General features: G+C 30.2%; 7 protein-coding genes and 2 long non-coding RNA genes across 29 annotated transcripts in view; 2 read left to right on the top strand and 7 right to left on the bottom strand.

Moving 5' to 3' along the window:
- LOC109812936 (Pleckstrin homology (PH) and lipid-binding START domains-containing protein) overlaps window positions 1-7,060 on the bottom strand; it is a 9,405-nt gene extending 2,345 nt beyond the window's left edge. Inside the window, exons 1-15 of one of the 2 annotated variants that reach the window (XM_020377004.3) lie at window positions 6,660-7,060; window positions 6,364-6,438; window positions 6,212-6,265; window positions 6,055-6,120; window positions 5,913-5,974; window positions 5,658-5,764; window positions 5,501-5,547; window positions 5,314-5,414; window positions 4,354-4,449; window positions 4,177-4,241; window positions 4,021-4,092; window positions 3,497-3,643; window positions 3,034-3,338; window positions 907-970; window positions 642-817 (exon numbers count right to left, since the gene is read on the bottom strand). In XM_020377004.3, the coding sequence (XP_020232593.1) occupies window positions 642-817; window positions 907-970; window positions 3,034-3,338; window positions 3,497-3,643; window positions 4,021-4,092; window positions 4,177-4,241; window positions 4,354-4,449; window positions 5,314-5,414; window positions 5,501-5,547; window positions 5,658-5,764; window positions 5,913-5,974; window positions 6,055-6,120; window positions 6,212-6,265; window positions 6,364-6,438; window positions 6,660-6,836 (1,614 nt within the window). In that variant the 5' untranslated portion in view covers window positions 6,837-7,060. The remainder of the gene's footprint in view (window positions 1-641; window positions 818-906; window positions 971-3,033; window positions 3,339-3,496; window positions 3,644-4,020; window positions 4,093-4,176; window positions 4,242-4,353; window positions 4,450-5,313; window positions 5,415-5,500; window positions 5,548-5,657; window positions 5,765-5,912; window positions 5,975-6,054; window positions 6,121-6,211; window positions 6,266-6,363; window positions 6,439-6,659) is intronic. The other variant, XM_020377003.3, reaches the window with a different exon arrangement.
- A 13,932-nt stretch (window positions 7,061-20,992) lies between these two features.
- LOC109812952 (Nucleotide/sugar transporter family protein) lies at window positions 20,993-25,205 on the bottom strand. Of its 4 annotated transcripts, none has more exons than XM_020377027.3 (9): window positions 25,009-25,205; window positions 24,792-24,868; window positions 24,323-24,471; window positions 24,019-24,203; window positions 23,834-23,901; window positions 23,603-23,735; window positions 23,263-23,424; window positions 21,836-22,111; window positions 20,993-21,332 (listed from the first exon to the last, which is right to left on the bottom strand). In XM_020377027.3, the coding sequence occupies exons 3-9, from the start codon at window positions 24,441-24,443 to the stop codon at window positions 21,228-21,230; spliced, it is 1,050 nt and encodes a 349-aa protein (XP_020232616.1). In that variant the 5' UTR covers window positions 24,444-24,471; window positions 24,792-24,868; window positions 25,009-25,205; the 3' UTR covers window positions 20,993-21,227. The 4 variants fall into 4 exon arrangements, with proteins under 4 accessions (XP_020232616.1, XP_020232614.1, XP_020232612.1 ...); XM_020377025.3 differs by having other exon boundaries at window positions 24,323-24,544; window positions 25,009-25,204; XM_020377023.3 differs by having other exon boundaries at window positions 24,323-24,448; window positions 25,009-25,204.
- A 2,210-nt stretch (window positions 25,206-27,415) lies between these two features.
- LOC109812947 (uncharacterized) lies at window positions 27,416-33,874 on the bottom strand. 3 transcript variants are annotated; one of them, XM_020377018.3, is made up of 15 exons: window positions 33,675-33,874; window positions 32,750-32,859; window positions 32,492-32,600; window positions 32,306-32,402; window positions 31,113-31,219; window positions 30,569-30,652; window positions 30,356-30,471; window positions 30,062-30,163; window positions 29,866-29,979; window positions 29,691-29,747; window positions 29,502-29,568; window positions 29,364-29,417; window positions 28,728-28,802; window positions 27,916-27,951; window positions 27,416-27,707 (listed from the first exon to the last, which is right to left on the bottom strand). In XM_020377018.3, exons 2-15 carry the CDS (start codon window positions 32,767-32,769, stop codon window positions 27,606-27,608), a joined length of 1,140 nt encoding a protein of 379 aa, XP_020232607.1. In that variant the 5' UTR covers window positions 32,770-32,859; window positions 33,675-33,874; the 3' UTR covers window positions 27,416-27,605. The 3 variants fall into 3 exon arrangements, with proteins under 3 accessions (XP_020232607.1, XP_020232605.1, XP_020232606.1); XM_020377016.3 differs by having other exon boundaries at window positions 31,113-31,217; window positions 32,250-32,402; window positions 33,675-33,873; XM_020377017.2 differs by having other exon boundaries at window positions 31,113-31,217; window positions 32,250-32,402; window positions 32,750-32,843; window positions 33,675-33,873.
- A 5,625-nt stretch (window positions 33,875-39,499) lies between these two features.
- Window positions 39,500-40,742, top strand: LOC145952767 (uncharacterized). The gene is made up of 2 exons (XR_014430258.1): window positions 39,500-39,709; window positions 40,348-40,742. It is a non-coding gene; the product is annotated as an uncharacterized LOC145952767 (long non-coding RNA).
- Window positions 40,743-43,041: 2,299 nt separating this feature from the next.
- LOC109790390 (cytokinin riboside 5'-monophosphate phosphoribohydrolase LOG1) lies at window positions 43,042-51,388 on the bottom strand. Of its 2 annotated transcripts, XM_083066071.1 has the most exons (7): window positions 51,082-51,388; window positions 50,575-50,672; window positions 50,452-50,482; window positions 49,780-49,879; window positions 43,652-43,722; window positions 43,378-43,521; window positions 43,042-43,290 (listed from the first exon to the last, which is right to left on the bottom strand). In XM_083066071.1, the coding sequence occupies exons 1-7, from the start codon at window positions 51,199-51,201 to the stop codon at window positions 43,216-43,218; spliced, it is 639 nt and encodes a 212-aa protein (XP_082922197.1). In that variant the 5' UTR covers window positions 51,202-51,388; the 3' UTR covers window positions 43,042-43,215. The 2 variants fall into 2 exon arrangements, with proteins under 2 accessions (XP_082922197.1, XP_082922198.1); XM_083066072.1 differs by lacking the exons at window positions 50,452-50,482; window positions 50,575-50,672; window positions 51,082-51,388 and adding an exon at window positions 49,980-50,443.
- An 18,276-nt stretch (window positions 51,389-69,664) lies between these two features.
- On the bottom strand, window positions 69,665-74,615 carry CNGC15 (cyclic nucleotide-gated channel 15). The gene is made up of 8 exons (XM_020377046.3): window positions 74,130-74,615; window positions 73,904-73,976; window positions 72,969-73,515; window positions 72,561-72,773; window positions 72,050-72,348; window positions 71,657-71,768; window positions 71,087-71,323; window positions 69,665-70,649 (listed from the first exon to the last, which is right to left on the bottom strand). The coding sequence occupies exons 2-8, from the start codon at window positions 73,930-73,932 to the stop codon at window positions 69,996-69,998; spliced, it is 2,091 nt and encodes a 696-aa protein (XP_020232635.1). The 5' UTR covers window positions 73,933-73,976; window positions 74,130-74,615; the 3' UTR covers window positions 69,665-69,995.
- A 3,825-nt stretch (window positions 74,616-78,440) lies between these two features.
- On the bottom strand, window positions 78,441-85,683 carry LOC109812953 (receptor-like serine/threonine-protein kinase NCRK). 14 transcript variants are annotated; one of them, XR_002240962.3, is made up of 12 exons: window positions 84,819-85,185; window positions 84,123-84,209; window positions 83,723-83,833; window positions 83,249-83,362; window positions 82,620-82,892; window positions 82,253-82,494; window positions 81,844-82,140; window positions 81,374-81,604; window positions 80,285-80,515; window positions 79,982-80,150; window positions 79,038-79,267; window positions 78,441-78,940 (listed from the first exon to the last, which is right to left on the bottom strand). XR_002240962.3 is itself a non-coding variant. In XM_029274299.2 (11 exons), exons 2-11 carry the CDS (start codon window positions 84,829-84,831, stop codon window positions 79,890-79,892), a joined length of 1,860 nt encoding a protein of 619 aa, XP_029130132.1. In that variant the 5' UTR covers window positions 84,832-84,951; window positions 85,201-85,683; the 3' UTR covers window positions 79,597-79,889. The 14 variants fall into 14 exon arrangements, 13 of the variants coding, with proteins under 13 accessions (XP_029130132.1, XP_020232622.1, XP_020232624.1 ...); XM_029274299.2 differs by lacking the exons at window positions 78,441-78,940; window positions 79,038-79,267 and adding an exon at window positions 85,201-85,683 and having other exon boundaries at window positions 79,597-80,150; window positions 84,819-84,951; XM_020377033.3 differs by lacking the exons at window positions 78,441-78,940; window positions 79,038-79,267; window positions 84,819-85,185 and adding exons at window positions 84,308-84,321; window positions 85,201-85,683 and having other exon boundaries at window positions 79,597-80,150.
- LOC145952591 (uncharacterized) lies at window positions 79,892-81,739 on the top strand. Its single transcript, XR_014430045.1, has 2 exons — window positions 79,892-80,028; window positions 81,406-81,739. It is a non-coding gene; the product is annotated as an uncharacterized LOC145952591 (long non-coding RNA).
- A 1,544-nt stretch (window positions 85,684-87,227) lies between the features above and the next one.
- On the bottom strand, window positions 87,228-91,853 carry LOC109812956 (E3 ubiquitin-protein ligase WAV3). The gene is made up of 2 exons (XM_083065580.1): window positions 91,516-91,853; window positions 87,228-89,596 (listed from the first exon to the last, which is right to left on the bottom strand). Exons 1-2 carry the CDS (start codon window positions 91,699-91,701, stop codon window positions 87,686-87,688), a joined length of 2,097 nt encoding a protein of 698 aa, XP_082921706.1. The 5' UTR covers window positions 91,702-91,853; the 3' UTR covers window positions 87,228-87,685.
- Between the last annotated feature and the right edge of the window lie 15,277 nt (window positions 91,854-107,130).

Genomic DNA, 107,130 nt, shown 5'->3' with positions numbered 1-107,130 from the left:
AAACCAATCCAACCCAACCCAATTACGAACAGGTTGAGTTAGGTTAGATTAATCGGGTCAACATAATTATATTTATTTATTTATTGTAAAAAAATAAATATTTCAAAATATATGTAAAACATTTGATATATTATTGCAAATTCTATGTTATCAACCTATAAAACAAATAATGATGCAAATTAAATTTAAAATTAATTTATTAATTTGTTACATTATTATCAACTCAAAAAACTAACATTAATTAATATAAAATAAAATTTAAAATAAATATATTATATTGTTACAATGTTATTAACCTAAAATACAAAATTTGTTATTAAGTAAACGTGACAATGAGTATTATTCTGAACAAATGATGATTCAAACACTATTATTATTATTATTATTATTATTATTATTATTATTATTATTATTATTATTATTATTATTATTATAATATATGGCCAGGTTGGATTGAGTCGATAATGGGTTGAAAATAAAAAAGTCATTACCCGACCCGTACAATATTGGATTTTGATCGGGTTGGGTTGGGTTTAACCCAAATACTGAAAAAATTCAATCTGAACTCATTGAGTTGGTTTGGGTCAGTTTGGATTCGCAAGTTATCCGTATCCACTTACACCCCTAGTAGCAACATATACCTTCAGGCGGTCTTCAAGATAATTTTCTCCACGAATCAGGAAAGTAGAAGGATCTGTTTCTGTCAAACTGCATGGTAATGTACAAGTAGGATCTTGTGGAAGAGTGGATCCATACGAGCATGTGATATTGTCTTCCCTAACCATCTCTTGCAAGTCTACATAACCCCTCTTTTGAACTGCAAAAGAATCTCTAGACATTGTTTAAACAAAGAAGAAATAAAAACATGGTTAATTATAATATGCGATCAAAGAAGATACAGATCACCTGCAAGATCATGCAATCTTTTCACAAAATTAGCAGCAGTTGATAACTTCTGATGACGAATGTCCTGAAATTCTCATATTCACAGCAGGAAATAAGAAGACCAATGTCAAAGAAAAATCCTAAGTTTGATAAAACTGCCAATGCAAAATACTAAAAGCATAATAATACGAGTTGACTGAAGAGCAGTCCAGCATCATAAAAATGAAGATAAGTAAATAGGCCAGATGCAGTCCTAACACTGAAAGCACCTCTTGGAATGTCATGAGTTGTGATAGTGATGAACATGCTTCATGCTTGCAGTAAGCACCCAAGGGGATTTGACAAGATAAAAAGCTAAATTGCAAATCTATATAAAACTAAAATATGCCGAAATACAGTCTGCCTGCAAATGCAACTCTTGGAAGTTGGAATGTCATCAGCAGTGGGTGAACATGCTTGCAGTAAGCATCCAAAGAATTTAAACAAGATAAAATGAAAATTTGCTAGACTAGACTGTGTAATATATATAAAACTATTAACTATCTAAGCAGAACCACACAAAACTGGAGCACGCAGTAAAAGGGAAGGGAACAAATTACACAGTTTAACAACCTTAAAAAAGTTACATTTGATTGGAAGTCCTACTAATTGAATAATTTCTTAGTAAATTAGTAAACACGATCCAATATCTAAAGGATCATGCATTCAAGAACATCTCTAACAATTGAAACTTTTAAATTCCAATGTTTTCAAAATCATACTGGCAGTGGAACTGGTAAAAGCCCAAGTTCACAATTTATTGGTTCAATGGCAGTTAAATTGTGGTTAAACTGGTAGTAATTAAATTTATATTTTTTAACATTACATATTATTTTGAGTAATAAAAAAATATAACTAATGAGAAATCAAATAAATAAAAAAATTCAATTAATATAAATGACTAAATTATATGTTTTATAGGATACAAATTAATAATAATTAGCAAACAACATTATATTTATGTGAAATTGTTAAAGGTGTTTTTACTTATCTTAAAAATATTATAGATTAAATCAAAAAATAAAAAATCACAAAAACCAGTTCAAGCCTGTGTTTTCTTTGGTGTTCTTACTGATTCTAAAATGCTTCGACTTCTTGGAGTTAACATACTGGTCACGAGACTTGTTACTGGTTTGAACCGATCAAACCGGCCGGCCCCGTTTTTAAAACAAAGGTAATAAAAAAAATATTTCTGAATTATACATATAGTTTGTCAGCTATAATTGGTTATTCCTTTAAGGTGATGAGTCTGATGACTGCCTTAGGGTATGTTTGGGAGAGGATGGAAAGGAGTGGCATGAAATGGAGTATAACATTACACTCCAATGTTTGATTGTTCAATAAGTTTAATGAAGGATGGGATTTGAACTCATGTCATTCCCTCCTTGAGCCCCCAAATCAAGGAGACAAAAGTCAAGACTTCCAGTGGCAAGGGAGGGAATAGGAGTCCCCTCCCCTCATTGCCATTCCACTCCTTCCTTTCTGAATAACTCCCAAGCTTACTTTTTTTAAGCTTCGTCATCTCATTCCTTTCCACTTCCACCATTGCCAACCTTCCAAACATAGCCATAGAGAATGTTGAAGTCTTCCTTTATTGATTTAGAAGTTGAAATTCCAAAGTAATTTACAAAATTTATATTATTTTAGGCATCAAAGAAGCAGCTATGGAAGAGTCCACATCTACTCCTAGGATAAGATTTGCATTCTTTCTTGCCCCTATATTTAAAGCCTCTTTTTAGAGCATATCACAGACCCATATACATATGGTCAGATGTCTTGAGTTTTACTTATAGACCATGGAGTAAACAACGCCTTGAATATATACAATCTTAGGTCTTCAAAATGGTCCTTAACTAAAGCAGTGACTATAAATTGATAGGGAAAGTAAAGCAGATTTTATCGTCTAAACAAACAGATATATATAACAAAGAACAATAAATGAGATATGAAAGCCCATGCAGTGATTGATCCTCACCAAATATTTATTGAAAGAAATACTTTAGAGCAATCCCTCAATATTAATCTCGAAGACACAAACTGTATTGTAACTTATGATTGTTAACTTCTTTTCTGTGCAAGAAAACCAAATATTTCAAACAGTATTTTTACCTGAGACTTCTGGTGACTACATTCGGTCATCCATCCATTTTCTGATTCGTCATAGTCTGATGGTTCTAGAACATCATAGAACTCGTCATCAGCATCATTTAAAGTAACAAGGCCTGCATGCTCTGATTGTGTTTGATCTACTTCTCCAACTGAATTATCATGATTGTTCTCATCTGCCTGAATTTCGGTATCAGAATTGATGCCTCCTTCCTTTAGATGAAGCCCACCATTTCTAGTCAACTCTCCAGATGAATAATCAGATGAAGAACAATTCCCTAGTTTAGCTCTAAATAACTCCCGTAATGCTGCACATGCAAAAGAAATAAGTAAATAAAATATAAACTAAAATATTAACTCTTTTAATTAAATATGTTAATATCCAGTGATATAATATATATGTGGGCCAGAAGACAAATAACTTTTATGTCAATAACAAAATAAATAAATAAATAAATAAGACTACCTGCAACTCTCCCAAGCATTCGAATGGTTATGGAATGTGCTGATGAAGACTTAAGATAAGATCTCCAGCTTTTCCAATCAATAGCAAGCATATGCTTTACAACTGATTGCTTTCCTTTGTTCACTGGTGATATAACATATCCTCCACCTAAAAAAGAATGTAAGTTGTCATCCTTCAACTACTCTCATCCACAACTTTTTCCACTGAACTGTTTATCTAGCAAATTTCAACGGCATTAGAAGATCTAAACAAACTAAATAAGATATCCTCCAAGCATATATACATTGGATACTACAATGACAGCAGTGATAAAGTGACAGTAGAATATATTTAAGAATCAGTGAAAGTGAACTATCATTTAAGTTCAGATTTCAGAATAAAGATTATTGAAAGCAAAGAACATTATGATTCCAAATTACCAAGTTTGAGTTACATAGTATCAGATTTATTGAGGTAAAGTGCAAGACCAGCAAATAGAATGGAATAGGAATTTTTACTATTTCTACAGTTTAAGCATACATTACTTTTAAGGCAGGCCCGCACATAGCCTTTCTGGGGAGGGCACTTTTTGTGAAACACTGAATGGTAAAGAATAACTGCAACAAAGAAAATCAAAGAAGTTACTTTCATTCAGAACATGTGTGAGCAAGTGTATATTTTATTCCATAATTAACTAATACCATAGGTCCCATCATCTTCTCTCCTCCAATAACGTCGCAACAAGAGATCTCTTCGTTTCATTCCCCTGTAAAACATTATATGAAAAAAAACAAAACTTTTACTCTAAATAGACTAGTAGCATACTGCCCTAAAACAAGTAGCAGTAAATGATCAGCACTAAAGGCTTGGGTCTTTACCAAGGCAACCAATCACTAAATAGCTGCTTGTGAATAATGTCAGTGTGACCATCCAAGTGTTCCACTACATTCCCCTTGTAGAAACAGAAATCCCATCTGCAAGCCAATATTTAATGATAATAGTAACAACCTCAATAATATAATTATGCAAAAGGCCTGTTTATAAAATTGCATTATAATTATACTGCTCACCTACTACCTTGCTATAACCCAACATATCTATTATTGAAATTTTTATTTGTAGTAAATTTAACTTTTAAACTTAAAAATACATGGCCCAGATTCCTACACAATATTTTTTCATAAAAAGCACTCCCTTTCACCTTGGCCTTTAGCCATGATCTTTACCATAAAATGACACAATCATGTGTTCAATGTCCTGTTAAAAATTCCCAGAGATCTTGTTAGTAGTTATAAGTTATTGTTAGTGATAAGCTTGTTGATAGAATTTGTGCCTTTTCTCACATGTCATATCACAGGTTTTGGGGAGAGTAAAATGGGAAAGGCAATTTGGCATTGTGCAATTATGCCGTTATTTTATTTGGTACTTATGATTGGTGAAGAATGTTATGACTTCAATGAATTTTGTCGTTACTTATGTCATTATCCTAGATGGGGCATGATAGATTAGTAAGCTTTATTTGGTTTCTTTTCTTCTTTGATCTGAGTTTTTTTTTTGTTCGGCTCTTGTATACTTTCATTCTCTTCTACCATAATAATTCCTTTTTCATCCAATCATAATCATGATGATGATGATGATGAAGAACATGATCATATAGTAAAATTTAATAGAAGTAACATGCCAACGATGCTGTGATGATGTGATGCTACTTAACGTTATTAAAAAACCAAGTCAATAAGAAAAAAATGAAACCATCCTAAGACAAACGACACATAAGATATGTCATGCTAATATGACAATGCTACTGCTGGAAGATCACATGCACTAAATGAACTTACTCTGATCTTGAAGGACCAAGTGACATAAGAGTCTGGAAAATGCCTTCTGAAGTTCCATCAACCACGCCGACAGCCATTATTGCAGGATGATCATCCCATTTCTGGAGATAGGACCATATTCAAGAATTCATATTTCTATATCTTTAATAAATATAAAATAATATTAATGAAAATAAATTCTGGCAACCTTCCGACTAGAATCCCTGTCTTTTGCTTCCTTGAATAGTCGTAAACCTGCATTACACCCATGAAAATATTAGTACCACTTTTAGCCAGCTCTAGTACATATGTGAAATTTTATAACAATCAGAATTCAAACAGCAGAAATAGAAATAAACTTTTACCATTTTGGCAGCCAAAGATTGTCCACGGCGAAGGGGCAATAACGTCAGCAGAAGAAAGAGTCCAGTCTACAGAATTTGGGTGACTTCTACTGGAAGATCCACCAAGTCTGTAAGCATGGCACCATAAAAAGAATCACAGGTCACGCAGGAGGTGATCAACAAAACAGCTCAAATAATTGTCAATTCAGAAAACTAGAAAGCTTTTGTTGCAGCATAAATTATCCATAGATCAGATTAAAAATTAGGTTAGTCTACCTAAAGGATTGCCATCTCCTCTTAGAACAACCTACAGCATCATCTCCTCCATCAGGAGCACCCTGCACACGTTCACATCAAGAGTCTCATCCCTCACGAAAAACAGTCCCACCGCATGCTAAGAACATTTTAGATCACAAACCTTTAATGACGCTTCATGAAATGACTGAATCCACCTCGCCGCTTCTTCAGGACGGCTTGCTCCTAGCTATACAACACTCGCACTCTGTAAATCAAATTCATAATTCCAAATAGAAAGAAAGAAAAAAATCCATCTCTGAACCTAAAGGTGATCTCACCTTTAACTGATCATTGTGATTTGAAGTGTTATAGAGAGTGAATATGAAGAACACCTGCAATCAGCACAAAGAATGAGCATCATGCACGCCACCAACAACATCGACTCGAACACAGAATCAAAGACACAAAAGAACAAAAATAGTGCAGATACTTTTCTGTTAATGCTCTCCCTTCCATTATCCATGACTCGAATGCATGAATCTACAATCGCGCTTCTAACAGGATCCTGCGGGAAAGTTCCAGAAAAAATCAAGCAGAACGAAAACAGAAAAGAATCCACAAACAAAGTCAGGCGTAATTCAGCAACCTCTCTACCTTCATCCGCCACCGAATCAACACAATTTAAATTAAAAAAATAATTATAAGAAAAAAAGTAAAGATAATCGGTGAAACATTAAAGGCAAAAAAGGCATAGAGAGAGAGAGAGAGAGAGAGAGAGAGAGGAACCTGGTTGTTAGAAAGAGGAACGGATTTGAAGCTGCGGAGAAGGTTACCGTCGAGAACGAAGTAACGCTTCCGCGAGAACTGAAGTCCAATACGGTTGAAGCGTATAAGGTACAACCAGCCTTCCATTCTACTAGTTGCATCGGTCTGCGACGCCGATGAGGCGCCACTACTTGCCATTCTCCTCTCGAATTCAGTTTCCAGCGTTCAGCATTCCAATCCAATGATTGTTTTGCAACTTCGGAAATGGAGGAGGCGTTGAAAGCGCGATCTCAGAGTGAATGGCGTTATGCAGGCACTGAATGCAACTGTTTCTCTCTCTAGGATGGCAGTGCCGTGTGGTGTTTGCTGTGCCTTGGCCCTTCGCCTTGGCTGTAACTCCTTCGGCTTGCATATGAGACAAAGATTGCCTGTCAAGTAAATTTCATAACTATTTCAATTACCTTTTTACCCTCTCTCTGCTTCCTTCTCTCCTACTCCACTTTAAATTATTCGTTTCTTCCCACCACAATCACAATCTTTTCATTGGATTAATAAATTAATTAATAAATTACTTTTTTTATCATTAAACTTTGGTTTTTCTTTGGGAAAGCTGGAACTGGAACCGTATACCTGTTGTGGACTTGTGCGTCTCGGCCTCATATCGTGAAAAAAGCGTTTCGTCTTTCCACCTTTTCTCAACCATTTGTTACTACAATATAATATTATTTTATTTTTTATTTAAACCTTTATAAAAATTATTTATTTCTTCATGTACTTTAATATTAAACAGATAAAATTAAAATTAAAATTTTATAATTATTTGTAAAAATGAAAAGGATTTAATTAAATACATCGATGGATTAAAAATTATATTATTATTTAATCACGTATAGTCACAAGTGTGATAAGTTTATTAATTTTAATAATTACTATAAAAATCATTTTAAAGATAATTTTAAATTATTAATAAAAATATAATATGCATTGATGTTATTTAATTATAAATTATCACGTATAATAAATTTATTAGTTTTGATACATTTGTAAAAACTTTTATTTTAGCGGTGATTAAATTCAATAATGTATATGTATAGAAATTAAATTAAAATAAATATAAAAAATGTTTCCTCCTATTATTTAATTAATATTATATGAAATATTTACTAATTTTTTTGATAATTAATTTTTATTAGATAATTCAATTAATTATTTTTAATAAAATTTGACTTATTTAAAAGATTGAATCTAGTATTATTTTAATTAATTTTTAACTCATATACTATCAAGTTTTTGTTAATGTTTTTTTTTAATTATAAATTTTAAAGCTTTGGGGAGAAATATATAAATTGTTTTCTTTTTATATGTGAAAATTAAACTTGATATTAAGGATTTATAATCAATATTATTATATTTGATTTTGATTGGTTAATTTGATTGATTGACTTAGTAATTGACTACTTAACCAGTCTGAGTTGGTCAATAGGTTAAAGATGCTTTCAACTTGGTGTGACCTCGTTTGATTTAAAACGAGATTGGCTTAAAATTGATGATTTAATAAGTTTGTCTAATCCAATTGGATTAATACATTTATATATATATATATATATATATATATATATATATATATATATATATATATTATTTTAGTAATACAGTGTTCATGGTTCTTCTCTGTTCACATGTTTCCTCTATTGCACAATTTGCAATGTGTTCATCATTTTCTCATTGTACAACTATACAACCTTCAATATTTGTTGTCATTTGTCTTTATCATATAGTGAGACATTTGTCATTTGCTCATACCACAACAACATGACCTTCCTCTAATACGTGAGTCATTAATTACATTTTTTTTATTTTGACTATTGTTTGTTAGTTGAACTCAGTGAAAATTATTTTGTTGCTACTTGTTTATGTATGAGTTTTAAATTTTTTAATTTTATTTATTATGTTGTTTTGTTTTTGATTTAATGAAAATGTCTATAATCTTAAAAAAATTTAATGTTTATATTTATGGAAATTTTATAATGTTTTTAATTACGTATAATATCTATTTTAAAACATAAATTTTACATGTTATTAATTATTTATAATTTTTTAATATACATTAAATGATGAAAGTTAATTGATGAATGAATAGTTTAATCTTTGATCCACCAATCCAGTAATATGACTAAATTGCTTACCGAATCGAGTATAAAAACATTTTTATAACCATTCATTCACACGGAGTTAATTTTGGTTAAGTTTATAACCAGTTTAAACTAATCACGAAGAGTCCATTCATTTCGAAGGTATATAACTTTAATAAGGATAAATAAACTATCTTCCTCCTTTTGAGCCACTAAAATTGTATTCGAGGGGCAATTCTCATTAGATAAATCTTTTAACATCTAGAAACCAAGAGTGTGTTTATCTTTACTTTGAAATGCTTAAACCAACATTTGATCATATCCAACAATACACAATTTGAGATACTTTGAAAATTAACACAGGTTATTCGAGTAAGATTGACTGTGGTTTAGGGCCTCTTAAAATCTCTCAATTATCATAAATCATTTTTTATATCATTTTTCGTATTTAATTTTTTAATCTTTTAACCATTTTAATAAAGTATTCTTATCTTTAATTTTAAATTAAATTTCAAAAATTATAAAAAATATTAATGATTGAAAATTGGATATTATAATAGAAATTATTTGTTGTAAATTTAAAATATATATATTTATTATAAATTTTTATAGTAAAAAACTTATATCATGCATATTATATAGTCTAAATAAATAAAATAAATTAAAATACTAATATATAATATATACACAAATTAAATAAAAAAATTGACATTTATTTTAATTACAGACTATTATATGTAATAAATTTATTAATTTTTCATGATATTTTTCTTAAAATTCATACAAATAATGATTTTTGATTAGACAATAATATAAACTTTTTCAATTAACAATATACAGGACTGGTTCAAGCATAAACCAACCCAAACCTTAACTTTAGGTCCCCAAAAATATTTTAGGCCGGCTCTGTGTAAAATAGACCCCAAACTATTTTTTCTACTTATAAAACTTAATGAATTAATGATAACAATACTAACTTTGATTTGTTGATCATTGTCTAAGCCTAATTTTGTAAGGACTGGAGTTTGATCCTAGTATTGTAATTTTTTTTGCTGAAAGTTCCTTTTTTATGGGTGATTGTTAATTTTCCTGTCACTCTCTCTTATCTTTTAACTAGGCCCACTTTCTTAGCAATTCTTATTCTCTACTAAATTAGACCCAAATTTTAAATGTTATTTACCCATTTTTCTATTAATTATTCTTCTCTCACTAAATTAAGTCCCAAATTATGAACATTCTCACTTTTCTATTAATTATTCTTCCCCCACTAAATTAAGGGGGGTGTATTGGATTAGGATTTTAAAGGACTTTTTTAGTTAAAAAAAATCCTGCGAATTTTAAAAGACTTTGCAGGATTTCCATGACTTTTAAGATTTTGTAGGATTCTACAAGACTTAAAATCAGGATTTTAATGGATTCTGCAAGACTTTTAAATCAGGATTTTTATGGATTTTGTGGGATTTTGTAGAATTTTCGTGGATTTTTGACATTTAATAAGATTTCAAAAATAATTTCATACATTCAAATTTAAAAAGAGTCAAAGACAAAAATAATAAAAAAAATAATATCTAGATAAATAATAATAATAATAATTCTTCATAATATCTTATACTCTTAAATAGCATTCACCCACATATTCATAGTTATACTAGTCCTCCAAACATTAGCGTCTTTTCGCTCTTGCTCCTGGGTTTGAATAATAAGTTTAAAAGTATGATCTTCATTAACTAGTAACGTTGAAGATGAAGGTTCATCCACCACTTCAATTGGAAATTCATCAGAATGACATTCTTTACGTAAAAAGTTATGTAGTGTTGCACATACTAACACAAGTTCTACTTGTGTCTTAAATAAAAATGGAGGTGCTGACTTAAAAATTGTGAACCTTGATTTAAAAATACCAAATATTTTATCGATCACATTTCTTAAAGACGCATGACGAAGATTGAACAATTCTTTCTCATTTTCAGGATCATTACCCTGACCTACAAAATTTTGTAGATGATATCTTATACCTCGAAATGGAGCTGAAAATTGGCGTCGATTAGGAAATCTACAATCCACCAAAAAAATATTTACCTAATTACATATGAAATATATATAATATTAGTATAATAATAATAATTATTATATATAATAATAATTATTATTTAAAGAATAAGCATTTAGATATATAGAATATATATATATATATATATATTATTTTAGTTATATATTATATGATAATTTTTAACGATATTTATAAATGTAAATTATTCTAACAAATATTTTAACAATATTTCCTCTTTTAAAAAATAAGTTAATGAAGACAGATCCTAAACCCTAAAAAATTAGATATTGCAATGTCATATGTTAATTTTATTTTTTTAAAATATAAAAAAGTCCTAATTTCACAATATAAAAATAAAAAGAAAAATTCATAGTAAATAAAATAAAATAATTGTTGAGTCGTAAAAGGAGGGGGATAAGAGTAACAAACTTAAGGAAGGAGAGAAATCGCAGTTTTTATGCTGAGATGGTTCTTCCCCCAACTAAAATCCATTTTTATCTCATTCTACTCACAGAAACCCTAACAAATTCATCTTATATATATATATATATATATATTGTAGAGATTATGATATCAATTTCATCTTTCACCTTTTTCTTTTCTTGACGTGTGTTATAAAAAAAATTATCACTTAAAAGTTCAAATTTTAAGCATCTTTTTTGTGTTATATAAAGGAACAAATTCAACTATATAGAATAAAATAAAGCAAGTCAATTAAAGAGAACGAACAAAAAAATAGAGCTAATCAATGACACTATCATTTACATATCGGAGTTTCACAAAATAGGGGAATGGGATGAGAACAGTACTATAATATTATATATGAGCAATGAACAATAGTACAATATTATTAGCAGAGAAAAAACGGAGAAGACAGAAGCATAAAAAAAAAAAAAGATGAAAAATTCACTTGAAAATTCTTGAAAATTCGATGGGTTTGGATGGGATTGTTTTATGAATTTGGTATTTATAGATAACACTAAAAAGTCCTTCAAAATCCCTCTCACACAACAATTCTTTAAAATCCTTATATTTTTGAATACCAATGGATTGTTTTTAAGTTGTAAAAAATCTCAAATGAATACCAATGGATTTTAATGGACTCTTTAAAAAATATTGAAAATCCAGATTGAATACCACTGGATTATTTTTAAGTGACATAAAATCCTGATTGAATACCAATGAATTTTTTTACTCAAAAAAAGTCTTTTAAAATCCTACGAAATCCTAAACCAATACACCCCCCTAAGCCTCAAATTATGAACATTATTGACTAAACTTACTGTATTCTTCATCTTCTCTCCCTGCCTCTTTCCCTCAGTCTTTTGTTAATCCCTCTCTTAGATTATAATGACTTATTAAGTGATTTTACATCCAAAAGGCTTGAAAAATAAATTTTAAATAAAATTAAAATAAATTATTGTTATTGATTTTAAAAAGATATAACTTCAAAATTCGTTTTAGTCTTCAAAATATGTTGGGCCGGTCCCGACAATATATAGGAATTAATGTTTTATTTTATAGAATACATGAGATAAATATTTATTTTATATAACTAAAAATTATAATAAATAAATATTTTAAAATTATAAATTATATTATAATTTAAATGTATAATGAATAAATATTTTAAATATATAAATTTTATTTTTGATTTAAATAATTTATATTTGAAATACAGATGAAGAGATACATTAAAATATTGAAAAAAAATTCCAAAAATTACTCTGATTGAGGAAAAAAAAACTCTTAAACACATTGTGAATGACTCCATTGGTTTGTTTTCGATGATTTTTAACAGCTACAGCTCATGGGTGTAAGGTATGATTGTTTATCGTAACAAAAACACAAATACCTAACACCCAGTTTATCAGCAATTTTTAATTAACAAAACCTACGATGTAACTCGCGTACGTTTCCGTCCGGAAGACAAATCATTGATAAAATTGAAAGGAATATTCCCACTCAGTAGTGACAACAATATATTGCATTGTATATTTCAATATATATATCATTATGTAAAATCAGCTTGCTTATATGTTTTAGCTTTTCAAATCCTAACTTTTTAGCTTATATGTTAATTCTACTAAAAATATAAGTTAGTTTTACCAAAAATCAGGGTCATAAGAGCAAAAGAAATATAACTATGAATAAAATCAAAAATCCTAAATGAACTCTATAACTCTAAACCATATAAATAAGAGTTAAGTATCCCAAATTTATAAAGAATATTACTAATTACTAAATACTAACAATGCAGTTTTTATTACAATGATCAATTATAAAGTGATTTTCATGCCAAACTAATTTAGTGAAATTTTCATATAATATTTAATTACTTAATAACAAATGTGTCTAAAAAATAAAAACAATTCTAACATTTCTCATTTATAAAATTTTTGTATAAGTTTCAGAATCAAAAAAATATTTTAAATAAAAAATGCAAAATTATTTTTATTTTAACAATATAAGTGTTTTCTTTATATATGAATTCATTGAGTTAGTAATTATTTTCTACCATTTATTACATTTAAAATGAAAGCTGTATTTTAAAATATGCATATCCTTTTTATGTAAAAAAAACAAAGGGCATATCTTTCAGGTATACACCTTGAAAATATGGACCAAATTAACAACATGAGTTATTATAATTTAATTAGTAATTTTGACTTTAAATCCATAAAAATCCTAAATAATATATATAAATGTGTAAAATATTCGGTCAGATGGACATTTAAATTTTGTTAAGAAAAAAAAAGTATATATATATAGAATATAACCTTTTAGTTATTCTAAGAGCCAAATTTACCACACAACTAGGGCTTATTCAAGGATAGTGAAACAATAATTGTTGTCGTCCTCAGTCATCAAATTACAAACGTGTATTCACCTTTATATATACATATAAAGGTGAATTAAAAAAAATATTAGTTGTTAAAATATAAATATATAGACATTATATATAATGTTAATTATAAGAATTTAATAATTGATCAAATATATTAAAAGATCCTTAAATTTAATATTTAATTAAAATACAAAAAAATATTTAATTTTCATTTAAAATTTAAATGTTATAATATACACACGTATATATAAACTGAGTACATAGGTCAATTACCTAACATTTATTGTATAACTATTAATAACACATTAATTACAAAGCAAGAATGATAGGGTCTTAATATTAAGAATGTATTCGAATATAAGTTAATTATTTTTTTTACTAAAAATAAATTTTTTTTGTTGGATATAGAAGTTGTAAAAACAGCTGTTACTTGCAAATGTCATGATTGACAGCAAGGAATAAGTGGGGTGTATCTTTTGTTGTAATCTGTTTTGATAAAATGAGAAGAAATTGTTAAATAGGAGGTAGCTAGATAATCAAATACGCAAATGCACGTATGCATGCATATTCTTCTTTAAGATGCCAATCTTTACAGATTTTTGACCCTAAGAAAGTGAATGGATGGAGAAAAGCTGAAAAGGTGTTCATGTGATCTACGCTAACGCGTTAGTGTGATCGTATGGTTAATTACTGTCATTAACGAGTAAATAACATGTTTCTAAAATACAACTAAATGTCAATTATAAAATAACATATTTGTTAATTTTCGCTTATGAAAAATTTTACATACAATAATCAACGAAATAATTAATATTTCATAATTGAATGATTAGATTTGTTAAATTTATATTTTGTAAAATCTTGCTAAGAAATACAAGTATTTAAGACTTTTTTATTTATTTATTTACCGTAATTAAACTCAGTATATCAAGATATTTACAATAAACTATCCATCTTATTTGACTAATTAAGTTATACGGTTATACCTCATTGAAGAGTAAATAATCCTCTTCTCATATATGTATTAGATTAGAGTTAAACTTTGATATATGGGTGAATTTATTTATTCATTTATTTGTTTTTCACCCCATTAATGATATATTGATATCTTTATGTTTCTCGATTTATATCTCTCTTTTTATCTTATCATAGCATTTTATACTTTAGGTTTGCTTGAATAATTTTTTTTCAAAAATACCTATAGAAAAAAAAATAGAAAAAAATAATGAAATTAACTTCTCTACAAGTTAAAATTCATTTATGTAAAAATTAATTATGTTGTTCAAAAACTTTTTCAACTTATATATAAATTAATTTTAACTTATAATAATTCAACTTTATTCTTCCTTCCTATTTTATTCTTGTATTAGCATTTTAGTGAAATTTATCAAAATAGACCTATATAACTTTTTTTTTTCTGTCTAGGTCTAAAATAATGCAGGATATTCGTACATTATTTCAGTTTTCTTCCAAATATTTTCTCTTTCTTGATCAAATTACTTTTCTCATTTATAATTTTTCTATTTCCCCCCTATATATCTCTTTTATTTTCACCCAAAAATGGGATGGTAGTTTAGTATTTCTCAAGAACTAAATAAGTACTTGAAATTTTTTTTTTTTTGCCCATACGAAAATAAGGTTAAAATTCAAAATAAAAAGGCCATATGGATTGACTCATTTCACTTCCAATTCCAACTCATAAAGGGTCAGACTAATTTCATAATTTTTCAACTCGTAGTAAAATTATTGTGGACTAAAATTTTATCAGATCTATCTAGTGTGAGTGTTGTAAAAAAAGGGTTTGTATTATAAGTTGATGAATTTAAAACCTCGAAGGCCAAGTTGTGATCTTAGGTTAATGGTCCTCTTATTTTATTTTATTTTTTAGTTTGATTATCTTCTTCTTCTTGTTCTGGTAAGTCAGAGTGTAATTTTTATAGCATAGCGAAGGTATTAATATATCTCTAATAAGGCCGTTTGTGATTCTTTTATTTTTATTTTTTAAGGATAATGCATGCTTTTGTGGTTGTTGAGCACTTACTTTTTCACCTAAGGTGAGATTTTATTAGATCGTGTTCGCAGTACTATTTTCGACTCTTCTCATAGCTTCTTGTTTTTTGACAGAGTCATGGTAGTTCTGCTGTGATAATTATGGAGGATGCTTCCTCTTTCTTGAAAACAACCCTTCTTACTCTTTTTTCTAATTTTCCCTTCAAAACTCAAACCGATTCTTCTTCACCATAACCCTCACTTTAGCATAACTATTAGTAGTTTAACAGTTAGGTATAATTATTTCTTACTTATATACTAATTTATTTATGCTTTAGTTTAAATGGAATAATTTAGGAAATTAATGATTTAATGGTGTTTGTGGATTGGATTGAATCTATTTTGAAAGAAAAAATCACCTATTTTAGATTTTTCAGTTTTATTCTTTAACAATCCAACCAATTTGGTTTAAGGTTTAATTTAATCCAATACAATTCATATATATTTTAGTTATTTATCTCATGTAAAATGAATGTATTTTAATTTTAGTTATTTGACACACATAAGTAGATGAACTACTTCATTAACAAATTTATTTAAACACATTCAAATTATAAATTTAGTTAAATAACCTAATAAGTACTAATAATCTATTACACTTGGCTTAAAAAAAAAACTCTTATCTCATTATTTTTTAAAAAAATTAATTAACTATATTTTAACACAAAAGTATAATTTATTAATTATATTTAAGATTTTCTTCTTAATTAATGTTAAACTAACTTTTGGACATATAATAAACATTCTTTTAATAATGATTAATTATATATTATTATGTAATACTCAAGCCTTACATTATACGTTTAAAACAAATATATTAAGTCGGTTCAACTTAAAATCAATTTAGAAATTATTTTTAAAATCAGTTATAATTTAAACCGATATAAAAAGAGCTTTTTATATTAGTTATTTTATAATTGATGCAAAATAGTTATTTCAATTTATAAAATTTTTAAGCCACTACTTTTTATATTATTTATTACACAACCATTGTATAGAGGAGTAGGAGAGACCTTAGCCGCTTTGCCATCCCACTCTCAGATCTCAATTATGCAAAAAGTTGTTTTCCAAAAAGAAAGAAAGAACATATAAAGCAAATGCATGCAAAAATCAATTATACATCCGTATCACCCACCTCATAAGAGCTACCTACCTCACTTTTTGATCTTAAACTTCTCAAATTGATTAAGCATGCATGCATTAACCCCAACAAGTAGATATAATAAATTAATGAAAGTAGAGTAAATATCCTCACTATTTTTTTTTCTCTTATTTTTTTCATTACTAAATTTTAAAAGTATAAATATCACACTTCTTAAAAATATGTATCAACTTTATTAATTTTATTTTATTAAATTCTTTTTAAAAGTTTAGGAGATGGAAAAAATTGAGAGATTCATTTTTGTGAATGTATTGATGACACGATAAATATACTTTCAAATACAATGACTTCTTGTGTGTGCCATACTTAATAATATTAACACAACAAATTAACCATTAGGGTTAACCTAGTGGTTGGGAGGGAAGGGGTCAGGATAGTTAGAAGCATGAGGACATAGGTTCAATCCTCATTGCGGCCATCTTTGTAATGTTTCCTTTACAAAAAATAAACACAGCAAATCACATAGTGACTTATGAGATACTACTATTAAGTCATAGTAAAATATTAAGAATTTCTTTAGATAAACCTTTTAATAAACATTTTTTAAGAGATAAAAATAAAAATAAAAAAATTAATTTTTTATAAATTAAAATAATTGTTTTAAAAAATTTATATAAAAAACTTTTACAAATTAACATAGAGTAACGATATTAAGAGGTCTTATCATAAAAAATTCTAAACATCTTTTTTGTTTGGGGGGAGGGATTTTGTTAATATTCTTTTCAACCCAACCAATGTTACTCAAGGGAGGATCCAAATCCAGATATAATTTTGTATAGATTCAACTACAAATTTAATTAACAATCTGTTTGAGTAAACTTTTTAATAAATATTTTTAAAAGATTAAAAATATGAAAATAAAATAAAATAAGTTTATTTATAAGTTAAAAATTAACTTGTGTATAAACTAATTTGTAGAAGTTTTTTCCTTTTAATTTCTTCAAAATCTTATTTTTAATTATTACATAAATTAGTTTAATTTATATAAAAAAAAAATTTATTCCTATTTTTCTCTCTTAAAAGTGGTTTTGAAAAAATCCATCCAATTAGCCTCGGGTACTTCTCTTCTATCTCTAGACAAAGTTTTTTCTTTCCAAACCTTTGTTTGCTTTCAGACCCAATTTCAGACAAAATTAAACATTTGTTTGTTATCTTTGATGGCTTTCAATTGTCTTTATTCTAAAAACTCTCTTCAGGTCATTGATTCTGGTGGTAGACACGTTTTAAACCACATAAAAGTTCAGTTTTTTTCATTTTAGTGAGATCGCATGATTGGAAAAGAAAAGAAAAATTAACGACAAAGAAAAAAAACCATTTTTTAACATTTTCCCCCACAGTCCTGTTAATTATCATCATTTTCAAAGGTTAAAAGTTACATTCATCTTTTCTTACCAGTCTCGTATAGAATCTATTGAAAAATTAAGATTCTTTTTTAAGAAATCTTAAGTTTTTTTTTCTTCACTTTTCCACGAAAGATTTCATTACCAACGGTCCATAGACGTATAAAGATTATTAAAGTGATTTTTTTTTTCTTCTCTCGTGACTTAATCTTAAGATATAATATAGACTCTTATAAAAGTAATCAATATAATAAATAACTCTTATAAAAAAAGATATAATAAATAGCACATCTTCAAAATCTGTTGAATTTATTTAATGGAAAATGTTAATCATTGTCCTTTATGTTCTGGTTAAGGAATAAAAGTAAAAAAATTATATTAAAAAATATTTTTTACATTCCTCTATTTAATTTTATTTTAGTTTTCAATATAGACTTTCTATATATTAATTCTTTAATTGGTGTTCTAAGGACACTGATTAACAAATTTTTTTAAATGACTATTTATTAAAAGAGTAATAAATGAGTTTTATGATGAATATAAAGTATAAATAGGGGTAAGAAAAAATTAAAATAATTTTAAATTTATCTACAACTAATTCAATTCATATTAAAAAAATCTGATTCGTTTAAAGGAAAAATTTAAATCAAAAAATTGGTTTGATTATTTCATCTATTTTTATAAAATGAATTAATTTGGTTCAATTTTTTTTATTTAAAAATCAATTCACATAAAAAGTGGATAGAACTAATCCAATATTTCTTAAAAAAATTAAACTAATATATTTCATAAAAAGACAAATTAATTAATCAATTTATTTTCATAAAATGAATTGATTTGGTTTGAATTTTTTAAAAACTCGATCCATGAATACCTCTAACTATAAACTAGTTAAGAATGAAATGCTCTCTCAAAAAACTATAAGTTCCACCTAATTATATTTTTAAAAATAAAATCAAACTTCATTTTTATGACCTCCAAAACTATTTTCTATTTTGGTAAAAGCAAAACTGATTTTCTATTTAAATTCAAAATTTTGACATGACATCCCAATTGAAAAGCACTTGGGTGGAGCATAGCGTATTTTGATTCAAAAATTGATTTAAAATAATCTGTCTAATTTAAGTGGATTTGTGTTTTGTGGATGTTTTCGTACGAGTTATACTCATATAGTGACTGTTTTAAAATTTTTGTAGGTTCATATATATGTGTGTCTAGCGTGAGATGAGACTAATATTCGTTAGTGATAATAAGGTTGTTCATATCCACATGTTTGTCTTCACTTTCTAACTTTGCAAAAATCCTTCAACAATCAAATTCATTTTTGCTTAACACTTAAGCCACTCTTTATAAATACACTAAAGTCACGTACTGAATATTCATTGATTTTTTTGTTGTTGAAAGAACATTAAAATGGATATTAAATTAATAGGTAGATTATTAACCGTTTTACTGAAAATAAGTTACTTTTTTTAATTATAGGATTGTATTAGATAACATAGACAAATTATAATAAAAAAATATTGACAAACAACGCAATAGCACAATTCCTAGCCAAATTTAATTATCAGAATTTTGATTTTGAATAATTTATTTATAGTTTAACAAGCATTAGTGATCATTAACGAGATGAGACTTACTTGAAACAAGTTAAAATATAAAAATCAAATTATTAAAGCTAACATTTTTTTTTCCAATACATAGACCGAAGTTTGAGTATTTAAAATAAAGATTACATTATCCAAGCCACTGTTTTAAAGTTGAAGACTAAAATCAAAATTTAATAAATTTCAGACATATATATGGCTCTCTTTATGTGCTTAAGGCAAGTGAGTTTTATTTATTAATTACTATATGATGGATTAGATTTAAATTAAGGTATAGAGCTATACCAAGTGGTGGAGTTAACTTTTAGCAACTGATTGAAGCCACAAGAAGACCAACATTCGTTTTCTCCTTCGTCTTTAAGTATCTCCAATTATATCATTTTCTAATTAACTTTCTATCATTTTTTATTTGTAGGTAAGACACCCATTAAGGTTTAGTGAAAATTATATAAGATTAATGAGGAATCTGCATTTATTCTCCATGGTGCTGAATAGTTGATTAGTGAAGTTATCAATAATACATGAAACAATTAGATTTACTATAGTGCTACTCCTATACATGATAAGAATATTCGATTGAGAATTCATCAATCAATTTATTATCTGTGTGCGACCTAATCCATGTACAACTAACTACTGGCACAAATCAAATGCCCATTTATTATACACAATCATTAATAAATGAAATTAGTTGGCAAGTAATGAACTCCACTTCATCCCTAAGCACAAAACACTTTGAGGGCTACGTCGTAACTTAATTTGATGTTTTTTTTGTTAAATGTTGTCGGTAGCAAAATTGCAAAGATTGGTTCTTGAACAAGACACAAGTTTAAGATTCAATTTAGATAATTAAGTATATAATTAATATAATGAAATAAAAAAATGAACAGATTAATTTTATTACTTATTTTTTGTTTCATAACCTCAAACAACGCTCGAAAAGAAATAGAGATACTATGAAATATGAACCATGGTTAGGACCTTGTTGGGTTGATCTTGCTGAGCCCATTGAATTTTTCTTTTTTTATTACAAGCAATAGTTCAAAACACGTACAACATTTGAATTTTCATAACAGAGTTCAGAATAATATTAGACAATGATAATCATAAAATGAAATGCAATAGTTACCTTCTATGATTGTTATTGAGCACAATAAAGCGACGAATATCAAAATAATTGATGTCTACCTTTTCATTGACACAAAAAAGGGATTACAATTTTATGAAATTTGAATTTCCTGTAGTTTAACGAATATATGGTTGGTAAAGGAAATGCACCGACTTAAAGTTACACAAAACTTATTAAACAAATTTGATTTACACTCATTACAAGTTCCCTAGAAATTGAAAGAACCCCAAAATATACGAGATCTCAAAATTAAAGAGATGGAGCATGTTCTTTCAAATAACAGAATCCTTGTTTAATTTCTTAGTTTCATGATTTTCGTCGTTCTGATTACCCACGTTTTTCCCGGCCAAAAGGGGTGAGCTATCTTTGTCTTTGACCTGTAAAGAATAAGAAATGATTAAGCAAATTGTCATAAACATTTAAAATCATATCGGGAATTATGTTATTAGACTATTCAAAATCATATTGAAGCATTACTTAACGTAATTTAGGTAAATTTATGCATCTTTATCTCATATTTAAGAATTGATTTTGAGTTCAAGCAGCTTTAAACAATTTTTTATATTAGATAAATAAATTTATACCAAATATTTCTATTAACTTGTTTTTAAAATAAAAATATATTAATCAATAAGTTATTGATTTAAATAAAATTGAATCCGATCATCTTAAACAAAATTTCAAATTCAAATTTTGTAGATAAAAAAAATGATTAAGGAGACCTTATTAAAAGTAATTAATCAAATTCTTTGACAAAATTAATTATTAATAAAATTAATGAATACTTTTCATCGATAATATAGTTATAAAAAAAACTTAATCTTTTAACATAAGTCAATTTGCTTCAAAATCAAGAAAGGTAGAAGATAACTATAAGTACCTGAGAGGCCAATGGGAGATCACTAGGTAATTGTTTCTTTTTGTTCTCCTCAGTGCAGAAATAAGAGTACAAACCCATCCCAAAAATGGCAACAAGTATTCCAATAATGTTCCTTCCGGTGAAAGGGTCATGGAGTAATGTGTAGCCAAATCCTAGAACAAGGCACGTCTTGAGGTGGCCTAGCACTTGATAAGTAACAGGAGATGTTTTGCCTATCACCAAAAATGTGCTGAAGTTCACAGAAACAGCTATCAAGCAAGACAAGATGATGAATGCCTGAAGTTTTCATCAACAAAAACAACACATCCCCAAAAATTATAAGTCATATTTCATATGATAATCCTAGCAATTATACCTGCATATAGAAAAATTCCAGTAACAGATTTTCTTATATACTCTTGATTGATTAAAATTTAATTAAATAATGCAGATGAGATTCAATCATAATGTTATGATTTGTAAATTAATTTTAATATTGAAAGAGGTGTATTAGAAAAGAAATTACTATTATATAGTCTAAGAAGAAGGTCACGTATTTATAGTTTCAACCAATTTTCAAGTGACATATAATCGAGAATTTCATTTAAAAAAAAAAGGTTAATTACATTCAGTTATATCATGTGAAAAATGGTTGAGACTACAATAATTATAAATCATGTAATACGTTATTGTATTTAGAGAAATTATTACATGATATTATATATTACTATATCTATATGATTTGACTTATTTTCATACCATATGCAACTGAGAATAGTAAATTTAAGTCTAACTCAACCCTATAAAACCGGTTTGTAAGGTAGGAGTTGCTTTCCAGTTATATACTATTTAATTAGTTAATGATGTGAGACTTGAATTTTATTTTTCCTAATACACCCCTCACGTCTAACACTAGCACCATTGGACTTGGTACGTAGATAAATGGTAGGTGGTGGGTGACCCGTGGATAAATGGTAGGTGACCCTTTTTAATGATCTAGGATTGATAGGACTTAAATTTTTCTCAATAAACCCTCTCATGCTCATGGTGCATGTATCAATGGTGGGTGACCCATTTTTTTTAAGAATCTTGTAAGGTGGGGGTTGTTTTCCATTTACATACTATTTAATTGCTGAATTTCTAGTTAATGTGAGACTTGAATTTTTCCTAATAATATGCAACTGAGATTTTCAATTTAGGAGAAAGAGTTAACAAAACTCAGTCACATGTCACATGAAGAATAGTGGAGACCATAATAGTTGGGTTCTAGACTTTGAATGCATATTAAGAGTCAGTTTAGATACAATTTAGAAGGATTTTAAAAGGTTTCTTTACCGAAAATAAAGAATGTTTTTCAAAAAAGAAATTCTTAAAAGCATTTATGTATTTGTATCCAAACATGTTATACGAAGTATAATATAATATATGATGAGGATCTGATATCATACCAAGACAACAGGAGAATATTTGTAGGCAAAGACATTTTGCTTGGTGAGCATCTGATCCACAACAGGACCTGAAACAAAAAGAATCGCTGCTTGGAATGGAGCAGACTGGTAGAGAAGCTGTGTGGAAGAGACGTTAAGCTTCTTCTGAATTGTGTTGGTCAGCTAAATTGAACACCAAGTTAAGAAAATCCAAATATATATCCAATCTTCCTCAGCTTTAATTCATGTAATCAATGATCAAGTCTAAACCATCATAATTAATTGATAACAATAAAAATTAATTGAAGACAATAATTACATGCTGCAACTGGAAGAGTGAGTACTGATCAATAAAGGATACAATTTGGCCAACACATGTGGTTATGATTGCTAGAAGGGAAAGAATGGTTCCCACAAAATTGAGCTGAAGATCTGTGATAGAAGCAATACCAACTCCCACAAGTAATAGGAATAAAGAGAATTTTATTTTCGTGCTGCACGTATTAGCATAAGGTTTTACATTAACACGTGACAAATTTTTAATTTGAATATTACAAGTACCAACTACCAAGTCTTTTCAGCAATTTATTACCTGAATTGCTTCTTTAGGAAAAGGGTTTCTAATAATACGGTGAATGGTATGATTGCAAGTTTTGTCATCTGCAAAATAAGGTAAAATCAATACGTATAGAATGATTCTGAAAACAACGTTAACTTATAGTATCCTAAACATTTGGTTTCTAATGCTATTATGGCAGTAAAATATTGAGGTGAAACCTGGTAGAATCCAATGGAATTAAAGCCCAGACTCAAGTTGAGAAATCCAATGGAGACTCCATTTAGAATACCAAAAAGCATGACAGTTTTCAAGTCAATGGATTTGGACACGAATAGATTCAAACGTTGAGCAGCATGAAGGGTGCAAAATGTGACCATCAAATGCCAACTAGTAAGTGTTGTGGCTGGTTCAAATGGAATAGAAAAAAATTGTTAGAGGGATAAGATATGAAGATACTAATAAATTTTAGTGTTGATAACCAAAATTATATGATTTTTGAAGAGTGAAGAAAATGAGTGTTACCGAAAGGGAAGCCAAGATTGCTCATCAAGGCTTTGTTGCAGATCACAATGGATACAGAAGAAGCCACTGAGAGAAATAGTGCACCAATAACACCCAATTGGAAGTTTGACATCTCTCCCATCTTTTCTGTCAAAATATTTTTCAAGATTCTTCAAAGTGCAAAATTAGAAATTTATATCTTCAATTCACTTTTGTGAAATGAAATTTTCATAAAGCCATTTCCTGCATTGTATTCCAGTTTAATATTATCATCCAATCAGACATACAGTCATACACTTTTCTCTAAAAACGTATTTAATTTTTCTTGGCCTTTATTGTATCAATGTTACCTCATAATTTTCAATAATACAGCTTCATCAATCAATTTATTATCAGATACCAAAAAGCACAATAATTTTGACAAATCAGTAATGTGTTCCTTAGCTTTTACCCTATGGTTGGCACCAGAAAGAAACTAAATAACAAGTACCTTATTGAATAGTGATTAAGTGGAATAAATGATGTATCAATCTGAGATCAGCTTGGAGCTATTGCGTGGAAGGAGCCCTGAAAGGATCACACAAGATAAGCAAATGAAACCATATTCAACAAACTTGCGACCAAGCAGAAAATGAAAGTGATCATAATTCATAAAATGATCAAAATAAAAATGAACGTAGAAGTGGTTGATTGGTTTCTTCACATACCTTGGGAATGGTGAAATGAGAGTGCAAGGTGTAAGGGCTCCTACAACTCCAAAAGATCACCCAAGTTGTGAGACTAAACGGCAGCGTTTATAACCAGAGAGAGTTGTGTTATAGAAGAGTCTAAAATAGAGAGAAATAATGGAAGGAGAAGAGAAATTGAGTGAGGTTAAGCTTGTATGGGAATGAAGCTTTTGTGTGTGGCCTTTATATTTTTGATGGGTTGTTGTTGTTATTGTTGGTGCCTAATTAACGCCGTTAACTTGTTGAGATGGCGGGAGTTTAACGGCCATTTGAAGCAATATTGTGAAACACATAGAATAGAAATTTTAGTTAACATAATAAGACATGTTTTGTCACAATCACTTGGATTACCAAAATGCCCCTTTGAGTCCTAGTTGTTGTGGACAAACAAATCACGTTTTCCTTTAGAAGACAGATAAGATGTTAAAATCAGGAGGGTGTTTTGGTCCGAGTCTTGATTCTGCATATTCTATAGGCTATGGCTAATGTCATTACCAAATCCTTTTGTCCCACATGGGCATGGCTTTTCATAAAATTGTGTGCTAAATGAGTCTTGACTCACAAGTCAGGAAGGTGAGTGAAACCAACATTTCTTTTTAGGCTGTATCTGGCATTTTAAGCAACACTCTCCAACCCCATTCAACAGACTTCAACCTCACTCCTAAATGCCACACCAGACTTTCAATATTTTTTCGTTTAAAGAAAAGTTTCTAGCTCTTCCTTCATCAAAAAACCATTAGATAGCTAGCTAGTAGATAACTACACTTCCTCAAATTTTGTGCTTCTTTGACAATCCTATTGACTAGGAAACAGTAAAAATCTTTTTACATTTGATAATGTAAAGACTTAACAGGTGTGAAAAAAAATTTGAACCGAACCGATTTAAAAGATTAAAACTAATTAAACCCATTTATACAAATTGGTCTGTTTTGGAAAAAAAAATCAATCTCTTTATAATAACATTTTAGTTAATTAATATTCTTAATAAAAATGATTTGATTAACCATCCTTTTTTGAAGTGGTTTGGTTTGGTTTAATTTTAAAAAAATAAATATAAAGTAAATAATTAAACTACACCAAACTAGTTCATTTTAAAAAAAAAGATCTATATATTTTTAGAAGAAAAAAAATTCAAACCTGTCCTTTTTATATAAAAAAAGTTCAATTAATCGAAGTACTTTTATAAAATGAATGGCTTTCATTTTTCTAAAAATTTGAACTGGGAAAAGTCCTATACTATGACCCTATTTAATTTCTATAAACACTTACCGATAAATTCAAATAAATTAAACTTATCTTATAAATTAAAATTAACTTATTAACTTATGTAAACATAAATTAGTTTTAACTTATAAAAAAATTAATTCATTTAACCTTATTTTGTGTTCGTTATTGACTACTTTATACAGATATTTAGTATTCGGAATAATCTGTCTTGGATTAGCTTATCCACAATATGTACGTCTGAACTAAAATTACACAACAACAAACGTGACTCATGAAATTGACATTATACATGTATGGCGTGTTAGGTTGCATGTTGTCAACGTGATTTCCTACATTTAACCAGAAGTTAATAATTATAACTTCAACATTACTGATGTGATTGGGTAGATTTCTTTTATTTTCACAACTTACAACTCTTTATATTTTCAATTTTAACACTTCGCATCATTTTTAACCTTCCCTTTTTTTTATTTTTTATAGAAGGAAGTTCCTGCATTGAAAAAGGTCTGTGTTGTTGTTGACTGCAATTTCTATCTTCCCCGACAAGCAAGAGAAATGCTACCAATATATATATATATTAAAAAGGAATCTTCAATATCATGTCACATTCTGCATTTCTTCGAGTTAGAGTATTATTTTCAGTTACTAAACAAAAAAATGAAGTGGCAATAAAGAAATACCTTTAAAACAATATTTAAATAACGTATCCCTAAAGAACACGGATTTGGCAAGCAATTGAAAAGAACTGTTGGTAAGTCTCCATGATTTCTGTCATTAACTCCTTAATGATCTATCTATCATAGTTCTTCCCTCATTTTTCCTTTTATCTTTCAATCCTAAAACTTCGATTTTCACGCTTTCCAACGGTACTAGGTTCACATTGGTTAGGTCATTGTAATCAAAACAATGTTACTGGGACTTGAGTAGGCTGTCATGATTCACTTTTTTCTTATGGAAACGGCGTTAAAATAATCTGCCTTGCAACCAAGTCAGATTTTTTTTTTTTATTTATTTATCAAAACTTGTAAAGATTCAACAAAAAAATGATCATTTTAATTTTATTTTCATATTTTAAAATATATCTCGTCAAAATTTTAATCTGGATATTAAGGAATAGACAAATTTAGATTCCTATAAAATTTTACATATATACAATCTATAAGACAAGAAATTTCAATCTGACGGATTAAAAGTTATTCAATAATAAGTGATTAAGTTACACTGGTATAAATTAATTTCTAAAAAATAGGACCAGAAAATATGCATGACAGGTGAGGGGAGAAAACAATACAAAACAAATACCAGAGTGTACATAAAACATGTACAACATAGGAAGATGGATCCATATATCAAACCTTCCCATTTCGTTTAAGTCCTTCAAGATAAGACTTATCAGCATTGGTTAGGCGAAGTTGAAACTGAGCCCATTCACTTCTGCATCTGGTCCGGACCTGAAAGTATACAGCAGTAAGGGATAAAATGTCTAAGGGATAAAATGTCAGATTGTAACCCGCTTACAACTAATATAATTGTTCATGCATTTGCTACTGGCACCTCAGTTACTCTAACAAAACATATAAGAGAAAAACAGTGCAATTGAGTAAACAAAAAATTGAGCAAAAATACTTGGTATCATTATTGAACAGTAAGAATACATACCGAATCCCAAGGATTTCTTCCTTTGTCAGCTTCTCCCTGAAAATTATGCATACACATCTCAAATTATATAAGGAAATTAATACAAAGTTTCTTGCAGAAGTAAATGCCCTATGTACTGTCATGGTGAGTCCCTAGATGATAAAAACTTTGACTCAATAATATATGTTTTTCAATAACACTATCCATATCTTTGGCAATATAAACATGAAAAAAGATAATCAGTACTCGAGAAGACATTATGATGTACTCAGCATTACTCGCAAACATAGTCTGTTTCCAGAATTTGAATGGGAAACTTCCAAGACACAAGACAACCACCATACTACATTGTCAAGGCTTGACCTCATTATTCTCTCGAATATACCTCAACAACAATAAATCATTATCTTTAGGTGAGGTCGGTAAGAAGATATATCAATCATGTTATTAATTATGAGATTCCTCTTGACCAATAAAGCCTTCATTTCTTAATACTCCTTCACACTTAACTTCTACAATATGAACTTGTGGTTTAAGCCTTATTCAGAATCAACTTCCACAATTCACACACCACAACTATATTTGGTTGAGGAGATGAAAAGAAAAAAAAAAGGAGAAAAAAAATATACTCAAAAGTTAGAGCAACAAAGTCCAGATATCTTTCACACATATTTTATGTTGTAAAAGTACTTTTTTTTTTTCCACCTGATTAACCAAACATAACCTCCGTACACTCCCAATAAATAGATTCCTTTACAAAAGCACTCAATTAAAATGTAACCATCAAAGAAAATAAATTGCCCTAAATATGTTGAAAGCTAGTGAGGACTAACCTGGCGACCAAGTGAAGGAATTACTTGATGAACAATCCATTGCGAATCAATTACACCAATTTTTTCATGTGCTGGCTGATAAAACATGAAAATGGGATTCAAATTAAAACTAATTAAACTAAATCAAATTGCTACTTCTAAGAATACTTTATTTCTGTAATGAGATCATAAACCCATATTTATTACTATTTAGCACAAAGTATATAGGTTCCGCAATCAAAAAAGCAAACCTATGAAGATTAATGATAATGTGGAAGCCTCTTTGACTAATTCCAGAACATATAAAACCATTAAATGCATTTCAAGAATTGCAATTGCCATAATCCTGATAAAATTAATCTATGTAGTAACTTAAAGAAAAAGCACAAGATATAATTCAATAATATGAACAGAAACACACACATCACAAGCTTACCAAACCAGGATATGGTGCTGGATAAGTTCAAAAGGCAAAAATAAAAAACAAAAAACTTAAGCTTTAATTAGATCATTTGATTATATTCATAATCATATAGCTTCTTATGAGCTTGGCACCTGAAGGCCAACTAAAGCATACCCACCTATCAACAAGGCTAACAAAAAGGATTCAAAGTTCAAACTCACAACATTAGGAAAAAATAAACAGAATTTACTGACCTCTACACATCTTCTGAGAGCAAAGTCCAATCCCCATCCATGTACTAGATCATTCTACAGGTAGACATTTGAAAAGTAAATCAAGTGTAATTACGATTATATATCATGCAAGAGAAAAATAAGGAATATAAAATATACCTGAATCATATGCCACACACATCGCCAAGCGTCACGAGAAAAGACGGGTGCCATAATTTCCACAAATCTAAAATAACAAAAGATATAGTAATGTTAACTAAGTAGACAAGGAAAAGAAAATAAGAAAATCTAGGAAAATGATATTGCAATACAACAATTCAACTTTGAACAAAGGAATAGAGAGCATACGCAGCACAAGGAGGCAAATGTGGATCACTACACCAACCTGGTTTCTCTTCTGTAATCCTATTTGCCAACACATACAAAATGTGTTAAGACTAGGAACACGTGAAGACATGATAAAAAAAAGCACCTTATTACATCAATGACTAAAGTTAGAAAGAAAGCAAGGGCAAAGGAATACATGTGAACTTCTTTGTCACCCCTCCTTTTTGTCATCTCCCATGTCAATCCATTATTGGGCTCAAGACCAGGTTGAGAGATCTCCAAACCATATTTTTTCACTAAATTAATATACCTGGTGAATAGAATAGAGTTAATTAATCAAACTAAAAGTTGCAGTGTCAAATATGAGCAGGCTAGACAGACGAAAATAATACTTGTCTCCATTGAAGTGTTCTATTCCAAGATCTTCGTCCCAAATAAAAATATATTCATAGGCTGAAACTATATCAGGGTGCAAAAATCTTTTAGCATACCACCTGCACAACACCAATTATGAGAAAATTGTATAAAAGTAAGGGAGTAAAGCAACAAGATCACCACTCTCAATAATGATAAGGTCTTTTAAGAACCCCAAAGTTAAATATGATCACAAACAAATAGGCTTCCCATGTTCAATCCTGACGACTTCCACAAGTTAAATGCAAAAAAGTGATAGGAAAAAATTATACCATTTTGTTTGTTTCCTTGCACTAATATGGATTGCATTCCTTGACCACTCAAATTGATCCCATTCACTAGTCCGACCATCATAATGAAAGAGCAAAATTGCAAAATCATCAGAAAACTACAGAACGATTTCACAGTCAGCAATTTTGAAGAAGATACAAAATGGTAAATATACAAATAAATTCATATATATAAGAGTAGTCAATCTCTATAACCTTTTTCATTGTAGCATTGATATTATGCCTCTGTTCATAGCCAACAGTGAATGTAACTAAATACTTTGGCTTTTTCTTTAAATCCTGCAGCATTCATGGTTTCATTAGATGATTTGCAAGAAATATATGAAAGAAATAGACATGTAACATGTCAGCACTATCCACACCAGCTTATCAACATGCATGCCTCCTGACGCACTAACATGCAATGGTCTCATGCATGAATAAGAGCTGCATAAAGACACAACTGAGATAAGTGCACATCTCTAACCAATATGGACATGCAAACCATGCGTCAGGGGTCATAGTTTTGATTTGTATCCTATATAGCTACACATGGAAGAAAGGAATATAGCTACACATGGCTCTCTGTTTTCTTGTAACACCCACCATCACAACAATAGACAACACTCAAACAGGCAAGGGAGAGAGAGAGATGCAATTGGGGTTTGTTTCAATTTTATATTTATAGTACAGCATGAGACTTAGTAACTACAAACTACAGATAATTTTTCACATCATAAGTAACTGCTTGTCAACATACCTCACTTGGTTCACCCCATAATCTGCGCAAATAAAAATCAGATTCTGATACAATAATTCCAGGGGGTAGTGTTTCAGTTCCACGAGGATTTGATGGGACAAATATCTGTGAAAGTAGCAGTTTGGAATCAGACTTTATTTGCTTGTTAAATAGCATGCTGCAAATCTAAAGCAAGTATAATTATATAATGGTGCCTGAAATCTATAGCCACAATGCAGCAAGAATCACACACGGTAGAAAATAATTCTAGAAAGTAATTTAATGGTAACAAAAATCTTGACAGTCCATAATGGATCATGAATGAGCCAAAGCTATAAGCACATTCAACTTTAAAGTTCATCAAATTGCTAAGCATTGAATTTTTAATATTTTAGACTACTTCGGTACTTCCAAAGATGATAAGCTCCTGATGCGTGAACATCAGAACCAAAATCATTGCTCTACAAACAACTACAAACTGATATAAGTTCAAACAAAAGACCATTTCATTCGATTATATAAATTGTGCACCATTTTGACTAGTTGCTAAGTTGATATGCTCATGAATGCCAACATCTAATCATTGTTTTATAAGCAATATCCAAGCTCATAGTTCAAATAAAAGCTTACTTTCACTTTTTATTCAACAAAAAAACGGATTTTTTACTTTCTAATCTTCCTTGCTGGAATTAAAGTTTGTGACAAATTTTCTATCTAGTAAGTTTTATGTCATATCTAAATATAACTAAATATGGAACAAGATTATAAATAATCAACATCAAATAAACTTTAAAATATAAATCAGTTAAAAATACAAATATTATTAAATTATATATAAATAGACAATTCAACTTGTACATCTAAATCTTAATAATATGGGATCTACAAGAAGGTTTCGTTCATGCTTTTTCCACCCCCTACAATTAGAAATGGAGAAATAGTAGCACAATATGTTTCAAAATATTTATATAAGATAAAACCATGGCCAAGAAGTGATAGTAGCACACATAGATCAAACCCAACCTTCCTAAGGAACAATTTCACCTAATATATCTGTGCTATCTCTTAGAAGTTAATTATTGATCTAAACCAGCAGCTTTACATTTTTGAGAATATATATGCATTCACATCCATCTAAAGAATAAGCATGGAAATTACTTTTGGTAATCTAATTGACCCTAGGGTTTCAAGATTTTTGGTTCCAGAATACTCATCAAGAACAGCAGGTGATTTGTCTACTTCTGCCGAAAATCTGTCTATTTCAGCTACAGGTACATCAACAGAACTCCCTACAGATGAAAGTAAGCTAATCTGCAAAATATAACAAAAGAAGGGGAAAAATTAAATGGATGATAAATGTGTGACAGAACACTGAGAAGAATTAGGATTGTCAATATTACCTTAGTAAAATGAACAGATGAAATTGAAATACCAATAAAAAATCCAAAGGCTATTCCCATAATAGCCGTGACGAGAATCCGGGTACTATCATTTGGTCTTTTAAGTGAACTAAATGGAAGAAAAAGTGAAATAAAATCAGAAATTTAGGTTGAACAGACACAAAGAACTAGTGCATGTAAAAATAACAATAAAAACTTGATGTTAAGATACAAAACAAAGGGAAGCATCATTACTCTACAAAACAAATTTGTCCATACCTGCGTTGCATTATTCCCATCCAATAAGTATCGCCCACAATCAAGCCAAGATATTTATCAGCCGGAAAAGCCCCAAATCCTCACACAAACACCGCTGCAAATATATCATCCTTCAACAACCAAAAGTGTGACCAAGTATAAGACACAAGTAGAGTTGTAGTCAGGCTAAATATGCATTTGTTATTTATGTTTATGTGCTGTACTATACATGTATCTATCTATCTTTCCATCCAAGTGAAGGCACTCATGGTCATGGAGATATCCAACTGCATGATGCATAGGTGTGTCTATGTGTTTGTAAGAGATAGAGATAGAAAGAGAGAGAAAGAGGAGTAAGGAGGGAGGATACATATTCAAAAATAATTGCAGACTTTAAGTAACATGTTGAAGACATTAAGACCAATAGACAGTGCATCAAGCATTTAAAGCCACAATGATTGTGTTAGTGGTTAGGTGCTTAGCATGATGCCACAAGTTCAAACCCCATTGCTACCATCGTACCAAAGACAAATGGATCAACCATTTTAAAGAACAAGGAGAAACCTAATGTGGCCTTAGCATCAATACTTCCGTACACTCATTACCGGTAATAAGCACTTCTACCAAACCGTACCATAAAAGCCACAACCTATAACAGTGCAAGTTTCCCCCAAAAGAAAAGGCAAAATCCGCTAAACGAGCTACCGTGGCGTCAAATAACCACCGAAGAACGCACGTGCGGAATTTCAAAACTGCATCGTTGATCTACGTTACAGAATCACACGAAACGAAAACGAGTAACAGATATTCATTCGCGCCACACACTAGTGTACTCGTAAAACGGTAGCGAAAGCGCCAAGAAAGAGTTTCAATAAATTAGCGCGGAACACAGATTCTAGAAGTCGTCTTTGACAAGGAGAGAAAAATAGAGTTTCGTAAAGCTTACAGAATCAATTGTGGAAACGCTAGGGCTGAAGCTTGGCTTCTCCTTCGAAATCGATCGAATCAACAGAGAGCGATCGATTATGTGCTGAGAATCATACAGAAGGCATTGCCATTGTCAATATGTCAATGTCGAGGTTGTGTTGTGCAGCCCACACTCAAAATTTTCGCTTTGCTAATTCTTCTGACCAAACTACCCCTGCCTTCGTTTTTCTACTTCCCTCGTCTATTCTTTTTTAATAATGGCTTATGAGACCGTGTTTTGTGGTGGACACGTGTGTGTCACCTCATGAGTTCGATTTTGATCGCTCAACTCACACCGTTCGATTCGATTGGAGCCGTGCCATCAGATGGTTCAGCGAAGTCAGAAGCGCCTGTAGGGTCACCTCTCTTTTTCTGTATTTTTTTTAACACCACGACAACATCTTTTCTATTTTTAATTCCATAAATAAATGAAAACTAATGGGATTTTTTTTTCCTTTTCCAATCTCAATTTCTACATATCTTAATTTTTTTAATATCTCATTATTTATTAATTTGATTATACAACGAATAATAATTTATTTATCCAAAACAATAAAAGTAGTTAAGTTAATCAATTTCAATCAATAATATCAAATTTTAATTTTATTCTAAAAGTATGTCTTAAATTAAATGATTTAATTAATAATCACATATCACACCTAACATATACTCGTTTGTTTTTAAGTTGAAGTACAAACTTGCCACGTACTACAACTATAAAAATGAGTAGGTGTACAATAATAATCTCATATTTAATTATACATAACTAAAAAAATTATCATATCTAATTACACTTAAGAATTTCTCTCCCACTCGTTCACGTATATATATATATATATATATATATATATATATATATATATATATATATATATATATATATATATATATAAGTTTAATAATTATATATTATCAAGGTAAAAGTTTCGATCGATAAAAAATTATTAAGTTATTAGTATGAGTTTTAAAGTAATTAAGAGAAAAATAAATTAAATTTCCAAATATAATTTTTTTTTCCAAATTTTGTAAACAATTGTTAATAATTAATGTATCATCTTAGTTAAAAAATGTAAATATTTTTTCATGATCATTTCAGTCTTGAATCTCTCTTTTCAAATTACTGAATCGTCTTATAACTTACTAAATATACCGGTTGTGATTGGATTACTGTGTAAAAAGTATTTTACATTGGTGGAACAAATTTTTTTTGTAAAAGAACTAAATAAATATACATGAATAACATAAAAATAATAATAATAAATGTTTTGTCATTTTAAATCATGAATTCGTGAAAATATAGAAAATGACTACTGAATCAGGAAAACTCCATCCCTGAATCCCCTTCATCAAAGAGATGTCTGCCAACTTAATATTAATTGGACCTTTTATTTTATTTTTTGCATTTAATTTGATATATGATTGACGATATGAGGCAATTTTTGCTATTTTCTTCATGAAATCTTGTTGTACTTCATAATTGAAAACTAAATATGCCAACCAATCGTTTTCTCAGCGAATGTGAGGTATGATTGCATTCTTAAGCATCACCAACCTATCACTTTTTTAGTCTGATGTTCAAGCACAAAGGTGGTTCCAATTATATTTCCAAATCAAGCCCGGCTTCCAAAAAAAAATATGAATAATTATAGTTTAAGAATGTATGAGATTGAAATTTTATAAGATTATTTTAACATGAAATCTTTTTGTAAATTTTAAAAGATTTTATAAGAATGTAATCTCTTTTAAGATTTTGTAAAAATATAATGATTTTTGAGTTTTTTTTTAAACTTTTATAATTAAGATTTTATAATATAAATTTTAATAGATTTATATTATAAGAGTTTAGAGAATTTGAAATTATTTTATTAAATTCAAAGATTAATATGGATTTTTTTTAAATTATATAATTAATAAACAAAACATAAATGATAAGATTGAACAAAGAAAAATAAAATTAATAAAATATAGTCCTATATCCTCCTAAATAACATTTTTCTACATATAGTATTTCATATATTTATATTTTTCATTCATGTTATTGAATTTGAATAATATATTTAAATTTATAATAATTATTAATCCATAAATCTGTCAAAATTGACTTGGATTTGTAAGCTGATTCATTGGCTCACTAGGTCAAATTATATTGGGGCTGGTGATAAACACACCTCCACTCTCATATAAACACACCCTCTTTTTAAAAATATATATATAAAATGTCTAAATTACCCTTTAAAAAAATGAAATTCTTAAATTTACACATCCCTTCCCCCACCCTCCTTCCCCGCACCCCACACTTCACACCCCTCTTCTTCCCAAAGCCTCTTTCCGCTCAATGTTATTAAGCAATATACTTTTACAGTCATTCTGAATAGAAAAAAAGGACTAGCCCCACCATAACCAGCATAAGAAAGGCTCTTTTACAGTCATTAGCATTCCGAAAAGTACTTTTACAGTCATTAACATTCTAGAAAGTACTTTCCGGAATAGTAAAATTATTGTTCATATAATTCCGGAAAGAACTTTCCGTAATAGTAACTTTAATATTATGGAAAGTACTTTCCGGAATTATGTAACAAAACATTTCCGGAAAATACTTTCCGGAATAAGAATTTAATATTATGGAAAGTATTTTCCGGAACATTTTTATATAATTCCGGAAAGAATTTTCCGTAACAGTAAGAAGAAGAAGAAGAGGAGTGTCAGAAAGAGAAAGAAGAGGGGTGTGCGAGGTGCGGGAAAAAAAAAGAAGAAGAGGAGTGCCAGAAAGAGAAAGAAGAGGGGTGCGCAATGACGACAGGTGGTCTTGTAAGAGAAAGACTCTTGTTCTATGGAAAGAAAGATTAGTACAAAAATAACTTTTAAAATTGGGGTTTTAAAATCAGTCATAAGGTAGCCATTTTAAAAGTGACGCGGTGACTTGTACTGCAACACAACGGCCCCAGAACGGCCCTTGCTGCAAGCAGAACGGCCTGTACTGCTTGCAGAACGGGCCGTTCTGCAGCAGAACGGCCCGCACTGCAAACAGAACGGGCCGCATTGCAAGCAGAACGGGCCGTTCTGCTTGCAGTACAGCCCGTTCTGCTTGCGGGGAAGGGGGGTGTCGGGTGAGGGGAAGGGGGTGCGAGGAAGGGGGTGTAAATTTAGGAATTTTATTTTTTTAAGGGTAATTTAAACATTTTATATATTTTTTTTTAAAAAGGGGATGTGTTTATAGGAGAGTGGAGGTGTGTTTATCATGAGCCTTATATTGGATTTTTATTTTTAAGCCCAAAAGAGATTGGATCAATTTGTCTTAGTCTAACAAACCAATCAGGTTAAGTTAGCTAGTAAAAATTAAGTTGAACAGGTACTAATGATTTTTTTTCATTTTAAATTACTCATAAAATTATTAAATATTTATTAATTAACAAAAAAAGTATTGATAAACTATACATCAATATTTTATAGATTAAAAAACAGGAGAGAAAAATATTAAAATAAAGAGAAGAATAAGAGATATATGAGAGAGATTAAGAGAGAAAAAATATTAAATAGAGAAGAAAATAGAAGTGGGGGAGAGAGAAAGGGGAGAAAGAGAAAGAGAGAATAAAAAAGGTTGGAGTTTGGAGAGAGAGAAAAAAATAAATAAAAAAATTTACGAAATCTCAAAAAATTCATCTTTCAAAGTAATTTATTGAAATTTTTATATTTTTAAAATCAAAATATTTTTTTAAGTAAAAATAAATTTAATCGAATAACACTAAATTTTGACGTATTCCTAAAATAATCTTAATTGTCTTAATTAAATACTACTAGATTTTGAAAAGTTTATAAAAAAATCTTAATTATCTTAATTCAAATAACACATAACTTTTTATATTAAAAATAAAATTTGATGGAATATCATAAAAAAAATATTATAAAAATATCTTTTTAAATCCTTATATAATACACTTCTCAATATTTGAAGTCTGGATATATAATCCATTCACTTATTATATTATTTTATATAATTATATAAGAGGAGGGATTTATTACTCTAAAAGTAAGTCTATTTATATTTATTCCACTAAATAACTTATATTTTACATAAAATTTTAGTAATGTATTCGATAAATTAAGAGTTCTTAATGCATAGATAAAATTTACAAAATTTTGAAAATTTTGAAAAAATTATTTGACTCTTTATTTCATCAATTCAAATTAACGGATAATTATAAAAATATTTTATATGTTAATTTGTATTAATGAAATAAAGTATTAAATAGTTTTTAATTTTTAAAAAAGTTTGTAAATCTTATTTATGCATCAAATATTTAAGGCTAAAATCCTATTTTGGTCCCTTATAATAATTGTTTGTTTCAATTCAGTCCCATTTTTATTTTTAGTTTCAATTTGGTCCCAAATAAATTAATTGGTTTCAATTTGGTCCTTAATGAATTAATTGGTTTCAATGTGAGATTTCCGTCAAAATTTCTTTAACGGTGTTAACTATTAGCCACGTGGATGTCACGTAAATGCACACGTGGATGCCACTTGGATGACTTTTTTTTTGTTGAAAACACCTGGAACCAGAAAGGCCCGTTCTGGAACCAGAACGGGTCGTTTTGGGTGAACTTTAGGTGTGTTAATTTTGCACCCGGAACGGCCCGTTCTGGTTCCAGGTGTTTTAAAAAAAAAAAACCATCCAAGTGGCATCCAGGTGTGCATCTACGTGGCATCCACGTGGATTTGGTACAAAACATTTCAAACATTGGATTTGATAATATTGTCAATGAAAGTTGATAACTTCAATTGTTAAACAGTTGGGTTATACAATGTATCACTAAAGATAATAGTAGTAGATTTTATTTCATTGTTAGTCAAGCTGGAGTGAACCACTTACTACCAACAACAAGAACCTGTTCTTGAAGAGGTAGAACCTAAAGTAAAGGAAGAGGATAGACAAGACTAACATTTCACCACACAACCACATGCAGAGACGGATCTAAGTTAATCATAGTGGGGATACTTGCCCCCACAATAATTTTTTTCATTTTTTTTATATATATAAAATATTAATAATTTTATAAAATATATATTATTAATTATATTTTAATTATGTTGTTATATTTAATATAATAAATACATTAATATTTTTTATATTTTATTTTATTGTTTAATTATTTTTTATTTTATGGTAAAATTGTAATATTCTAGATTTGTAATACAACATTATTAATATTATGTATATATATATATATTCTTAAAATAATACTTCTTTTAAATTTCAATTACCTTATTTAAAAATAAATAAAATTGGTTATATTATTATTTTTAGAAATAGTTATAATTCATATTTTTTTAGAATAATATTTTAATCATTATATATATATATATATATATATATATATATATATATATATATATGATATTATAGATATTTATAATATTATAATAACATAACAAATTATTTAATATAAATTACATGTTTATTTAATAAATAATTATGTGAAAGTGGGAGAGAGGAATGAAACGTGTACTGTGAACCTTATTACGTATGTGAGTATTATGTAAGTGAGTGATGAGTGAAGTAAAATGGCTTACGTAGGTGCAATGGATTTACGCAGTTACGTGGCAGCAGATATATACCTGTGCAGTGGATTTATATATATGCAGTGAATTGAAGAAGCCCAAGTGCTTACGTGGTATGCCTTTATCAAATATTCCTTTGCAACACTTGTACACGTTATCTAAATCTGCAGCAGTGGATAGCAACTTAATAAATGCTTGAAGATTTATCTTCAGGTAAATATTCTCTTACGCACTTCCTTACATAATCAAAGTAAAAATCACCCCCTATAAATAGTAACATCCGTTTGAACAGACAGCAAGAGAAGAGAACCCCTTATAAATAATAACATCCGTTTGAACAAACAGCAAGAGAAGAGAACGTAAAAAAAAAAAAATAGAAGGAGAAAGTAATAGTACGTGCAAAAGGAAGAGAAAACTGCAGCGTAAGATAATAAAATTCTGATAAGTGTGCATTTCAAGGTAAGGGGGAGGAGAACCTTGTTTCTTTAAAATTTTATTTACTATTATGTTATTTATTTATGTTATTTTCTTGATACATTTATCTAGTGAGGTGCCCCTAACCTCATTTATTTGCTTATTTTATGCTTATTATTATTCATAATAATTATTAATATGTTCATATTGTTTATTTATTCTGTAATAATTATCATTATTATTGGTGCTCTTAATATATTTTAATTACGTATATGTTATTTAATTAAAGATTAAATAATGATAAATTCTCAAATTTATTTAGCGTTATTATTTTTAAATTGATTATAATATAATGTTGTTAAAATATATTTGACTCGTTTTAAAAATAAATATTGTTCTATGGCCATAGAAGATAAAGTTTGAATTATTTATAGCTGGAGGTTTGACCTTGGGGATTTAAATGAGTAATCATTTATGGTAAAATATTTTGTTGACATTTGGTTGGTACTACAATAATGCTCATTTATCTTGACTAGTTACTATTAAAATGATTCAAATTTTATTATTTATTTTTTATGTTATTACATATAATCTTGTTCTTTGTTTAATTAAAAATATTTATTTAATAAGTGTTCTCACTCCTTATTTCTTGTTTTGGAAAAATTTAAATTAAATAAATATAGATGGATGTGTCAGCGATCCCTGCTCCTTTTCCTTCAATTATTTCTGCTGTATTTTCCGGGACTACGTGGAGTGTGGATGCGGTGGCAAACGCAGTCACCTTCAATGGAGTAGCAGTGTCAAGCTTTACTTTCTCCCCGAATCAAGAAATCCCTACCGTAATCGATGGTCCTATAATAGTCACCTTCTTTTTACCACCTGCGAACCATGTGAACCCCATCGTGAATCTGTTCCATTATGGAAGTAGAAAAATAAACACTATGATGTGTAAATAAGCTTGAAATAGTCTGTATTATATAGGTAAGAAAAACAACTACGCGCGTTTTGTAAAATATTGTAATGATAAGTACTTATGATATGATATAATGTATAATATTATTATCCATGTGTTCTTTTAGCTATATATATATATATATATATGTGTGTGTGTATTTATATATATTTATTATTGGGGTTAATATTAATACTATTAGGCGTTATAAAAATTATCTTCATTTTTAATGAAGAAAAAATTTACTTCAAGAGTAAGTCTTGATAGATTTACTCTACTTAATAATTAATGTTCTATATCAAATTTTTAAAAATTTAATTGTTAAATTAAAAAACTTTTCATGTATAGATCAAATTTATAAATTTTTTTAAAAAATTAAAAATCATATGATACTTCGTTAAATTAATTCAAATTAACATATAAAATATTTTTGTTTTAAATGAGTATAAAAATTTAGAGGACATTAAAAGAAAACAAATTAATAATTCTATTATTTTCACTTAACTGGCGTTCTGGAACGGACCGTTCTGAATCCAGAACGGACCGTTCTGGTTTTAGAACGGGACGTTCTGGTTTCAAAACGGCCTGTTCTGACATACTGGTGGTGGGTTAATTTTGCATCTGGGACGTCCCGTTTCAGATGCAAAATTAACGCACCAATAGTGCATCCAGAACGGCCCGTATTTTCAAAAAAAATGGTATCCACGTGGCATCTACCTATGCATCTACGTGGCATCCACGTGAGTCAGGGATGGCAACGGGGCGGGGCGGGTACGGGTTTCATGATACCCGTCCCCGTCCCCGCAAGTAAAACTCATCCCCATCCCCGTCCCCATACCCGTCGGGTATGGATTTTCATCCCCATCCCCGTCCCCGTCGGGTATCGGGTATACCCGTACCCGTACCCGTACCCGTCAATTTTTTTATTTTTTATTTTTTTTTAAAAAATAATATTTTTAAATTATTTTTTTATATTATATTATAATTATAATTAGGTTATTTTTTTATCTCACATTATAATAAATAATCATACATAAAAAAATATTAATTTTTTTTAATATAATTAAATTAAAAGTGAATATTAAATTAAAAATGAGAACGGGGACGGGTACGGGTACGGGTACGGGGCGGGTAAGTACATACCCGTACCCGTACCCGTACCCGATTCAATATATCGGGTTTTACCCGTACCCGTACCCGTATCCGGTCAAACCGGATATTTCCCGTCAAAGTCGGGACGGGTTCGGGTATTACCCACGGGTACGGGTATATTTGCCATCCCTACACGTGACCAACAGTTAATACCGTTTAAATAATTTAGACGGAAGTCCCAAGTTGAAATCAATTAATTTATTAGGGACCAAATTGATATCAATTAATTTATTTGGGACCAAATTAAAATAAAAAATAAAAGTGAGACTAAATTAAAACAAACAATTATTATAAGGGACCAAAATAAGGTTTTAGCCAATATTTAACATCTAAATTACACATGTTAAAATATATATGTGTGTGTTTTGAAACCAGCTCAAGCCTTTCAAATTCAAATATAAAGTTATATAAAAGAATTGACCCTCCACCATTCACCAGATAACGTTCTTCCTCCGGTGCTTATACTTCTAGCTTAAGATCCAAATTTAAAAGGAAAAAAATGCATTATTTCAATTTAAAATTAAAATCAATTTTATTCAAAATCAACTTTTTAAAAATTAACCTAAATATGTACTTAGAGCATGTTTATTCGCTTTCCAATTTCTAAAGTTTTAAAAACTGAGTTCTACCCTTCAAAAAAAAAAAAGCTCAGTTCTAAAACAGTTTTATGTTATTCACCAGTTACTTTCTCATTTAAAATCTATCAAAATTTGAAAATTATTTTCAAGACAATTCTTTTAAAAAAAAAAAAAAAAAAAAAAAACTACTCAAAACGGTTTTATGATATGAAGTTTGAAATCCAACAACAACCGCATCTGAGAGTGTAGATTGTAGAAAAATGCCCTGTTTGGGATGGAGAGAAGAAAGAAAACGAAAGGGAAAATTATGACTTATAGAAGTTGGTGATGCAAATGTTGGCAAGAGACAAGAAAGATTGATTACGGAAGACATATAAATTAGTTTTTTTTTTTTTTTCGTTTACAGAAAATACATAGATAAAGTTAGCAACAAGTCTTCTTAATCGATTATTTTATCATCAAATTGAAACATACCATAAATTCATTGCTCGGTTTGTTTTCATCTCATTGTTAGCTACCTCATGATGAACTCTTTGGCTTGGTCTTTGGTACAATTAACAACTTAGAAATGTAGAAAGAAAAAAACAGAAATCTTACTATCCTCATCCCACCCAAGTTCTCTAACCTCTGCCCAGTTTCTCTGTTTTTGAATTTTGATAAACGGATTGAATCTTAACAAAACAAAAGAAAGAAAATAGAACAATAGTTAACCTTAATAGCTAAATTGCAGTCAAATGTTTACACTAACATAAGAGCACAAAGAATCCGGCTCCGGGAAATAGTCTCTGACTTTGAAATCCTAACTAACAACTACCCTTTAAGCAAACTTCCATCATCATCATTGGATTTCACAATGTGAGGACTAATCACTAATGTAGTTGTTGTTGTTGTTCACTTTCCCAGCTTAGCTTGGACACAACTCTTTCATGTTGTGGAAAATATTCCTACAAGGGTGAAACCAAGTCTCATCAGTTTCAGTGAAACAATGAAGGAAATTAGAAGAAAGAAGAGATAGCATAATTAACAATTACCTCCATTTCTTTTACAAGCTCTTTTGGTGTTGGGGCTGACACAATTATATGCCGTGCATTGGGGCTGATGAACCCTTCCTCAACCGCTTTGTCAATGAAAGACAAAAAGGTGTTGTAGTATCCATCAACATTCAGCAACCCCACCTTTCAAAACCAAAACTTTGGTTTATACATTCGTACCCCACAAAATATGAAGCAATGAATTGTTCATAATTAATTTAGCTTTTTATAAAATAAATAATAAAAAAAGAAGTTTGGAGCATAAGGAGTTTACCGGTTTATCGTGAATGCCAAGTTGAGCCCATGTTATCACCTCAAGGAGTTCCTCAAGTGTCCCATAGCCACCTTTGTGCACATAAAGGATATTTTTTTTTTATCAGTACATAAAGGGCATATATACTATTACAGGCTTAAAAACATGATTACGTAATATCTGTTGGGAACAGCTGCCACCAGCTGCCAATGCCACTTTCGGTGGCTTTTAATTTAAAATTAAAAGCGGGTCCCACATGATAATAAAATAATATTAAAAGTTTAGGAGAAATTACGAAAATGCCATTGGGACTTTCCTATAAATAGGGAAGCTGAAAACCATAATTTTCATCCCAAATCTTCTTCTCTTCTCTCTTCCTCTCTTATACACCTTGAGATCTGTTCTCGGTAGTAGTAGTCTCCTAAGTCAAAGGAGTAAGTTATAGAGAGAGAAGTGTTGTAATTTCCTCCCTTTCAGTAAATAATATTTTTACTGTGGTTATTTTCTCCCTTGTCTCTTTTTACTCATCTCTTGTTTTAGCTGTGAGTAACTATTAAGCCTACTCTGGACCTAACAGTGGTATCAAAGCCACTAGGTTGTTTATTATTCCGCTGTGATGTACATTGGTATAGTGCCGGAGAAAATTCTTAGTATGCTCTGTGGCTGCAGTATTGTCTGATCAGTCACATCAGAAAAGAATTATTCTTGTTACTGGATTTTATCATTGTTCCAGTAGGCGGTACTATTCTAGTGGAAGTTACTTAAGTCGGTTTAATAGAAGAAATTATGGCAGCAAAGTTTGAGATAGAGAAGTTCAACGGGAACAATTTTTCCCTGTGGAAATTGAAGATAAGAGCAATTTTGAGAAAAGACAACTGTCTTAAAGCAATTGAAGGCAGGCCATCAGATATTACTGATGAAAAGTGGAGAGAAATGGATGACAATGCTGTTGCCAATTTGCACTTAGCAATGGCTGATTCAGTTTTGTCGAGCATAGCAGAGAAGACAACTGCAAAGGAGATTTGGGACACGCTCGTAAAATTATACGAGGTCAAGTCACTTCACACCAGAATATTCTTAAAGAGGAAACTCTACACTCTTCGAATGAGTGAGTCCACAACAGTGACGGACCACATCAACAATCTGAATATGCTATTTGCTCAGCTTTCAACAGCTGATTTCAACATAGTGGAAAATGAACGTGCGGAGCTTCTACTTCAGAGTTTACCAGATTCATATGATCAACTCATCATCAACATAACAAACAATAATGTTGTTGGTCGTCTATCCTTTGAGGATGTTGCCGGAGCTATTCTTGAAGAAGAGTCCAGGCGAAAGAATAAGGAAGACAGACTGGAAAGTTCAAAGCAAGCAGAAGCTTTGACGATGATGAGAGGAAGATCAATGGAACGTGGCTCCAGTGGGAGTCAAAATCATGGTAGATCAAAATCTCGAGGAAGGAAGAACCTCAAATGCTATAATTGTGGCATGAGAGGGCACATGAAGAAAGATTGTTGGCACAAGAAGAGTGGAGGAGGGAAGAATTCTGAAGCGTCAACCTCTCAAGGTTGTGTTGCTAGTACCCAAGAAGATGGAGAAATATTGTACAGTGAAGCAATAAGTTCTAGAGGCGAAAAACAACTCCATGAATGTTGGATATTGGATTCAGGTGCAACCTGGCACATGACTCCAAATAGAGATTGGTTTTGTACTTATGAACCAATTTCAGGAGGATCCGTATTTATGGGAAATGATCATGCTTTGGAAATTGCTGGAGTTGGTACTATCAAATTAAAAATGTATGATGGTACTATTCGTACAATTCAAGGGGTACGACATGTGAAGGGCTTGAAAAAGAATCTATTGTCCATTGGGCAACTAGATGATCTCAAGTGCAAGATCCACGTTGAAGGTGGAATCTTGAAGGTAGTTAAAGGCAATTTGGTGGTGATGAAAGCTGAGAAGATCACATCAAATCTATACTTGCTTTTGGGAGAAACGTTGCAAGAAGCAGATGCATCAGTTGCAGCAATAAGTCAAGAAGAGGCAACGATGATGTGGCATCGTAGACTAGGACATATGTCAGAGCGAGGCCTGAAAATTCTTACGGAACGTAATCTCTTGTCAGGGCTTAAAATGGTAACCTTACCATTTTGTGAGCACTGTGTGACAAGCAAGCAACATAGATTACAATTTGCCAAAGTAACTACAAGGAGCAAACACATACTTGACTTGATCCATTCTGATGTTTGGGAATCACCAGAAATTTCCATGGGAGGAGCAAAATATTTTGTATCATTTATTGATGATTATTCCCGGAGATTGTGGGTGTACCCAATCAAGAAGAAGTCAGATGTGTTCCCAGTATTCAAGGAATTTAAAGCACAGGTGGAACTTGATACTGAAAAAAGGATTAAGTGCTTGAGGACAGATAATGGAGGAGAATATACAGATGGTGATTTTCTGGCATTCTGCAAGCAAGAGGGTATTAAAAGGCAATTTACAGTTGCTCATACACCTCAGCAGAATGGGGTAGCAGAGCGGATGAATCGAACTCTTCTAGAAAGGACAAGAGCTATGTTGAGAACTGCAGGATTAGCCAAGTCTTTCTGGGCAGAAGCAGTCAAAACTGCTTGTTATTTGATCAATCGCTCACCATCAACAGCAATTGGTTTAAAGACACCAATGGAGATGTGGAGTGGAAAACCATCTAATTATTCTTCATTACATGTGTTTGGATGTCCTGTGTACGTGATGTACAACTCCCAAGAAAGAACAAAGCTGGACCCAAAATCCAGGAAATGTATATTCTTGGGTTATGCTGACAATGTTAAGGGGTATCGCTTGTGGGATCCCACTGCCCGCAAGGTTGTTGTTAGCAGGGATGTAGTCTTTGCAGAAACTGAACTGCAAAAGGAGCAGGAGAATGACAGCACTATCAAAGACACTAGTATAGTGGAGATAGGAGGAAAGTCTAAAAAGGATGACACCTCTGAAACAGAACAAGAGCATGAGGAACAAGAACCAGATGAAGCCAATGATGAAGAAGTTCAACAAATAAGACGTGAGAGAAGGAGACCATCTTGGCATTCAGACTATGTTATGGCAAGTCATGATGCGTACTGTCTCTTAACTGAAGAAGGAGAACCATCAACCTTTCAAGAGGCGTTGAGGAGTTCTGATGTTTCTCAGTGGATGGCAGCAATGCATGAAGAAATAGAGGCCTTACATAGAAATAAAACATGGGAACTTGTTGATCTTCCAAAAGGTCGAAAATCCATTGGTTGCAAATGGGTCTATAAGATCAAACGTGATGGCAATGATCAAGTGGAGAGATATCGTGCAAGATTGGTGGTTAAGGGATATGCTCAGAAAGAGGGCATTGATTTTAACGAGATATTCTCGCCAGTTGTCCGATTAACCACAATCAGAGTTGTTCTGGCTATGTGTGCTGCATTTAATTTACATCTTGAGCAACTTGATGTAAAGACTGCTTTTCTTCATGGGGAACTCCAAGAAGAAATATATATGCTCCAACCAGAAGGCTTTAAAGAACAAGGAAAAGAAAACTTGGTTTGTAGGTTGACCAAATCTCTGTACGGTTTAAAGCAGGCGCCAAGGTGTTGGTATAAGAGATTTGATTCCTTCATTATTAGCCTTGGTTACAACAGACTGAGTTCAGACCATTGTACGTACTACAATAGGTTTGATGACAATGATTTCATCATCTTGCTGTTGTATGTGGATGACATGTTGGTGGTAGGCCCCAACAAAGATCAGATCCAAGAATTGAAGGCACAATTGGCTAGGGAGTTTGATATGAAGGACTTGGGACCGGCAAACAAGATTTTAGGGATGCAAATTCACCGAGATAAAAAGGATAGGAAGATTTGGCTTTCTCAGAGGAATTATTTACTGAAAGTCTTGCGGCGCTTCAACATGCAAGACTGTAAGCCAATTTCTACCCCACTTCCTGTCAATTACAAATTATCCTCAAGTATGAGTCCTAGCAATGAAGCAGAGAGGATGGAAATGTCTCGAGTGCCATATGCATCAGCGGTGGGAAGCCTTATGTATGCCATGATTTGTACGAGACCAGACATTGCACAAGCAGTGGGAGCGGTCAGTAGGTTTATGGCAGATCCTGGTAGAGAGCATTGGAGTATTGTAAAGAGGATCCTTAGATATATCAAAGGAACCTCAGATGTTGCATTATGTTTTGAAGGATCGGAGTTTTTTGTCAAAGGCTATGTTGATTCAGATTTTGCAGGAGATCTGGATAAAAGAAAATCTACTACTGGTTATGTGTTTACACTTGCTGGAGGAGCAGTGAGCTGGTTGTCTAAGTTACAGACTGTTGTAGCTCTATCTACTACAGAAGCTGAATACATGGCAGCTACGCAAGCATGCAAGGAAGCAATTTGGATTCAAAGGTTATTGGAAGAACTCGGGCACAAGCAGGGAAAAATTACTGTGTATTGTGACAGTCAGAGTGCCTTGCACATTGCAAGGAATCCAGCCTTTCATTCCAGGACAAAGCACATAGGAGTTCAATATCACTTTGTTCGTGAAGTAGTAGAAGAAGGAAAAGTGGATATGCAGAAGATCCATACAAAAGACAACATAGCAGACGTAATGACAAAGCCTGTCAACACTGACAAGTTTACATGGTGTCGATCCTTATTTGGCCTATTGGAGACATAAGCAACATGAAGTATCAATGGTGTGAAGATATGATTAACTTAATCATAATCTTCAAGTGGGAGAAATGTTGGGAACAGCTGCCACCAGCTGCCAATGCCACTTTCGGTGGCTTTTAATTTAAAATTAAAAGCGGGTCCCACATGATAATAAAATAATATTAAAAGTTTAGGAGAAATTACGAAAATGCCATTGGGACTTTCCTATAAATAGGGAAGCTGAAAACCATAATTTTCATCCCAAATCTTCTTCTCTTCTCTCTTCCTCTCTTATACACCTTGAGATCTGTTCTCGGTAGTAGTAGTCTCCTAAGTCAAAGGAGTAAGTTATAGAGAGAGAAGTGTTGTAATTTCCTCCCTTTCAGTAAATAATATTTTTACTGTGGTTATTTTCTCCCTTGTCTCTTTTTACTCATCTCTTGTTTTAGCTGTGAGTAACTATTAAGCCTACTCTGGACCTAACAATATCTGCTACAATTACATATTTTCTTTACTTTTTTTTTCATGTATATATTTTCACAAACCTCCCAATCTTTTGATTTAAAAATTTGGATATTCTCATCAAAATCAGAGGATTATGATCTATCTGTTTCTGCTTAAACTCAACAATTATCTGTTTTTTATTTTTATTTTTAAAATTGGGATAGAAAACTGATCGAATCAAGGGTTCATACTCATTTGGGCCTTTGGGCTTTTTTTCTTTGATATATTGCAGCGATGTTCCAAACTCTCATCTTTGATATTTTTTCTAAATCTCTATTGATAATGTACGGAGTTTTTCTATATTCCAATTCATGGAGAAGTTTTGTTTTATTTGAAGTACGGATCCACCGTAATGATAAGAAAAAAATACAGTGCACCATATTTGTTCAGTGTTAACATTTATTTTTAAAGAAATAATCTTTTTATTTTAAAAATTTATAAAATTAAACATTGATTTTTTTTTGAAAGAAATTGAATGATTCGCGAATCGCGATCTGACGGGGATGTTTGTAAGTTTTTTTGTTTTTTTTTTGGGTAATTAGATGTTTGTAAGAGTTTGTTCTAATAGAATAAAAATGTTTCTTTTTAGGAAAATGAAAAAGTTACATCACTCCCGCATTTCAACACACTATGATTAGAATTGACTAGTCACATGTACAAATTTTGTGGCGTGTAACATTCTGAGGAAGAAATAATGGTACAGTACCCGGAACATTACAGCTGCATAATGTTTTAATTTGAGCATTCTTTGTTTTGCATGCGAGTTTAACAGATACAATTAAGGTTTTTAAGTGGGTTCGTATACATTACGAATTTTTACCTTTTTTCAAGTAAAATCACCAATTCTTTCAACCCAAGACCTCCAATTATTTTTTTTTACTAAATATCTTTCACAAATACGTTTACATCCTTTTATTTTATTAAGAAAAAATAATGGTGGATAGCATATTTATATGTTGTACGAACCGGGTAAGGCAATAAAGGCATCAGAACGCTTAGCCATCTCTGCTTTCCTTTGATGCATGTCTGCTACTGCCTTCACTTCCCCCACTGTTTCTCCAGTCAGCTGCAATGCAATGCAATGCAAATCATCACTCAAAAAACTCACAGTAAAGTAGCAACACAACAACTTTTGCTACACTACAATGCATGCCACGCAATATCACCAACAAACGGAGCAATGCAATCATGAGTGTTGCAGTCCTGCGCCACCACCACAAGTGGAAATCATATATATCACCACCCTTTTCTCCTCGGGGGAACAAAACAAACAAATAACGCCACAACATTAGTTACTTCCTAATTAAAATCAAAGGCAAAAATGCATGCCTCAAGAGAAGGACAAAATGCCTCACAACGGAACACCCCAGATTGCCAGGTGTATTCAATATTCATGGATAATATAAATAATTCATAAATCACCAAAAAAAGGACAAGTGTGAACCAGGCCTCAGATATTGGGATAACAAAAGTATGGTGCAAATTCACTTCAATTATCATCCATGCCAAACAATTCCAACAACCAGCATATATATTGCGGAAAAAGATCTAGATAATTCTCTTTGTCCCCCTGCATATGTGTTCCGTCATTTTCTCTTTCATTTCCAATTATATGCTTCCAAAACACATTAACATTACCTCTCTTGGCATGAGTGTCTTCGGAATAATTCTGCACACACACAAAAAAAGAAACAACACCACAAAAAAATTAGTCGAGTTCAACAAAATATATAAATATCACCACATGAAGAACCTGCTTACCCAATCACATGGCGACCACCCTCGTAAACAGCCTGAGAAATCAACCCCATCAAACCAATGCTGCCCCCTCCATACACCAGATCAATATTTCTTGACACCTTTTCAATTTCAAAAAATATCAGTCTATGTCAATAACTATGAACCTAAGAAAGGTATATAGACAGAAGCACCCCAAATTCATTAAAAAACAGAGAAGTTGAGAAGTGGATTGCGAATCCCAGTATAGTAGTGAAAAGGTGTAAACTTAGAAAATAGAAAGATGAAAAGATACATTAGGAAACAAAAGTAAGACAAATTAAACAAATAGAAAGAGAATTTGACGTAATTCAAAGTCATGAATTAAAAAAAAATCTTAAAGCAGCACATGAGAAATCCAATTCATGGGAAGAAAAGTTGGATGGCATTAGAAAACAAGAGCATCTGAGTGAAGTTTGTTAATTACTTTTTCTGACTATAGAATTGCTCCAAAAGGAAGCAGAAGAAAGAGGAGAGTGAGAGGGGCATTACCAATTCCCTTCCAAGGTCAATAGCAGCATCCTTATAGCTAGTTTTGTTCCCTGGACTACTGCCACAGAACACACAAATCCTCTTGAACTTGGATTGCTTCATCTCTGTTTCTTTCTCCATTTTTCTCTCTCACACACTCAGGTTCTATGTATGTTCCACACCGGACAAAATGGATGAGCGGTTGATGGTGTAAACGCGCTATATATAACGGCAACACACACGTCCTCACCCCATCACCGATGATGACGCTGACTCGCACAACTTGTACGTAGAGACACTGAGCGAGACTTGATCCAATGATGTCTGTCTTTCTACTTTACCATGGTCCCCTCTACACCACCAATCAAATTATATATATATATATAAAAAAAAAAAAAGTTAAAAAAAAATCCGTGGTCCTATCCTATGTGAAGATCATTCATTGTGTTGTGCTTGTGCCTTTTATTAAAGAACATAGGAATGGATGCCCTATTACCTTGTGATGCAAATTTCAATGACTAATGACACCGTTAAGGATATCCTAGAATTTTCAAGTGTCAGTTTCAAGTGAAGCACACATAATTATTTGAGGCCCTTCATTTGAGGCATTGCCGGTTTGTCTAGTACTTTGAGATGTAACTTGTGTGTGATGCTACACTACACACATGAAGTTGACCAAATATTGTGTAATATTCAACTTTGGCATAAATAAATGTAGTCGATTCTTTTAATTGTTGACACGGAGTTTGGAATGCACTGTTTGTGATGAGCTTAAGTTTCTGGCTCCACCGTTGTTGCTTCTTCACATTGTCAATTCTGTTGTGAGTTGTGACATAGGTATCTATCTAGCTTCATCTGAGTTGACTTGTAATCTAGGACTTTATCACATTCCAATCCTTTTGCTGTCCAACTAATCGTGTCCACCCACCAACTCCTATAATCTATCCCTCTCACACTGCTGTTCCTTCTATTTCTGTTACAACTTAAAACTATGTAATTAACGCATCCAAAGTCTTTCATACAGTGCTGCCATTTCATATGTACATCATGAAATGGCATAGATTATAATGTGTAAGACATTAAAGTTCGACAAGGTTTCATTTGCTTATGGTGTGGTGGCCCATCACCTGCATTGTAATGCATGTATGTACCCTTGGCCGGTTTCATTCACTGGAAAAACTTGATGCATGGCTAGGATTAGGAAACATTGATTCATTGCTTTTTATCCATCACATTTATTATGTTAATTAGACAGAGTAGAAGCCACTTACCTCCATTTCATTTTCTATCGTTAAATAGCCCAATCTTGCTGTCCCTATATTTTTCATCCTCTCCACGTCTTTTCATTGCCTTGCTACCTGTAATTAATTATTAATATATACGGAGTGTTCTTTTTCTTTCTTTCTTTTTTCTTTTTTCTTAAACAACAAGCACTACAATTTTTTTTTTTTATATGCATGTCATAAGTATAAGGTACTGAGAAAATAGGTTATGCGGAAATGTGTACAATAAATTTATGCTATTTTATGCTGTTTAATAATGTGGTAGCTTTATTAATTTTTATAATTTTCATAATATTAATGATTTATGATTGGTTGATAGTATTTATGATTGGTTCATAGTATGACAGTGGATGACTATTAAATTTAAGGTTTAAATATAATTTTTTTCATTGTAATTTATCTTTTTTCACTTTTAATCTCTATAACTTTTTTTGTTATTTTATTTTTAATTTTTGATATTATTTCAAAAATAATTCTTATTGTCAACTATTGTTATAAAAATCTTGTGTAACAAACGAAATGTATATTATATTTATTATATTCTATTTCATTATTGTCATTAAATTAATTTAAAAAATTTAGAAAAGTTTTAAAATGCACTTTATAGTAGTTAAATATGTACCTTCACCCTTGTGATTGCGCTTCCCCTCTTTGATCCAAATCTAACATTGCAAACTTAAATCTTCTAATTCAAACTCCAATCCTTCGATAATGAGCATCTGTTGTGCACCACATTGGTGAGATATTGTGTGCTTTGGGCTCAAACCCTCACAATTTTACTTTTGAACACCACAAGTGTGTGTATATAAACTCATGTCCATCCTCTTGTTTGAACGATGTGGGACTATGTTTACATCCCAACAATCCTCCCCTCAAACAAAGAACCACGGTTTACCTCCTCCCTTGCAGCGAAAACTACGAGTATTATCCGATGGTGGCCCACAGAGCTCACTCACGCTCTGAGTGTTTGCACCGCCGCTCCATCATGACCTCCAGCGGGACACGCCTCCTAACCACGGTTTACCCCCTCCCCTGCAGCGAAAACTATGAGTATTATCTGATGGTGGCCCATAAAGCTCACTCACACTCTGAGTGTTTGCCGCTCCATCATGACCTCTTTCATGACAGCGGGACACGCCTCCTAACCCTCCACCTACTAGCCATCATACTCGTCGAGCCGATCACCTGATCAGACTATCGGCTCTGATACCACTCGTTGTGCATCAAGGGGGTTACCACATATATACACATGTCTCTACATTGGTGATATATTGTCCACTTTGGGCTCAAGCCTTCAAGGTTTTGCTTTTGGACACCACCCAAAAAGCCTCTCAACCAATGAAGATAAATGTGTGTATATAAACTTATGTTCATCCTCTTGTTTAAATGATATGGGACTATGTTTGCATCCCAACAAAAACTACTCACAATCCATGATTTTGACAATAATGTTGAGTTTTTCCTCAATGACACTCCTTTTGCAAGGTTGTCATTGATCATCACCTCATCATGGAAGAGTTCGACCTCACGCTACGCTAACCCCCATTGTATAAGAGCTCATATGCCATAAGAGTGTCTACCACTCTGTTGGCACCACTACCAATGTCATCTCCTTCAAGGCAAAGAAATATTGTGTCGATTGACTCAAGATTGTCACCCCATATTGTCATAACAGTGATGAGTGGGACACCTCATCAAAGAAGGGAGGCTAGTGGTGTTCAACTCTGCCACCAATGACAATTAGGATGTGACATTCCACAGTCTGAAAATAATGTGTGTAAAGAGTATGCTAAAGTGGTAATAAGAAGTGCGTTTTGAAACTGTCTAAAAAAAATTAAAATCAATTTATCTATGTGACAATGATGAAGTAAAACATAAGGAATATAACATGCATTCTGTTTGTCACATAAGATTTTTTTTAATAAAAGTTGATGATAATAACTATTTTTAAAACGTTATAAATTTTAGAGATAAAAATTATATTTAAGCCTAAACTTAATATATTTATCATCATATTTTTTAATGATTAAAAGTTTAGTTAATCACCTACGATAGTCTTTTTCCATAAATACGAATTTTCATTCATACTACTCAAATTCAAGTTATTCCTTAAAAATCTGAACTAAATTTTATTTAAACCAACAAGTAGTAAAATAATCTAATTTAAAGCAAAAATAATTTTAAACATATAACATTATATCTATATATATATATATATATATATATATATATATATTAATGATTATGTACAAATAATATAAAGTACTTTTCACTGTTAACCAATTACAATTCATTATTGATTTGTCTTTTTAGTTATTTATTTTAAAAGTCAAAAAAAGTTCATCACATATTATCTCACACACACATATATATATATATATATATATATATATATATATATATATATTGATTTATGATTAAATGATAATGTAAAATTATTTTACATTGTTAGTGTATAGTCTATTTTTTCCCCTCTCTATATATATAAGTATCAAAATGTAATAATGCTTAAAAAAATTAATCATGTCTTATCCTTCATACAAGAAATATTTTTAAATTATTTTGTGTATTTATCTAATATTTTTAAGCACTTGCCAAAAAATACTAGTACAAAAGAGGTAATTTACGTCGGTTATTTTAAGCTTTTTACGTCAGAAAAAAGTCTGACGTCAAAGTAGGAGACGTAAATTTACGTCAGTTGTGAAAATTGACATAAATTTACGTCGAACATTGCCAAGATTCGACGTAAAAAAGTTGTATACAAAAAAAATATAACAAGTGCAAGTAGAACGGACCGTTCTGCTTGATAGAACAACCCAGAAGAAAAGACCAACAACCCAAACAAATAGAACAACATAAAGACTGAATAGAACAAATAGCCACAATAGCATTGTGAAGAAAAAAGGTGTTAGTTATTTATACCTGAGCTGCAACAATGTGCGAACGAGTAACGAAGAGTTCACCCCACTTTGCAGGAGACATAAAAAACAATTTAGCAACAAAGGAGAGAGAGAGGGTTTATACAGAGAAGAATCTAGAAAAGTGATGAGATCCGAGTGAGTGCGTGTGCCTCCCATGTACTCTTCTTATTCGCTCTCGCTACTTTTTTACGTCGGACTTGGTAGGGTCCAACGTAAAATGTAAAATCTACGTCGGTTGTATGTTGTGTCTGACATAGATTTTACATTTTACGTCGGACCCTATCAGGTCCGACATAAAAAAATTCACAAAAATTACAAAAATGCCACCGCATCTTTTTTACATCGATTTTTGTTAAGTCCGATGAGAAAGAGGTGACATAAAAGGCTCATTTTTCACTAGTGAAAGAACATGTTACAAACATCTCATAAGCTAAAATTAATGTATGCAAGCTTCTAATATGTTAGTTTGAATAGAACTAAGCTTAGATCTCTTTAAATAAAATTTCAAAATCCAATCTTATATGAAGAAAAAAGCGTAATTAAAAGAAAAAATCTCACTAATAGTTATCAATCAAGTTTTTCAACAAAGATTAATTATCATTAAAGTTGATAAATATTTTGTATCAATATCATAAATTCATAATGATTCATTAAAAAACTTATGTAAAGTTAAAAATATTTTTTTAAGAAACTAATAGGCTTATTTAAATAAGCTAAATAAATTTATCTTCTCCCCCTTGTTAAGTCTCAATTTTACCTCTTTTTGGATGAGACTTATTGAACAAATTCCACTCATCCTTTGAACCATTGCAATATAATTGTTCTCTTTTTGGTTCATTTTGTGTGCAGATATAACTAACCCAAATTTAGCTAACAATACTTTAATACACCTCATTTTTGTGCAGGTATTGAGCTAGAGAAGTGAGGATTGAAGATTCTTAGGATTGGGAATCCAAGAGGCTAAGGAGCAGAGAAGAAATTGCGCCGGGCGCAAGATGACTCGCGCCGGGCTCGAGAAGAACAGAGTCTGGAAGCCGTGGCGCCGGGCGAGAGAATACATGCGCCGGGCGTGGTCGAGACAGAGAGTGCTTGAAACTCTCTAGAAGACATCGCGCCGGGCGTAAAAGGAATTTGCGCCGGGCTTACACTGAGGCAGAAAGTGCTCAGAAGAGTACGCGCCGGGCGCAAAGACTTACACGCCGGGCGCGAAACCCTAATCTGATCTCCCTGGCTCGTATTTGAAGCCATTTTCGGGGGAGAAACCCCCATTCTCACATTGGGCGCCTCCAGGAGCTGCGGAAGGGATTCCCAGGGCTTGGGATCGTCCGTGTGCGGATCTTTCCTTCGGTTCTTCATCCTCCTTTCATCTCTATTTTGTATTTGCCCTCTTTGTTGAGTGGTTTCACCCATTTTGTGGGGTTAGATGTAGCCAACATACTCTATTGTAATCCTTACGTTTTCAATGATATATATATTTGCTGTTTCATTCATTGTTGTGTTTGTTTCTTTGCTTAATGCTTGCTTTGGATTGATCACCCTTTGCATGATTTAATGTTCCATTGAGTATTGGGAAATACCTTTGAAATTAGTTCTGGAACATATGCCTAGTGGAGATTGTATCTAGGGATAGAGCTTGACCCATTAGTAGTCTTAAACCCTAGCCCGTAATGCGGGTGTAGGTATTGGGTACTCAAGGGATTGATATTCAATATCCGCACCTAGGCTCTTTCTCTAAGGGATTAGGTTTGAGTAAACTTATGGGTTGACTAAGTAATGAATTTAACAAGAGATTAAGGATACATTAGTGTTACGTTCGGTGAAATCTGACCCCCACAGCCTCACAATACCATTATCCTATTTCTACTCTTTCCCATTCTAAAACTAATCTTTTTATAGTTTTAACATTCCAATAGTCATGCTCTTCATCTCACATTTACATGACAAACTATAAATTGGAATTATTCTTTAGTCACGAATAGTCAATAAATGCTTATTTTACCTTCTAATCCCTGTGGATACGATATTTTTACTACTTGAACGGCCGGTATACTTGTCGTGTTTGAGACCGTTGATGGAATTAAACTGATTTACAATTATAACAAAAGTACTTCAACGGAAATCTCAACACCTCTAAAAAAAAAATTTAAGTAGTTGAAATAAGTCTTATTAGCTTCTTAAAAAAAATGATTTTGACTTGTGTACTAGTTAATTAAATAATGTAGTTATTTTCATTTTCTATTTTAATTCCTTATTATATCTACTTGTTAAGAAAAACTTATTGTTACAACCTCCATGCACATTTTATCTAGAGAATATGTCATTCACAAGGAAGATTTTCACAAATTTGGGTTCGACTCAATGGTAAGTGAGGTATAAAGTAATTTTTGAAAGAGAATTTTTTACTTTTAAAAGAAAGACTTATAGTTGACCTTATTTATTAACATGTGTGGCCTTTTTGTTTTCTAAAAAAATAATAAATAATTTTTTTGAATAAATTATATTAACGTTTCGAGATTTTGTGAGATTGTATACATATTTTTTGTGGTTGTTGTTGTTGTTTATTTTATTTTTTTTAATTTATTTAAATGCTTACAATAACTACTCTTCTCTTACAAGAGTTAATAAAATTTTTCAAACAATTGAAGGAGATAATGTAATATTTAAAGATAATTAATGTAATAATTTTTAAACAATACGAGGGTTAGTGTAAGGATAAAAGTAGATTTTTGTGCACAATTTTACAAAATAAAAAATAAAAAAAGTTGCGTACGTAACTTACTCAATTATTTTTATTGACAAATCCAAAACTTGAATGTTAGTAACTTCATTCTTAAACTCATCCTACACATATGACTAACAAATTACAGGGATATATTGTTTCCAAATTAACCTTATTTTGTATTTGACTTTTCTTAAGTTTTATATATTCTTTCATGCGGATTTATGTAATAAATGATATATATATATAATTTCATTGAAAAATCTTTAAAAAAGAAAGTGATTAATTAACTCTAATTTTATATATAAAATTGTAACTTACTCTTATCTAAACTTTTATTTAAGAAAAAAGCTTCTTCCTTAATATCCACACATCAGTTTGTAATCGATTAAAATGGTTTACTAACCCACTTTGTCTGTAAGATGGATTAATTAAAATCTGAATAAAGTTTGAATGGTTTTGGTGAATTGATCCGTGCAATAATAGATGGTGAGCATTAGGACAAATAGTGAATGCGTAGCTCACTGTCACTAACATAGCTTTGCTATAGATGATATAGATAGAAAAGAAAAACTGAAAAGCAAGTCGATACCATTCATTCCCAGCCATTCTTTTAGAAGAAATTTAATTATGTCAATCAGTCAGAGTCCTAATGGAAAGAAACACGTCCAACGCCTATAAGAACTCGACACATACAAGAGCCATGATCAAATTGGTTTCACCATATTTGGAAATGTTTAATCTGTCACAGACTCTACATAGATGCCACCCTTTCTGTCTCCTTCTTATATCACAACCAGCCAATTTTTTTGACCATGTTAATCAAATATATAGCAAAAAAGTACGTCTCCCATCTCTTCTCAGATAAGATGTGTGGCATTATGTTATGTTGGCAAACAATTCTGATTAGCCCTCACTTTCTTTATCCTTTGTTGGCCAAAGCATTACAATGTGTTTTTATTAAAACAATATGTTCAATGAATGAAAAAAAACAGCCTTGTCATTAATTTGATGCTCTAGATTTTGTAGAATTAAGCTTCCCTTTTCATCGAATCTAAATAAGTGATCAAATAAAAACTACCCAAAACCTATTTGTAAATAAACCATTATAGTCTAACCTCAATTGCTGAACTTTGTTATATTTAAGGACTTGTCAAAGACTTAACTCACTTTAAGTTAAGTCAGACATTTGTTAAATAAACAAAACCTATATTTTTTAAAAGATTATTTAATTAAAAAAATCAAACTTCAAAAATCATTAAAAAAAAGTCTATTATGACAATTTATTTGAATCAATATAAATAATATCAATAATAATGATAATAGGTTAGTTTTTTTTTTCTTTCAAGACTTACTATGCGTTATGTTTTTAATAAATAATGTTCTTTTCGTCCTAATTTATATATGCATAATATATGTGTGGTCATTGTTATTGTAATTTTCACCAATAATAAAATAATCTTTTCAAATCATGTTACACTTTTAAAAAAATTATATCAAGTAAATAAATTAATTTTAAATTGTACATATATTTTAAAATTACATATGTTTTACATGAAAGAAGATTTAGTTTAATATATACAAGATTTTATATCTAACTTTATTATTGTGATTGAAATTTGTACTTAGAAAAAACAATTAAGTTGAAGTAATCTCTTATTAACTAGTCTATGCATAAAGTACAGTAATCTTTCAAATTTTATATTTAAAAATTAAGTTAGAATCATATTTTTTTTGAATTCTAGCTAATTGAATGCACTTATTTTTCACCCTATTTATAATTATATCCGTGGCCAAATTTTGTTTGGTGGAGGCTTTTTAATTTGTTGGAGTTTCCTAGGAGACATCATCTCGTGGATTTGCAAGCAATGAATCATTGGGTTCCTTCCGCAAACCAATTGGTATGGTGGGAATCCTACTCAGATAATCATCCACGTACTAGCTACTTAATAACCCAAATACATCCCCTTTCCACTCTCTTTATTCATCTTATTATTATTATTTTATTTTCCTCATACCTAGTAGATTTGTCGGTGCAGATTTATGAAATTCTATTTCTTTAAAGTACGTCAATATATGTACAAGGTAATTCCCATGCTGGGTCCAAGATTGTTCACTTATAGGGACACAAGCCCTAGTTGGTTAGCTTCTGGGGTTCCGCCACAAATAAATATAAAACAGTAATGGCATATAACATATTCTAATATTTAATTTATAGAAAATTTATATAAATGAAAAAATTAAATGTTAGCTTTATCATAAAGCTAATACTTTTTATATATATATATATATATATATATATGCTCAAGGTGTTCTCAACTCTGATTAAAAGCCAGAGACTAATTTTCATAAGTATAAAGATTCATTTAAGAATCTAATTATTTCAATAAAAAATTATATATATGTTTGAATAAAAATTAAGTTCAACTCATAAACTTGTTTTTATTTCAAAGTAATAATAGTACAAAAATATTTACTGCAAAAACAATAATACGTTTCTCAAAATCTATTTCATTTTCAAAGTTAAGATTCACAAATCACAACTGCTGCCACTTGTACAGTTGCACTGATCAGTGTAGGTTATATATTAATTAGTTGATCGACTGCAATTTCATATGAATTCCGCATAAGGGTTTAAGACGTACGGTTCCTATGACTTTATATGAGAAATCTCACCATGTATATATGTTAATAATTACTTACAACATGATATTTCGTACCTCGCTTAACCTATGTTATTATGTAGTTTTTCGATTTAACTTGTGTAAAGTATAGAATATGATCGGGTAAACTATATATGTACCAGCATTTTATTATTAATAGAAAATTAACTATTAAAATTTAAATAATTGGATGACTCGGTAGCAAGATATTTACAATTAATTAAATTATACCCTCTTGATAAATAAGTATATATTCATGTATATGAATATAGACATGTTTAGTTTTTCAATCAATAGTTATAAATTGTGTGTTAATCTCGGCCCCTGAATTGTTGTCCTTTACTATATGAAACAAAAATTAGAAGTTTTACTTAATCCGGAAACAATATGGCGAGGCAACGAGAGCAAAAGAATTCATGCATTTATACTAATATTCTAACGAGAAGACAAGTTGCATAGGCATTAGCCACCTCTAATTACGTGTACAACTTGGTTTCTCCCACCATATATATTCAGCTGTTTTGACCAATGAATAACGAGGTTTGTTACTGGAAGCTTTGGTTGGACGTTGATTGAGAGAAGTAGCAAGAAAATTATGTGATACACATTCCCTCCCTTGACAAATGGTTAGTCGGTGCTTCACGGACTATTATTTCTTTTATTAACCAAGTTGACAACCACTACACTCCTTCATCCATCATCCTTTATAAGTTTAGACCTTGCATAATTCAATTATAATTAATTACACTCATTATTCATACAAATACAACCTTTGACTTAGACTTATTAATTAACAGGTGTTGTTAGAGTAATAATCTTTATTTATCATATTCGATGCCAATGCAACACGCCAAAATTAGTGGTTATTTAACATACAAGACCATAAAAAATAAAGTGAAAATTCGAAATGCTTTTTTATTTGCGTCAAAGTCCTAAGACAATTGCTTACAAATAGACAGGGTCTGTTTGATTAACAGAGGAAGTGACCCCATTTTCTGGACAAGGTATGAATGATATGCATGGATTAGCTAAAACAGTGAAGTTGCGTTGCTTGAACGATATGAAGAAAGAGATGTGTGCCTTATCCCAAAAGGCAACTCTTGGACAAACCTTTTAATCTCTTGCGAATATGACACAATGCGGACTTAATTGAATTCACCTCTCCGATCATATTTTCCAGTTTTCTGTCATCTTATTACTTTTCTGGGAATGGCCACCCAAACCCACCATCATATATGTCATAACATATTCCATTCTTAGGTCTGTTTGTGAAAGAGCATTAATTTATTGGGACACATAAGTTTTTGATTTGAATATAACTCAACTCCCTACTTTTAAGAATTTTTTTTTTTTTTTTTAGTATTGTGAACATTTGATTGAGAAGAAAGATTTTATTAAAGATGGTCACTTAAATCCTCCAACAACATTAGTAAAAAATATAGTCAATAATATAACGAATACTTCACACAAATAATATAAGATGTATTTGAATATATATTTCAAAATATTGAAATATGTATTTTTATTTTTGAATGCATAAAATTCAAAAATATTAAAATTAAAACTGATTGAGACCTACATGTTGCTTTCAAAATAATAGTGTGGATTCACTCACTTAGATTCCTGTCATTGCTGAACCATTTATGAATGCCGTATTTATTGCTTATGCTTTTTGTTATGGTGGCTGGTGGTTGAGATAATAGCTTTAGAATCATTCTCAAAGATATCCTTTGAGGCCATGTTTTAAAAAAGATTAGAAAGATTAAAAGCTGCACAGCGTCTTATAGATAGCAAGCATATATAACTTACTAATCAAATCCGTACTTTCTACCTGCACGTGTTATCAACGAAATAAATTATCTACCTAACTCAAATTTATAAAATTAATTATTTTTTACTTATATATACTATTATAATTTTATTTTAAATTAATATAAAACCTTTTAATACACACTCCTCACATTAATCTAATAATTAATTATTAACAAGATAAATCTAATAATTAATAATTAATAGAATATAAATTTTAATATTATCTTAAAATAATAGATTATGTTATCAAGTTTAGTTTCTTTAGCTTTGGCATCTTCTTTCTTTCTTCTTTGTCATGACTAAAAAATTTAAAGATTTATGTCAAAATTCAAACATCCTTATTATTTTCTTCTTAAAAAAAAATTAGGATCTATTTTATTTTTATTATTTCTTATTTATATACATTATTATGATTCAATATAATATCTTCAATACGAATTGCAAAATCTATAAATTAGATCTCCAACATGTGTTGCAAAGTGATTGAGTTAAATTATTAATAGAACAAGATGTGTTTTGATAAAGAATTTGAAATTCTTGAAATTTGAATTATTTTAGCTTAAATTTATATTTTTATTTAAATATTTTATTTAAGTTAATTTAAATTTTTTAAATTTCAAATTCTTACTTTAGATATGATAATTTAATTTTCACCATAGATAAAATTGATTATATATATATAATGATTTTAATATATATATATATATATATATATATATATATATATGAAATTTTAAGATTAAATTTTATAAAAATAAATATTATTCAATTTTTTTAAAATATTTAATAGTTTTAAAAATTAATATTTAATAATTTAAAAAATATTTTTAAATATTTAATAATTAAGAAATAGAAGAAAATATATATATACATAAGTAAGATAACAAAAAATCATATAAATAATTTTAAATTCTTATAAAATTTCATAAACACTTAAATTTTAAATTCTAGATTCATACATAACATTTCATTTCAAGATATTTAAATTTTTTTAAAAAAAATTACTTCATTTAAATTTATATTTATTTAAAGCGATTGCAAAGGGTATCGAAAAAGTGATAACCACCATTAATTTTTTCCTTTTCCTTTTTATCCGGCTGAATGTGACCCACCAATTAATGTGCATAGTTATATTATCTTAACTAACTTTCTAATCATCACAAAATCTTAACCGGCCAGTTATCTCAAGTTATTGTAAAAAAATTATATAATTATCTCAAGTTCAAATTCAAGATATTCAATTACATTGGAAAAAAAAACAAAATTACACGTGGAATATGAAAACAAAAAAGAAAAGAGAAATCAACCTGACAGGGTAAATTTTCCCTTCTCTTTGAAAAATCACCACACTCACGATGGGTTGCGTTGTCCCATTTGGACTTTGACAACCCTTCACATGCTGAATTGCTGATGTGGTGACTAGACCTAAATAGGATGCGTTCATCTGTATTAACATCGTTTAATAGGTGAAAAACAAAAACAATTTACTATCAATCTAGAAATTAAGACTAAGATCACGTGTGTAATAAGTAGTGTTCGAGATCCTTCCCCGTGCAATTGCGTGATGGTTAGATTGCGTAAATATTTGATCATCATTATTTGTTTGTTTGTTTTTACAGAATGTTAGACAAATATTGAAAATTGTGTTCCTCAAGAACCGGGTCATCCAACACAACAGTGATGTGACGTAAAAAGTAACAAAAAGTGATGATAAAGGGGATCTATCATCTTTGTGTTAGTTGTTGCATTCCATCACAATACAAAGACTCTAACAATGTACCCGGACAGAACTGCTAACTAAGACCATTGATAATAATAGTGTTTTGGAGCTGAATGAGTAGATGAACCACCAATTCAATTGAAAATGGCTTGATGAAATTGGTTAACTCAGTGCAATGTAGAATCCAATAAGACATCTTACAGTAGAGACTAGAGACTGATGATTACATTTGGGTGAGTCAGCCTCCGTCAATGGTTTGCCACTTATTAGAGGCACTTGTCTCTGCTTCCTATCATTCTTCCTTTTCCTCCTGTTTCTGGCTCAGGTTTTGTTGTTATCATGTAAGCTAATATCAAGGTTTAAATTTCTCGAAATCATATAGTTAAAAATTAAAGTTGATATTATTTAGAGATGAGATAATTAATATATATATATATATAATAATTTTCATCTTATAATTTTTTTTTATAAAATTAAATTAAAGTTTAAATTCTTTTTATGATGATATCGAAATTATCATAAATCTACTTTAAAAAGGTCTATTTTATTTATACAAGTACTAAGTTTATAATGTTTTATCAAGTTGGTAATTAAAATAAAATAGTAAAATGTAATAATTAAAAGAATCTGCATAACAACATTGATATTTTAGAGTTAATGAGTCAAAATTTATGGATCACTTCCACTCACCACGAGTTTGAATTGAGTTAGGTTAAAATAATTTTGCACATTTTAATTATAAAAAAAAGAAATGACACAACTTAATTAAAACTCGACTCATATAAGTTGAATTTTTTGAGAGTCAAGTTAATCTATTTAGTTTACTCTTTTCCCCCTTCAAATGCTAGTTTATTTGATATTTTGATTATACTATTGATTGAATTTTATACATTAGTTATGAATTACAATAATTAATATCAATATACACATTTTTTTACTTTCTTTGTAAATTGATTAAGTTGGTTCAATTTTTTTGTCTAATTATTAATACAGTTGTTTTGAAATGTAAGACTATAATAGACATTAATTTTATCAAGTTTGGTTAGTTTTGTATTTATTTTATTTTAATTAAGTTAACTCATGATAAACTAGATTAATTCTTTTTACAAATTTACCAAATAGTGGGTCAAGTCAGATCAATTTAGCTTTTGAGCAACTTGTGATGAGCTAAATCGAGTAACCGCTTTCACATCTTTAGATAATTCTTCATGTCAATTGATTTATTTTTATTTTATATTTTCTAAATTTAAGTTATTTTATGTCTTAATATTTTGTATCAAAATAATAAATAAAAGACTAATATTTAACTTAAATAATCGATTGGGATCATTAAATATTAAAAAGGATGATATTTAAATATCAATTAAGATCAGGTTAAAAAAAATCAATTAAGACATACTTAAAGTTTATAATAGGAGTGTTTGTTGGTTTGAACAATCTAATAAAATTGACAATCTGAACTAAATAAATTAAGTTAATTTAAAATTTTTTATTGGACAAATTCGATTGAAACCAAATAATCTAACCTTAATTAATTTGGATTACATATTTGCATTTTAAAAATTGAATAAACTAAGACTTGAACCAATTAAAATTAAAATTATTATTCACTAATACAAAACTCACTTTTAAAATTGGAGTTTTAAAATTGGTTATAAAGTAGCTGATTTTAAAAGTGACGCAGTGTCAATTTCGTAAATAATGACATTATTTTTTAAATCGACTACCTTTTAACCGATTTTAAAAGGTCTCTGATGCTACTTTTAAAATCGGTTATTTAAGAACCAATTTTGTATGTAGTATACAAAATCGGTTCTTAAGTAGCCGATTTTAAATGTGTTATTTTTAAAATCGGCTATTTAAGAACTGATTTTGTATGTAGTATACAAAATCGATTCTTAAATAGCCGATTTTAAAAATGTCAGAACTTTTTCTCTCTTCCCCTTCATTCCTTTCTTTAATTACTCTCTCGCGCTCTCATCTAAAGTTTTCAGCTTCTCATTTTCTTTGCAAGACTACTGTATCCAGGTAACATTCTCATTCTCTTTTCATGTCTCTAGTTTGCTATATTCTGGTAAGTTTTGAATTTGAAATGGCCTGTTTTGCAATCAGAACAGCCAGTACTGCTATCAGAACCGCCCGTGCTGCAAGCATAACGACTTGTACTACTATCAAAACGACCCATTCTACTTGCAGGACAGGCCGTTCTACCACCAAAACGGCCCGTTCTGGTTGGAGTATAGGTCGTTCCAGACTATAATTTTAGGCCTTTTGAAGAACCTGAAACGGCCTATTCCAGTTTAGAAGTCTAACTTTTAAAATCGATTTATGCATGACTGATGTAAAAGTCTAACTTTTAAAATCGGTTTTTGCATGACCGATGTTAAAAGTGTAATTTTTTAAAATTGACTTTAAAAGTAAAAATAATCGATTTTAAAAGTATTTTTTCCACTAGTGATTTTATTATTAAATTGTTATCTTAATATTAAATAATATCATAATTTTATTAGTAACATATAAGGACTTTAATAAAATGTATGGAGACTACTTTAATAATAATTGTAACTTAAAAAGTTTAATTATATTTAAGGGGCTACTATATTTTTAAATGTTAAAATATTTTTGTTCTTACCGGAGATCAGTCGTAAGAACGATCTGCTGGGCAAGATTGGTGAACCTCCTTCGTCGGGTACGCTTGTTGTTTCAGAGTGGGGGTGGTACCTGCAAAAGAGACTCCGATGCTCAAGTTAGTGTTTGTGGAATATGGATATCGTATAAGTAATGCACGTACCTTAGTGTGAATTAGGGTTTCTCTGGGCCTTGGGCCCGAGATCAATTACGGTCTACTCAGATAACGGGCCTTTGTCTTGGCCGATGTCGCACAACACGTGTCCGATGTCAATCTGCGCTGTGATACCGAGTTTGAGCTCGGCTTAGCGGTACAGATAGTACAACTTTAGTTTAAAATATTAGATTATGTTAGATTACTTTAATTTAATATTTTTTACATTAATTTTTTATTTATACTTGAATGTTATTTATAATATTTTAATAATATATTTTTATTCAAATTTTAAGATAAAATAATATATATTTTATATTTTAAAAAATTAAATATATGCCTTTTTTTTTTAGGAATCCGATTAATCCAAACTAAATTAGCTCATTGTTAATTGAAATGATTTTATTTAATTTAGATTATAATTTATTTTTTTATAAATTCAATTAAAATCAAATCAATTAAAATTTATTGTAATTCACTTTAAATTCGAACTAAATCGGTTTATGAATAGTGTGAGTTGATAACATTTATATATATGGAAAATATAAAATTTAATTAAGGAAATTAAACACTCTCTTACTGTTGTGTTTTACTAATGTCCTACAAAACCTTTGACTTATAAAATTGTGATGTTTACCACTTGAGTGTTTCTTAAAGATCTCCCTAGTGCTATCATGCTTATCGCAAGCTATAGAAACACACATGGAGTCGAGGGCAAATTTTTTAAATATATATTCTAATTGAACTGTTTTTCTTTTCTCAAGCAGCAAAGAACCAATCATGTGGTTAGTGCATGAAAAAAAAAAATCTAATAATGCAGTTAATAAATTGATTTAAAGTTTAAAACCACTTAGTCCGATAAATGTATAATTCAAAAATTTTATTGTCTTCATCTTTGGTTATGAATGGAAGGACACCTTCAAGGGTGGGTTTATTCTATGATGAATAGAGTTTAGGTTAACAACTCTTGTTTTTTCCTTTCTGTTTTTTTTTGTTCTTCTTTCTGTTCTGTTTCCTTCCCTGTGCCGTCGGTTAAGCCGTTGCCTATGGTCAAAGATAAAATTCACATGCATTTACATAATTGTCGCAATGCATGTGGCTTTAAAGCAGTGGCTTTATTGGATGAAAATAGAAAAATAACACTAGCATAATTTATAATACAATAAAAGATGAACTCTATTACCAAAAATAAAAAGGTTAAAAATCCTCTGTTTGGTGTATGTATAGGTGCTTGTATGGTTAAAATTATTTTGAGGAAAGTAGTTATTCTTTATTTTTTTTAAAAATTAAAATACAGATGAAAGATAATTATTTCTCTATAATTATAAACATGAGTTCGGTATACAGAAGTTTGAGTTAAATAAAAATATTATGGACCATAAATAGTTGAAACAATTTAATAGAAAAAATTTTAAAAGTACTTTTATCTTATATTTGAACCAACTCTTTCGTTAACTCTTCCTCTTGTTGCCAAAAGTACAAAACTCCGTTTCTTCTACCCTGCCATGGTATTTAATTTTTATTTCAACTATTGTAATGAGAGGGCCTTTTATTTTGTATCATCCAAACAATTCAAGTGGGATAGAAATTTTAAAGAAAATATTAAAGCACTATAAACATGTTCTTTTTTATTTTAAAGAAAAAAATCGTTTGGCACGTAAAAATCAAGGCTATAAATTATAATAAATTATAGACGCACATTTTTTTTTCTCTCTTTCAAATGTACAGAAGAAAAGGAAAAGACAAATAAACATGAATATGTTTGTATAAAAGCACTGGAAAGAAGGCTATAATAAAGATATGGGTAGTAGCAGTAATATATAATGGCAGCGAAGTGTTATCCTGGTATTCTTTTTTATGGTGCTCGTCAAATTGTCAATGCCATTTTTCAACGCTCTTCCTTCTTATCTTATGAAGAAAATTCACAAATGAATTTCACGTGGCGCTATACCTTTTTGGGAAGCATATGATGAGTGTTTTGGTGGACACATTGGTATTCATTGTTTTACCACCAAACTATGCATATGTTCATGTAGAGTGTCAGGTGTTATGGGTGGAATACACCATGAATCCATTTTGTGGTACGAAAGCTACACAAACATCAAAATACCGGATCCAATCAAATATCTTTGCTTCCTAGCTACTTTCATAAATCATCCCTATTTCCTGGGAACATTTATATTGAAAGCACCAATATTATATAAAGCAATCATAAACTAAGCAAGATCATAAGCTAAACCGATCGAAAACTATAGTTCGATATTATAGCCCAAGGAATAGTGAAAAAAATTATGGTTCCAAAAGTTACCCAAAATATATCAATTTTGAGTAAATCATCAATTCTATATATAAAAAAAAATGTCACCATATTCTTTGTGACACTATCTTCTTTTTTTTTTTTTTTACATTGTACACTATCCTTTTAACACTTTCTTTATAATTGGTTATTTTAATGAATTTTTTTTATAAGACTCACTAAAATTTATAATTTTTAATAAATTCTAATCAATAACAAAGAAAGTATTATACTTATATATAAAGAGATTTTTTTTTTTGGTTTACATATTATTGTCCGACAATTTTAACCTTTAAAAAATTGCAAAATAATAATTAATAATGATCAGAAAAGTCTTTCTTTATGATTTTTTTTTAAAAAATTAATAATAACCCACTACCTCCACAAATTTGGATGTATTTAAAAAAAGATACGAAATATGTTTTACTCACTACTCACTAGTTAAAATAATAACGTTAAAAAAAGTGTTACTAATATTTTTCTTCTTAGAAATATAAAGTATGAAAGGATCGTGCAATTACATTTTTAATGCACCCTCATTGCCTCATAAGATCGTTTCACCTTGTGTGAGTGGTTAAATTTAGTTTTTTTATAGAAAAAGAGATGAAAACATAAGGAATTAATCATGGCACTACCATGAGAATTTATATGAAGAAAAATGAAGAACAAAAATAATGTACATATTATTGATGAAGAGACTAGCTAGGATAACAATGTACAGTAGAGTGGAGCATTAATGTTATTCATCAAGAGAGAAATCTGGTTCTTCTGGCTTCTGCAAAGAGCTGACAACTCCAGAATGTGTGGAAGAATGCATGTTGACATTGAGAGGTTTCCTAGTAGTGATGGCAACCCTTTTTGCATAGGTTGGTGTTTCGGGGTCAGCATTATTAGTTGCCCTCGCCCTCAGTTCAGCCACTTCCTTCCGTTTCTTATGCCTTCTCCAGGCGGCTTGAATGAAACATGCAGCCCAGGTTCTCCACTGGTGTGAGTAAAACCTGAATTTATGTCTCAGTTGTTTGCTGTGTAGTCTTCTGAATTGGGATGCAACGAATTTCAGGTCTTCTGCTATCAGTGCGAATGCCTCTACTTCTGAGATGGCTTTCACTGTTCGAGTGGATGAAGGGAGTATCACACTGGGCCGCGGGTCCAAGGCCCATGTTAGGAGCTCCTCCCCACAGAAATCACCTGGCCCAATACGGCATGAGTTGAAGAATCCAGCACGCCCTCCGTTGGTGGTGTACGAATCAAGATGGCCTCGTATTATGAAGAGCATTTCGTTCACAGGATCACCCTCGCGCACAAGAAAGGTTCCCTCGGTGCACAATGCAGGCTTTAGTCTTTCACATATTGCATCCAGCATTCTCTCGTCCATTTGATCAAATAATGGTACCTGTTTATAATTAATCCCTTACTAACTTCAATTATACTACTATTATTGCTATATATAATATACATTTACTTAGTGCTACATCATTGTTAATATGATATAATATGTTATATCAACCGTTAGTGTATCACACCAACAATTAACTAAAAAACAAAATGTATGAAATTTTAAAATTGGATAACAAATGTATAAATTCAAAAATTGGGTAGTAAATTTCGTAAAATCATAAAACATGAGTTTATAATATTAATATACTTTGACTATAACTTTTAAAGTAGTTTATGATAAAAGACAACAATATTACTATGAATCATAATTTATCATCAGTTGTATTTAAGTTAAATTCTATATATTATATATGGAAGCAAGATTTAATTTTGAGAAGTGGGTGTTCTTATTGGTGTACTATGTTGTAAAGTTTGATGTCTCGTGAGACTTACTCCTCGGACTAGATCGAGACAGAGGTGGCGCTTGATGTCTCTCCGAAGATCAATGGGAAGTCCTTTGAGAAGAGCTTCTTCATCTACTCCTCGTGTAGCCAACCATTTGTATTGGTCATATTTACGCACTGATTCTCTTAGATCAGGAGGTAGTTGCCTGTGATGCATCCATTGTTCAGTATCAGTTCTTTTCACCCTCCATTCTTCTAATCTAACAGTGGTTGACTGGAGATATGTCTGCAAAATTAGACTTCTATTAGTTATATGCCTTATTAATATTGTCAAATTAGACTGATGAAACGTTTTCTTAAAATTCAATTGGCAAAGTCACTTTCTCCAAGCAAATGTGGAGTTGTTTAATTCTTGGACTGAAAGTTTGTTGGGGATGATCAATAGTATGAGTTAAAATATTGGATCATACTACTTGACACAAAAAGACTAGCCAATTAGTCTTGATCCATATAAGCTTAAAATGCACGACATTCTTTAATTTTTCTAATGTGAAATTTCCTACTATGCATTTTAATGGAGAAATAAAGGTAAAGGAAGTGACATGCATAATTTAATTACCTGCATATTACCAATTAGCAACGCGAAAAGAACCAATCCAAGGGTTGCAACAACAATGGCAACCATTATTTCTCCAACATATGTGCTAGTAAGAAGGCCTTGCCCCAGAGAACTGCACCCTCCAATCAGAAAAGCATTAATTCTCAAAGGGATAAAAAGAGCTTCTAGATGAGAAAATTTTCTCTACTTGTTAGGAAAGAAGGAAGATAAAAACAGTTCCCTCATTTTATTATAGTTTGTAGAAAACACTATCTTTTAATTTGCTCAACAAGATGACAAAATAAGATTAAAATTAAACTGTCTAAGGAAAGCAAGGTAATGGTATAATTGTTAATGCTTTACTCAGGTGTAAAAGATAGTACTAACAAGATAGAACAGTTGCATAACACTTACCTCAAATTTCTTAGGCCCCACCACAGGCAAAAAAAGTACTTATTAAAGAATCCGGACGATGTAACTTTTGAAGTCACGGCATCAGCATATATACCAAACTGATAGAAGTCATCGTTTGCATTTGGTGAGCACAAATTTGTGATATTACTTGCTATAAACCAGGAGACCCTGAGAGCATCTTTAACCCTGTGGCAGTCAAAGAATCTGTATTCACAAAATGACTTCTCCAAATCACACACACTTCTCCAACATGCTTCTTGACGTTCTATTGCTAGTAGGTACCAACAAGCCCCTAAAATCTTTTACGTATGTTTCCCATTCAAAAAACAAATAGTTAGGTTGTATACTATAATGTCGACATATGCTAAAACTTGAATCACATTATATAGATTATCTTGTAGAGAAAATAAAGTTTGGTTTCTATTAACTCATTTTTTCTTAATGTGAGACACAACTTTCATTATTCATTAATAAACATGATAAAAAGAAAATGTAGTTTTCATTCACTTACATGGCTAGCCAGCATGTAAAGCATCAGGTTGTAAGCAGCCCCTGCCCAAGCTGTTTCTGTCACAACCCCTGTAGCTTTTACAATTTGTGATGAAAGTGGAAAAATCAAAACTAGCCTCGGAAAATATTGGAAAATGATGAAAAAGCGAAGGACATTTTTTGTGTTGGCCATGGTTGAACCCCTAAGAGTTGGAATAACAATCCAAATTAACACCTGGAATCAACATAACAGAATGGCACATTTAGCATATCAAAACATCATACTGTTGCTTATAAGAAAATGCTAACAACGTACTACTATCTAACACACTCTTTTAGACACACTTTAATCAATAATAGAAATTATATTAGAAAAAGTGTGTTGTATACTTGTATTGCTTGTACTAAGGAGGAAAATTTTCAAAGGTACCTGAGGAAGGGGCAGGGCAGCAACAAAGTCTAACCAGAAACCCTTGCGAAGGTACCTAACTGCAATCTTAGAATATCCTACAACAAGTTCTCCTCTCCCAAAAACCCTTGAAGAAGGAGCAACAAAAGCCGTACGAAACTTCATCAAAATCTGAATCACGTAAAAGACATCCACTACTGATCTTACCAATGTGAGGATAACTTCAAGAGTTATTCCAATATCAATGCAGACTTCATCTCGAACAACTGGCAGATAAAAGAACAAAGGGTCCACAAATAAAGACACTAAACATGCCACCAAGAAAATCTTGTTCCATCGGTGAAGAGTTTGTCCTCGAGGATCTAATACTCTTCGTTTTACTCTGTCGTAGTCTTCTGAGAACACTCTTGATAACATTCTAGCTTTCAAGAACTTCCCTGTCACCTTTTTGTGAGACACTTTGGAACTTGGTTCAGGTATTTGTGTCCCATCAATGTGGTATTTAATCTTAGCACCATTTTCACCCTTAGTCGTGGGAAATTTTGCTAGTTCCGGATCATCTTCAAACCTAAAATATGAAATGAAACTTAGAATTAAAACCTTATGATAAATAATGAAAAAATCGATTAATCAATGAACTCAAACTCAAAAGGCTAGCATTGAACTTTAGTAATATATCTATAGTTTTGTTGGTAACACGAGAGGATTAAACATCGGAAAAATCTCTACAACAGGTTATAAGAAAATCATACAAATGAACTTAACATTACATCTGAAGCCAAAATCCTAAGGAATCATTTTTATGAGTCTTTGTCACTCATATAGTATTTAACATAATTTTATTAGTCGTGACATTCTCATTCACACTTGCATCAAAAGTTAAAATCAGAAGTAGCAGCAGTAGTGATATTAATTAAATGACTTAGAACATGAAAGATTTTTAGAAGGAAACGAACCTTGCAGATCTTGAATTACCAAAAGCCATACCGAATTCCCGGAAGTATCAACCTCCCAATCAAAATTGTGAATCTGGGGAACAATTTAAACATTGAAAGTTGTGTTCTTAATCAATGTTTGTTGAGAAAAAGATTGAAAGCACCAATAGTAGTTGTAGCAAGAAAGTGTAAATCATGAAAAGCATAAAATGAAGATGGCGACAAATCAATAGATTTGGTTTCTTACAAACAACAAGGGAGTGAAGTGAGAGAGATTCCGGAGCATTTGCCTCTGGTGAAAGCAAAGACATGGCACACATTTTAGCAACTTGTCACATCTGCTACTCATGCAACCTGTATCTTGATTTGCCACCGACCAACTAGAAACCACTTTGACAATTGAAAAACAAAAGGGTCATTCGGGCAATGCAGAACGAGTTGCAGAGCAGAGTGAGAAATCATAAAGAGTAGTATATTCCTTTGCTTCTACTTGTCACTCTTCCCTTGATTGGGAACAAGTCAAATCAAGATTTATTTATAAAAGAAAATGCATAATTGGTTCTGATGGAAAATATCAGAATATAAGGAAAATTAAAAGAGGAAATAATTTTGTATGCACAGGAAAATTAATTTTTTTTAATCATGTTATTAGAATGATAATAACCACAACTTTGCCTTTAGACAAACTTTTATCACCTAATCTCTATTGTTAAAGTTATAAATATTTTTTACTAATATCATACTTACACTAAAAGAAAGACATATATTTTTTATGTAACATGAATTTGTGAGTATTTTTCATGTACATATCATTAAAAATATAATTAAGAGACTTGACTATTTATTAATTATTTGGTACTTGAGAGAGAAATACAACTTATGCAAGGTACAAACATAGTACAACCGTAAAAACGAATGCATTTTGTTGGGTGTGATATGATGTTTGACATTGGCAAGCATCCCACTGATGTTTGAGGAAGAGAATTGAATGAATATGCCATATGATAAGCATGATTACTTTATATCTAATCATTCATAATTTTCATCGTCAGTGAATCTCGTTTCAATTTTGTTTTGGTTTTATCTAATTTAACTTTCTACATGTGTATATATATTATAGTCCAACCGAGTGGAACAAATAAAAAAGAAGAGGTTAGTCCGGCGGGTAAGTAGGGCATAACCATGCAGGCGTTGGTTTGGCTCCAACCAAACAAGTTGCTTGCAGAGAGAGAGAGAGAGAGAGAGGTGAATTGTTAATTAATTAAAGATATATATATTTTAACGTGCGAATGATCCGAGGAGGAGTTGACTGCGTTAGATACGCTGCTATGGAATCTGGACACGTGTTCCTTCATTGTTATTCACACACTCCCACACCCACCTCACCTCAGTTTCCCACAATCAATCAAAATTATATCAAAATTAGAAATTATTTTAACAATTTGATTAACTTAATCTTTATCCCGTATTCTTAAGTTTGAATATATAATGAGAAATTTAAAATATGTGTGGATGGGTAGAAAGGATTGAGGAGCAGGGCTTGTGACAGCATTAAATGAAAGTGCAATCGGTTGTACCTTCCAATTACCATACATTGTTAAACTCAAGTACAGACTGGATCCATGCTGCCAGTGCCAGAGGACCCATCCCAAGGATTAGGGCAAGATTGTTTATGCACTATTCTTGTGTTCAATGGCAATTGCAAGTGTGTTCATATATGAATAAATTAAATTAATCAAGGCCAGACACTCTACATCATTAGTGCCATTCCTGTTGTTCGTTTAGTCTCAATATTAATTACATTTTTGGAGTTGGAGGAGCCTTTCCCTCACACAAACGTACGTGCACATTTATAAATATAAAAGCTGATTTTGTGAAGCACTATATCTAATCTTTTATATAAGAAACAAACAGGTTTTTTTTTTTCGTTATAAGAAACAGAGATTCATTTTCTATTCTACTGATTACTATTTTCCTTTTATATTTTTAATATATTGTGAAGCCTATCAATGAGATATTTAATCGATTTTAATGCGAATGAATTTATTTATTAATATGTATGTTTAAAATACAAGTAGATATGAAGGGAAAATCATCTTTGAAAATAACGAGTAATGTCAATGAGAGGGCCGACCGCAAGCATTAGGCAATGCCTTATGCCTACAAATTTTTTTTAATTTATGTTATAAAATATTTTTTTATTTTCTCCTTTTTCTTTGAATAATCTCTCTTTTGTATGTGTAAAAGTTGTTTCCATTAACGTTCTTCTTCGGTGACCTATTTTTCTTCCATCATTTGGAAATGTTTATTTCCAGTTATCCTTTTTTTCTTTTCCCTCTTATTCTTTCAAAAACTTGATTACACCTTATCAAATAATGATCAGTATTTCATATACTCATCCTCATTAAAAGAATTCATAATATCAGTCCATGTATTTATAATTAAGTCACAGTTATCCTTTAGACAAATTATCAAATTCCATTCAGCTTCCACATTCTTGATCATATAAAAACAAAATCACAAATTATAAGAGTTAAGAAATATCATTTGCATTGTTTTCATCAAAGCATTGTCTTTATCTATTAGAATCACGTGAGATATCTTATATCATTGATAATCAATTCTTAAATTTTGCGTTGCCTAAGTTTTTAATTCACTCAAATTCCACATAATAAGCAAATGTTGGAGAATGTCAACTCTGTTGAGTGGCACCAACAATTTTAAGTAGTGGTAACTGATATTGTTAATTTTAAGTATTATCAATGAGCAAAACATTATGGAAAGTACTCAAAAGTTCAGTGACATTTAAGTGTGACAAAAATATATCTCTAATAACGTCAAAATCATCTTATATATATATATATATATATATATATATATATATATATATATATATATATATATATATATATATATATATATATATATATATATATATATATATATATTAGTACACATGTTGATCATGTTCCAATAGTTTTAGTAACTTAGTAAGTATTGCATTTTTGTCTTAGAACTTTTATGAGAGGATCAACAGGTTTGTCAAACATTGTAAAAGTGTTTTACATTTGATAATATGTACGCTATAATCTTATAATAAAAAAATATGATTTATGATTTCACAATGTTTTTCTTTATCGTATTACCAATCAAATATTTTTCTTCAGTACATTGAGCCTACCTTATCACAAAATATTTTGTAGAGAAAAAAACTTACATTATTATATAAATTTCTTGAAAAAAAAATCCATTATTTTTTTTAAATTATAATATTAGTAATTAGAATTTCAAAAATAATAAATATGGATTAAGATGTAGTTTAAAATTAAAGTTTTAAAAATAAAAAAATATATAGAGATATAAAGAATCTAAATATTGGATTTATAGTATAATATATATTGGATGAAAAATAGAATTTATATGAGTATATTTAGTGATGAAAATTAAAAAATTAAAGAAAAAAGGGGAAGGGAAGGAAAGGGTGTACTTAGTAGATAGGGGTGTAAATATTAGCCATGAGAAAATTCGGATATTTGTTCACATATGGGCTTTAGCAGGCCCGAACTTCAAAAAAGTATGCCCAGTCCAAAATATTTGGGAGTTAGCAGATGTTTTCGGGTTTATAATATATACACCTCTTTTTTTCTATAAGTACACCTCCTTTTTTTAAAAAAAATAATTAAAATTTAAAATATTCTTAATTTTTTTAATTTTTTAATTTTTTATTTTGTATTTTTTAATTTTACATCCACAATATTTAATTTAATATTTTTTTTACATATTTTCTCTCATTTTTTCAATTTTTACATGCATCTCCTTACCTTTCTTTCACCTTACCTATTTTAGTAGCATGTAAAAACTAAAAGAGAAAAAAAAGTATGTGAAAAAAAAGAAGAAAGTAGCAAATTGAAAAAGATATAAAATTTGAATTTTTTTTTAAAAAAAAACTATAATATTTTATAATTTAAAAAAAAAATAAAGGAGGTGTACTTATTAAAAAAAAGAGGTATATATATCATGAATCATGTTTTCGTCGTCATTCTCTTTCTTAAAAAGGGTGCTTTTGGAAAATAAAAGTACCAGTTACACAATTTTTTTTTTTATATTTTTATTAGGGATATTTATGTCATTGAATATACCTATTTTTTCTTTCTTTTTATTTTCTACTCAATCACACAAGTTAAAAAAAATTAACTTTCTTTTCTTTCATTTTATTTCTGAATAAATAATCTAAATAACATTTTCTTTCTTTCTTTCCAAATCCCAACAAAGCTATAGTCTTCATATAAAGATGACTTTTGTGAATGAAATGGATAGAGATTTATATCAAGATTTCGCTTTCAATAAAAAAAGTGAACGATACTATACAAAAGGAGTAAAGAGAGAAATGTATTATAACGAAAAAAAATAAATCAATAATTAATAATTCTACAAATAATTTAATTTTATCCAAGTAACGCATTTTTTTTATGTTAATAACGCATTTATATTTTATGTTAGTAACGCGTGTTTAATACTTAAGAAAAAAATAACTAAATAAAAAGACACTTGTAAGGACTTAAAATGACACGTGACCAGTTTTTTTAACGTGACAAAACTATGTTTAGAATTTCGACACTGACGCAGGACATTCAAATTCACATCCCAACTCAAATACAAACCATAAGGAAACGAAAGCCACAAAATTTGAGTTTACAACAGCTACAACCAACCAAATAACCACATTGTTGCTTAAAAAGGTAAATTAGTTTTCACCCCAAAAGAAAACCCTAAATTTTAAATTAAAAATGGTTTTACAGAACAAATCGACATAGAGTTTGAGAAATTATTACATAGTCAACTACCAAGTGTTCATAATCTTAATCGATCTCTAGATAATATATATTTAAACTTTCCCGTTTACGAAAAAAATTAGTAACACTTGATATAAGTTAATCAAAGAGCATGTGATGATGAAGTATCTAATTTTTGGGTAGAGTCTAAAGTGGAGGAGGCCCTGTCTCGAAAAGGGGAGGAAAGCAGCAACTGAATAGGCCACAGCAGCAAAGAAACCATAAGCTGCAAGAATCAAGATATAAAACCAAAAGGGTCAATTTCACTTTTCATTTTTCATCCCAATTTCACTAGAGCAAAGTAAAATTCAAAAGTTCCTTACCATGTATCCAAGAATCCTCTTCTAGGAGGAGCTGGCCTTAGCAACGGTGTGGTTGGAGGAGGAGGTGGATCCATCACCTACGTATTCAAGGGTTGCTTCTACGGTTCAACGAATAAGTTCACAATGTCACATAGTCATAGGTTTCTTATGTACTAGTCCAAACCATCCATTCCACAAGTCATACTCTCATCTACCATTCAAAGCCTGATTCAAATTCCAAAAGCCACCACCTACTAACATATAAACTTTCTTAAACAACTCGCAATAATTACTCCTCAAAAGTTATTCACGAGCAACCAATCAAATTTATTTCACGCAGGACAGAGAATGTACAAATGTGTCCATGTGTTAACACATGATATCAATCCCCACTGATTGGTCAACACAAACTGCATGTTATCAATAAACAGATAGACACACCAATAAAGAAAATTTATGATGGGACCATACAATACATAAGTGGCTCGGACTTATTGAATTTTTACACTATTGAATCACTGTATAAAACTATTTTACACTATCAGTGTATCAGTATTAAACCATTTAATTTATGATGCTGTTATAGTGAGGAGATGCTTGTGTTATTGCTAAATACCATTGCAAGTTTACTTTTGACTGTACAAAACTACAAATATCACATTCAAATTATTCTTCAAATAAAGTAGAAGCAGAATCACCTATGCTTTTTACAAAGATTTATTTCTGTGACATCTAAAACACCACCTATGTACAAGGCCTTTCAAAGGAAACTGAAAAATATTTGGACGAGCACACTCTCAATACTAGATTGCATCCTCTATGATATCCCATTGCACGATACACAATATAAATTCCTCAGACCTTTTCTGCTCATCAAGGGAATTTGACGTTTGTCAGGAAAAATGATTCAAAACGAGGCTCAGTTAAATCTACCATTTCCTCTTCTGATGCATGCCAGCTCTCACCTTTTGAAGATAAGAGGATCGAACTCTCCATATGCTCAGTTGAAGCTGTATGTTCATCTTTATTTTCGTTCACAAAATGAATATTATAGTCATTGCTTAGTGGCAATAAATTATGAGATAGAAATCTACTTGATTGATCTTGTCTTTGCTTCTCTGCATCCTCCAGTTCCTTTACATGTTTAACAAGAAAAAGGTCAAAGATATGGTTTGTTTATCATACAATGTGAGAACAAACAAAAATTTAGAAAAATAAGAGACATGTCCAAACTAGAACACTGGTTAAGAACTGAGGACAGTGTGCACCTGAAAAAGGCTCACTGGAATGCTTCTTCTCCTTCTAGATTTGCCCGGGGAAATACTTGAAATAATTTGAACAACTTCACTCATTGTTGGTCTAGTGTCTGGATCCAACAACAAGCACTCCTTTGCTAAGTATGCCATTATATGCACCTCTTCTTGGGGGAAGTTTCCTTTCAATTGCGGATCAACCAACTCCATTATTACTCGCCTACTATCTTGTAAGCGAGGAGTTGCCTAAAACAGAAATTTGGCAAGCTATGTCAATATTTTAAGGTTCATAATTTCCTTCTTAGTAGTATTCATTAAGAAAGCTTTTCAATATGTTCAAACTGAAGCTCAATCATCCAAATTCAAGATTGTAAATGGAAAATAAGAAACACTATAAAAGACATGATGATTAACAAAACTACATGATAGTATATCAGGGCAATTTATACAAAGATCTCTTCTCATGAAAAATTTGGTCATAGTCTAAGTGTTAGGATAAAAACAAGTCCCACATCGATAAAATAAGATAAGAAATAACAACTTATATAGCACAAACATACTTCAATGCTAAAAAGACCTTTTGGGTGATGACCAAAAATAAAACCGTGAGGAGGGCTTAGGCCCAAAGTAGACAATATCTCATCATTGTGAAGTATGTTTGTGTAATAACCTTATAAAAATAACTCTCATAAAATAAAACAAGAAATAACAACTTATATAGCATAAACATACTTCAATGATTGAGAGGCCTTTTGGGTGATGACCAAAAGCAAAACCGTGAGGGCTAAGGCCCAAAGCGTCCCACATCAATAAAATAAAACAAGAAATAACAACTTATATAGCATAAACATACTTCAATGATTGAGAGGCCTTTTGGGTGATGACCAAAAGCAAAACCGTGAGGGCTAAGGCCCAAAGCGGACAATATCTTATCATTGTGGAGTGTTTGTGTAATAACCTTATAAAAAATAATATTCATAAAATATCCTTTCAGACAAATATCATAAAATAACCCAATTGCTAAGTATTAAATTGAGGACATGGAAAATCCAGGATAAATGCAAGTTTAGGTTAATGCAATACTGAATCAACAATTTACAATACCCATATAACAAGACTTTCTTCTTTCCCTGCAGATTTATGGATAGGTTGCCGACCACTGATAAGCTCAAGAAGAACCACTCCAAAACTGAAGACATCTGACTCAAGAGAGGCTCTTCCAATTGCATACTCAGGTGCAAAATAGCCAAATGTTCCCTGCATTCTTGCTGGAGAATTTGAACAACTAGGGTGATCATCAGCTCTCAAGTTTTTAGCCATACCAAGATCAGTTATCTGCATATTTGATTATTTGAACGGACTGTAAAAGCACACATCATTTAAGTGGCAACCTCCACCTACAATTTAGTTATTAACTCTATATTTCTTCAACGGATTTACAAAAGACATTAAAAACCACTAAAATTAGAACTTGCTTTCACTATCTTATTACCCTCTTAAGTTGTATTGTTTTAAATAATTACCCATTTGCTAGGAGTTAAAAACATTTAGAACAACCGAAAGAGACTCTTTACTTTTGCTTGGAAATTTTTATCCAGAAGAATGTTGGTTGATTTGACATCTCTGTGCAGAATTCTTGGAGCAGCTGCCTCATGAAGATATTCCAAGCCCCTTGCAGCTCCTAATGCAATCGTAACACGAGTAGACCAATCCATTTTTTTTCCAAAAATTCCATCTAAGCGGTCCCTTAAATTTCCATTAGTCATGTATTCAAACACTAGCAACCTTTGAACATTTTTTCCTTTTAATTCTGAGCAGTATCCCACCAATGGCACCAGATGACAATGATGAAGCCTAGACAATAGTTCAATCTGAACAAACAAAACTATTGTTTTAGGCTCATCCTTCTTTATCTAGACACTATGGAACATTATAATATAGCATGACCAAACAAAGTAAACTGAAGTAAGACTGGGTACAAACCTCTGTGAAAAATTCAGAGTCTGCCTCAGGCCCTCTTTGATCTTTTAGTCTCTTGACTGCCACATTACTACCATCTTTTAGCCTACCGCGGTATACATAACTGCTTCCACCAAATCCAATTAGATTGGAAGCTGAAAAGTTTTCAGTGGCATTTTCCAGTTCAGCAAACGAAAATTGAATAATATTTCCTTGAAAGGTTTCTCTTTGGCTACCAAACAACAAATAGGCCTTCGGAAAGCATCCTTAAAAAAAGAAAAAGGTAATTAAGGACCAAAAATAATGGCAAAAACAAATTGGACAGTTTGAAACAAAATACACTTTAACTAAGAAATTATATTCCGAGAGTAGTGAACACAAACTGACTTACCTCTAATATGACTAATTGGAGAATGTATAACAACTTTTGTTTCTGGCACTGAAGAAGTACTATGAATAATTAAGTTGGAGGTACTATTGTAACTCGTTTCTTTATCTGATGATATCATTGATGATTGGATAGGAAAGCTGCGTCTCTGGCAGACATGACATACAACTGAGGTAAGAAATGCAACAGTTGTGCTTACAAGACACATTGATAGAATAACTACCACAATCTTGCTCGAACTTAGTTTCTTTGAAACAAGGGGCATCCTGTCAGTTCCTGCAGGAGACTCAAAATCATATATTAGATTGAGAACCGACGTCTGAGACAAATCCATTGAGTTTCTGCAAGGTAAAGAGTTACGAATTGAAAAGGGCTATAAAGCAATTTGAAAAATGTTGTGGTTTTGGAAGTTTCCATACCATGATTGCGGTTACATCAACCGCGTTTTCCAACAACAGTCCACAATTTATGTGATTCCAATACTTCCACAATTTAAACTAATTCTTTTTTTACATATGGAAATATGCATTTTGTTCTTTGCATAATAATAACTGGTTTAGCATTAGTCCATCTAAATGAGTTTTGGAAATCATCAATCAATGAACTATAGAGATGGAAGCAAAATAAAATACCCCAGGTACATCTGCAGGCATTGAAACAATTAAGGTTATGGCCATCTGCTGTCACTTTAGGAAATCCATTCGGATCACATTTGCATGTCCATATGGATGCACTCTCTTCTGAATCTACATGGAAGGTAAAGCAGTTACCAAATAATATTCAGGATGTGATCACAGTCTCCCTCTTTCTACTAAAATAGTGAACCCATTCCGCATTCTTCTAATAAGTGTATCAATTAGTGACCAATTTACCATGAATGTTGTCTTCAATAAATATAAATTGAAGTTTATTAGTAAAGGAAACCTTTGTGAATTTAAATGAATCTTAGTTTTCAGGAAACTTCTGCAAAAATACAATTCATTACATATACAAGGGCAAGGCTCAGGTTAAATAATCAACTGAAGAATATAGAAGACTATAAAATGGGAGAGAGCATTATCTGCAAAAGGCTTAGGTTGTTGTGCCAATAAAAAATTCCAGTATACCTGAATGGCAATCACATGACTTGGAACAATTTGATAGAGAGTATATATGGTTTCCTTGGAAAGAAGAGCATTTGCATTTCCACTTCTTTAGGGCAGTATCAGAAAGTTCATCTGTTAGTAAAAACAAGAAGCAAATAAGAAAAAGAAAAAAGTATAGTGTCTCATTTGGATTCAATCTATGACTGAGAGTTAACATGTAAAGCGTAACCTCTATAAACTTAAAATTACAAAAATGACATGATATAGAATGCTCACTTATGACACTAATTGAAAAATGAGTGCTGAATCTAGAGTAAAAAACGAAACTGGTATCACTTTATGTTGAAGGGGAAAAGTGTTAAAGCTATTGGTGACAGCTGGAAAGTCAAGTACCAAATGTATTATAAATGATGATACTAACCAGAAAATGAGTGCTGAATACAGAGCAAGCTAATAACAAGAGCAACAGCAACATTGAGCTCAGGCTTCATTTCTTCCAACCGATACACTACAAAGAAAGGAAAGAAACATTTTCCTCGTGTTATGAAACAAGGCACATCTTTAAGGTGATTTTTCAAGATAAATTTGTGAGCTGATGATAAGCACCATGTGGCTACATCCTGTCATGGAGAGAGAGAGATTCAACCTATTAATGATTTCAATGTTTTCAAAGTACGAATATACACGAGTTACATTAGATTCAATCTGAAAACTAAACACACCAAGCAATCTATAACATTTGACAGATGGTTGAGCAGTCACACTGGACAAAAAGTATATCTATATAACTTCAAAAATATATACGAGTCCTTCAACATGACTCTGAAACAACCAGTAGGACTTATCATGATCTTGAGTTTTTGTACTAGAATATACTTTTCCATTGTAAGATCGCAACTGCAACTGGACAAACTTAACACAACACACACACACACACACACATATATATATATATATATGTATATGTATGTATATGAAGTGGCATAAATTAGTGATCCCGTTAAAGGGGTCAAACTTTATCCTCAAATTCTCCTGGGTCTGATCATCATCTGTGGATCAAAGATAAACTAGCTACAACACAGACAAGATGCAAGCAACCAATAAAGAAAAACAGCACCTTTGAGTTCCATTTATCCAGATGCTGCAGCAAAAAAAATGAATGAAAATCACTTCATTCTGAATAAGGAGATAGGAAATCCCATTGTCTGACCTCAATTTTGTAGACAGTGTAAGTAAATAAGCAGGGCGACCTGAGATTTTTGGTAACCAGGCGAATCAAGAAAATTATTCCCTGATGGTTATTTGAATATTGGTTTCCTTATATGTTTTGTTTCAAAATCATTAATAATTCATTCATAATTGTACATAAATTGCAATATCAATAGTTCATTTTTCGAAAACTGGTGGTAAATTTTTGTTACATGAAAAGTGAAAACATCATCTGTTAGATAAAAAATGAGGTAAAATGAGCAAAATATGAACGTCTAGCCGACAAACACCTGAGCTAAGGTTGTCCTATCCACCCCAAGTGATGAAAAATCAAAGATAGGTGACCCGAGTAGAGAAGCAGCATAATGGATCCATAATTGAACATCAATCCGCAACTGATATATGCCTAAACATAACACCTTCAATTGAAGGAGGATTCATACATGCAAATGCACCGATGGTTTGTTACATCATTTAATAAATATAGACAGTGAAACTGAACTGCTTGAGCTTCCTTTGCGGATGGATTGAGAATTAGCTTCCAAAATGGTATTTTAACTCTTACAAATGGAATGAAGTTGACAACTACCAAAATATCACATCCTATTTAACCTATTCACTATGAGTAGTTTCGTCTGAAAGTACCGACAAAAGCTAGAAGTTTGAAGTTGTTTTAGCAAAAGCAGTGTAAGATTATAGGAGAACTCGAAATGAGAAAGTCAAAGCAAAGGCTGGTACATCTACCAGAGTCTCTGTGTGCTGCTTTTACTGAAGGAATGTTATGATTATCATTACACTCTCCAAAGGCTTCTACTAAATAAAACTTTAGTCCATTTTAATAGTGGGTCCTTAATCATATGTTGTAGTCATGTATACATCACCTTCCCTTTACTTTACTTTCACTTTCACAAATGGAAAGGAAAATATTAATTCCTTAGCATATTAAAATATTGGATAAACAGATTAGAAATGATATTATGGGAAATTAAGAAAAAACATGACTGAACAGTTAATGGCACCGAATAGAGACCCGCAGTTAAGGTTGTATACTTTAAAAACTTTTTCCACACAAAAGAGGAAACAAAATGAGCCTTAGAAAAGGATCCTTGTAGTCAGTCTACCACCTCTTTGAAAGCAACCCATTTGCTTACTGACAGGGACCCTTTAACAGCTTCAAGTTCTGTTCATTTATGACTAAAATAAAACCATATACTCCTCATTAAACATATTTCCAAGGTTGAGGTGTGCACACCCTCAACAACACGAAAACATTTGAGGAAGAAAAATACATTATTGGCATTGTCAATTGTCAGATAAAAGGGCTCCACCTCCTTGGTGCTCTTGGCTCGGAGGACTTTCATAAAATTATTTATATATTAGCTAAAATGAGAAACAATGAGAAGACACTCTCTGTCACATTTTTTTAAAATTATTTTTTTTTATCGGTTGAAAATTATTGAAAAATATAAGATTTGGTGAATTTCATATCCTATTTAATAATTTTTTTAGATTTTATAGTTTTTAATAAATTTTAATCTGTGTTAAGAGGACCGTGTAATAGCCAAAATTATCTAAATATAACCTTAGTTTGTGTACGTATACCTACCAAGCACCACTCACCTATGGCGTTGAGATGATGTTAAGAAAAGAGATAAAGAAAAGGATCAGAGTGAAATTTTTTTAATTTAAATTAAACTGACGGGCCCAGCGATTCGTTTGTTTGTCGCTACGGACCCACTTGTTACTAAGTGAGTAAGAGCGTCGGCGCAACAAAAATAATTTTAAAAAAAAATAATTGAGGCTCTCCTTTGTGCTTTCCTTTGGGCCTATCTTCCTATCTCATTAGCTCGAAAAACAGAAATACTACTTCATTAGCACCCAAAATATAAACAAAAGAAACCTAAACCTATATATAAATAAAAATAATTAATTTCACCCATTAAAAAAATTTATTAAATGTTTTCAATTTTTATAATTTTATATAAAATATATGCTACATTTTCTAAAATATTCTTAACTATATTTGATAATGCTTTCATTTATTACTATAGAAGTACTTTTGAATTAAAAACATTAAATAAGATTAATATGATTAAAATTTGTTTATATTTCAGTCCAAAAATTTTATACATTTTTTACTTATATATAAGTCCAGAGGGAGTACCACATAAGGAACTAAGAACTAAAGTGAAATGGATTTAAATTTGTTAAATTGAAGTTCACTATTACGATAAAATCAACATGATTGCCTTGTTATAATTCTATCGAATTAAGATTCCTAAACTGCTGCTTCTTGTATTGAATCAACTATAACATATGTAATAAATGGATTATTATATATATGGATGGTATATGAAATCACATGCTGCATTATGCGAAATGAATCGCCTTAATCAGAAAACTATTTTTCTTGTGAAGCCTATAAAGTGAAGCCATTGATACACTTAGAACAAAGTGAAAACCATATAACTGGAAAAGAAGGAGCAACACTAATAAAAAGAATAAGAAGCATATAGTATACCATGTATGTAATTCAATGGAAGAAATTCTCTCAAATATCTCCACTGCTACGTTGCTATACCCTCTTCTCCAAAAGATATACAATTCAACTAAAAACAAAAAGGTTACTTGATAACTACTCATAACTCATTCCTTTCCACTTTCCAATATTATCCCACCACCTTGCCAAAACCATAAGGGAAAAAAAGGTAAAGAAGAAACTTAAATGCCTCCACATAAGTATATGTATTAGCCTGAGGAGAAATTCTCAAATAATTATTTTTTTGGCTGCCGGTCAGAATAGGATCTAGCAGGTCTGAGAACATTTACAGGTTGTGGAGTCCTCAAAAGCATGGTTTGAGAACGAGTAACCATGTCTGCCATGGAAGGTGTTCTGTATGCATTCACAAAACTGGTGCTGTCTGAATAATCTCCTCTTGCAGTTGCCCTTTGCCCTGAATGAGCACACAATCCTGAGAGAACATAAGCCCTTCCAGACTGTTCATAAACACGTTGGTTCGCCATCCTTTCCTGCATCTCCTTCAGTTCAGCAGAGAGAGCAATGCATAGTTCATCACCAGCTTTGGCAGATATAGTTTCATTCAATGCCTGGTGACATCTCTCTAGCACAGAAACTGCACCAGTCAAATCTCCGCGTTCGGCTTTAGCTCTAGCCTCGGCCATTGCCTCAGCAGCCTCAAGTCTGTTTCTCTGCTTGTCTACTTCTATTGACACAACTACATCTCTAGCTACATCAGGTCTCTCAATCTTTACTTCACTATTTACTCCCAATGCCACCATTTCCTTTGTGACAGGGTCCCTATAAACACCTTTAACTATCAACAAAGACATCTCAGAACTGGACTTATCAACTGGCACATTCACTGTCACCAAAAAGTCTCTTTCTTCTTCAGCATATAGATCTCCCACCCTGATAGATGCCATTTTTCCACTGTCAATCAAGCTAGTTTGGTAACTTCCTGCTTTTACAGAACCAAGATGCAGATGGGGATGAACACACTGGACTTCTAGTTGTAATTCCTGAACCACCACACTCAATAGTCCTCCAATGCACTGTGCAAATGCATCCTGGATCACATCCTCAGCTTCAATGAAAGAAAAAGTACCCCCAGATATCTCAGAGATTGAGTGCATTGCAGAAGCATCATGGTCAACACCAAAGCCAAATGCATGCACTGGTATATGCAAACCATCACCATTGTCACGATGAATGGAATTTGGGACAAGTGACCGGTAATCATTTCCAAAACTAGGCCTGCTACTGTTTATGGATGAATCCTGTCCATCTGATAGTAATATGATACTGCCAACTGGGTTCTTCCACCTGCGATCAACAAACACTTTGGCACCTTTCTTTAATCCTTCAGCAATGTTTGTAACACCATTTGGAATCAAAGAATTAACTGCCTGCAGTGCATCCTGTTTTCCAGCATCAGTCATCCTCCGAAGAGGAAAGATGCGGCGCGCTGTGGAAGAGAAGGTGATGACAGAAAGCCGGTCTGATGAACTCAGATTCTGTATGACAAAACCCATGGCTCGTTTTAGTAGTGCAATCTTTGTACCTGACATGCTACCGCTCACATCAAGAACCGTGACAAGATCAATTGGAGCACGAGAATTTTGAGCTGATGGTGATTCATTATTGTTTCTGTCACTATTTTGTTTTCTCCGGGGGGCTTTGAGATGAATCAATACAGCAAAGTTATCATGAGAGGCTGACTTTGGAACAGCTGAAACTTCAGGATATATTCTGATCTCCATTTTGTTTATTGCATTGCGCTCAGCCTCGTTCATGTCATCAGTAACTGAAATTTGTTGTTCCAAGACTTCTTCATCATCATCAAAGATAGCTGGTTCAGTAACATTATTATGAGATGATGCATTTTGTGGACCTGTACCAACATGTTGGGGAGGAATCCTCCCTAGGACAGTTGTCCAGGAATCGTTTCGCGGCGAGTTTATTCGGTTGATGTCATGGGAAACCTTAGAAACACGACTCTGGAAAGGAACCTCCTTCCATTTTGCTCTGCAGACGGGGCAAATCCGGTTCCCGTGCTTCACATTAGATGTGATGCATTGGAAATGGAAAGAGTGAGAACATTCCGCAGTAAAAATGGCATGTCCCTGCCCTGGTTTCATTGAGTTCAGGCAAATTGCACATGTCCCCTGCATATAATGTAGAACATAATGTGAGTAAAGGAATAATAAGACTATTGATAGACATCAATGACGCAATTTCATCAACGAGTTTCCTAGTAGATATCAAATAAGACTATAAATTTCTCTTGGTGCATGATTGAATACAAGTTAAAAAAATGCTTTTAAGAATTACTCTATTAGGAATAAAGAGTATTTTCTAGTAAAAAAAAGTTTCTATCCAAACAAGCTCATAGACCAAGTTGGAGAAAAAGGAAAAGAGGCATGTTGATGTCATCGAGAACACGAAAACGGAGACTTGAGAAGCATCTCAAACGATAGCAACATCCAACACTACTTCACCACTTAAATCTTAACTCATGTGGTAATAACATTGTCAGCAATACTATTTGATAACTAAAGTTTTCATAAGAAAGATATTATGATTCTATGGATGCCTAATAGTTAATAATTATGGTTGGAGGTTGAAAAAGGTAAAATTGAAAAACATATAGGTGACTGTCAAAATACAATAAGTTTTCTTAAAAATTTTCTCCATTAACTCATTCATATCATTAATTATTTTTTTAACATTTATGAATGGAGATTTTTAACTATTTTAATTATCAAACAAAAGACCACTAGTGAAAAAAGTAACACAACACAAGGTAATGATCCGACCATCCATATCAATTCTTCATAGTCGCTTAAAAACAAAAGAGATAAAAAGAAAAGCCACCACGTCAATGTTTAAAACTAGTATTTATTAGTTTTATTAAACTATTGTAATTTCTTAAAAACTATAATAAATATTTCAAAACTGTTAAAATATTAAATATTTTTATTTACTAGTAATATATTTTTAATTTGTGGTGCACAGAAAGCTGTTTTTAAAATCCGAGAATATGAGCAACGCCTTAATAAAGAATTAATAGATAAATGCAAAATTTGGAAAAGTCACTATTATACATTATTTTGTTTACCACTGCCCCTTCTGTCCGGATGCAGGTCCACTACCAAGATCAGTGCATAAAAAGATGAAATAGAGAATGTTACCCATCTTTACAACCACACGAACATTTACTATTAAAATGCCTAATTACCAAAAGTCGAGGATTCCCACGCAAATCTACAACTACACAAAGTGTTTTTTTTTTTTTTTTTAACTTAAAAGTCAACGTTAGGTGGTCAAACACACAGCGAGGATATCAAGGGGAAGAAATAAATAAATAAATAAATAAACAGCATTCAGCATACGACTTTCAGTCAGGCAAAGGCAAATTGCAACTCTAACATTGAACATCTCGAGAAATTAATTATTAATTAATCATGATAAAATAAAAATGTCACTAAAAGAAGGAGAAATCAAAGATGATTCGTTCATTCATTGCTCAAGTCCCATCTAATGCTTAAGCATGATTGACTTTTCTCAGGATTGGCAATTACGAATCAGCAAACCAAGGCGTCCAGAGAGAAGAAAGGTCTCAAAAGCAATGTAACCCTTTTCCATATAGGCTTATATGTTCTCATCAAATTCAATATCATCACATTATAAGGTAGACCCACAAACACACAAACAAAAAAAAAGTAAAAACATCATTATTTATTTGTGCCCCTTAAGTTTATTTTGTGTCGATCCAAATAATTTTCCAACCAAGCAATTGGTCCTTTAAGGATGCTGCTACCACACATAGTAATGAAGATGAAAGCAACACCAAAACGACGAATAATAATAAACCGTTTCCACAATATGGCCCTACGAGTACCCCAACAAAAACTAAGCAGCGAATAGAACCTAATATTGACGACTATTTACTATTTGGCATTTAACGCTATCATCTTCGTAAAATGCAATGAATAGCAAAAACCACCCAGGTAGCAAAAACCTATAATCAGAATCCACAATAAGCATAAAGCTGAAAATGAAAAGTTGTTAGGGCAATGCGAACCTTGGAGGATTTGGACTTGGATCTGGAGAGGCGGAGGGCGGAGGATGTGGGAGTGGAGGGCGAAGGGCGGTCGGAGAAGGTGGTGGCGGAGGGGAGGGAGGAGGAGGAGTGATCGATGGTTTTGGGGAGCTGAACGCACATGTTGATCCCAATAGCAAGCTTCATTTTCCTCCATTTGCTTCCCATTTGGTGCGGAAGGAATGTGAGATCTGGAAGCTGCAATGGGTTGGGAGAAAGTGGTGAATGGGTTTGAGCATTGATAAGAGAGAAGCAGTTGCAAAGAGAACAAATAAAGAGAGGTTGGTGTTGGTGAGTTATTATTATGGTAACGGAAGAGAGAGAGGGAAAGTTTGTTGCACAATTCTAGCAATTCGGATAACTAAATAAGACACACCTACTGGATTAACAAAATTTTCACATTTCTTAATACATTTCATGCATTTCCCTTAAAAATACAACTCTTTCTATAACAGATATACTATTCATTATGCTTTAAAAAAAAATTTATTTACCGTAACTTAACTTAAAACCCTCAATATTATCTCAATCCCGTCAAGATTCATTAGGAAGGAGTAAGTATATTAAATATTTACTATGTTTTAAATGAGAGTTTAATGGCACTACCAAAATAATAAATAAGAATTTAATGACATTACCAACATAATAAATTTTTTCTTTGCTATTTATTATAAGTAAAAAAAAAACATATATTTTTGTTCTTAAATGTAAAAAAATTTTGATTATTTTTATTTCATTTAATGATACTCTTTCTAAAATATTTTTCATTTGATGCATGACCTTTTAATTGTATTACTTTTTTTTACATTTATAACAAAAATAATTTAAGAAAAATATTATAAAATTAGTAAAATTTAATGTAAATAACTAATTTCTTTAATATGCGTTAAATCATTTTTTTCTTACAATCGATAACAAAGGGAATATATATGAGGTAAATGACTTTGCAATTAAAGAATTATCGATCAATTATTATCATTCGTATGAGTTTGAATATGTTATATTTATCTCACAATGACTGGGATTTAAGATTTTGTACACAAATTAAAGAGAAAAAAAATGTATTACTTTTTTATATAGTGGTTGAATAACTTATAAAATAATAAATTAGAAAAAAATAATTAATATTACATTAAAAATGAGAACATAATTTATTTGGAGACATTTTTAAAATGCTAAAACTTTAGTACAAATAAAATAATTATTATAAATAAACTTATCATACTTAGCAATTTTTAATATATTTTTTAACCACAAGAATTACAATGACAATAACAAAGTATTAATGTAGATATACCCCAATCTTGTATTACTATGTTGACATTAGTGATTTAATATTTTTAATATTTACATATTATGTAATATTCATCCTAAAAAATTGAGAAAAAAAGAAAGAAAGAAAAAAATGTTCCAAAATATGTTATTTTAACTTTTTATGGGAGTATTAATTTTTTTTCTTCTATTTATACTCTTGATAATAATTTTTATAATACAATTGTTGTTATGTGTTATTTTCATTTAAATAAGGTTAACTTTGTAAATTTATTATTTTTTCATCTATTTTTTATTATTTTTTATCGGTGTAAAGCACTGATAATTAACAATTATTTTGAGGTGAAGGAGGTAATTGACAACAGAAAATAATGTATACTAACAACGTAAATGATTTTTTTACCAAAAATATCCTCCAATTAATAGTTAAAAGCTAATTTCTTTTAAGAGTATATATGGTGAAAGGATCAAACCCACAATATATTTATAAAAAAAAACTCATTTAGTTACTAACTCAACTACTAAATTATAAGCAAAAATAATTATTCTCTCTAGACTTATAAATAAACAAAAATGATTAATTTTACATAATTTAAGAAGATAGTTAAATGTATTTAACTTTTCTGATTTCATATAAAATATATACTATATTTACTAAAATATCCTTAATTATATTTATTGTAGATAATGTTCTCAGTTATTTCTTAAGAGGTATTTTTGAATTAAAAATATTAAATAAAAATTGACTCAATTGAAATTTTTTTTTACATTTAAGCCAAAAAAAAACTTTAAATATTTGTTTGCTTATATACAAATTCAAACGGAATATCTAGTGTAATAATTAAAAAAGTTAATAACATTTAATTTGCTTAATTAATTTCAATTAAAAATAGTACTTTTTGTATACTACCCTTAATTGAAAAATGATATTAAATATAAATTTTTTTAAAAAATCATTAAAAATGAAATGGCAAATAAATGAAGGATATTTTGAAAACAAAAAAAAAAGTATTTACCAAGTGTGTTGTACTTTTTCAGTGTTTTACAGTTTCTCTGTGTGTCCGATAAATTCAATTAATAAATAGCTATCAATTCCTAAAATTTATTGAGAGGGGAGTTAACAACCAATTTAAGTAATGGGTTAAAAAACTAGCATTTTGTAATAGGTAAATGATTTTTATTTGTAGTTGTAATTTTTTAAAAATATTTTTAATTTTTCAACTATTTCAATTATACGATTCCCTAATTTTAATTACTTGAATAATTTTAGTTTCTTCAAATATTGTAACGGTATGATTTTAGATCATTTCGATAAAAATCTTACAATATTTTATGTTTTGATATTTGACAAATATCATAGTAAATAATGTAAATGTAAACACCAATGTGTTAATGACTTAACATAATAATTAGTATATAAAAAAAATATGAAAATGATAAAATACTAAAATACATCTTTACTTGTAAAATTATAATTAATTGATATTTTACATTGTTGACTTAAATATATTTTTAGTTCCTCAAATTTATGATAAATTTATTTTTGATCTCTCAAATTTAAAATTATTATTTTTAATCCATGTAATTTTCAAAAATATTGATTTAGTCTCTCAAATTACTAATAATATATTTGAAAATGACAAATTGAAATAGTTATACACCATGATTTGAATTTAATATAATATTTTTATTAGTAAAAACATAGGTAAGTAAATTTTATGCGATAATATTTGACAGATTTCTTAATAAAATTTGAGTATAAAGACTAAAATAAGATTTTTTGAAATTATAGAAATTAAAAGAACTAATTTTAAATTTAAGGAATTAAAAATATATTTAAATCTAAAAAGTACGTAAAAATTAGATTGTTTAATGATTTTTGTATAAAAAATGAAATTGAAAATTTATTTAAAAAATAAATGTATATTACATAAAATAAATTTTCATTAATAAAGAATACCTTTTAATGCTTTTTAATAATACCATTAGTTTTTTTTTAAATAGTGACATAAACATCCTTTCTAAACAATATCGAACTCAAATAAAATAACTAAGATCAATAAAGTTTTTATGTGAAGTATTATTTAATTTTTTTTAGGCAAAAATATATTTTTTTTGTCTCTTATATTATTTATTTATGTTAATTTAGTTTCACTTTAATTAATTGAATCAATTTAGTTTCACATCTTTAAAATATATCTCAATGTTTGATTTTTATTTTTATTTTTTAAATACTTAACGAATGTAACACGTGTCATGTTATCATGTCACGTGACATGACATCATGACACGTTAGATGACATGTGATATAACACGTGATGTGATAGCATGACACGTGTCATCTCATCATAAAACGTGTCAGATATTTTAAGTATTTAAAAGAAGAAAACGAAAAATCAAATATTAAAATATATTTTAAAAAGATATAAGACTGAATTGATTCAATTAATTAAAGTGACATTAAATTGAATTGATACTAATAAATAATATAAGGGTATTTTTACTTTTTTTTAATTAACATCTTAAACCATCGGTTTACAAAACATGGATATAAATAATGATTTTTTTAATGTTCGAGAACGTTTAAAGTCAAAATTGTCCTTTTGTTTTGTGTGTGTGTTTGTTACATCACCATGTTTAATTAATATTTTATAGTATTTGTTGCACATGGCGAACACGAACCGTGAAATGCGAATGAGCCATTCCAACTCTATTACTATTTTATTTTCTCCCGCCCACGCTCATTAATTTAAGCTAAGCATCACAAAAGTATGGCCACATTCCGTTTCAACTTTCAATTCAACGTTATGGAATATATAAGAAAACACATGTTGATATTTAAACTAATAAGTAATAAGAGCATATTGGTATAATAGAAGGAGTAATTTTCCTTCTACAGGTAACGAATCAAAATTTTAATATTTATTGAGAAAATATTTTTAATTGATCGTGTCTTGAATGAAATTTTCTAAAAAAAACTCGTAAGAAATCAAAATTTATAATATATCATGAGAAATAATTATTAAAATAGTTTTATTTCTAAAAGTCGAGATTATTGGTTTCATTCAAATAATTTTATGTTGATTAAGTTTTTATTATATTATATTAAAAGTTATATTGTAATATTGGATTATTTTCTCTAGTTGTTGATTAATTTTAAATGATTAATTGTTTTGTTATATTTGTTGTTGTTTTAGAATTTTGAGGGTTAAGGGGCCTGAGAGATAAGTTATCTATGAGATAGTCTTAGATAGAGTTAAGTTGGTTCAATTTAAAAAAACGGTGATATATAATATTTTTCTTAAGACATGAACTTCATAAGGTCATGTTTTAAGAAAAACTAGAGAGAAACTAGAAAGAAGATCTCTTGAGTCCAAGTTTCTACTTCCTTTTCTCTATTGAAAATCCTTCCTTCTTCATTCCCTATAATTGATCGAGTGTGATTAGTTTAGGAGATTCAAGCTTTTGAAGTTGAGGATCTCAAGTCAGAGTCATACAGAATCCTTTTCTCCTTTTCTTGGTTGATTGACTAAAGGTAATGGAAGCTTTGTAGATTGAATTGTTGTGTTAAATGTTTGTTGTTGTTGTTGTTTGAATTTGTCATTTACATGATTGAATTAGTGAAAATCAGAAATTTAAATGTTGTTAGTAGTGCTCTTGAAATGGTGTTCTTGAGTAACTTGGGTGATATGAATTGTGATGGTTGCATGTGTTATTTTCAGCTAATTTTGAGTTGTTTGTGATGTACATATGTTGGATTATGTATTGCATGTTGGTTCTTTTTTGAGTTTTAGGTGGATTGAGCCAAAATGAGATTTTATATATATTGAGTGCAGAAATTCTATCACATTGGGCATGCATGCATTTCGTTGGGCGTGACTCAAGTTAGAGATTCTTTGTTCTAATCATGTTAGGTGCGAGATTGGTGGTATTGGACATGGATCAGTGAGAAACTCTTTGACTTGGTCATGTCGGGCGTGGTAATGAGAGGCATTGAGTGTGAGCACTTGAGGAGCTCTTTAACTTTGAGATATCAGGCCTAAGATGAGTGTCACCAGACGTGATCGAGATAAAGACTTTATGCCTAAATAATGTTAGGTGTCAGTGTTGTGACATCGGGCACTAGTCAAATAGATACTCTCTACTTGAAATGAGGTTGAACATGAAATTAGCCACACCATATGAGATTAACTTAGAGGTTTTTTTCGCATCCATGTTGAGTGTAGGCGCATTGGCGTCTAGCGTGGGCAAGTCAAAGGCTCTCTGTCTCAATTAATGTTGGGCCTAGGAAAGATGGCATCAGACGTGATATGCTGAAATAAAATATGAAGTTTTAAATTGTATAATTGTTGAAGTACGGTGATTCACTTATATGAATGATGATGATGATGATGTTTCAAGTTGCTAAAGTTGTAAATTGATAATTGATTGATTATTGAGTAAATTGTAGAGTTATATGATGTTTATAGTGGATTAAGTTGTAAAATTGTTATACATGTTACAATCGTAGTAGGCTCACCCATGTTGTTCTACCATGACGATAGTACTAGATTTTCCTTGTTTAAGTAACAAAACCCGACAAAACAATTTAAGTTGTATCTGACACTTTAAGAGACCTAACACTATTTATACTTGATTTGATTGTGATAGGTAAAATATTGTTGTTTGGTGGAATCTAGTCACTTAAACTATTCACCTTTATTGTATGAAATCTTTGTAGTTAATATGTGTAACAACGTATTAGTTGTTTAAAAATGTTTATGATGATAATGTTGCTTGTATTGTAAGATGATGCATTGTTTATATGATGATGTTGTTGACAAGTTGAAAACCGCTAAAGTTGCATCGTGTTGAATGTGGTTTACGTTGTCTATGTTCTATTGTTGTAAACTTATGTTGTTGAATGTTATGTTGATCCTTTCACAAACTTATCTTTTCTCTTTCTTATGGTTGAAACTACAATAATTATACTTGAAATGTGAGCAAGACATGGTTAACAGTGTAGTTTGTTCAAGTGGTAGAAGGTCATGATGTTGATGGCTCAATTTTAATGATGTTACTCTAATGTGGCATGATAGTTGTATAGATGTTCAATTGACTATTAAAATTATTTTATATATAATAATATAGTTTATATAGATTATACATGTGTACAAGTAACCCCTTAAAAAAATTTATGATTCAATTTTCTTATATTCTATACTTATATTTATTATATTAATATTCAAATGATTATTATATAATAATATCCTAATATAGATGAATAATTTATATTTTTATTGTATAATATTATGTTATATTAAATGTTGAGAATTATCAAATCATTACTCATAATATCACAATATTATAAGACTAAATTTACGGTGTGAGGAGGTATGATAATCACTATACAGTCATTTATTTATTTAAGAAAAAATCCTAACTATTCTCTAATATATGATGTACAATATATTTTTTAATTTCCCTGTTTGTTTGAGTTTGAAGGCTGCGTTGTCTTTATCCATGAGCCAATGCCATCGAGGTATGTAAAACTCCGTTTTAATTTTTATTTAATAGAATTAGAAACTTCACATACTGGTTTATTTTTGCTTTTATTTAATTCCAACTTGAACGCATCGCACTACGGTGCCCCACAAGAAAGTTCAAAATATGGTTGACTTCATTAAAAAAAAATGATTGACTTTTTCTTTAACACCGTTTAATTGTGAGAAAAGAAATAAGTAAAAAAATAGAATAAAAAGAAATAAAGGAAAAGAATTATATTAGAATAAAATAAATATTATTATTATGAGTAAATAATACTTAAAATTTATTTAAAAATATAATTATAAATTATAATTTAAAATATTTTGACAGTAAAATATAAATTTTAATTTAAAAAAATAATAATAATATAATAATATTTATTTATTACAAATATTAGTTGTAATATCACTGGAGAATGAGTCACAGGCATTGGTTAAGAAAGGGAGATGATGGGTAGGAAAAAAATTAATACCATTGAAAAGAGAAGACTAGTTCGTCAATTTATTCGTCATTTTTTCGCACTGGGGGTGAAAAATAATTTTTGAATGGAACTCACGAGAATTATTTCTATTCTGATGTTTTTCCTTACAATCAAACCCATAAAAATAATTTTGTTGTACTATTTTCTATCTTTCTAATATATTTTGTTGCTATTTCGCTTGAAATAAATATATAGTAAAAGTAAAAAAAGATTATGAGGAATTGTAATTGATAATTTTCTGTCAAAGAAGATCACCAACAAAAAGAGAATCGATTTTTTTTTGTTGTTGATAGTCTCAATCAATTAAGACAATTCTTTTATTGTTCTATATATAGCAATACGTTATTTAAAGAAAATATTTGTTGTGAGCAAGATATCCTAAGATTGTGGTTTGTGATCGAACATTGTATACCTAACTGCATCATTAATCTATCGAATCGGAGTATATTAAAATAATTATATATTTATAAATTACGAAATCAACAATTTATCATAATTGTAATTTGTAATTAATATTTTACATGCTGGTGTATTACTAATTTCTCGTATTGACGTATGAAAACAATTATATATTTATAAGCATGTGATTTCATTTTAATTTATATATCTGTGTCTTAAAAATATAATTTTATAGATATATTTTTTCGTTGTCTATAACTTAAATATGTACATAAATTATCCATAATTGCTTTAAGTAATACTGAATTCAATTCTTTAAAACAAAATTTTAGAATTTAAATTTTGTGAATGAAAAATAAATAATTGAGAGAAGAAACTCTATTAAAAATGACTAGTTAATGACAGAATTTCACTAACAAAGTCAGTAAATATTTTATATCAATAATAATAATAATAATAAATATGTACACAAATTTTATAGGAAATATTAATAATAAAAACATTTTAAATTTATTTATCAATTTTTAAATATGTTTTTATATAATAAAAAAAGTGAATAACATTAATTAAGAAAACTTATATATTCTGTAAAAAAACTTAGATAGTATTAATTAAAAATAACGTGATATTGTAATTTGTGATAATTTATATGTGTATTATTAATAATGCTAACAGATACACATTCTTGAATTTGATAGAATTACGATCAAATAATTAATCTATCAAGTTTTATCGATTGACCTCTAAATTACATTGTATAGTATTTAATACTGCTTAGCAACATATTCCTTTCTTATAGTAATACTAGTATTTTCTAATCATTAAAGATCCTTACATCGCAATAGACTAATTTGTTTTTGATGTACCCATAAAACACTAATTTATTTTATTAATTAGTTGAGCTAATATAAACTAAGATCAAAATTGATAGAATTAAATCTTGTGAATTGTGACACGCTCGCACAACACAACTTGAAGATTACAATTGTTTAGAATGAAAAAACATTTTTATTTGTCGTTAGTGGAAGTTTGAGCAATATCATGGCTTGGCTTTAATGTAATGGATTTGTGGGTTTTTTCAAGATCTTCAAATTGGGTTGTTGAAGAATCTATATTAGCTCTGTTCCTGAAATTAATACCTCATTTTTCAACATCTTCGGTGTCTTTCCGTCGGTTTAGTAGATGAGCAAATGAGACTTCTGTTAAAAAAATAAAATAAAAAAACTGATAAAATATTATAATCATAAATACTTGAAAATATTTAAAAGATAATATTTGAGTTAATTAAAAGAAACAAAAGTAATCAAAAGTCATCAATTAATATAAAAGAGATAGGTTGTTTTGGTGTTCATATTTTTTTTTAAATTATCTTGGGTTAATATTTGCAACTATTTAACTACTATAAAGTTAATTATATACTTTAATTTTATTATATTTTATTTTCGTTCACTTTTTAAAATGATAACGAGTTGCGGAGTATTTCATTTTGTGTAATTTGTATATGAGTTAATCATCCATACACTGTCAATGTAAAATTTGTTACACTAACAATTAATTATATCTTTTAAATTATTTTATTTTATTTTTATTTGATTAAATAAGCAAATGACATAACTATTAAAAGATATAATTGGTTGCCGGTAACTGTGATTAACTCTTTGTATATATATAATATATATATAATATGAGTTAATCATCCATACATTGACAGTGTAAATTTTTTTATACTAACAATTAATAATATCTTTTAAATTATTTTATTTTATTTTTATTTAATTAAATAAATAAATGATGTAATATTATTAAAAGATATAATTGATTATTAATATATATATAAATTTATATTAATAATATATAATAATTATCTCATATAATGTATTGGGAGAAGAGTGAGAAAGGTGGTTGTGAAAATTAAATGGATTGCTAGGAAAAAGTGTTGGGAAAATAGAATGGTGGGGTGGGAATGTCAAAGTGAATGGATTGTCCAAATAAAGTATAGTACTATAATAATGTATGCATGATATGAAAATTTAAGTGCAATGCAAAATCATAGTCAAATCAAACGGCAGAAATGTGTGCAGTGACAGTGACCACAGAATGGACAGGGGACCAATAACGTGCACTAGTATATGCATCACCCAAATTGCTTCACATCCCACGTTTTCATACTCCCTCATTTATCTTTTAAAAAAATATTAATTTCAACCATATTAAAAGAAAAGATAAAAAATATTTATTTTACATATATTAAAAAAATTAAATAATTGTATTGAATTTACTAATTTTATAGTTTTTAAAAATGATCTTAATTATAAATCCAATCAAATGTAATTAAAGAATTAAACATTAAAAAAATATTTTAAGAAGAGTATTTATAAATAAAATAGTTAATCTCAAACGTGTAGTTCAGCGGTAGGGGTTGATCCACGCTTAAGCAAGGTCAGGAGTTCGAATCTTGCCTTGTGTATGCAGCCGCGTTAAATCTTGGGACCAGCTATCCCACTCTTTGAGGTGCCTCCAACGTAGCGAGAAGATTAGTCACTGCTATCGGCGGTGGATATTCCAGGGACGAACAAAAATAAATAGTTAAAAATTACTTAAACTTAAGAAAAAAATTTGTGAGCTTTCTTTTTTTTTTTTTTTTGGAAAGACTCACCTTAATCATCACACTTAATGATTTTCTATTCACAGTGCAAAGTAAGTTACAACTGCTTAAGATTAACATATTTATAATATTTGAATATATATATATATATATATATATATATATATATATATAAAGTAATCTAATAATAAAATATATAAAAAAAAAATTGTAATTGTTGGTCAAGCAACTTTACTAACATCCAATTATACTTGAACAACTCAAAAAATCAATAATATCATCTCCTATATGACCTCATAAAGCATCTCTTACAACCTATCATTATTCTGTTTATATATCAAGTATGATCATCGTAGTCCAATCTCATAGAAAACATGTAAGAACAAGCTAGTATTCAAAATAATTACCATAATTAATATTGGATTAAAATTACTATACAATCAACATAAACAACTTATTATACTTCAACATATCCTTAATTAACAACTTTGCAACTTGTCGACACATTACAACTCAATACATTCAAATAGATGTGAACAACATAAAAGTTAATACATCACAACATGACAACAACTTAACCACAAATGCACAACAAATCAATTACATGTATCGTCACGCATTTTAACTAAAAGATCTCTTATAATAAAGATGAGCAACCTAAGTGACTTTACTTTACTAAACCAGCAATCATGCAATCTTTTCAATACAAATAGATCAACAGACAATAATTTTTTCAATATATAGATCAACAATCAAGGATCTTTTCAATACAACTATATCAACAGTTAGAGATCTTTTTAATGCAACTAAATCAACAACCAAGGACCTTTTCAATATAACTAAATCAACAGTTGAGTCAATTATCAACACAATTCCAACTAAAACATGCATCACAATCTCACATGTTTAAACAACTTAATCAACTCAATTTAATTATCTTCTCAACACCCCATTATACATATCATCCTAAATCAATTCATAATGAATCATAAATCATACAACATCAAACTTTATCATATGTTATAAGAGAATTAACATATATCATTTACAATGTGTAATTATCTACTATTATACAACGATAACTTTCACATAAAACTACACATTTCTAGCTCCACTAACCCTGTCAAGCTCGTTTTGATCTCATATGAAAACTAATAAGATTATCTATAACTTTTATAAAGACTTCAAGTTCTAACTTCATCATCTACCATACAGAAAATTATATAAAAAAAAATCGCAACATTTCTTACTAATGTTGACAACTTGACATTTGCTCACTAAAAATGTCATATGTTGAGTTCTAGACCTTTTTTCTAGATGATTCCTAAGCCATTGGAAATATAACATCCAAGGCTACAACTTTGATAAAGACCAAAAAGTCAAATTTGATTATCTACCATTCGTTGAGCGAACGTTTTCTCATTGAGCGAGTTGAGTTCTTTAGAGCTCCTTATTAAGCGATTGGTTTCTAACTAAGCTCTCTGGAGCTCTTCGTTGAGCGACCAAAACTCACCACTGAGCAAAAATATGAAGATTGGGTTAGTATTATTCCTCTGTGCATGAATGCTAAGCAACCATAAACTTCTAGTTGAGTAAGAATGCAATGTTCCTCCATGGAAATCACCTTTTCTTAACAAATCTAGCTACCCCCATCAAATGCAACACAAGCAATCCATAGTTTCTTTTTCTTCACACCTCATACAACTCAAAACACCTTAAGATTATCAACCCATCTTCATCTTTCGATAACCTCGAAAACTCAACAACATAAAATTCATACATTTCCAACTCAATGCCACTTATGGGCCAAACCACACAAAATTCAACACATGCAACACAAATAAATCAATCTACAAGTTTTCCTTACCTCAAGATCACTCTAAAAAAGAGGAAGAAGGAAGAAAATGAGTTCTAAGCTCTCTCTTTGAGCAACTCCACACAATACTTCGAAAGTTTTGATTATCAACTTTTTGAGCTTTGAAACACCAAACTGCTACTCAACTTGAATCTTCACACTCTCGGGAAGGCTAGGAAAAGAAAGAAGAAATTTAGGAACTAAAGTACTTTTCTCTAACTTTTCTATGATTTTTATGAAGAAATAAACTTATAAAATTCACTTATAAATAAAAATCTTATATACTTTTACCTTACAGATCAAACTTGAACTTTGTCCAAAAAACTTCTAACAACTAAAATTTCTCAAGAAGCCCTCAATTCCTTAGATTCTCAACATAAAAACAACAAATCAATACAACAACATATAATTTAATAAAAACAATAATAATTAATGAAACATTTTTCCTAGTAAAAAATCATATAAGAAGGAAAATAATAGAGTAAAAATAGAATGTTTGATTTAAAAATATAACAAAACAAATAAAAATGTGAATCCAAAAGAGAAATATAAAATTAAAAATAAATTAAAAATTGATAATTAAATTAACTAGTCATTTTAATTTAATTTAATCAATTAAATAAAAAAAAAATTCATGTACAAAATGTTGATAATCAATTGTGAATATCATTTATAGTAATATAATTTTTTTCTAGCTGTGATGTTGGTTGAACAATACAATACTATTTTTCCCTTTTTACTTCACTTTCTTACAATATTTTATTCCTTTTTAATTTTTTTGGTTTACCGTGTATGCCGGTTTTACTGTCCTACTGTATAAAAACAAATGACAATTTGCTGTATATTGTGCAATTGTTGTGCTGACCTGCGAAAGAATGAATGATGTGAAATTCAATTTTTTTTCTTCTATCAAATATAATCATTTTCTTTTCGCTCTATTCCTTTTTTTTTTTCTTCATAAAATTATCAAACGAAGTAACCGAATTAAAGGTTAATATATATGAATTAAAAATATTTACTAATATTTGAATTAAAACATTTTTATAATGAAAAGACATATTTTATTGATAAAATGATATTATTTACATATTAAATATGCCTTTTCTTTTTTACTATGGAAATAGTGATTATGAATATGCATATAATGTGAATATTTATCTTATTTAATTTATTTCATATTCAAAATTAAGATCTATACTTTAAATAACTTAGAGCATGTGTTGGTAAATATTTAGAAAGATTTTTAAGTATTTTTTATTAAAAATATCGTCTATTTTTGGGTAGAAAAACTCTCAACAATCTCATTAGACTGTATTAGTTAAAAAAAATACAAGCTATTACCATTTTATATCCACCATGATAAAAATAATCAAATACACCTAATAGGTTAATATTCAACATAAGTATTTTGAAAAGGACACAAGCAAAGGATTTTTGAAAAGTGTCCACACCCTCATAAGCAGCGTGCCAAGAAGCTATAACAAATCTGCAAAGAGTATGCATAATATATTGACAAATTCAATGATCAATATAATTGAAGGAGATCGAAACGAATACACTTGGAAATAATCTTGATTTGACAATTGGATTGTTTCTGCAACGTTTAAATTTAGCCATCAAAACAAATCAAAAAAATTCAACCATCAAAAAGTTAGAATGCATCGTAAACGACTATGGAATATGGATCACATTTGACAGTTCAATCCAACTCTTTTTTCTTCTAGATATTTGACATGATACGATTACAAGTATGTTTAATTCTTTGGGTTAGGTCTAATTTTAAAATTAATTTACATTAGCTGAAATTGTCCGATAAATATATGAATGCATTCTAATAGTTTAACTTCTTTTGCATGCGCCTTTCAAATCTGGTGATAGATGACAATAAATAATAGCTTTTTTCACAAATCACCGAAATAATTAAGTGGTTTTTTATAGATTAATCTCTCGAAATAAAATAAAATAAAAATGTGTACTCGAGACTGTGATATATTTCCTAAAAAATATTTTGATCAGAGAATGATATACCACTCTTGGTTGGTATATTTCTGAGAGGAGCCTTGCACGGTTCGTCGATATTTGGATAATACATTATTCATGGTCCGAGACAGAGTTGCTGGTTTATATCTGACATGAACATCTCGATGATATATATTGACATGTCAATATCTTATTCTTAGGGATTATCTTCATAAGTGCTTAGATCAAGTGCAAAAATATGAAGATTACCACTGAGATTTTAGGGGATTATGTTTGAAATCTTGATATTTGAGTATGTGAGTTACTTGAGTATAAAACCTAACCTTAGGATTAAGTCACGCTAGGTTATACATTTTGAATGTTCTAAATTTAGACAATTATTTTAGAAAATGTCCTTTATATTGAAACGCATGCCTACAAACCTAAAAATTAAACCATTGACATGGTTACGTGGTCAACAATACTACATTATATTAGTGAGTGTCATTCTTGAATAACTATACAATCTGCAACTTAATAGTTATGGCAAAAGTTGCAAGTCTTTCCAACATTTTCTAGTTCAATAACCATAAGGAAGATGAAGGAAGAAAATATGAGAAATTAACCATGTTGATTTGAATTTAATATCTACTTGTTTAAGATTTTAATATATATTATTATTGATGTAAAGTATTCATTGATGTTATCAATGACTAATCCTTGTTAGCAAATCTGATTAATTATCCTACTATATCTTATTTAAAGGGATCAAAAATTAGTTTCACTCATATCAACAACTTGTTCATTTTTTTTACACCAACAACTTGTTCATTTTTTTTACACCAACAACTTGTTCATTTTTAAGAATTTAATTTCAAATCAACTTAACTAGCTCATCTAGATTTTATATTTAATTTTGAGAGTAATGCATTAAATTAATTCTTGAAATGATAAATATTGATAGGTTTAGTTTTAAAATTATAAAATATCAATCTAATTCTCTAAAATAATAAAATTCAATCATTTTAATTTTCATTTTGTTGTAATTTTAATGATTAAAATAATTATTATTTAGTATTACTAGAAATTAAAATATCTACTATTTAATGATATTAGGAACATAACCATCACTTAATAATTTTAGAAAATGACATATTTGTAATTTTATTAACTAAATTATTTGATATTCAAAATTTGGTGTATTGTTCCAATTCTAAAGATAGGGAACTCTTTCGTCCCCGGAACCCGACCCACGTGAATCCGACCAGAAATTATTGATGTTTCTACAACTTTTGTTTTCTCCTCATTGGGTCATGTTTCTTAAAGACATATTGCGAGACAATTTGCATTACTAAATGAATGTAGTCTTGCTTGTAATACACATTTGACATTTCTCTATTTCGACTTTTAAAACCTTTTTCACCATTCACGAAATTGAAAAATAATAAATAATATTCAGTGTTGTTCTAATTCCCCATCAAACGCTACTGAAATACTACT

The sequence above is a fragment of the Cajanus cajan genome, chromosome 10 (assembly GCF_000230855.2).
Source record: "Cajanus cajan strain Asha chromosome 10, NIPB_CcT2T_4, whole genome shotgun sequence".
In the NCBI taxonomy this organism is placed as follows: Eukaryota; Viridiplantae; Streptophyta; class Magnoliopsida; order Fabales; family Fabaceae; genus Cajanus; species Cajanus cajan.
The sequence above is the reverse complement of the archived record's forward strand: the minus strand, read 5'-3'. Positions and strand labels throughout refer to the sequence as shown.

Coding starts and splice junctions, on each gene's coding strand:
- LOC109812952 (XM_020377027.3), bottom strand. CDS start 24,443: ATGGGAGAGATGTCAAACTTCCAATTGGGTGTTATTGGTGCACTATTT. Junction 23,425..23,602: donor CCACATGTGTTGGCCAAATT/GTATCCTTTATT, acceptor TGTTCAATTTAG/CTGACCAACACAATTCAGAA. Junction 21,333..21,835: donor ATCTCCCATTGGCCTCTCAG/GTACTTATAGTT, acceptor TATTCTTTACAG/GTCAAAGACAAAGATAGCTC.
- LOC109812947 (XM_020377016.3), bottom strand. CDS start 32,769: ATGGGAATAATGCAACGCAG. Junction 30,164..30,355: donor GCAAGGAAACAAACAAAATG/GTATAATTTTTT, acceptor GGTGTTGTGCAG/GTGGTATGCTAAAAGATTTT. Junction 29,569..29,690: donor CATTTGCCTCCTTGTGCTGC/GTATGCTCTCTA, acceptor TTGTTATTTTAG/ATTTGTGGAAATTATGGCAC.
- LOC109790390 (XM_083066071.1), bottom strand. CDS start 51,201: ATGGAGAAAGAAACAGAGATGAAGCAATCCAAGTTCAAGAGGATTTGT. Junction 49,880..50,451: donor AGACACTCATGCCAAGAGAG/GTAATGTTAATG, acceptor ATTGCATTGCAG/CTGACTGGAGAAACAGTGGG. Junction 43,522..43,651: donor TTGGCATTCACGATAAACCG/GTAAACTCCTTA, acceptor TGGTTTTGAAAG/GTGGGGTTGCTGAATGTTGA.
- CNGC15 (XM_020377046.3), bottom strand. CDS start 73,932: ATGGCTTTTGGTAATTCAAGATCTGCAAG. Junction 72,774..72,968: donor CTGCCCTGCCCCTTCCTCAG/GTACCTTTGAAA, acceptor TGTTGATTCCAG/GTGTTAATTTGGATTGTTAT. Junction 71,324..71,656: donor TGCTAATTGGTAATATGCAG/GTAATTAAATTA, acceptor CTAATTTTGCAG/ACATATCTCCAGTCAACCAC.
- LOC109812953 (XM_029274299.2), bottom strand. Junction 82,893..83,248: donor TGCCTGCAGATGTACCTGGG/GTATTTTATTTT, acceptor AGTCTCCTGCAG/GAACTGACAGGATGCCCCTT. Junction 82,141..82,252: donor ACTCTGAATTTTTCACAGAG/GTTTGTACCCAG, acceptor TTGTTTGTTCAG/ATTGAACTATTGTCTAGGCT.
- LOC109812956 (XM_083065580.1), bottom strand. CDS start 91,701: ATGGGAAGCAAATGGAGGAAAATGAAGCTTGCTATTGGGATCAACATG. Junction 89,597..91,515: donor CCAAGTCCAAATCCTCCAAG/GTTCGCATTGCC, acceptor CATTATATGCAG/GGGACATGTGCAATTTGCCT.